This window comes from Oryza glaberrima, chromosome 8 (genome assembly GCF_000147395.1).
Source record: "Oryza glaberrima chromosome 8, OglaRS2, whole genome shotgun sequence".
Lineage (NCBI taxonomy): Eukaryota > Viridiplantae > Streptophyta > Magnoliopsida > Poales > Poaceae > Oryza > Oryza glaberrima.
In genome coordinates, this window is record NC_068333.1 from 354,389 (window position 1) to 493,312 (window position 138,924).

At 40.4% G+C, this 138,924-nt stretch overlaps 17 protein-coding genes, 1 long non-coding RNA gene and 2 pseudogenes across 29 annotated transcripts in view; 11 read left to right on the forward strand and 9 right to left on the reverse strand.

Moving 5' to 3' along the window:
* Positions 1-2,103: 2,103 nt before the first annotated feature.
* LOC127782207 (probable polygalacturonase) lies at positions 2,104-5,831 on the forward strand. The gene is made up of 5 exons (XM_052309292.1): positions 2,104-2,572; positions 3,993-4,113; positions 4,336-4,510; positions 4,617-4,687; positions 4,967-5,831. Exons 1-5 carry the CDS (start codon positions 2,126-2,128, stop codon positions 5,599-5,601), a joined length of 1,449 nt encoding a protein of 482 aa, XP_052165252.1. The 5' UTR covers positions 2,104-2,125; the 3' UTR covers positions 5,602-5,831.
* Positions 5,832-6,195: 364 nt separating this feature from the next.
* Positions 6,196-11,672, reverse strand: LOC127782208 (GDP-mannose transporter GONST1). Of its 3 annotated transcripts, XR_008019144.1 has the most exons (11): positions 11,572-11,672; positions 9,857-10,021; positions 9,264-9,489; positions 9,006-9,145; positions 8,289-8,418; positions 7,999-8,097; positions 7,677-7,831; positions 7,135-7,251; positions 6,943-7,018; positions 6,597-6,856; positions 6,196-6,508 (listed from the first exon to the last, which is right to left on the reverse strand). XR_008019144.1 is itself a non-coding variant. In XM_052309293.1 (10 exons), exons 1-10 carry the CDS (start codon positions 11,583-11,585, stop codon positions 6,689-6,691), a joined length of 1,290 nt encoding a protein of 429 aa, XP_052165253.1. In that variant the 5' UTR covers positions 11,586-11,672; the 3' UTR covers positions 6,196-6,688. The 3 variants fall into 3 exon arrangements, 2 of the variants coding, with proteins under 2 accessions (XP_052165253.1, XP_052165255.1); XM_052309293.1 differs by having other exon boundaries at positions 6,196-6,856; XM_052309295.1 differs by having other exon boundaries at positions 6,196-6,856; positions 6,943-7,040.
* A 1,448-nt stretch (positions 11,673-13,120) lies between these two features.
* Positions 13,121-16,169, forward strand: LOC127781097 (uncharacterized). Its single transcript, XM_052308003.1, has 4 exons — positions 13,121-13,672; positions 14,781-14,948; positions 15,447-15,888; positions 15,986-16,169. Exons 1-3 carry the CDS (start codon positions 13,208-13,210, stop codon positions 15,885-15,887), a joined length of 1,074 nt encoding a protein of 357 aa, XP_052163963.1. The 5' UTR covers positions 13,121-13,207; the 3' UTR covers position 15,888; positions 15,986-16,169.
* A 147-nt stretch (positions 16,170-16,316) lies between these two features.
* On the forward strand, positions 16,317-19,236 carry LOC127781096 (uncharacterized). Its single transcript, XM_052308002.1, has 3 exons — positions 16,317-17,108; positions 17,183-17,461; positions 17,565-19,236. The coding sequence occupies exons 1-3, from the start codon at positions 16,920-16,922 to the stop codon at positions 19,086-19,088; spliced, it is 1,992 nt and encodes a 663-aa protein (XP_052163962.1). The 5' UTR covers positions 16,317-16,919; the 3' UTR covers positions 19,089-19,236.
* On the reverse strand, positions 19,029-22,117 carry LOC127781094 (protein Rf1, mitochondrial-like; annotated as a pseudogene).
* Positions 22,118-26,386: 4,269 nt separating this feature from the next.
* On the forward strand, positions 26,387-28,334 carry LOC127781098 (uncharacterized). 2 transcript variants are annotated; one of them, XR_008018912.1, is made up of 3 exons: positions 26,387-26,822; positions 27,026-27,448; positions 27,712-28,334. It is a non-coding gene; the product is annotated as an uncharacterized LOC127781098 (long non-coding RNA). The 2 variants fall into 2 exon arrangements; XR_008018911.1 differs by lacking the exon at positions 26,387-26,822 and having other exon boundaries at positions 26,829-27,448.
* A 249-nt stretch (positions 28,335-28,583) lies between these two features.
* Positions 28,584-33,064, reverse strand: LOC127781095 (protein Rf1, mitochondrial-like; annotated as a pseudogene).
* A 101-nt stretch (positions 33,065-33,165) lies between these two features.
* Positions 33,166-36,239, forward strand: LOC127781113 (protein mago nashi homolog 1). Its single transcript, XM_052308019.1, has 3 exons — positions 33,166-33,466; positions 33,546-33,722; positions 35,960-36,239. The coding sequence occupies exons 1-3, from the start codon at positions 33,239-33,241 to the stop codon at positions 36,023-36,025; spliced, it is 471 nt and encodes a 156-aa protein (XP_052163979.1). The 5' UTR covers positions 33,166-33,238; the 3' UTR covers positions 36,026-36,239.
* Positions 36,240-37,717: 1,478 nt separating this feature from the next.
* On the reverse strand, positions 37,718-38,911 carry LOC127782484 (pectinesterase inhibitor 28). Its single transcript, XM_052309686.1, has one exon. The coding sequence runs from the start codon at positions 38,629-38,631 to the stop codon at positions 37,945-37,947; it is 687 nt and encodes a 228-aa protein (XP_052165646.1). The 5' UTR covers positions 38,632-38,911; the 3' UTR covers positions 37,718-37,944.
* Positions 38,912-43,224: 4,313 nt separating this feature from the next.
* LOC127782482 (chromatin assembly factor 1 subunit FAS2 homolog) lies at positions 43,225-48,087 on the forward strand. Its single transcript, XM_052309683.1, has 13 exons — positions 43,225-43,436; positions 43,581-43,692; positions 43,812-43,838; positions 44,142-44,214; positions 44,313-44,416; positions 44,499-44,713; positions 44,784-44,883; positions 45,094-45,160; positions 45,983-46,071; positions 46,165-46,303; positions 46,412-46,512; positions 47,276-47,443; positions 47,657-48,087. Exons 1-13 carry the CDS (start codon positions 43,323-43,325, stop codon positions 47,863-47,865), a joined length of 1,518 nt encoding a protein of 505 aa, XP_052165643.1. The 5' UTR covers positions 43,225-43,322; the 3' UTR covers positions 47,866-48,087.
* Positions 48,088-48,104: 17 nt separating this feature from the next.
* On the reverse strand, positions 48,105-49,415 carry LOC127782483 (protein TRACHEARY ELEMENT DIFFERENTIATION-RELATED 7A-like). The gene has a single exon (XM_052309685.1). It carries the CDS (start codon positions 49,405-49,407, stop codon positions 48,358-48,360), a length of 1,050 nt encoding a protein of 349 aa, XP_052165645.1. The 5' UTR covers positions 49,408-49,415; the 3' UTR covers positions 48,105-48,357.
* Positions 49,416-68,083: 18,668 nt separating this feature from the next.
* Positions 68,084-69,381, reverse strand: LOC127782942 (transcription factor HEC2-like). Its single transcript, XM_052310222.1, has one exon. The coding sequence runs from the start codon at positions 69,174-69,176 to the stop codon at positions 68,256-68,258; it is 921 nt and encodes a 306-aa protein (XP_052166182.1). The 5' UTR covers positions 69,177-69,381; the 3' UTR covers positions 68,084-68,255.
* A 14,286-nt stretch (positions 69,382-83,667) lies between these two features.
* On the reverse strand, positions 83,668-85,992 carry LOC127782793 (glycolipid transfer protein 2-like). The gene is made up of 6 exons (XM_052310064.1): positions 85,640-85,992; positions 85,011-85,066; positions 84,739-84,869; positions 84,503-84,641; positions 84,147-84,290; positions 83,668-84,046 (listed from the first exon to the last, which is right to left on the reverse strand). The coding sequence occupies exons 1-6, from the start codon at positions 85,812-85,814 to the stop codon at positions 84,011-84,013; spliced, it is 681 nt and encodes a 226-aa protein (XP_052166024.1). The 5' UTR covers positions 85,815-85,992; the 3' UTR covers positions 83,668-84,010.
* Positions 85,993-91,928: 5,936 nt separating this feature from the next.
* LOC127782713 (TOM1-like protein 5) lies at positions 91,929-96,290 on the forward strand. Its single transcript, XM_052309981.1, has 10 exons — positions 91,929-92,102; positions 92,306-92,474; positions 92,803-92,881; positions 93,322-93,420; positions 93,503-93,616; positions 93,954-94,117; positions 94,973-95,048; positions 95,238-95,323; positions 95,442-95,597; positions 95,670-96,290. Exons 2-10 carry the CDS (start codon positions 92,374-92,376, stop codon positions 95,998-96,000), a joined length of 1,206 nt encoding a protein of 401 aa, XP_052165941.1. The 5' UTR covers positions 91,929-92,102; positions 92,306-92,373; the 3' UTR covers positions 96,001-96,290.
* A 1,254-nt stretch (positions 96,291-97,544) lies between these two features.
* LOC127783381 (phosphatidylinositol-3-phosphatase SAC1) lies at positions 97,545-104,709 on the forward strand. Of its 2 annotated transcripts, none has more exons than XM_052310647.1 (16): positions 97,545-97,703; positions 97,817-98,021; positions 98,480-98,645; positions 98,773-98,995; positions 99,726-99,802; positions 100,114-100,301; positions 100,589-100,686; positions 100,946-101,079; positions 101,165-101,299; positions 102,011-102,380; positions 102,645-102,766; positions 102,903-103,022; positions 103,144-103,374; positions 103,454-103,642; positions 103,726-103,837; positions 103,941-104,709. In XM_052310647.1, the coding sequence occupies exons 1-16, from the start codon at positions 97,632-97,634 to the stop codon at positions 104,184-104,186; spliced, it is 2,688 nt and encodes an 895-aa protein (XP_052166607.1). In that variant the 5' UTR covers positions 97,545-97,631; the 3' UTR covers positions 104,187-104,709. The 2 variants fall into 2 exon arrangements, with proteins under 2 accessions (XP_052166607.1, XP_052166608.1); XM_052310648.1 differs by having other exon boundaries at positions 103,162-103,374.
* Positions 104,710-104,996: 287 nt separating this feature from the next.
* On the forward strand, positions 104,997-107,748 carry LOC127783382 (uncharacterized). Of its 2 annotated transcripts, none has more exons than XM_052310650.1 (8): positions 104,997-105,384; positions 105,488-105,623; positions 105,804-105,873; positions 105,992-106,085; positions 106,181-106,394; positions 106,511-106,652; positions 106,831-107,001; positions 107,331-107,748. In XM_052310650.1, exons 1-8 carry the CDS (start codon positions 105,138-105,140, stop codon positions 107,427-107,429), a joined length of 1,173 nt encoding a protein of 390 aa, XP_052166610.1. In that variant the 5' UTR covers positions 104,997-105,137; the 3' UTR covers positions 107,430-107,748. The 2 variants fall into 2 exon arrangements, with proteins under 2 accessions (XP_052166610.1, XP_052166609.1); XM_052310649.1 differs by having other exon boundaries at positions 105,000-105,384; positions 107,341-107,748.
* Positions 107,749-107,981: 233 nt separating this feature from the next.
* Positions 107,982-111,304, reverse strand: LOC127783383 (probable adenylate kinase 2, chloroplastic). The gene is made up of 7 exons (XM_052310652.1): positions 111,002-111,304; positions 110,510-110,605; positions 110,171-110,299; positions 109,949-110,083; positions 109,321-109,467; positions 108,692-108,766; positions 107,982-108,477 (listed from the first exon to the last, which is right to left on the reverse strand). Exons 1-7 carry the CDS (start codon positions 111,191-111,193, stop codon positions 108,379-108,381), a joined length of 873 nt encoding a protein of 290 aa, XP_052166612.1. The 5' UTR covers positions 111,194-111,304; the 3' UTR covers positions 107,982-108,378.
* A 3,269-nt stretch (positions 111,305-114,573) lies between these two features.
* Positions 114,574-119,986, forward strand: LOC127783295 (auxin-responsive protein IAA25). Of its 6 annotated transcripts, XM_052310540.1 has the most exons (10): positions 114,574-115,039; positions 115,143-115,351; positions 116,343-116,453; positions 116,563-116,654; positions 116,930-117,244; positions 117,713-117,978; positions 118,716-119,017; positions 119,100-119,220; positions 119,342-119,419; positions 119,537-119,986. In XM_052310540.1, exons 6-9 carry the CDS (start codon positions 117,731-117,733, stop codon positions 119,409-119,411), a joined length of 741 nt encoding a protein of 246 aa, XP_052166500.1. In that variant the 5' UTR covers positions 114,574-115,039; positions 115,143-115,351; positions 116,343-116,453; positions 116,563-116,654; positions 116,930-117,244; positions 117,713-117,730; the 3' UTR covers positions 119,412-119,419; positions 119,537-119,986. The 6 variants fall into 6 exon arrangements, with proteins under 6 accessions (XP_052166500.1, XP_052166497.1, XP_052166498.1 ...); XM_052310537.1 differs by having other exon boundaries at positions 115,143-116,654; positions 116,930-116,971; positions 117,135-117,244; XM_052310538.1 differs by having other exon boundaries at positions 115,143-116,453; positions 117,135-117,244.
* Positions 119,987-121,893: 1,907 nt separating this feature from the next.
* On the forward strand, positions 121,894-129,550 carry LOC127782336 (bromodomain-containing factor 2). The gene is made up of 9 exons (XM_052309497.1): positions 121,894-122,111; positions 122,629-122,687; positions 124,492-125,277; positions 125,395-125,472; positions 126,084-126,321; positions 126,944-127,019; positions 127,634-127,775; positions 128,246-128,539; positions 128,957-129,550. The coding sequence occupies exons 3-9, from the start codon at positions 124,546-124,548 to the stop codon at positions 129,167-129,169; spliced, it is 1,773 nt and encodes a 590-aa protein (XP_052165457.1). The 5' UTR covers positions 121,894-122,111; positions 122,629-122,687; positions 124,492-124,545; the 3' UTR covers positions 129,170-129,550.
* A 6,754-nt stretch (positions 129,551-136,304) lies between these two features.
* The window catches only part of LOC127782919 (probable nucleolar protein 5-2), a 2,703-nt gene continuing 83 nt past the window's right edge, over positions 136,305-138,924 (reverse strand). Inside the window, exons 1-6 of one of the 2 annotated variants that reach the window (XM_052310199.1) lie at positions 138,829-138,924; positions 138,529-138,638; positions 137,690-137,860; positions 137,423-137,602; positions 136,988-137,200; positions 136,305-136,872 (exon numbers count right to left, since the gene is read on the reverse strand). The exon at positions 138,829-138,924 is cut by the window's right edge and continues 83 nt beyond it. In XM_052310199.1, the coding sequence (XP_052166159.1) occupies positions 136,657-136,872; positions 136,988-137,200; positions 137,423-137,602; positions 137,690-137,860; positions 138,529-138,638; positions 138,829-138,924 (986 nt within the window). In that variant the 3' untranslated portion in view covers positions 136,305-136,656. Of the gene's footprint in view, positions 136,873-136,987; positions 137,201-137,422; positions 137,603-137,689; positions 137,861-138,359; positions 138,402-138,528; positions 138,639-138,828 lie in introns of those variants that run through there. The other variant, XM_052310200.1, reaches the window with a different exon arrangement.

The following is a 138,924-nucleotide window of genomic DNA, read 5'->3' on the forward strand; positions in this document are numbered from 1 at the left end:
GGGAGAGGATGACATGTGGAACCCACATGTCAGTGGGACCCGCAATTTTTTGTGTGTGAATGACAAACGGGTCCCACATATATGTTTTTAATTGAAATGTCACCTAAGCGCCACGTCAGCACACAGACTAGGTCAACACCACCGCGTCAGCGCCATGTTAGAGAAGCCGCTCTCCAAAACCACCAAGGGAGTTAAATTGCATCGGTTTCAATAGTTTGGGGGTTCAGATATCCGGTCTTGCAGTTTAGGGTCATGGATTAGATTCGGGTCACTTTAGGGAGTCAAAGTGAACTTATTCCGAACAGAAACACACAGAAAAGGATCCCACAGAAAAACAAGAGACGCCGGCCCAACATGTACATAACTACCAATATACTGGATGGGCCAGATAGGGGAGGCCCAACTTTCTCCCGAAGCAGGCCGTCCAGCCCAATTAATTGTTAGGTGCTCGGGCTGGTTGGGCCTTTTCTCCTGGCCTTTCACGGCCCATTTCTACAACTGACTTGCTTTCCCTTCTTCTTCCTCCGTCGGTCCATCCGTACAAGGAAAGCGAATTTCCTTCCCTCACTTCAATTCTCTCGCTTTACAAGCTGGTTGCTGCTAATTACCTACACAACACATATATAATTTTCAATATTCAATGACCGATCGGTGCATACGAAAATCAATCATTTGTTTTTTTTTTCTAACCAAGATGCGATGACATAATTGATCTTTTGTTTATAAATATATGAATTGAGAGCTTGTAATCTTACAACTACTATTTGAGATAAACTAGCCATCCGCCGACACACCCGTGTCCAACTAAAAATGAGATGCGCGGCAAAGTGGCCACTATCGAGTAGCATCCATTCTCATTGCAACCATTCCTTTTTTGTACCCACATTTCTTTAAAATCTAGTAGTAACATGTTTCTTCTTATCTTAGATATTAACTCTGTTCCACAAGGCATACATCGAAGAAGCAACAAATCATATATTATGAGTCTGTTCTTGAAATCTTTAAAAGACACAATAATTATAATATGGCTCTAATGGTTAAATATAACCAACATTGCAAATTTTTTAATGAATATAATGTCTATTTTAGTAAAATCTAAAATCAAAATCAAGTCTAGATCAGGCAAAACCGTGCAAGCAGTGTTTAATGATATCGAATGACACCATGTCTAGATAAATCTTAGCGATGGTAAAATTTATAAATAACTAATATGTTGTTTGGATTCTCTACATGAAAATAATAATCCATCTGTTCAAGTAAGGTATCTAAGGAAAGCCAATATTTTTTTAAAAAAATTGAGTGTTACTAATGTGGATCGTTATCCGCATCTCTCCTCCACGATGCATGTGGAAGAATTAGGGAGGATGGAGGCACCCTGAACCCTCACTATAGTTTCCATGCTTTCTTCATGGTTTGTTTTTAGTAGCTATGGAACCACGGGTACAATGTGGTCTTAAGAAACGAATTCACATCGATACAAGATATTATGCTCTCATATCTGTGTTGAGGATAACGAATTCACATCGATACAAGGTATTATGCTCTACATATCTGTGTTGAGGATGCATCCTTGACTTCTCGTGCGCTAAACAAATGCAACTAACGAACACCATGTGTTGTGTCGTGCTAGTAATAACAATTCTCTCTCTTGCTCACATTTCCCTTATCAAATGAGACAATTCGTATGGTGAATCTCTTCCACATTGACCTTTCTAAAGAATAAGCAATATTATATATGTTTTTGTTAATAACATTTTGTAGAACACACTGATGGAGGGATATAATACTTTAAGAGAGACATAAACACAAATAAAAATTTACTCATATACTATAGGTCGGAGGTTCTGCTATATTAATACTGGGTCGGACCATTCTAATCATACAAATTTCATCTAGGAAACTATCCCATATAGAACTAATTCAAATCCCAAGAAATTCTCATAAGATTTAAAATGTTTATGATCCACATTTTGTTGATATACTACTATAGTCTAAATTTTTGCACTAGAGTCGTTTGAAAAAAAAAAAAAAGCTTTTGTGTCCTCTTCCCCTAGCTTAGCTTTGTCTTTCGTGTTGGCCTCGGCGCGCCCGCCACATGCGCGCGCGGCGCCATTGATGCGACGCGATGCTTCCTCACGCCACCGCCCATCAGCCCACGCCCAGCCCGCGCCCGCGCCTCCTTCCCGTCGCCGCCGCCGCCCTCCTCCTCGCCTCCTCCTACCTCGCCCTCACCCGCCTCCCCGCCGCCGCGCCGCTCGCCGCCCTCGTCGCCCCTGCTACTGCACGCGTCGACGGGGACAGGGACAGGGACAGCTGCGCGGGGTTCTACCGCGGGGGTTCGTCGGGGCGGCGCGCGGCGTCGGCGTCGGTGGAGGAGTTCGGGGCCGTGGGGGACGGGGTCACGTCCAACACGGCGGCGTTCCGGCGCGCGGTGGCGGCGCTGGAGGCGAGGGCGGGAGGCGGCGGCACGAGGCTGGAGGTGCCGCCGGGGAGGTGGGTCACGGGGAGCTTTAACCTCACCAGCCGCTTCACGCTCTTCCTGCACCACGGTGCAATCATCCTCGGCTCCCAGGTGATCCATCAATTCATCTTCCCTTTTTCTTTTTCTTTTTCCCTTCGATTTCTTTTTTTTTTCTTTATTAGTTTATGATCCATGGCTTCTAGCAGTTGCAACAAGAGTTCGTTGACTTAAGCATATATGGAAATCAAATCCTGATTCTGTTCATCCGATTGTGGATAATCATGTTGATATGCGAAGTGAAATTAATATTTGCACTGGAAAAAAAATCTCTAAGTACAGCATTAGAATATCAGTTACTACTACTGATGGTTCCTGTTCTTGCTGGATTGTATCATCTGTACTTTGCATTGTGAAACTTGCTTCAGTTCAGCGGTTGTGTGTTGTCACATCCCTCATCTCACATGCCAATGGTTCATTGAAACATGAGAGAGAGAGAGAGAGAGAGAGAAGGGAAGAGAGGACATGGGTGGGTTGGAATCACATGCTTGGACGGTCTGGTTTCTTGTGGCTTCTGCTACCACTACCAGGCAGCCTACCAAAATGTTATTCTACTCTCATGTGCCTTTGCTTTGTCCTTACTGCTGCTTGGACTGACCAGACCCTGATTCTGCTATTGTACTTTGCTTCTTCTGCCGTCTCATCTGCTTATGCTAAAAGATTTTGTAGACAATTCTGCATTGCTTGTTTGGAGCTTCCTACAGGAACTAAATATTCCACATTTTTGGTGCCTATAAATTAATTGTAGAGTGGTGTTCATGCAATTGGTTGCTACTACTTCTACCTTGTAGTAGTAGGGAGTAGAATTTGCTCCGTGGATTCCCTCGTATGGCGTATGGGGGTACGGAGTGCTGCATTCATGTTTGAGGCAGAAAGTTGTTGGGATAGAGGCCATAAATTAGTAACAGTAATTAAGGGCTTTAATTAGATGCTATGCCTTTGACATGATGCCACTTGCACTCACAGCAGAATCACCTTAATATTCTAATACAATCATGGCCAGGTGTCCAATTAGTCTTTTTGGCAAAAAAAAAAAACACCATTCAAATGCTTGTTGTAGAACCAAGAACAACTTACTGTGAAAAGTGAAAACTGGTCAGTTGGAGTGAGTGAACCAACTGAAAATTGCAGCCTAGCATTTTACTTCAGTCTAATGCCAGTTCCCGAACCATCGCGCCATATAGTTTCTTATGGGAATTGGGTGGAACCAAAGGCAAACGAACGATCATCAATCGCACAGAAGACAGATGCATGAATAAAAAAGTAGTGTAGATCGTTCTACTCATAATGATACCAACATGAAAGCAGAAAGAACAATCAATCTTGACGGGGTAGGGGGACCATACCCTAGATTCTTGATTAAATTATTTGTATTGGTATTTAAGAAGAACAGTCTCCAGCAATTTCATAGTGTTGCATATGTTGAATGGAAATCTGCATAGCATTGACTGGTGCTTTGGACTGTAATGTACAGGATCCGGAAGAATGGCCTCTCATAGCCCCATTGCCATCGTATGGGCGTGGGCGGGAAAGATTAGGACCACGCCACATCAGCCTCATCCATGGAGAGGGCCTGGATGATGTTGTTATTACTGGTACAGAAGTTGTTTTATTAGCTATGTCTATTTCAGTTCTGATCAATTAGCAAAGTTGTATGTGCTGAATTAAGTCATTATAATGACAACATAAACATAATTACATAAAACATTATTATGTTTAGAGGTATAGCATATCATACATGTGAAGAACTAGCGTTGACTTGTAACTTGCAAGTGCCCCCCTTTACATGTTAATCAGTTTTCGAAAACACATGTTAGGTAACAATGGGACCATAGATGGCCAAGGCAGGATTTGGTGGGACCTATGGTGGAATCGAACGTTGAACCACACAAGAGGCCATCTTATTGAGCTAGTGGACTCAACCAACATCATGATCTCCAATATCACTCTACGCAACTCCCCGTTTTGGACAGTGCATCCCGTCTACTGCAGGTCAGTTTGTTATGTTTGTACAGCGAATAAACAATTGCACTTGCCCTCTTGATATTCATTATATTGGAATCATATAAAGTGAACATGTTGTTTTTTTTTCTTTCAGAAACGTGGTGATAAGGAACTTAACTGTACTAGCTCCCTTGAATGCTCCAAACACTGATGGCATTGATCCAGGTACATGCTCCTAGAGGGTGTTCCTCTTTTACGCAATGTTAATTCCAACTCTGGACCATCATTGATTGCTGTACTTCATATGATAAAAGAAGTGGTCCTATCTGTTTGCTCTTTAGAAGCTGACGTAGTTAGATACTGCTTTATCGCCATTTTTAGCACTACAAATTTGAATTAGAACATACTTATGCTTCAAACTGGTGATAACTTCATTATAAAACCTCAAACTGCGAAGAGCATGCATGGCTATCCATGACATTTTCCATTGATGTATAATGGCAGATTCGAGTTCAGAAGTTTGTATTGAAGACTGTTACATTGAGAGTGGAGATGATCTGGTTGCTGTCAAGAGTGGCTGGGATCAGTACGGCATCTCGGTAGGGAAACCAAGCTCAAACATCATCATCCAGAGGGTTTCAGGCACAACTCCAACATGCTCAGGTGTGGGATTTGGGAGCGAGATGTCCGGTGGAATATCAAATGTCATCATTCGCGACCTGCACGTATGGAATTCCGCGCAAGCGGTGAGGATAAAAACCGATGTAGGACGAGGTGGCTACATAACCAACATCACCATAGAGAATGTCAGGATGGAGAAGGTCAAGGTGCCTATAAGATTCAGCCGAGGTGCGGATGATCATTCAGATGACAAGTATGACCGAAGTGCGCTGCCAAAGATCAGTGATGTGCGCATCAGAGACGTTGTCGGTGTGGATTTACAGCGCGCACCGATGCTGGAGGCAGTGCACGGTGCGGTGTATGAAGGGATTTGCTTCAGAAACGTTAGCTTGACAGTGATAAAGCGTCAGGATAGATGGCATTGCGAGTCTGTGTATGGAGAGGCACATGATGTTCTTCCAGCGCCATGTGAAGAGTTTAGGAGAAATGGCTCGTCATCTTGGTGTGGCCATTCTTGAGTCTAAGTGTACAGAAGCCGGAATTTTTTTGTGACAGACACTGGAATTCTTGCAATGAGGTGTCTACTTTTGCCATTATAGGATGATAATACAGAGGATTTCAGGATCATACAGTCAGATTTTACAACTTAGCTGTATTCTTTAGTTTATCAGGAAGTTCAGGTTTTATCAATTGTAAAAGGGAGAATATATTCATGAAGAAATGAGCTTACAGAATCATTTTCACTGCATGCAAATTATGTGTTGTCTATACGTGCTACGGTGAATCTGTTTAACATGAATCTTTAGCTGCTCTAAATCGTGAGTGGGGCCATGCTGGCATTGGGAGGGTGTCAGACCGAAGATCTGATCATCTGAAGCTCACCGCTTTGGCCTTGTTGGCCGTGCTAGGCTGGGAGGTTCAAATGTTTTTTTCACCCCTTTTTTTGGGGGGCTTAATTCATGTTTCAGTCCAGTGTCTGAGACTATATGTAGGAGCAGTTTGCAAGGCAGAAATTTGGCTGAGATTCTCAAATGTAAGAGGCAGTTTGCAGAGTAGAACTTCCAGAACAACCAGGATAATAAAGTGAATCAGAAGAAATTTGGGACAAGTCAGGTCAGTTCAAATTCTGCACTAGTATCACTGTATCCCATGAGTTTGAGTTCTGCACATGAGGAGCTTGGGCATTTTCCTTCTAACAGGACCCAAAAACTGATATACCCTCAGCCCTACACGGTGTAGAAGAACATATAGGGAAGGGCAACACAAAATTAAACTGCACAAGTATATACAGTATACTCAACACAGCAGCAGGCCAAGCAGCCGTGCAACGCACAAAAACACCAATCCCATTTCGATCCAACCGCTGCAATTTCACAACATTACAAATGCGGCGACCCGTCAATTGTTTTTTTTCCCCCAAACTGCCTGCATTTGAGTATTATCGGCCTTTCGATCGTAAGTGAAAGTGAGGACGTATACCACAACCACGAGAGCGACAACAGGGGGTCCATACCGATTTCGAGGAAAAAGAACTGAAGCAGCCCCATGGCCCCATAGTAACAAATGTGTTGCCAATCTCTCTTCTTGTTAGCTGGAGAAGGATCTTTACATCTGCACAAATTTCCCAGGAACATAATCCGAGCGAGCATCCTGTTCTGAATCTGACTGACTAGAATAATTCTGCCTTGTATAACCTATAAAGCTTGGCCTACGACTAGGACTGAGAGTTATTAAGCAATTTGGCTCTGGCGAAGAATACTCCTGCCAATAAACCTGCACGATAATGGGTATGAATCTTATTAGTGAATGTGATATCTATAACATAGTACCTTTTCCCTTGTTATTAAAAAAAAGCCTACCAAACAAAATGCTGAAAGAATTCTCCATGCTCGTCCGCACTTTGAAGAGAAGGATTCCAGCAATAGAGAGAGGGATCTTATTAAGGGAGCCCACAAGACTATATCAGGAGCAATATTGACATTAGAAATTCATGAAGACAGAGCACATGAAGATAAACATTTTTTAAAAAGCCACTACAATTCATTCAGTACCTATATGTTGTTGCACTTGTCTGGTGAAGAAACCACATAGAAGTAAAGCTGATAGCAAGCCCCAAAACTCCACTAGCAGTAATGACTATCCAAAACATGGGCATCCTTAAGAGAGGCCTGAAAATTCATTCACATTGTAAATACATTATGCCACCAGATTAAGTAAATACTGGTTTTGTCAGGAGATGTGGCTGCAACAAGAAGATAGGTTTGCATGTAATTCAGAAGGATCCTAAGTACCGATGCATTACTAGTTGACAACCTATTTAATCCTATACATCACCTTTTTGTTTCTAGTGTCCAGACATGCCTTATTGACATGTGTGGAGGTCATTACCATTACCGATTCTGTTAGACACCATTAACTTGCCATTGACATGCCTAAGGAAGCATAGAAAGAAAACTTTCATGAAAGAGGTTTTTTTGTGAAATAAATGGAGATTCCACAGCTCCCATGTAGTCTACTAGGTTCACGTTATGAACCTCAGAACAAACCAAGTCTATTAGGTTCACATCAGAACAAACGAGTGAAGTTTGCTTACGTTTCAAAAAGGTACTCCACTTCATTGAAACCAAGCACGAGGATAATCCCAAGTGGTACTGAAAGAATATTATTCAGTAAAACCATTGATAACTCATTCAAATTCCCAGATTTGGTGGCTTGCTTGGCACTGTCCATTACATGCCGTAATGTAAGCTGAGAAAAACAGTTCATTAGTTAAAATAATTGTGGAGCACTTTAGAAATGAATATACTGAAAACTGGCTACATCATGGTTTAGGAATTTGAAACAACTGGGAATAACAGTTCAAGAATAGGCTGCATATGTAATCAGGTTTTTGTTAAAATGAACAAAAACAATACCGAATATGATGCCGTTAGAAAGCAGTTCAAGATCTGCCAAGTATAACCAATTGCATTAAAAGACAAATCTGTTATTCCTCCTGCAATTGCTGAAATTATCTACAAAAAGGGATATGTGAGTCAGCCCGTGAAAGGTAATACACTGTTGTTTCTAAACAGTGTTTCATGAACATCTATACTTTAATATTCAGAAACAAATCAACTAGATGCTATTGGCAGCAAAGAAGTAAATATTCCCAGCAAGTATTTAAGTCCAGTTCAAACATCACTGAATTCTAGAGGTGACATACCATCAACGTGAGAGAAATCCAAACTTGTCTGTCATGCTGCTTTTTAAAGAAGTATGTCTCCCCAGAAGCAGTCAATACATTGGCAACATTCTTCAATATAGTCAGCATTGCAACATTGATGTACTTCAAACTGCAAGGTACAAAATGCATTAAAAATGAGGGAAGTAATTTTTGTCTGAGACTGCCAGTTGCGCAATTTCAACCCAGACCATCCTTATTACAAGCTGAGCCATGATAGATTCTTATATGAAAAGTTTCAGTTCCAAATGTTCAGAAATCTTAGATAGTAATTAATCGTCCACTCTCCAAACCAACTAATGGACCAATAGCAGCACGAAAGAAGACGTAAGGCAAGCCACAACAGATATTCATAATGAATATTAACGCCCGCAAAATGTCAGGACAAACAAATAGTTTCCCTGCATTAACTTTTTAAACTGCCAAAAGTTTATTAAATATCACTACTTATTCTCACAATAAGCACATTAACAAGTTCATCAGGTAAGTCCTCTTTCTTTGTGCATAGTTCCTAGAGTGGAAAGCTAGCAATATAGCACAGTGTTCATATTGTACCCTATGAATACATAGATAAATATAAAAACATTTTTAAATCACATACGTTCCATGCTCTAAAACCAAAACAAAGAATCTACAGAACAATGTAAATTGCACCCAAAAAGCGTTCAGATCAAAACAATCTGAATGTCTGGTGCATACCTAAACATGCTTGTAATTAGCATTCCGACAAATATGATATTCACAGGCAACCAAACTTTGATTAGCTTCCAAGTTAGTGGTTCAGTTGGGATAACACCAGAGAGCGATAGAGTGGACACTATAGTCACAGATACAATGTTCTGCAGCAAAAGACCATCAAGAGATTATCAATGGGTACAACAACCAGCAGAAGCATGACACAGAAATAAATGTAATATATTGTTTGAGAGGTAAACAATCAGAAAAAAAGTAACATACCTGATAAAGCATCAGAAATATTCCAGCACTGAAACCATAGCCAGATAAGATATACTTATTAACTAAAATCATGCTGCAGGATGATATGCAATAGGCAAGACCAGATAGAAGAGCCTGATTCTGTATCTTTGGGAGACCGAGGAAATGTGAAGGCCTATCTCTGTCTTTTTCAGCCTTACCATCTTCCAAGTCAGTGTCGTCAATACAGAAGGATCTTGTTATAGATCTGGAGAAAATATGATCCAGAAAACACAACATAATGTGTTAGATTCCACGATACTTTATAGATCTGGAGAAAATATGATCCAGAAAACACAACATAATGTGTTAGATTCCACGATACTTCCAAAACATTTTCATTCAAATAGACAAGAATAATGTTTTCACATGGTATTTTCAGTTTTTTTTTCCATTGCTGAATCGTCACACCACATGATTATGTTGAACCGAACAAGAATATTTTTATATGTAAACGAAAACATTATATGTAAGTTGGGATGGAGGGCATGTAATTGATGGAAAATCCACTTTATACTTTGAATACAATGGCAACAAGTGGATAAAAGAACATTGGTCAAGGGAAGCTTACATGCCTGTTCCCAACTTCTCTCCTCAAAGGACTCCCAAGTGCACTGTATCCTCTAACCTGATCCCGGAAAATACTCTTTTCACCATTCACAAGAGGACTTGTTACAGTCTCTGGCGTATTTTTCCTAGGAGAGGCATCTGAATCCACAGGAATGGCTATAGAAGGAGTTCTACAAGATAAAAAGGATGCCATTAGCAATAATTCAATTATGTAAGATATATGTAGGACTCTTCCTTATATACAGCATGCCATGTTCTATTGGGTTTCATCTCATCAAATATCTCAAAGTGAACTCAAACCTCATGATCCAGCAAGCAAATGAAATATATGGTACTTAAGAATGCTTTGTCCAGAAGGATAAATTGCAAGCATATGCATTTCCCAAAAGAGTCAAAATTCTGTTCTAGAAATAACATGAAAAAGGTCTTGTGCTGTTAATTCACACAATCAAATTATCATCGCTGCATAACACATTTTTTTTCAAAGCAATTGTTGAAACCCAACCCCCACAGAGGCACAGGCATCAACCAGCTTGATTTTGAAACATCAGTAGCGCATTCGATGGCTGTCATATGAAATAACTATTTGCTTGTAAAGGATGTCTCATGGTTTTGAGACATGGAAATTCTCTATCAGATTGAAGTGCTGTGATCTAGGAAGCAACTCCAAGGTTATCCCGATTGAGCAAACTGACCAAATAAAGTGCAGCTATCACATTCATCCGCCAGCCTCATACACACGCTACAGCTATTTTGCTGAACATCTAATATGCTCAACTCTGCAAAAGTGCATTATCAGAGTAATGGTATGGTGAACCGAAGTATGAATTACTAAATTTAATCAATCATGTGGGGTACACGGGTAAATTGGTGAAAACAAGCAAGTTGAGGCACGCATACTACTGTTTCACTTCCCAAACATTTAGTTTCATTCTATTTTGGGAAATATTGAACCTACCCTCTAAACAATGAATGAGCTCTTGGCAAGATAGTGGAAACCAAATCAATAGCTATGGTCAACAGAAGAGTGAGAATCTACTACTACCAATAAAGGAAACAAGTTCGTTACATCAGCCATTAGGTAGTAATTAACCACACGCCCATTTACTAACAAAACAAAGTTGTTAAACATGGGCCATTCACTCGTTTATACTCTCATCAGCCAAATGACTAATACTGTGCGATCAAACCATGAGACAAGTGTAGCCGCAACCCTGTCAAATCTCAATACATTTCTCATATGCAAGCCATTCCCGCTTGTTTGTTAGTTTGAGACTTGGGAGGAGTTAAAAAAAAAACAAAAAAAGAGGAGAAACAAACTAGCTGAGGTTCCATATCCATCCATCCCTACACGCTTCCAAATTACAGAAAATATGAAACCCGGAGAGAGAGAGAGAGAAAGCTATTGCACCGAGACATTCCTGATGAAATCCGTAGCTCCCCACACCGAAATGGATCAGCAACCAAAAAAAAAAAAACACTTCCCCGAAACGAAACAAACTCTAGAGCAATCGAACCACCTCCCGTACTAAAAAGTTCCCTAATCCAAACCCAGCTAGTTATAAACCGCATTAGTCAACCTCCTCGTCTTCGAAGGGAGCGGCGGCGGCGGCGGAGGTGAGAGCCGCCACCACCGGGGCTGGAAGCCTGGAGCAGGAGCCGCAAAAGTTGTTGCCGTACAGGGGAAGAGGAGAGAGAGAGAGGTCGATCGGAGGCTGACCTGGTGGAGCCCATGGCGCCGCCGGAGCCGGGCGGCGGCGGCGAAGAATGGCGCGGCGGAGGAGAGGAGAGGAGGCGTCGGAAATTTTGCGAGGCGGCGACGACTCGGGAGTAACGGAGGAGGGGGGGATTCGCTTTAAAATATCCGGCGGCCTATCCCTGACGGGTGGGCCCCACCTGTCGGGTCTCGGGCGCAGCTGCTTCGCTGTGGCTTCCTCGACACCCCGAGCCGCCTGGTACTTCGTGCCGCTGACCTGCGGGACCCACGTGGTACCGGGCCCACGTGGCGGTGGCGGGGGATAAGTCTGGGCGTTGCCCTGGTCGCGTCGACTCCGCGTGGCGTTTGGAGTTGGGCGTGCCGTGCGAATGTCGTGGCATTGACTGGAGGAAGCCGAGCGGGAGCAGTAGCAGTAGCAGGCTTTGCGTGACCTTTGACCTCATTTTGTTTGCTTCAGATTCAGATTTGTTTCACACATCTCTTTCATCTACTACTATCTTGCGTCTCATTATGAATTACTACTACTGTTTAGTGTAGGTTAGGACATCAGGGGGAAGCAAATTACTTTGAAATATAAACAAGTAGTACTACGATTAGTACTAATCCAAGGCTGTGTTCGCATGTTCAGGTTGGCAACATAGTGCCTCCGCACGAAAAACAGAACGGTCTATTAACGCGTCATTAATTAAGTATTAGCTATTTTTTTAAAAAAAATAGATTAATTTGATTTTTAAAGCAACTTTCGTATATAAACTTTTTGTAAAAACCGCGCCGTTTAGCTATTTAAAAAACGTGAACACGGGAAATGAGGGAGAAGGGTTTGGAAGAGGGGCATCCGAACACAGCCCAACTATAGAATGGAGTGGCAGGAATCTGTGGAGGTTGACTTAACAACATTGGTTTAGTATTTTCTTTCCAATACAAGGACGTTATGAGCTACCACAGATGCCTTATATTCCATTGATTATACTGTCCTAACATTAGATAAACACAACGTCAATCATATGCATTATCCAAATCTCACTTTTGCTTTGCTTGTGCTAACTATCTTCTGTTGAGGATGGATACATACAAGAGATGTTGTTTGGTTAAGCTGCAGTATTAATTAGGTCACTTAATTGATTATTAGTTGTACAAGAAATGTAATACTGCTATATACATTATATTGTTTAATTCAATGGGGGTGCAGATTGAGTTTGGTTTTGAGGGTGAAATTAATTAATCCTTACAATTCATCAACGATGCATGTAATAGCAAGCACTAAAGTTCTATAAAATTCCATCGCATACATAACCGGTGAATCAGTAAAAGTAGAAAAAAAAACAATTGAACTGTGCTACACGTATCATTCACTGTTTTATCAGCAGGGGAAAAGAAAAGGAAAAAGGAAAAGAGAAAGAAAAGCTTTCCTGGAGGATCTCGTCCCCGCGAGAAGCAGATGTCGGCAGCCCATTTCGCATGGGCCTCTCATCCGGCCCACGAACCAGACCAATTAGGAGGCAGGCCCGACACGGTACAACTTCTTCTCTCTCTAGAGAGTAGTCTCGTGTCGTGTCGTCTTCTCCAACCCAATCCAAGGAAGCGGAGCCGCGGCGGCGCGAGGAGAGCTAGGGTTTGGGGCGGCGGAGGGGAGGGGGAGATGTCGCGGACGCTGGTGCAGCCGGTGGGGCAGAAGCGGCTGACGAACGTGGCGGTGGTGCGGCTCCGGAAGCACGGGCAGCGGTTCGAGATCGCGTGCTTCCCGAACAAGGTGTTGTCATGGCGGACGCGGGTGGAGAAGGACATCGACGAGGTGCTCCAATCCCACACCGTCTACTCCAACGTCTCCAAGGGCGTCCTCGCCAAGTCCAAGGACCTCCTCAAGGCCTTCTCCACCGACGACCACACCGCCATCTGCCTCGAGATCCTCGACAAGGGCGAGCTCCAGGTCTCCGGCAAGGAGCGCGAGGCCCAGCTCTCCTCCCAGTTCCACGAGATCGCCACCATCGTCATGGACAAGACCATCAACCCGGAGACACGCCGCCCCTACACCATCACCATGATCGAGCGCCTCATGCACGACGTCCACTTCGCCGTCGACCCCAACCTCACTTCCAAGGAGCAGGTCTGCTATTCGAATTTTTTTTATTCCAATAGAGGAATACTAATAGGACTTGCTATTCGATTTGTTAACTACTACCATCTGCTGCTGCCTGCTTTTAACTTTTATATTGGACAAAATAGAAACCAGCATCGTTAATAAACATGTTATCGCACCATTGGGCTTCAGATACAACTGATATAGTTAGTGATATTGACATTGTGTTAAATCAATTGAGTTACTTGGTTTCCTGTTTCTCTTTACAATTTAATATATGGAGATCATGGTTTAATTGTTTAAGCACAAATTTCCATGTCCTTATTTGCATTCTAGCGTAATAACTTTGTGTGTGTGGTTTGGTACCCGCGGTCGCATTTATTTAACTTGGATCTTCAATTCTTCTTCAATCACGGTAAGAAATGTGCACACCCAGTTTAGGATTTTCTGGGCCAACCAATTGTATTTTAACATCTAGTTTCTGCAGACACAGAACCAATGATAGTGTAAATAACAGAATATGCACAAAAAGAATGTGTGAATGTAGGTGCACATACCTGCTTGCTTGCATATACAAATTAGACACTCCATAAACCTCGTGTCTTGTGGACTAGTGCTTATTGGCTTAGCGAAGGACACTAATGTGATGAATCGTTCCTGTAAGCTCCCAGTGGACTATTCCTCTGCATTTGCTCCAATTGGTAGGAAATAGTCTGTTAGGCATTTAGCCCCAGAGGCCCAGACTTGATGACATGGCTGAGTCAAACCAAACATCATGGCTGAATAGGAAACTTAGATCACTAGAAATATCTGTCTCTCATCATCTGTAGAACTGGTAGCATGACTAAAAAAGGTAATGGTACCTCTAAATGTTTCTTAGTTGTGTATCGCTTGCAACAATTCTGTTCTACCTTCTTTCTACAGTTGATCAACCTTGCAGTGACAGTGAGTCAATTTCTTATAATAACATCTGATACTTTTTGTGAATAAATCAGTAGGAAACAGGCATGACAATACCGACAACATAATATGTTCATATTTGTTTTGATTACCTATGGTTTCTTCATTGCACAGGCACTGAGAGTTATTAAGAACCTAATTTATTATGATAACCTATGATTTCTTCATTGTGCAGGCACTGAAAGTTATTAAGAAGCTAACAGAGCATTTCCCCATAAAGCGTGCACCATTGAGGGTGCGCTTCACTGCACCAAAGTCGAAATTTGCAAGCCTTACAGAGAAGCTTGAAGAGTGGAATGCTAATGTTATTTCAAAGGACGAGTCTGGTAGCCAGCCCTCTGTTGTAAGTGCTTTCTTCCAGCTATTACTATTTCACTGATTATGATTTGCTTGTCATCAGTGTTCCCTGCATGACTAGAGTCTAGAGGCATTTCGCAAATCATATTGGAGCTCATGTTTTCATCCACAATGTTATGAAGCTGTTAAAAGATTTTTTTTTTTTTTGCTGTCTTTTGGAAGTTGTTACATTCAGATTTATGCTGCTTTATGCCACTTAATATTTTTAGGCCGCAATAAATTTATGCTGCTTTATGCCACTTAAATATTTGTAGAATTTAGTGGAATCCTTCAGAAGCTTGTCCTAGGATAGTAGGCTTTTTTTCATTGATAAATGGATTGTCATATACTGCTATGACTTGGTTGTTAGCCGTGCTAGTCAGAAGCTTGATCCCTATTGTATTGTTCATTCTTCTGTGAAATTATTTCCTATAGGAGCACTACCATCCTGTCATGCTTAACTTTATAACCATTATGTTTGTCCCATGTGTACGATGTTTTTCAGGTGTGTGAGATTGAGCCATCTATTCTACGGTCATGTGAGGAGAGATTGAAGGATGTGCAGGGGAGGGTGGAAGTACTCTCAGTGTCAGCGCACGCAGAAGGTGGCTCTTCTGTGGATCAATATGAAAACACTGAAGAATCTCAATCAGTGCCTGCAGTGGAGATTGATCCTGTTGCTCGGATAGGTGAGGCCATGCAGAAACAGTCCATCTCAAGTGAGCCAGAAAATCCTGGGCAGGGACAAGGCAAGCAGCAGAGAAGATGCAAAGAATGTGACGTGCTTGTGGAGGACAAGTTGTATAGGGAGCATTGCAAATCTGGGTGGCACAAGCACAACTACACACGCCACAAGAACGGCCTTCCTCCACTCAGCCAGGAGGAGTGCTTGGTGGAAATGGAATTAGCCGACTCCAAGAGGGACCTAAAAGACTATGATTTCTGAGGTGAATTCCCTGTAGTTCCACAATGATATTGTGTCTGTATTCTAATAACTTTGTCTGACTTCTGGCTAACATTTTGGTTCAACATGTTATCTTCTAGGCTGATATGGTAAACATTCCGTGTGGTACATGGAGATGCAGTGTTTTTGTCTGAGGAGAAAGGTTGTCTGTTTGATGCTGTATAGGGAAGCAGGGAAGGGAATATTTGTGTAACCGCAATGTACGCTACTTGCAATCTACTGAAATGGAGTGGTCTATCACATTGTCTAACCGCCAAAGAGTAGCAGAAACCTGGTTGTTGCTGTATAGCTGGGCCAGTAAATCTGGTGGCAGTTTTGAATGTTGCTTATTCTGTAATGGGATGCTATGCTATGCTATGTGAGACTACATGTTAGTATATCATGTTTCTTGCTCTCATTCCTGTGGACAGAAGTGAATGAAAATTTGGAGATCGATTTTGCAATCTACAATGTGCCGATTTTGCTAGCGATTGTTTCTGGGATTTGTGGAGTCGATTGCTGTAGGATTGATCTCGTTTGATTCGATCTTGGAATAGTCGGCACGAAACAAATGAAACAGGCATACATGTTGGTTGCGTTGAACTGGTTTTTAACTCAATGTTGTGTGTCATACTCTTCTCGCTGAAACGCCCAAGGTCTTTAGAAAATAGTGCAGTAACTGAAACAACAGAACTTAAACAAAACAACAATGCATCCAGACTATCACACAAACAGCAATGCATAAACAGAACATCATCATGCCAAAAAAAAAAAAGAGGAAAAACTTTGAGCCAACTAGGCAAGACGAGGAGATACAATAAGTACATTAGGAGTATGATGACTAAATTCTTGAGCAAATTAAGCGGCGGTAAATAATCGCGCGAAAAATTGAAATGAAAAACTCCCGCCTCTCTGCCTCCAAAACAAAACCAAATCCAAATCTTCTTCTCCACAGTCGTCGCCGCCACCGCGGCCGCCGCCCGTCGCCGCGGTTGCGCTGTGGGCTGCGGTTGACGAGGAGGGAGGGAGGTCGCGATGCCGATCGAGCTACCGCGGGGGCTGCCCTTCGCCGTGGACACGTGGACGGCCGCCTCCGCCGTCAAGCGCCACCGCTTCCTGACCCACGCCCACCGCGACCACATCGCCGGCATCACCGCCACCAACGTCGCCGCCGTCTACGCCTCCCGCCTCACCATCCTCATCGCCCGCCACATCTTCCCCCAGGTAACCTTCATTCACAAATGGATAATTATCTCAAATCACCAACAAAATCAAATTATTACCACTCCAATTCAAAGCTCGATCGCGCCGACGCCTTCGTGGAGGTGGAGCTGGGCGCGCCGGTGCTCGTCCCGGACCCCGACGGCGACTTCACCGTCACCGCCTTCGACGCCAACCACTGCCCCGGCGCCGTCATGTTCCTCTTCGAGGGCGCCTCCTTCGGCCGCGTCCTTCACACCGGCGACTGCCGCCTCACCCCCGACTTCCGCTTCCTCGCCGCCGACTACGTCTTCCTCGACTGCACCTTCGCCGCCTGCTCTCTCCACTTCCCCTCCAAGGACGACTCCATCCGCCAGGTGAGGTCAACATTGCTGCTGCTGCTGCTGCTGCTGCTGCTGAATCACTGACAACTCTTCTCCTCAACTGTAACTCTACATTTTTGCTCTCTCATGATTTAAGGTCATCAATTGCATCTGGAAGCACCCCAATGCACCGGTGGTTTATCTCGTGTCCGACATGCTTGGCCAAGAGGAGATACTCATGGAGGTGTCAAAGGTGTTTGGATCCAAGATTTATGTAGACAGGGACAAGAATTCAGAGTGTTATCACACCCTCTCCCTCGTCGCGCCGGAGATCCTCACCGACGACTCGTCGTCTCGCTTCCAGGTGATTGGTTTCCCCAGGTTGTCGGAGCGAGCAACGAAGATGCTCGCGTTGGCACGGGCGAAGCACCAGCCTGAGCCACTCATCATCAGGGCTTCTTCGCAATGGTACGCGTACTATGAGCCACCAGAGGGATCGACCAAGAGGAAACCGGCACTGATAGAGCCAATGCGCGATGAATTCGGGGTGTGGCACGTCTGCTTCTCGATGCATTCGTCCCACGAAGAGCTGGAGCAGGCGTTGCGGTTCATCCAGCCCAAATGGGTCATCTCCACAACCCCTCCATGTATGGCGATCGAGCTGTCCTATGTCAAGAAGCACTGCTTCGCGTCCCGGTTACGCAATGATGATCCCCTCTGGAAGCTGCTCAGGTTGTCTGATGGAAATTCTGCAGTTTCAGGATCACCACTGGCTGTACCAACTGTAGAGATGATCAAGAAATGTGAGGAGGAAGAGGTCACTTGTTCTGTCAAGGACTCTTTCAGTTCTGATGGTATCAGGATGCGGGATCAAGAACCAACTCTGGAAGACTTTGAAATCAACGTGGAGCCACCTGTGACACTGTTCGGGATAGCGAGGTTTGGATTGACTGAGGAACCTGAATTGTGGAAGGATGAGCATGAGAGTGTCGAAATCGACGAGCTTAAAGTGCAGGTGGAGAATTCAGCTACAGAATGTGAGCAGTGGAAGGATGGCATATCTGTCTTAGGCTCTGAAGTAATTGATTCAGTTGAAATTGTGCCCAAAGAGCAGGACTCAGCAATAGAATCTGAACAGTTGAAAGATTGCGAACCTAAAGATGGAACCAAAGCAATTGATGTAACTGAAGTTGAAGTGAATGAGCACACATCATGTACAGAATCTGTACTTTGGAAAATGGACAGAAGTGATGAGTGTGTGACAACTAAGAGAGGTGAATTTGAAGCTGAAGAACAGAAATTCACTGGCAGATACCAGTTTTGGAAAATATGCAAGCCCAAGGAGATGGAGGGTGCTAAATTGACTGTACAAGGTAAAAACACTGTTGAAGCACTTGATCAGGTTTTGGCCATCGATCGTCTAGCCTACTTGCATGACAACAACCAAGAGGTAACAAAAGAGGGTATTGCTCCATCAGAAACTGATCAGGAGAACTCTAAAGTTCCTGACAAGGGAAGCAGTGACTCCTCGAATGCTATTGGATCATCAAAAGGTCTGAATGCCAACCTGAGAAAGCTGTACAGGTCGATGAACGTGCCGGTTCCTCGTCCCCTGCCCTCATTAGTTGAGCTCATGGCAGCCTCAAAGCGACCAAGGGTTTCTCCTGCTGTGCAGCTGTAGGCCCATCATAGATTCATCTGTTGTTTCCGGCCTCTACTTTCAGTCATTATTTGGGTTAGACCTGTCATTCAATAATACTTCCATTGTAACAGCGATGCTATAGCATAATAATATACTATAATTGTTCTTAATAGCTAACTAATTTGAATGAAAATACCATGCTTACAAAGTTGCAAGCTTGCAACCTTCAGGAACTTTGGGCAGTAAGGATTGTTGCCTCCTGCCTTGTTTGGGAATATATAATGATTTCATAATTCAACAGCATCACGAACGATTTTCTTGATACAGAACTTCACATCCAAGATTACAAACAATATTCAACAGGGAAAAGAGCTTTTGGTCTGTGAGAAACTCATCCAGTGAAAGATATACATAAATTTAAGGAGCATGGTGAATTTTTGAGGCAGCTACAGGCTGTGTCAAACAGCCCTGGTTTTCACAACAGGACGATACTTTTCAGGGATAGCATTTATATGTTGATCGTATTTGCCACTTGAAACCAGCAAAACCAGCGACTCAGCCGTGGAAGCTTCAAGGGAGAAGTTATTTTCATCAATTTTGGAGAGATAAACCCCAGCCTTGCGTACCTCCCCTTTCTGTAGTAACTTTCCAACTAACGCATTTAGCAAGTGGGAGTTAGCTGTACAACCATTCTTCTCCAAAGAAAGAAATAAATCATCCAACTCTTCTAGCAACCCTTGTTCAATCAAACTTTTCATCATCAACAGGTAGGTCACAACATTCGGCACTAAACCTCTAGCCAAGAGAGAAGCAAACAGATCCTTAGCTTCATCATGCCTGCCACCTTTAAGTAACGCATCAATCATAATGTTAAAAGTCCTATTCTCTAGGTGGAAATCAATCAAATATAGGTTCTGAAAAATTCGGAGAGCATCATCAGTGCAATTGTTTTGGCAAAGTCCTAGAAGTATTATGTTGTATGTGCCGATATCAAACTTTATCCCACTTTTAATCATCCAAAGATAGAGTTCTTTTGCGGCTGCAGTTCTTCTAGCCTGAAACAACCTGTGGAGGATTGTGCTATAGGTAACAATGCCAGGATTAACACCCTTGCTTGCCATCTGTCTGAAAAGAGAAAATGCATCCTCTATCCTACCGTTCTTACAGTAACCATTAATCATGGTAATAGGTAACTTCGTTAGGTTTCACCCCATCTAACACCATACCTTCAAGTAACTTTGCTGCTTCATCCACCTTACCATGTAAGCAATATCCATCTATGAGTGTGTTGTATGTAATGACATCACGCTGCACATCTACACGTACCATCAAGTCAAATATGTTTTTGGCTCTTGCAACCATTCCTTCTTTGCATAGGTGGTTCAACAATGTGTTGAAGAAAATGTTGTTGGGACAGATGCCTCGACCGATCATTTCAACAGCTAACTCCTCAGCCTTGTCCCATTTATCACGGGCACAAAGGCCATGAATTAAGGTTCTAAAAACAACAGCATCAGGAGTTAGTCCTTCAGAGATGAGCCTGCCAAATTGGGCCATAGCATCATCCACTTTACCTACCATGCAGAGCGCGTCCATTACTATTCTGTAGGTGACATCAGGATTCAATCCTTGCCTCCTCATTTTGCTAAATAAAAGCATGGCATCATCTACTTTTCCATGTTTAGTGTATGTGCCTATTAATATGTTAAAGATGTAGTGATCAGGTTGAATACCGTTTCGTACCATCATATCCAATAGATGATGCATCTCAACAAGAGATCCTTCAGTAGCATACCCATGAAGCAGAGTACCGTAGGTAGCACTGTTAGGCTTGTGGCCCCTCTTGACCATAGAGTCAAAGATCTTTCTAGCTTCCATGGATCTTCCATTCTTGCAGAGATAGCCCATCAACGTGTTATAAGTGAATACATCTGGTTCAACACCATCCCTGCACATCCTTTTGAAAACCCCAATAGCGTCATTGGGCTTTCCTGATGAGCAATATCCATGCAAAAGACTATTGTGCGTGATGCGATTAGGCATAGCACCATTCTTAACCATCCTAGCAAGGACCACAGCGGCCTTGTCCATTGCTCGAGCCTTGGAAAGGGCAGAGATAATCGAGTTGTAAGTCACAACATCAGGCGACAACCCCTGATCCAGCATTTGATCAAATAGGTGATAAGCTGTGTCCAGCTGACGACCCTCTCTAAGCAAGCCGTTGATGACTGTGTTGTATGAAACCACGTCGGGTGGGTATCCTCCTCTGGTATCATCAGCCACCATCATGGTGTGGAGCAGGTGGAGAGCTTGTTGACTCCGGTTTTCATCACAGAGGCCCTTGAGAAGGATGGTGTAGGAGAAGACATTGGGTGTGCAACCCAGCACAGGCATTCGTCGCAGCGCAATGTCCATTGCTTCGCTGGTCCTCTTTTTGTCGCAGAGAGCCTTGAGCAGAGGAAGGTGATTGCTTCCGCCGTCCATCCGGACCTAATGACACGGCCGAGGGCGGCGAAAGCGAGGTCCAAGTGGCCGACGCGGCTGCAGCAGTCAATGACGACGCTGTAGGTGATTAAGTTAGGAGGCACCTTGGGTCGGGCCACCATCACCATGCGGCGGAAGAGGGAGATGGCGACGGCTGGGCTGTGACGCGCGGCGTCGGAGAGGGCGCGGTTCAGGTCGACGATGCTGCTGGTGGTGGGTCGGTGAAGCAATTCATCGAACGCGTGGTGGGCGTGGTGGCTCTCAGTGCCAGCAGCAGCCGCTTCTTGTCGACCTTGCAGCTTCATGAGGTTGAAGCGGGAGACCTTGGCGCCGTCCGGGGCGCTGAGGACGCGGCGGGACATGGCCGCCGCCGCCGGGCCGAGCTAGTTGAAGGAGGAGAGATGGCGGAAATTGGGGAGGAAAGATGCCGGTTGCTCAGCTGCTGCTGCTGCTGCTGGGAGAGAGAGAGAGAGAGATAGAGCGGCATGTGGTGCGGGAATGGCGGAGGAAACAATCGGCGACGGCCGGCGAGGAGGTGGCCGCCGACTCGCCGAGGCCGGCCGGAGTTCCGCCACAAAGTTGGCTTTTTTTTTTTCAGAGGGTGACATGATTTATATCAGTAACACGTGATTTGTTATCAATAATATTGTTTCTCAATAACTTAACCGTGCTCCCCTCATTTCAAAAAACTCCATAAACTTGGACTTAAATCTTTATATAATTTAAGCACTTATAGGACATTGATGGTAATACACGATATTTCTGTAAAGGACACGAATTAAGATTTACCTGAAAACTTACTCTATCACTACACAAAAGTCTTATTTGAATTACGCGCAAAATTATCCTGAGGCTGATTTAACCATCGTTATATCTGCGGTCTTACCGGGACTAGCAACCGGTCTAACCGCCGGTTCACCTGTGGTCTAACCGCCACCCGGTCTGACCGACTAGTCAATGTCGGTCTGACCTCACTACTCGAACCAAAATCCGATTTTAGCCGCCGTCGTTTCGCAAAAGCAATTTCCCTTTCCTTTTTCTGTTTACGGGTAAATCTAAAACAAAAACCAACCAAATGTCATCTTTTCGAAAAAAAAGAGCAAGAATAAATCTCACAAGTTTATGAAAATAGATGGTTTTACAACCAAAGACTGTTTCTTGAACCATTGAAGAAACAGAAAGCAAAATCCCAGCAGTTTTAAAAATCGTTTTCTTTGGTTCAGGTTTTGTCAAAGTTTTACCCTTTTTTTTAGTTATTTTCAAAACAGGAAGTTGGTGATCTGTAAAACAGGCAGTAGTATCAAAACTTACACCCTGATTGTAAGTGCTCATTTTTTATTAATCCAAAATCGCGTTAAGTTTCTTTTTACCATAAAAAAAATCTTTCCAAAGAACTTTTCAGATAAGAAACTTTTTTTCTCAAATTTGTAAAATTTTCGCAATCAACTAAAACACCTTTGTTCTTGTGACACCTAGAACAAGAAAGCACATCATCAGATTTCACAATATTCTCCATATGCTTAATACGATCTAAAGCATCTTTCAATTCATCTCATTCAAAAAAACACTTTCAGTAATTTTGAGAAACCAAAACATCCTTGTGTTGTTTAACCCTTTTTGCACTCAAAACATTGAACAAAGATCTTGCAAAAAAACAACTTTGTATTTTTTTTCCCAAACGTTCTTCATCAAAATCAACTCATCAACAACACGAATATGCAAAGCAAATCCAAGAGCAAAAGAAAACTCAAGTTTTTTAAATTTTTCAATCTCATATTCCAATTTTAAGCAATTAACGGAATTAACATCTCGTAAAGCATTAGTTTTAGAAAACAAAACTTCACGAGATTTGCAATCATCATTAGGAATCGAAGATTTTAATCTATCAATTTTAGCTTCTAGAATCTCAATAGTATGATCACTCTCATCAAGCATATTAGAACATGTTTTAAGTTCCTCAGCAAACTTGAAAGGAGCATGTTCTAATTGATCAGAATTAAGCTTTTCTTCACTATCACTATCAGATTCATCCACTTCAGAATTTGCATGCGAGCAACAAAAGCTAAATCAACAACATGCTTACTTTGCCATTGCTCTATTTTTCTTACTCTAATTAATTGTAATCTCAAGCTTCTATGAGTTCTCGAGTTAGCCTCTGCATGCAACTCTTTTTCTTCTCCTTCTTGTTGTTCTTCTTATCCACTTCCTCCTTTATTGCCTTCTTGCGGTTAGGACAATTGAACTTGATGTGCTTCAACTCTCCACACCCAAAAGCATTGAACGGGTCCACCTCACTTCCTGCTTTTTACTTTTTCAAAAGCCCGAGAAATTATATTAGCAACAAAAACTAAGTCCTCCTCACCAAGTTCCTCCCGTTGATCATCAGACAAAGCATTAAAAGCAAAAAGAGCCGACATAGGAGAAGTATCCAAAGAAAATCCAGATGAAGACACCAAGGCAACAAATTTAGAATTATTCCTTTTCGAAAGAATATTCATCTCATAAGTTTTCAATTTTTGTATAAAGAATATCCAAAGTTAAAGCGTTCATGTCAACCGACTCTGGATAGATGTAAATTTTAACATTGCAAATCTTCATACCAAGATCATTCATAAAGTTGATGTGGTTTGGGATCTTAGAATATTTGCATGATGACTCTGGGCTAACTTAAATAAATACGAGCTTTTCTCATGGTTTTCGAAATTTTCTTTGTGACATCTTATATTAGTTTTGGAGAGGAAACTAAATGAAGCTATGCAGAAGGTGAAAACTTAGAGGGACAAATAGAATATAAGAACTGGGAGGCCCCAATCCAAAAGAATGAAGAATAACGACTTTAAAGATTTTCGCAAAAATTTTACCCTGAAAATCTAGTAAGTTACCGTATATAATGTATATATATACATATAAACTTTGTGTATATACGTATACAAAGCTTATACATATAGATATAAAGTATGTATACACACACGTATATAAACTTATATATATATATATATATATATATATATATATATATATATATATATATATATATATATATATATACACACACACACACACACACAGTTTTAATGTATAAAAAATCTCTACTACTTAAAAAATTGAAAACGTTTCAGTTGTCCGTCTTAAAATAATAAAAAAAGAGCAAACAAAATCTTCGCACGGTCCGATTCCGCCACCACAGGAAACACGATTTGGATTCAAAATCGGAAGAAATTAACCCCATAAATACAAAGGATTCCACAGGACAATCCAATCGGACAATCCAGTGATTGAGAAAAAGAACGGGAAGAAAAATAGAAACATCACCGTGAAGCTGCAAACGCCGTCGTCGCCACCAGATTCGCCGCAAGAAGCCGCCGGCACCGGATCCGCCTGTGAGAAGCCATCGTCGCCGCCGTTTGGGAGGGCGCCGCTAGATCTTGATGGTGGATAGGACGCTGTCGCCGACAGAAACAAAGAAGCTGAGAGGGTGGTACGGTTGTCGAGGCTGACGGGGAGGGAGAGGGGGAGAGGGAGTGGCACCGCCGAAGGGGCGCCAAAGGGAGAGGGAAGGAGAAGGCGTCGCCGGAGGGGTGAGGGGAGGGGAGGGGTTGGGGGAGGTTGCGGTCGGTGGTGAGGGGGGGGGGGGGGGGAAGGCGGCCAGCGGTGGGAGGGGGAGGGGTGAGAATGAATCTATGGTTAGGGTTGCACTGGAGTTTTGATTGATTTGGAACCGATCTGAGCCGTCCATCGAAACGAACGACTCACATCGATCGAGCGTCGGGCTGGCCTCCATCACCGAACTGCGACACTTGGGCCGCACGGCGCACGCGGGCCAACGGACCAACACAATAGTGGAAGTGAGAGGAGTATGGGGATGTTAGTTGGACTTTAGTCGCTTGCGGCCTAAGAATAGTGGACCGGCTCGGTTGCAGGATGAAGAAGAAAATGAGCTGAAAATGGCCCATAGAGAAAAAAGGATTTTTATTTAAATGAGGGAGTACCTATGCATATTTCAAAAGATTTTTATGATCATATCACACAGATTTCTAATCTTTGGATTAAAATCTAATAGATACAGTAAAAGGCAAAAAAGCAACTAAGAAACACCACGATGGACACTAAATAACCATATCTTCAAGAAAAAGACCAAATCCAATATAAATTTCAAAACTTACATGCGAAGATTTAAAAATTACACTGTAATAAGTTTTGTAAATTATACTGTAACTTACAAGAAAATACACTGTAAATTTGAGTGAGAAAATCGAGTGAGACATAAGAAAAAAATCTTTCAAGTGAGATATAGCAAAATCGTTTAAATAAATACTAAGTGATGTTTGTATTATCAAAATTAGCAATTAAGCTCCATAAATTCCAAGAAAATTTCAAAGATTGTAATTAATATGGAGAATTTAATACAAATTAAATCCAACCATATCACTTTATTTCTCACACCTACTTTATTACTTATAAATTAATTTAATTATATACCTACCTACTTAAAAAATGCTCAAATATTCTAAAAAAATTATTTCAATTAATTAGAATTTAATATGTTTTAATTCAGTTTTCTCGTTTTTTTTCTTCCCGTTGCAACGCACGGGAACTTTTTCTAGTATATATTCATGTACTCCCTCAATCCCAAAATGTTTGACGCCGTTGATTTTTTTAAAAATATTTGACCGTTCGTCTTATTCAAAAAATTTAAGTAATTATTAATTCTTTTCCTATCATTTGATTTATTGTTAAATATATACTTTTATGTATACATATAGTTTTACACATTTCACAAATTTTTTTTGAATAAGACGAATAGTCGAACATGTTTAAAAAAGTCAACGGTGTCAAAAATTTAGGGAAGGAGGGAGTATATAAAGTTTGTATACATAAACTTTGTATAACTGAAAAAAAAATTACGTATACAAACTTTTTATGTAGTGTGCGTATACAAATTAACTTTCCTCCTGCCCAGATCGATATCCATCCATCCATCCATCGATCTCAACTTTGGCCTCCTGCCCAGATCGCCGTGGTTGATGGCGTCCATGATGCTCCTGAGGGCCTTCCGTCATGTGGCTAGCTCCCGCTCTCGCTGTGCGACGGCGGCGGCCGCCTCAATTTCAGGCGGTGCAAACCGGCTCCTGGACGGTTGGGTGGCTAACGCAGCCGCATCTCGCTGTGCGGTGGCAGCGGCGGCGGCGGCCTCAGCTTCAGGCGGTGCAGATCGGCTCCTGGGCACAAGGCCCTCCTCGCCCGAATCCCCATGGTAAGGGTTGGGGAGGAGGTCCCTATCCCACGGAGGTAACCTCTCATCCTACCTTAATTTACTCCATCCATCGATTATTGTATTCAAACACAACCGTTGGTCTTATAGGATGATTATATATATTGGATTAATCGATCAATATACATGCACTTGCGATTTATTCTATTTAATTTAATTTAATTAATTAGCCTTTGGAGACTACTCTATATTATGATTCTCTTATTAGAGTAAATTGCAGTTTGGGGGCTAGGTCTTTCACTTTGGAGTACCCCAATCCAAATTTTTCACATAAGGCTAGTTATGTTTACATCTTTCGCACTATGGACCACCCTTTTTTCATCTCTCTCTTCTCCACCTCCACCTCCGGTTGTCATCTAAATATGATGGATTGCCCCCTGCTTCATTCTGATCCAACGGTGAAGCTCGTTGCCTCTTGCTACCCCTGCTTCATTCTAATCCAATGGCATCTGTACCTGAGGCACTGGGGGCACGAATAAAAACGGGACTGAGGAGGAGCTCACTGGTGTGGGAGAAGAGGAGCTTGCCAAGTCGCCGGTGCCTTGTCAATCAAGCTCCAGGTGGTGGCAAAAATGGTGGTGGTGGGGGAGCCGGAGGTGGAGAAGAAAGAGATGGAGAGGATATGGTCCAAACTGCAAAAGAGGTAAACATACCTAGCTTTATGTGACAACTTTGGGTTAGGGGTAGTCCAAAGTGAAACTTTGGCAAAAAAAATACTAGCCCAAACTGCAATTTACTCTTATTATTATTGTGGAATTCTTTTTACTGCTTGTACGTAGTACTGCATGTTTGTTTGTGAATATAGCTAGTAGGGCCTAATTTCAATTCGACATCATCTTATCGTTATTATTACTCCTCTATATATATACTCCCATCATAATCATGCTCAAATATATATCCGCACAGCTACTATGGGCAAAAAGGTGAAGTTTGTGGTAGAGGACGAGGACATTGCCTCCAAAGAAGCCTTGTGGTCCTTGTATGAGCGTTGGTGCAAGGCTTTCGGTGAGGAGCGTGACCATGATGAGATGCTTCGCCGCTTTGACCACTTCAGAAACTTTGTGCTTGATGTGCACTCTGCCAACAAAAAATCTATCAGAGAAGGTTGGAGCGGCAGATACGAGGTTAACATCTTCGCCGATGGCAAGATCCGAGAGCTACTAGGTTACTGTACTGCTGATGACCTTTATGAATTGCCTTACGCCAAGGGTGCAGTGGTTTATGGGAGAGCCCGTCCATTCCTGCTCGCTCAACGTGAAGAAACTGATGATGATAAATTTAAAGAAAGAAACTAATAGTTGAATGGAAACATTTGCCCTATATTCCCAAATAGCTAGCCAACCCCACAAGGCCTGTTGTGGTTATTTTGTTTAAGGTTTGTGCCCAAGTTATGCTCATGCATGTGTATTAGCAAGCTATATATATACTTTGCAGATCATGCATAAACTTATGTTTTAAGCTATGCTTGTGTAAGGTACTCCCAACTTTTATTATTATATATATGTTTGAAGGGCTGGACATGTGCTTTAGTTCCGTTTGTGTAAGGTAGAAGTAAATGTTTTCCAGGTATCTTTTATGCATGATTCTCTTTTTTGATTCAAGAGATTTTTTTTTCTTTTTGTAATTTTTCATGGTTTATCCACCGCTCGCTCAACTGCTCAAGTGTGTTCACGCATTAGGTGACCCTTTGCTTGCTTACTAACATCATAAGCATCTTGTGAAGTGATTCACTTCTACTAATACTATACTTATATATTATATGGAGTATATGGGCAGAGTAGGCCGGCAATCCCGAGCCCCATCACACACGTACTGGATACTTGATTATAACTCGGTAATTCCAAAACAATTTACAGCAGACAAGGAATTTCTGCACTGTACAAGACAAATGACTTATGTTGGCTAGCAAATCTTGATATCCACATTTCTACAATAAAAAGGCCCAAAACAGAATTTCTGAAACTGTTGTAACTACAAGCTGGTATAATTACCACCATTTCAACTGTCTGAATCAATACTTGTTGGAAGTAGTTTGCCAAATATATTGTCACAATTGGGATAAACTTCGTAACAGATCATTCACCTCCCTCATTCTGCTGTCCTGGTGGTGAGACATCACACGATGTCCTGGCCTGCATTGCTGCAATGATTAAGCACAACCAGCATCAATTAATATGGAGGCGTAGACAAAAGGATTAAAGGGGTATTAGGCGTTACAATACCTCGATTGAGCAACTCCATAAGAGGAAAAAGAGAAACTCTAAATAATTGGTAACCGTTCCAAAAAAAAAAGAGAGACCAGAAGATGGTCCATATATGTAGTACGTTCTTGCCAACACTAATATGGAGCAATTGATGCATTGTAAGTCTATAAGTAGAGCTGTAGAGTAGAAGATATATGCCAATAAGGTGCAGCAAAAAATTCTTCATTGGATAGAATATACTATGTCCAGACAAAAGGCAGAATATTTCAGCGTGTGTGTATATCAATCAGTTCAACTTATCTCCCCAAAATCAGCCTAATCCAGAAGGGAACAGGGGGAAGGTAAATAGTTTCTTTATTAACAGAGTAATGCTCTGAAAAAATAGTCTGCACTATGCAGCATTCCTTAACAGGGAGACGCTCTGGAATTAGAGCCAGCAGCAATAATGACCACTGACAACAAAGGAAATGATCTCATATTCATTTTCTCGTGATAATGCAGCATGTAGCATTCATATGTGAAGTTCATATTCATAAGCTCATAACAGTCAGACACTTGGTTTCCAGTTGACTCTATTTCAAGCTCCAGTAGGCACACAACACAAGATAACATAGAAAATGAAATGCATGTAAAGAAAACTTTCTACAGAGACAGTCAATACTTTGAGAAACTAGTAACACATAGAAATATAACTGAAACTATTATAAATTATGAGAGTTATTCAGTACCTGTGTTGGGGGTTGCTGTGGGTTCAATTTGGCCATAAAATTAATCCAACCAAAAGCATTTCCATCTCAATATGTTTATGTTTTTTTGCTTGTAAAACCACAATCAGGATACATGTATCTAGTTAAGAGAAGTTGAATCATATTCAGTTTCCAAACGGAAACTATACGGAGAAAGAAACTGCAGAACAAAGACAGACGTCCATGTTACCCTCAGATCGCCCTAAACAAAACCTGTCCGCAGTTCCAGGCGGCCAAATCACATGAGAGTGAAAACCAAGGAGGGGAAGAGGAACAATGAAGAACTTTGAACCGCAGATGCAGTGCATGGCATGGCAGTCAAACTGCAGAATCACAAAAGGCACAGACCAGAAAAGGATCTGGGGAGTTGGTGGCAGGTGATGGGGAAGGGATATAAGTTCTACAGGATCTGAGCAATAGAAGGATGGAAAAATCTGAACCGTTGAAAGATTGTAAACCTGACTTGAAGTGAAAGAGCGCACTACAAGTATAAATATTCAGCAGGGAAAATTCTTCTTGTATGCAAGAAACTTGGCCAAAGAAAAATACACGTAACTCCAAATACATGAAGCTAGCAACTGGGAAAAAACAAAGGGATATGCTACATGTCCACATAGGAACTGATTTGTAAATGTTTCAAATCCAGATGAATATAGGATAGTGATAAATGTTTTTGTTTGGATCATAGTTTAAGGATAAGAGAGCAGTACTAACATTTCATAGAAAGCTAACAAAGGAAACAAAATTAGAGAACTATAATAGGAATTGGGTTATTTTTACTTCTCTGGAGTTCATATACAGTGTAACAAGAGTGCTCTTCATACCTACAATCCCCACATAAGAAACAAAAAACGATCCCCACAGCAGGCAGCCAGGCAGTATCAAAGAGCCTGGGATTTCACACAGGACGATATTTTTCAGGATAAACTTTATATGTTGAACGTGTCTCCCACATGAAACCAGCACAATCAGCAGCTCAGCCTACGACTCTTCAGGGGGAAGTTCTCTTGATTAATTTTAGAGAATGGAGAGGTAATCCCCAGCCTTGCATACCTGCTCTTTGTGAAGTAACTTAGTACAGCCACTCTTCTCCATATGAAGAAATAAATCATCCAATTCTTCTAGCAACCCTTGTTTTACAACATTTTCTATCATTAACCAGTAGGTCACAACATTGTCACTAAACCATTGGTCGAGAGAGCAGCAAACAAATCCTCAGCGTCATCATTTCTATTCTCAATCTGTAAATCCATCAAACACGGTTCTGAACCATTGGAGGGAATCTGAGGTGCAACTATTTTGGCAAAGTACCAGACTGATTATGTTGCAAGTGCTAAATTCAAACCGTATCCCACTTAATCATCCTGAGATAGAGTTCTTTTGCAGCTACAGTTCTTCCAGCCTGGAATAACCCTTGCAGCAGCATCTCATATGTAACAATGCCAGGATTCACACCCTTGCCATCCATCTCTCTCAAAAGAGTTAGTCCATCCTCTATCCTACCATTTTGAGAGTAACCATTAATAATGGTATTATAGGTAACGTCACTAGGTTTTACCCCATTGAACACCATAACTCCAAGTAGTTTCATTGCTTCATCCATCTTACCATCTAAGCAATATCCATCAATGAGTGTATTGTATGTATTAGTATTAGGTTCAATACCTATGCGCACCATCAAGTCAAACAAGTTTTTGGCTTCTATAACCCTTCCTTTTTTGCATAGGTTGCCCATTATTGCATTGAAGAAAATTGTGTCAAGACAGATGCCGCAATCGATCATTTCGAAAGCTAGCTCCTCAACCTTGTCCCATTTGTCACAGGTACACAGGCCATGAATTAGGGTGGTAAAAACAACAATGTTAGGAGCAAGTCCTTCAGATTTGAGGCTGTTGAATTGAGACAAAGCATCATCCACTCTGCCTGCTGTACAAAGTATGTCTAATACTGTTCCATAGTTGACTATATCAGGGTTCAATCCTTGCTGCCTCATATTGCTAAATACAAGCAAGGCCTCATCTACCTTGTTATGTTTAGCATATGCGCCCATTATCATGTTAAAGATATAATGACCAAGTTGCATACCTTTCTTCATCATCAAATCCAAAAGATCATGCATCTCAACAAGAGCTCCTTCAGTAGCATAGCCATGAAGCAGAGTACCATAGGTAGTGCTATCAGGCTTGTGTCCCCTCTTGACCAAAGAATCAAAAATCTTTCTAGCTTCTGTGCTTTTCCCATTCTTGCATAGATAGTCCATCAGCGCAGTATAAGTAACGACATCGGGTTCAACACCATGTCTGCACATCTTTTTGAAAATCCCAATGGCCTCTTTGGGCTTTCCTGAAGAGCAATATCCATGCACAAGACTAGTATACATGATGCAATCAGGCATAACACCATTCTTAACCATCCTAGTAAAGACTTGTGTGGCCTTGTCCATTGCTTGAGTCTTGGATAGGGCACTGATAATCGAGCTGTAAGTCACAACATCTGGTGATGGCCCTCGATCCAGCATTGCATCAAACAGGGAATAAGCTTTGTCCAGCTGACCCTCCCTAAGCAAGCCATTGATGACAGTGGTATACGCCACCACATCGAGTGGGCAGCGCCCTTTATGATCAGCCATGATATGGAGCAAGTCGAGAGCTTGTTGACTTGTCTTGTCATCACAGAGACCCTTGAGAAGAATGGTGTAGGAGAAGAGATCTGGCTTGCAACCTAGCTCGGGCATTCGTCGAAGCACAATGTCCATCGCATCGCTCGTCCTCCTGCGGTCACAGAGGCCCTTGAGAAGAGGACTGAAGAGGATTGGGCTCATCCTCAACCCCGTCGTGATGACACGGCCGACGGTGGCGAAAGCGAGGTCCAAGCGGCCGAGGCGGCGGCAGCAGCCAATGACGATGCCGTAGGTGGCGATATTGGGAGCCGCACTGGTGGCGCCGGCTCTGGGCATGCGGTTGAAGAGGGAGATGGCGACGGCGGGGCTGGCACGCGCGACGTCGGAGAGGGCGCGGTTGAGGTCGAAGATGGAGGCACGGTCGCCTCGCTTGAGCAATCTGTCGAACACCTGGTGTGCGTCCCCGGGCTCGGTCGCTCTCTGCCTCCCTCCTTGCTTCGTGCGCTTGGCCCCACCCCGTCCTCCTTGCTTCGTGCGCTTGGAGCTGGAGGTCCCAGCCCGTCCCAGCGCGCTTCCACCGCCGCGGACTCCCATGGCCAGCCTCTCCAACTCCGGCGACGCCGCTCGGCCGCCGCCGCCGCGTCGTCCAGAGAGAGGAGAGTTCTGAGCTGGTGGGTTGAGAAACTGGAATGTGGGGCCCGCACGTCAGTTCCCGAGGAGATGACCCAAATATGGGCCTAGTGTTGGGCCGCACAGATCACCATTTCCGGCCCAATTAAAGGCGGCCCAAGTAAGGGGAGACACATCTCAGCACAAGCAAGAGGGAGGCTGCGGCGGCGGCGGAGGCGGAGGTGAGCATTGCAATGGCGACGGTGGCCGGCGACGATGGCGGCGGCGAGTTCTACCTGCGGTACTACGTGGGGCACAAGGGGAAGTTCGGGCACGAGTTCCTGGAGTTCGAGTTCCGGCCCGACGGGAAGCTCCGGTACGCCAACAACTCCAACTACAAGAAGGACACCATGATCCGCAAGGAGGTGTTCGTCTCCCCCTCCGTCCTCCGCGAGGCCACCAGGATCATCCACGAATCCGAGGTCCTATTATCTTCTCTTCTTCCCCCATCAATCAATCTCTATCTCTAGGGTTTAGATGGGGTTGGTGTACATACTACAGATTATGAAGGAGGATGACAGCAACTGGCCGGAGCCAGACCGCGTGGGAAGGCAGGAGCTGGAGATCGTGATGGGGAACGAGCACATCTCCTTCACCACCTCCAAGATCGGCTCCCTCGTCGACGTCCAGACCAGCAAGGACCCCGAGGGCCTCCGCATCTTCTACTACCTCGTCCAGGTCCCTCTACCCACCCTTTGCCTCTCACAAATCACTCAAGGATCCATTGCTAGACCTAGCTAGCTCTCCATGATTGGCGGCGCTTAGATAAAGCGCGTATGAGAGCTGAAATTGTTGTCATATGCCTCATCAATAGCACCTCTTCTTCATCCATCCATACCAGCAGTGTGTAAGATTGTGTGCTTAACTTATTCAGAATTGTTCACTTGTAGTTGTGGGAGGTTCTAATGGTTCCATGTTATAATAGTGCTCATAAGCATGAACTTTCTGTTACATCTCGATGCATAAATTAACTTAGCATTAGGTTCATGTCTTGGAACTACATATAGTAAACTATTTGCTTGGTTGATAGAAAAGCATATCCATATTTGATTATGTTCACCTATTACCTCATCTGAGTGACATTCTTTCAGTCTAGTTATGGTCTATAGAGGAGTATCAGTAGCAACTCTATCTGTGCTGGCGCTGAGCCGCGCTGCTGAAATCATTTGCGATGCAACAAATATCAACTCAATAATGAAATTCGGATGATTGATAATGTTTTGTTTGTTTGTATATCAAAGCAATCAATCTGAGCAAGGAAAATAAAGGCAGATCTTGCCTTGCCTTGCATTGCCTGGCATTATATCTTTTAAAAAGTTGAATAGTCTCTTAAGATCAATGATGCCAGAATTCTCTGGAGGTATTGGGACCATCCCTTCCCATTAACGAAAAGGATGACCAGGTTCTTACCAACCTCCTGACAACAGTCACTGAAGCTTAATTAACTCCACCATAAGAATAGGGGTCTTCAGGAATCAAATTAACGGGTACCAGATCATATCCACCTTTAGGGATTATCGTTTAAAGGCACCAAACAACACAGCCAGAAACTCAGATGTTGACAGATAACACATAATGGTAGCCTGATAATTATCATCATAAGTTTTGTTTGAGTCTATCGCTCCACTTTTGATTGCAAAGCAAGCAAAGTCTGCAGGGAAGGGCAGTACCCTGTAAGAACAAAATGATTTAGATGGAACAAGATAGTTTAAACAAGAGTGAACTATTCCCAAGTATCAGTTTGTTTCTCGGCAGCCATAGAATCCAGTTTTTCTTTCAGTAGCTTTAGGGTAGATTTTTCCTGTGGATGCAATATATATGTTAGTAGCCATTAATATCACTAAAATGCAGGTCTTGTGATTCAAATTATATCAACCCATCTTCCAGTTGTGCAAGCCATATTGTAGCAAATTGCTTCATTCTTTCTGTCCTTGTGGTGTTTAATTTTTATTAGAACATATTATACTTAATATCTCAGCAGTTTTCAAAAGCATACTGCTGGAACAATTTTCTAATAATTGCAAAATTATCTTAGTCACTGTTATTGAAAAATTGTGTTTTTTTAAGAAACCATTTATCTGTAATGTCCTGGCTTTCTTAGTAAATCAGCATAAACGTAGCTGGAGTCTTATTCTCAAAACATGAGATAGGGCAATTAGATGCTTGAAATGTAGGAAAAAGATGAGACCTTTCGTTCAGGTTAAGACTAACAACTCCCTTCTTCAATGGAACTAATGAATTGATATTGCTAACCTTACAGGCGACCCTAGATGCCAATGCCACATTGTTGCACTGCTGTCAATTAGTAGAATTTGTGGGTCCACTGAGGTTCCATAGAAATCTTGCAGGATGCTCTAGTGGTTACACCCTAGACAGACTCAATTGGCTTCACATATGTCCTTAGCATGTCCAGTCATTTTGTTAGGAAATAATCTGTGTTTTGTAAACATCTATTGAGGGAGTGGTTGCTTCATCTGAATTAGTAAGATGTGTAAAAAAATAATTTTGCCTGACTTGTGATAGCATTCATACTTTCTGCAACAATTACACACATTCATGATTTGATCCCCATAGCAAAATAGTGCCAAAATCACATGGGGACGACCTTAATCCTATGTCAGGTTTGCTAGGTATCATTCTATTGTCCATCCTTAATTTTCTGTTGATCAGTAGATAACTGTAAGACAATATTATGAACAGTACATCACAGTTAAGGAACTGCTAGCAGTGTGTAAATTCTAAATTTCTAGTTAAAGTGGTGGTGTGAAAGCATGTAATGAGTTGGATCTTCTAACGCTGTCCTGGTTTGGTTTAACTTCATACGAGGGAAACATTTTTTTTTTTTGGTTCCACACAGTATGGCAAATCCATAGACAAAAGCTATTCCTAACAACTTCTATTGTTTCTATGTGCAGGATCTGAAGTGCTTCGTGTTTTCACTCATCAATCTCCACTTCAAGATCAAGCCCATTCAATCTTGAGCTCCTTTCAGTTTCTTAATTGTATTATGGTCAGTGTTAGAGAGCTCTGTACAATGTACGATCTGATCCAGTGAGTTAACCCTGATGACTTTTGGGTGGTTTGTGGACATTGAGGGTGGAAATCTTCAGACTCTGTTGCCTGGGATTGTTGTTGGATTGTGCAAACTTTGGGTGCTCATTACTCAAGTAGTGATATTTATGCTTCTTTACATCCTTTTGGCAGCCTTCCTGTCAGTGTCTATCTGCAGTAGTTTTGATCCATTATCCATAAGATTGAATGGTGGTTGTGTTTTAATTTGGCCAAACTGCACTGCTGAGAATGGGAGGTCTTGTGGCCAGCCACAAAGTGGGCTCTTTCAAGATAGAAAGTGCAGTTTCATTTTACTATTTGTAATGTGCACTTGGGATAATATCTGATATCCCTGCACTTGATCCACTAGTAAAACTCATCTCTTCCTAAAGAAGAGGAGACCCTACAGTCTGAAGAACCTTTTTTTTATTTGTGGAAAGCAGAACAGTGTGATTAAAGGCTCAACCTGGGCCTATCAAGATTTAATCTTTAATCTGATACCCACTGTCTGCTTAATGGCATCTTAGCCTCTTGAGGAGTAATGTTGGGTAGGCAGCCTTATTTCTTCTCTCTTTTGGCTTTTGTAGATTCCTGTACCCTAGCTTACACAGGATGAGAGCTTTACTCCATGACAATTCTATAGGAACCTGGTGACTTTGATGCAAAGAGAAAAAGGTAAGGATCATCTGTAACTGTAAACGCATGAACATGATTATTCTTTCCTCCATCATTCTCTTATGGAGCATGCTACTGTTTGCTAGTATCCATTTGCTCTTGTAACAAACAGTAACCAAGCTGCAATAAATGGTCATAGAGACAACAGCAGCAGTTAAAAGTGAAAGGCAAAATCATAGGAACTTGAAAAAATAAAGATGAAGATGACACTGTATGACCAAAAGTCATCAGATTTATGGCCAAAACATTAAACATGCATGGAGGGACAAAGGCAAGAACAAAGATGATGAAATCTGGGACTCAGGTGCACCCAGGAAGATAATCAAGGGGAAACAAAGGTCAGGCAAACATGCAAGCATGCCTGCTTTTTTTTAGCTTAACCCCACATGAACTGGTCAGGAGGACATGGCCATGTTACCTGGGCTATTCATCACCTAAGCTTTTTGATCTTCTTTTTCTTCAATTACAATCTCACATAGGACAGATGGTCCAGCCATGGATTCATGCAGCAAAGCAAATGTGGATGAAAGAACACAAGATGCCAATTATCTCAAAAGGAAGCAAGATGCCGAGGTAGGGCTTTCTTTCATGTGCTATACATGCTGCATGATCTTTAGTACTAGCTTTGTAACAACCTTAACTAGTACTACTAGCATTTTGGACCACTAAATTTGTCCTCCAAACTTTCTCAAATGAAATTAAAAAGGAGAACAAACTAGTTATTCATGTGTGATTGCATTGTAGGAAGGTAATTATCTAAACAAGTAAAGTTGGGGCAAAAGCAGGGGAATATATCATGCCACCACTTGAGCACTTTTAACTTCATGGGAATTTTAAAATACATTTGTTATGGCCTTATGGGGGGTTTAACCGTTTGAATCCGACATAAACTACATGATCATATATCAAACACACACACAAAAAAAAGAGGGCACATACTCAGATCATTTTAATTCAACAAAAATGAATAGTGACTACTATACTGGACCCAAAGTGAAGTACAAGATGCAGCATGCTAAGCTTCAGCAGTGCAGTAATTAACTCATCTATACTTAACAATACAAGAACATATATATCCTCACTCAGCAGCACACAGGACAGGATTAACTAGTTACCAAATACATGTCATTACACGTATTTAGTAGTATTATACCGTATTTATACGTATCTAGCTCTAGCTGTTGTTGTTGTTGGATGGAGATGGAGAGGAGGTGAGGAGGGCGATGATGTCGAGCGCGACGGAGCAGAGCTTGTTGAGCGCCTCCTCCCTCGCCGCGAGCTCCGCCGGGTACGCCCCGGGCCTCTGCCGCCGGAACAGCGCCTTGCACACCTGCGGGTACTCCGCGCCGGCGCTCACGTGCACCGTCGCCAGGTCGTAGTCCTGCTGCCCCATCGACTCCTTCGCCGCCGCCAGCGCGTCGCGCGCGTCGCCGTACTTGCCGGCGCACGCGCGGAGCAGCGCCTGCACGGTGCCGTCGCCGGCGGCAGCGGCGGCGAGGGGCGCCGTGCCGTTGGCCAGCGCCGCCGCCGCCTGCGCCGCGCCGGACGCGTTCGCCGCGGCCACGGACACGGCGATGGCGGAGAGGCCGCGCACGTCGGCCGTGGTGCTCGACGGGTCGGCGGCGAGCGCCGACACGCAGACGTCGTAGTAGGCGGTGGAGTTGCAGGTGGCGCGCACCAGCGCCGCGGCCTGAGGCTCCACCGGCACCACGGGCGACGCCGGCGGCGGCGCGTGCTTGGCGTGGCCGCCGTGGCCGTGCTTGGACGACGGCGGCCCTGAGCGGGAGCACAGCGTGGCGGGCACGAGAAGCGCCAGGAGGAGGATCGCCATTGCTGCTGCAGGCGCCATTGATGATGCCATTGGTAGTACACAGTTCTTGACTTGACCACTTGTATAATCTAAGCTAATTAAGCTAAGATCTATGGAGGTGTAGTGATCAAGCTAAGCTAGCTAGCTGCTTGCTTGTGAGTGATGAGGCTGAGCTGGTTTGTTAGTGAGCTGTGTGATGGATGGATGAGAGAAGCTAGCCATGGGATGTATATATAGGCGAGGTGGCTGAGAAATTTGACTCTGAATTCTTTCTTAGTATGAGAAAGGAGGAGGAAGCTGATCGGTGAGCTGAGGTGGTCAAGTGGAGAGCTAACTAGCTAGTAGTATTACTTAGCTAGTCCACTAAGCATGCAATTTTCTTCTTTAATATTGTATGTAGTTAGTGCGTTGTTAGCAGCTAGTATAGTAGATGCAGCTTTAGTTTAGGCGAAATCAACTTAGTTGGATACTCCATTAATTTTGTTGCGTTTTCCTTCTTCTTTCCCGCCTACGTGTTCACAAGTATATACCGCGCGCGCGTGGTTTAATTTATCTGCTGCCTGCCGACTTAGTTTTGCTGGATTGTAATACAGCTAATTGATTATCAAAAGTAAATTAATAATTAATTAATGCACGTATGTTGTAACACTCAGATTTCTTACAAATATGCAAGCTGCATATTTGCAATGCAGTGAGAGCAAACTTTGGAATTCATTTTTGATTGTTTATGTACAGTAAGAAAATGCAAGTGCACGCACCTTTCTTAGCTAGCTTTTCTGCTCTTTTGTTAACATTCATAGATCACTCGTGTTTCTCATGTGGATATATATATGTCTCTCCTAGCAAGCTTGATATATACTACTCCAGCAAGTTAATTAGAAGGAGAGCGTATACTATAAATGTGTGCTTTTTTATATAAAAAGCTTTATTGATATTAATTAGATAATTACTACATATGATAAAATTTTATGTATCGTATGTGCGCTGTTGTTGTTTTAATCACGGAGCAAATTGTGTTCAGCAAAATATAATCTGCTGAACGACTGATGCCAAGTAATTATCACCTAATTAATTAATTAATTAATTAAGTGGTCCGCTAGCTTATTAGCTATATACATATACAGTACGTACGTTAGACGACTGACATTTTCAGTCAGCGTCTGCGACGAGCTGGGGAACTATATATGTACTATAATTAATCTTGCAGCAATTTGACAAGAACCAGTAGCTAGCTTTACAGCTCCAATTAAAGGAACTATCTGAACTGCAATAGTTTGATCTCCTTAATTAATTTAATCCGTTTCTCTTCTCCTCTCGATTGACCAGCGTGTTGACGCCTCCATGGCATGGCGAGACCGCGTCTATACGACGTGTGGAATGAACTAAGTATCATCTACTAGCTAGTACACTAATTAGCTAGAGCTGAATGGTAATTCAGAGCTAGCTAGGAAGCAATGCAATACGTATATGGGTTGTTTCCTACCTGCTTCACTGAATGGGCCACTACCACTAGCGATCGACCTATCTAAACAAGCCTTTGACTATTGCTTGCTTGCTTAATTGTTAATGCTTCTCTGTTGCAATTTGCTAGTGGTGTTGGTCTCTCTCTCTCTCTAGTGGCATCCGATCGGACAAAACGCGTCCTGTTGCTGCCTGCTGCTAACTCTGAATTTCTGATGGGAATTGGCTGCAGAGATATTAGTCTATGTTTGTCTGGCAGATTCCGGTACGTAGCACTCCTCCAACAACAAATTAATCAAACAACGACTTGTGAATTTCTGTCAACCAGCAGCTGAAAATATGCTGCAACATGGACCACCAAATTCTATGCGTGTTTCCATCTTGTGTGGCTACTCCTCCATCGCTCCATCGCCATCGTCGTCTCGTTCTGCCTCTGCAAACAGTAGCATCGTCATCATATTGTCCTAGAACGACTCTGACTTGTGGCTTTTTGCAGAAATAAAGAAAGAAAACCAAAGTCTTAAAGCTATATACGCATGATCACTTGTTGGGTATATCTCCTTGATCAAAACAAGACGGCCGCAAGAAAACGAAACTGAGTTGAATTGAATTGAATTGAATTCTCTAGAACTGACGCACGTAGCTAGGTACATTATATGACACGCTCATGCATATGCTAATAATTAAATTAAAGCTAATTGACTGATTAATTAGTCTGATGCTTAAACTATTGGGTTAGGCGCCCCCTTAACAACAACTTCTCGATCGATCATTACTACTCCTATACTAAACACGCGCAAGTACACACTTTTGACTCCATTTTGATCGATTAAATAGGTAGATGCATAGCTGTACCTGCACTCTAGTATCTTGCTTTCCACCTGCAGTCTGCAGATCGATCGAGTTGCATGCGTGGATATGTATGCTACCTTAATTAGATAGCTATCTGTTTTGCATTGCAGCCGTCGATTCGTCCAACTCCAACCAACGGCAGCAGAAAAGCAGTTCTTGCAACTGCTGCATGCAGCAGCTGGAATCGATCGATTGATGGCCTGATCAATGATCAATCGCACGTTCGATCATATACTAATTCTACCTGCCTAATTATTTTGTCTGAACCGATCGATTAATTAAACTCAAAGTAATTCAGCAATGATGGAGAAAGAATGTAACTGTAAGCTGCTTGTTTTCTCTGAATATATTGCCTCCAGGCTGCAGGTGATCAGTACGTATAGTTTCATTATTGATGAGGGGGCTGAATTATTAACATATCGATCAGTGTGAGTATTAATTTAATTACCACTCAATCCTGGTTCCTGGAATTAAAGTTTTAATTTGACAGTGTTCCATTCCCTCTAGCTATATGCCAGATGATTTGCACGTGTATTGATCGATGTTAATTAATTAGTGAGTGGATGTGTGGGTATGTACTGACGAATGCATCAATCTGTATTTGGCACTGAAGATTTTGCAAAATTTTTAACTCATTCTGTCTATTTTCCAGGTGGCCTATATTTGCAAATAATGTGAGATAGATGCTACTCCTAGTTATTAGTGGGTGCATTTTGGAAGTGTGTTACCCCTTATTGCTCCACTTAATTTCCCCTTTGTTTCACTTTCTGCCTATTTTATTACGCTTTTTCTTGATCCTACTGTTGTAGACCAAATATATACATTAGCAGATAGTCATCTTGTAGCTACCGTATGCAAAGATTTGGTGGTCTTAATGTATAATGCATGTTGGATTAGCTTGATATTACAGTGTTAGTGTGTTTACTAGTGCTACCGATCATCATCATGCATTCTGCTATTTCACTACACAGAATTAGACCAGTATATGAATAACATCACACCTTATCCAATAATCAGTCCACTTGCAGGCAGCACTATCCTCTAGTCGATCAGAAGCCACTATCCAATGCAAAACTCATCTACTCTACTAGTGCCTGCACATTTCATCCAATCTTCTCACAAAAAGTGTTTTTTAAAAACACAAAAATCTAACCTAGTCTAAATATCTGTCTCCCATTTTAAATTTTGGAGGAATGTCACTGCACATTTGATCTAATCCGCTCATAATATAGTGTTTTCTTAAAACACGAACACACAAAATTTCTAGAGGTAGTTCCCTGTGTATTCCCTTGGAATTCCAGCCAATTCTTATTATCCCCAAATTTCTATTCTATCCCATGTAACCTATTTCGTAGTTGACCGTTTAATACCTATCGAACGGTTCATTTTGCCTTCATGTAGGAGTATGAAAGAAGCACACTAAATTTGTGGAGTATATCGCTTAAAAAAAACCGTGGAGTATATTGTTCGAAGTGTAAAAAAGTTTATTGTTCAAAGCGGAGAAGTTTTTTTACGTGACTATTATATTTATATGTTTACTGTGTGAGGTATTATATATGTAAATCTTTTTTAGATCATGATTAAAAAAATGCAATTTAAATTTTAATTTATTATTATAAAAAATATTTTATGTAGCATATTTTATCTAAAGAAATGCTATGCAAGACTAAATATTATGTTTACCGTCTTAAAAAAATGCCACGAATACATTCTATGGATATGTAATCTTATTAAAATTTCTATGTAAAATGATTCCTCACGCAACAATCTCATGAATGAATAAATACTGTAGTTACACAACAAATTATTGTGTTTCCCACGATAGATTTCAAAAAATTATACACTCCTTTCATGATTACTAAGGGTAAAACTGATATATTACACCTATTGAACTTTCAACTGACGGTCAATTGCAATAAAGAGTATGAAAGGGATTAAAATCAAAATTCTTAATTAGGGAACAAAACTAAGACACATTGAAAGAATCATCTAAAATTTCGGGGGCATACACATAATTTTGTTAAAAAGGTAACCTAGGGTAAAAGTACTACTACCTTCGAACTACTTTTTAGCACATTTTTCTTTTTACAACTTGATACTATCTGTACCATATTTATTATGAGAGGAAATATATAACATTGTCAAAATACTCGCATATATAATATATCCCCAAGTAGAAGTAGGCTGGGCCGAGCCGAGAAGGCCCATGTAATATTGGCTAATGGTTATTGGGCCTCATTTGGGCCCACTAGAAAGCCCACATACAGAGACCCTCATCGTCGTCGATCGTCTAGTAGAGCGGGGAGAGCGGCGGAGGAGAGGCGCGCCAAATCCCCCTCCCATTTCCCGCCTTCCCCAATTTCTCCCAAACCCTAGCTAGCCTTTCCCCAACCTAGACTCCTTGACGCGGCGAGGAGGAGGAGGCGGCGATGCGGGGCGGCACGGTGCAGATCAACTGGCACGAGCAGCAGCCGGTCCTCACCCTCGACTTCCACCCCGTCTCCCGCCGCCTCGCCACCGGCGGCAGCGACCACGACATCAAGGTCTCTCTTCACCCACCTCCCTTGCTCCACCCCCCTGCCCGATTTGCTGCTCTCGATTTCTCGTTTTTTAGATCTCGATTTCTCGTTGCGGTTTGGATGGCTTTCTGCCCATTTCGTCATGGATTATAATATATTGGCTTGCAGATCTGGGTGATTGCGTCGGATGATTCCGACAAGAAGCTCCCCACTGCCACCTACCACAGCAGCCTCTCCTCCCACAGCTCCGCGGTGAACGTTCTCCGCTTCTCGCCTTCCGGTAAGCGCTGCTATGAATTGAGTTTAGCACTGGCAAATTTCTGAATGAAATGCTCTCTATATGTTGAGAAATTTCTACATACCTAACTAAGCAAACCTTTTCCGTCCGGTTGTTCGCAGGCGAAAATCTTGCGTCTGGTGCTGATGGTACGTTTACTTTAGTTTTTCCCCCTAACGGACGCAGGGGCTCTATCAATTCAATCAAGCAAGGAAAGGATTTACTAGTCCTGCTGGAGTGTTTGAATTCCACTAAACAAACTGATAAATAAAGGCTAATTATGTTAAACTGCCACATTATTTTTTGCCCCACCCGCGCGGAAGAATTCATGGCCATGAATTTATTACAATGGGAATAAACTGTTGTAATTAAAACCGTCTCCATTTTAGCTAGACAATCAAGTAGATTTGTTGTGTCCTTGCTATGCATTTAGGCTATTATGTAATTGACAGGTGGTGGTATTATCATCTGGAAGTTGCATTCCACTGATGACGGCGAGGCTTGGAAAGTACAAAAGACATTATTGTGAGAGCAAACCTCTGAAAAAAAATAGAGAATTATTTGAATTAGCCCATTTTATTGTTGACACTTGCTTAGCTGTATTCTCCTAACTTATCACATAGGTTCCATCACAAGGATGTTCTTGACCTGCAATGGTCCCAAGATGGCGCATTCCTTGTTTCTGCTTCAGTTGATAACAGTTGCATTGTATGGGATGCTATTAAAGGTAAACCCTAAAACAAGTGATCCTACGACTGTAGCACTATGTTTCCTCTGTTATACTGATTTGTATGCAATTTACTTCTCAGGTTCGGTGCAACAAAAGTTGGAGGGTCATTTGCATTATGTTCAAGGCGTGGCATGGGATCCTCTGGGTCAATACATTGCTTCACTGAGCTCTGACAGAACTTGTAGAATATATGCAAATAAGCCCCAAGGCAAGTCAAAGAACACAGATAGGATGAACTTTGTTTGCCAGCATACACTGGTGAAGGCCGAACATCAAAATCATGATGAGTCCAAGGTTTGTTTAATGTACTCTGTGGCATTCTTTGGTTATTCGTTGCTCTAAATTAGCTACCTTTATCTTGCAGCCACCAGTTAGAGCTCATTTGTTTCATGACGAAACGTTACCATCTTTCTTTCGGAGATTGGCATGGTCGCCTGATGGATCTTTTCTGGTACTGCCAGCAGGTATAGAAATTTCCTGTTAGTGCTAGACTTCTAGTCGGCAATACCTAGTTGCTCTGCTAATTTCTATAACACAAAACAGGTCATTCTAAAGTGCATTAGTTATACGGTCTTGCTGCATGTAATATAGTTCATCTGCAGTCAGTCCCTGTCATCATACCTTTTATCCCATCAACAAGTTCATTTCCCTAATTCACCTTTTATCTTGATCAGGTTTATGCAAATATTCATCTGAAGTGATCAATACAGCTTATGTAATGTCAAGGAGAGACTTGTCAAGGTAGAAGCACATTTAATGCTTGAAATAACGATGACCTTGCCTTATAACGTTTAATTTGCTCCTTTACATTTCAACCATCATTACTGGAAAAATATAAAGTTTTTCAGATGTTTCACAATTTAGAAACTCGTTTGTTCAGGTGTTCCCTGAATGGTTAAATCAGCTAACCTAAGCTCTAAGCTTGCACACACAAACATAGAATTCTTTATAGGTAGTTTTATTTTTACAACAGGATACAGTACCATGGTACTAAAAGCTGGAACTAGCAACCTAAGTGGTTCGATTTGCTCCGAGTACAAATCACAAAATTAGACCGTGGCAACTGGCTGAATCGGATGGTTTCCTTGTGAAACTGGTGAACCAGAACATCCTAAGTTGGGGGGTTCTTGCACAGGAACAAAAGACATGGGTCATTGAATTGAAGGCCCAATGGTTGACCTTGTATTTTAAGGCCCACTAACTTCAATTATACGTGAAGAAAGTGTGGGGTGGGGATCAATCCTTGGTTTTGGCGGGGGTGAATGAAACCTTCCTTTGCTGAACATAGATTGGTTATTCCACCAGAAGGTAAACCTGGAGATTGAGCATTCAATGGCCAGTCCAACATTCTTTTACTATGATAAGAACATGCTATTCCCTACAGATGTTCTTAGCTGATAAAATGGTTCCACAGGAACTTATGGTATTTCATTTGTCCCACTTAATTTTCAACGTTTCATTAATTATATGTCAGAAAAAACATATACTTTAGCATATAACCTGTATACCATATATTTAGTTCTGTATTTATTTTAGGATACCAACCTTGTTTTGGTGCTACAGGCCTGCGATACAACTCCCTGGCGCAAGTAAAGCAATAGTGGCAGTGCGCTTTTGCCCGGTTCTCTTCAAGCTGCGTGGTTCCCAATCAGGTAGCTCATTTTCTTTTCAGCTTTACCTTGCTTGAAGGTTCTAATTGTTTTACTGATCTCTTAAAATGACGCTGTACTATGGAACTGTTGCAGATTGTTTCTTCAAGCTTCCTTACAGAGTTATTTTTGCTGTTGCTACTTTGAACTCCCTGTATGTTTATGACACTGAAAGTGTTGCTCCTATTCTAATACATGCTGGTCTGCACTATGCTGCAATTACGGATATTGCATGGTGAGTTTTACAATAGTTTTACTCCTAGCCTTCAGTGAGCAGAGAAACTTGTCTTACTGGAACTAACAGTTCACGTTTTCTGTTTAAACCTTTTCGCTTTTTTGATAGGTCTTCTGATGCCAAGTACCTGGCAGTGTCATCACGAGATTGCTTCTGCACCATTATTGAGTTTGAGAATGAAGAGTTGGGGCTGCCCTATAATCTCTCTGGTATCTCTTTGTCTTCCCTTTTTTTATTTTGTTGGGTGTGTTTATTTAAACTTTGTTGAATGGAAAATTTATGTTAGTATCCAAAATTGGATCATAATATTACTTGGTTGAAGTTATTACCATGTATTATCAAGTAATATTGGTGCCTGCCTTTTCTAGAGCGAATGGGTGGATTATGTATATGTATCAATTTTCCAATTTGTTCTGCTTACCATCTTCTGTCAAGATGTGTTACGCCAGTCAGGATATAAATAGTTTTAATCATATATCTTAAATGGACTCACTTGTTAATAGAAAATGGATATTTGGTACTATGTTCACCTCTTGAAAGATTATTAATATTTGGTCCAGCCAGACTCATCAGAGCAGACTTCTTTAGGTGACTGATAACTATTTTACCCATTCTGCTGTTAACTTGTAGTGGCACTTTCATTTGCCTGTGATGCAACCTCATGGGGTTCCTTGTTTTCTGATGTAACTCAAAGCAAATAATGTGTTGCTAAGTAGGATGATCTCTTTGATTGCATCAGGATATGATTGTTTTGTGTTCCTAGTACTAATTCAAAGCTACCATTGAAGTATGCATAGCAAATCTTCAATCTGCTTGTTTTCGATGAATAGCATAAGGCCTGCTATGAATTTATTAATTGTAGTTCATTCTGAGCTAAAGTACAAGGATTGGATCTGTGAAGGCTTGGTTGTTTGCCACGATCATTGTTTCTAGTTTACTGTTTTATTACATGACAATTCTTCAAAATCCTAGGAACAAAGGAACTTGCTGAAGGGAATACCAACTGTGAGAACATGAAGCCATTAAAGGTGGACAGTATGGAAATTGATGCTGGTTCCAGCAAAGCTAAGATAAAAGCCAGTTCTGCAGCCGTTGAAGTGACACCATCACCACCAGTGCTGGCCCAGAACAATATATTGAGTAAGCTTAAGATTAGTTACTCCACTAGTTTCCTACCTCATGAATTTCGACATCTGCAGTGATCCGCAAATAGTGGAAAGTGCTTTTAGTTTACTCAGTAAATAAATTTAGTTTGTGGCTGTATCTGCTTCTTGGATGTGCTCGCTATCTTTGTTTACTTTTTTTTCCCTCAAGACACTTTCCTTACACGATTTATTAATTGGAAACTCACAGTGACAAAGGACGTTGCTGAAGGAAATGCGACAAGTGAAAATGACAGGCCTTCAGCGGTGGACAATATGGAAGTTGATGTTGGTGAAAACAAAGCTAAGATGGAAGTCACTCCTGTCGCTGTACAAGTGACAGCGCCGCCAGTGTCGACCAAGAACAGCGCATCAAGTAAGCCTACCAAGAAGCGAATTACTCCTATTGCAATCAACTAAGTAATGCAAAGTAATTAGGACCTAGGATTATGATATCTTCTGTAGTGATAGCAAGTACAAGAATTTACATTTAGGTCACCCTGTAAAGAAATTTATTTTGCAACGCGTGTTCAACTTGTGGCCTAACCCCAGAAACTCCGGTTCTGCTAATGGCACATAGTGGAAGCAGTTATATGGACACAGCTTGTGTCAGTGAGCACATTTGGTTATAAATCAACTTGCAGATACCAGATGTCTCTATTTATATTTGACAGCCTTTTTTTTTTACCAATTTCATTAAAGAATTTCATTCATTTACAAATGCTGATAGCAATAGTTACACTTTCCATTCAACCAAATGGGGTCTGAGACTCCCTTATTTCATTCACACCAAAGAACATACAATCTTATCAAAATAATCAAATCACACAAGTGTAGGGATAACTTTACCGTCTCAGCTGAAGTAGCTTTCTTTAGAGCTGTAGTAACACTTGGGCATGCAGACTCATCTTGTCAGGTCTTGGTGATGCGAGTCTTTGATCTTTCATCTCCCTTTTCCTTCCTGCCTGCCTCTTCAAACCTGATGTCCTCATCTTCTGAAAGGATCTCGATCTTTTGCCCCTGAGGCCCTGATACAATCTTCTCATCGACATGGATGTGCTCCGTGACATTGATGAGCTCTGCCTTGTTCTCTGCTTTGCCTTCCTGCTGCCTCCTGTGCCATGACCAAGGGGTATGATGGCTCCCTGCTCCGGCGGCGCTCGACGACTCGCCGGCGACCTCCTGGAATTTGAGGTCCTCGTCGATGGACAGCACGGTGGCCTTGGCGCCGCCGGGGCCTGACTCAGTCGCCTTGTGGACATGGACATGGCCACTCAGGTTGTGCACCTCCGCCTTCCTCTCCGTCTCCCTCCTCTTCTTCTTGTGCCAGCAGAAGAGGGCGGCGAGGCATGCTAGCAACAGGAGGCCGCCGAATGAGACGAAGACGACGATGATGACGATGTGGGGTGGTGGGCTAGGCGGAGGCGGCACGGGTGCTGGTGGGCTGATGTGGGGCGGGGGCGGTGCTAGTGGGTGAGATGGCGGTGGTGGTGCATGGGGGCGAGGAGTTGGTGGAGGTGGTGGTCGAATGGGCGGTGACGGTGGGGGTGGAGCACGGCGAGGTGGTGGTGGCGGGGGCATTGATGGTGGCGGTGGGGCACGTCGTGGGGGTGGCGGTGGCAGGGCGGGTGGAGGGGGAGCACGGCGTGGGGGCGGTGGGGCTTGAGAAGGCGGTGGCGGTGCACGATTGGGTGGTGGTGGAGCGCGGCCTGGAGGTGACGGGGGTCGGATGGGCGGGGCAGGTGGTGGCGGGAAACGCTGCGGGGGTGGCGGGGCTTGAGGGCGCGGTGGCATCACCGGTGGCTTTGGAGCATTGGGGTTTAGGGGAGCATAAGGGTTGGGATTGGGAGGGTAGAAGGGGAAGGGGAAGCCGAAGCCAGGAGAGCCAGGGTTGAAAGCCATTGCTATGGAAATGGAATGCTGGTTGCTGTAGAGAGGGGAGTGAGGTGTGGTGGTGAGCATGCAGCAGTGTGGTGTATATATATTGCATGGGAATGGGTTGTTGGTTGCGTTTGCAAGGGAAGCAAGTGATGGGATGGAGTTGGCTCATATGCTACGGTTTGAGCAGCTGGACTACGTTGCTTCAAATCAATGCCTTCCTTGGCATCAAAGCCCTAGCTAATTCCCATTTCTTTCTCACTACTGCTGCTTGGGAATTGGGATGGATGCATGCATGGCGTAGCACAATGGGCAGCTCTTCTTCTGTTGCAGATGGATGCCAATTGAACGACACATGTTGCAACAGGAGATTGCTAGCTAGTAGCTTGTAAGCGATCGATCGAGTGAGTTTTGAGTTGCATTCCACAATTGTTTTTTGAGTGTGTTGCAAGGCCATCTTAGTTAATTAGCTCGTGCCACTAATTTAGGTAAAAAGATCGATCGATCGATCGGATCTATAGAAAGATATACTTTTCGATCCTTGCTCAATCATCGTTGCACTAATCTGATGTTACACTAGACACATAAACAAGCAGATCAATTGATGGATCTCCAACGTAGCTCGTAAGATAAGCAAGTGCACACACGCTAACTAGCGAATACATAGACGCTGGACCTTTTTCTCTATGTACTCCCTCCATCCTAAAATGTTTGACGCCGTTGATTTTTTAAAAAATATTTGACCGTTCGTCTTATTTAAAAAATTTAAGTAATTATTAATTTTTTTCCTATTATTTGATTTATTGTTAAATATACTTTGATGTATACATATAATTTTACATATTTCACAAAAGTTTTTGAATAAGACGAACGGCTAAATATGTTTAAAAAAGTCAACCGCGTCAAATATTTATGAAAGGAGGGAGTATGTTTGCGTCTGTCATCTACTTTTTTTTTTACGGGGTGTCTGTCATCTACTACTCATGTACTACATGCTATTACGACGTGAACAGTGACAAAGCGATGGATCTTTCGATCTACAGAAAGAAAGATGCGGTTGCATACATGGCCCAATTAACAATTGTCCGGCCCGACCCAATTTGCGGTCAAGCAAGTAGGCAAACAAGCCCATAATGCAAAAGGCCGGCCCGGAAATGAGACAGATCCAGCCGCTAGCCTGCACACCTCATCTCTGAATATTTTGCTATTTGCCATGCCCGAATATTTTCGATACCATGCATCTTTCTGATTTTCAAGAGATCCCGTTCTCTAGCTACCATTAAGTTTCAAATCGAGTGGTCACCGCTACACAAATGAGAAATACTAATCATTATTTTTTTAGATAATGGAAATGGATTATAACAGAAAGAAAGTAATCATCATACTATAACCGAGTATTGAGTGACATCCTAGTATATTCCCCTTTAGTTAAAAATTTTAATTGTTATGAAAAAAAACCTCACTAGATAGAAAACATGCGGGCTAAATTAATGATTCTGTCATGTGTATACGTATGAGTGTATTCTTGTCACATTGGCAAGGTTTGAGCTTTATATATATGGCTAATAAGCAGTAGAAAAATGGATGATGCAAAAAAAGTATTATAGGTAAAAACCTTTTATATGTGTATTATTCATGGTTTAAAAGCTAATGCTGGAAAATAAATTATGATGAAAAACCAAAAATCAACTGTAGAATTAAATTTTAAAATTCAAATTTAACAATGATTAATAATAAGTCATAGCAAACGATGACAGCATACATTAACATCGATCAGCCAAATATGAAAAGGAAAGCCGAAAAGGTACGGTACCGCATAATTAACCAACAGGAACACAACAAGTTCATCAATGAGTGATATATATAGCAAGAAAAGAATATGTTGTACATGTATATTTCCAGTTTGTGTGGGTGCAGTACAGTGCTTCGAAAGGATAATTAATTGAATGGCATGCATGTGTACCATGGTACTACCTCCGTCCCATATTACTTGTCTTTTTGAGTTTTTGTTTATAATTTTTGATCATTCGTCTTATTCAAAAAATTTTGGAATTATTATTTATTTTGTTTGTCAATTGCTTTATTATCAAAAGTATTTTACATATGACTTATCTTTTTTTATATTTGCACTAATTTTTCAAATAAAACAAATGGTTAAACGTTGAAAGTACAAAGTCAAAAACGTCCACTATACTGGGACGGAGGGAACGGAGGGAGTATCTAAGTAAGTATATATAAAAAACAATTGGATCGATAGGTACAAATAAAGTGCAGCACATATATTCTTCTTCAGCTTCCTGCGGCAGCACTATAGTAGTACTTTCCAAGCTCACTATCTACAGTCGACTGATTGATATATCAACGGTATGTCGTACCTTCTTTTTATCAATGCAAAGCCAGGCATGCATTTTTGGACTCTCCCAAAGTTAAGGCCACAAAAAGTACATGTACTACACTTCTCTCTGAATTTGGAGTATGTATGAGCAGTAGCATGCATGGGCTGGTGCAGCAAATTATGCCGACCGTTTGGAGAGCTTTTGACAGCTGATTCTAGCTCTTGTAAACATTCTAGATTCTCAGATTTTGTAGCTATATAACCTAGAAAATTATTTTACTGTCTTAAAATATAAATCACCTACTGCTATGAATTTGAACAGATCCATGTCTAGATTTGATGATGTCCCATCTAATACTAGGTTACTATATATTGGGGCGGATAGAGTAACTAGTAACAAGAAGTAACCAGTGGTGGATCTACCATGGGGGCGGCGCCCCCACTACCAATTTTGTAACCATGGGAGTCTCCATTAAGCCTCTCCTGCTAATCCTTCCTAGATCCGCTTTTGGAAGTAAGGGAACCTAACTCTACTACGATCTGTTTGGCTTGAATTAAACTCCATCTCCACCTCTTCTGGAGCTAAAGGCTTGCCAAATGATCGATCATACAGTTTCAGGTCCACCTAAAAAGGGAGCGAAGCAAGCTAAAGTGATATGAAAAAATAAATTAGATATGAAAAAATAAATTAGAGGGGTGGAACATGTTCAAGTCGTTCCACAAATTATGTTATATTTATAAATTAGAGCCCTGTCAAACATGTCCTACTTCTCAAAATTATGTTCCATCTCCCCCAATCAGAGCCTAGTGAATGTAGCTAGCTAGGAGAGGTGTTGTGAGCACAATGAAATACATTGAAATGGAATGCTCGGCTGCTAGCGCTGCTGGCATGCAGTTGCAGGTGAGTGATGACTTCCGTTGAGACACAACATTTAGCTAATCCAGTTAGTCGTTTGCCGCCCTTTTTGCCCAAACCATGCATGCCACGCCAGCTAGCAACACCGGCCTTCTCTTTTGGGAGCACCCGGCCCTTTGCTTAATTTGCAGTTTGCACACCAGCAGCCAATGATCCTTTTTTCCTCCTAGCTATACTTAATATACTCTTCAAGTCTTCATTCTGATCGTTTGAGGACGATAAACCATGAAAAAGTGATAAAATAGTTTACAACTAAAACATACATATCTACTCCCTCCGTTTCACAATGTAAGTCATTCTAACATTTTCCATATTCATATTGATGTTAATGAATCTAGACATAAATATCTATATGAATTTATTAACACTAATATGAATATGGAAAATGCTAGAATGACTTATATTGTGAAACGAAGGAAGTATGTTATAATTACCGGTTTAAAAGCTTATACTGAAAAATAAGCGATGATGAAATAACTCTAAAATTAAATTCTAAGATTTAAATTTTAGCTATATAGCTGATAAGCTAGCTAGCTAGTAGCTTCTTGCAGGATTTTTTTTTTTCACTATGAATTTATACTTACAACAGCATTTAGATTATCATATATTTACCATATAGATCATGCAGAGACTGGATTAAATTCCATATTATCGATAATACTGAATAAGTGGCCAGTGCCAATGAATTAATATAACAACACGGTTTATGATCACCAATGCAAAGCTAGTGTACTTCAATTAATACTACTATTATATTACTACATATACTTTTTTAAAAAATATATATATTGATGAAAAAGTCAGAGCAGCATTTTGAGAATGTATGTATGTACATGAGTATATGCTTGGTGTGTAAACACACACTGCAGCCGAAAATGGAGGAGGCAGGCATGGCATGCCGAAATTTATGAGTTAGAGAGAGAGCTAGTAGCTAGAATCCAAGTGGTTGCTGAGACCTCCGGCAATCCATATGATCGATCAAGCTGAGCATGCAGCCGTATATATGTCTGCTTGATCGCCCCCATACATCTTACGTACATGACCGTTGCCGTATATATATATACATCGATAATATATATATTGTGTGGTACAATAATGCATGCATGCGTGACATGCCACCTCAACTCACTAACCGGGTAAAAACCTGGTAGCTCCACAAGGTGATGGACTAGAAGATATGGTTCGAAGCCTCACCCATTCTAATTATTTGATATTAGGTCTTTTCTAATATTTATAACTTTTTTTACTAACTGGATAAAAATCTGGTTCTCGACGTATCAGTGGAATTTTAGTCTTTTATACGAGATAGATCACTAGTAATGATTCAAGAATCGTACATTACGAGATGCACTTGATAGTACAGTGGTAAGGAGTATGTGCAGTGGTAAGAGGTATGCAATTTCTATCCTAAGGTCTCGTGTTTAATTCTTAACATGCTCGTACGTTATTATCTATATGGTTATCCAGTTTTTGCTCGTATGATATTACATATATACGGTTATCCAAACATCGTCATCGCTGCCACGCTCATCGCAGCATAAGCATCATACAAAATCACATAAACCCTTCCAGTCACATTTTTCTCTAAATATCTCTGGGTACCATCTTAAAACCCATCATAAATTAAATAATCTTGTAGAATAAAGGGTGTACATACGTACACGCACCACAGTGGAGAAAATACGTAGTATATGTACGTGGTATTATATATGTATACATACGCTGCGCGTGACCCAGAGAGAGACAGGACCACATAATAACTACTTACGTTACGTACAAACAATCAACACATGTGGACGGTCGACGCCCATGCGCGTAACATTCAAAGTGAATTAATTTCTTCCCTTTTTTTACAACAAGTGAATTAATTTCTTACTTACTTGTTACGAAGTTATAGTAAAGGAAAAAGTCCAAATACTCCCTTAAACTTTGGATGGAAATCTATTTAGTATCCTGAATTAACTTTAAAACCGGACATCTAATCCCCTAAATTTTGTAAAACCGTTTATATTACCCCCTAAAGTGGTTTTGAATGGTGGTTTTGCATATTTTGGAAGCTTAAACGAACAACTTTGAATAACTATTATAACATATTTGTGTATCATCAGTTCTAAGTCATCAATTTATACTTATACAGTAATAGCATACAATATTTGTTTGTAAGTGAGAGCTAACAAGTGATTAAAAAGAAAAAGATTTAAGTGGAGATTTTAATATATATATATATCTCCAATATGTATGTCACGTGATCAAACTCATTCAAGTTATATACAAATTAGATAAAAACCACCTTAGGGGTAATATGAACAGTTGCAAAGTTTAGGGGGTTTGATGTTCCGTTTTAAAGTTTAGGGTGCTAGACAGACTTTTGTCCAAAGTTTTTTTTTTGGGGGGGGTGGGGGTATTTGGACTTTTTCCTATCGTAAAGTACTCTATGATTTAAAATGTAAATGTTAATTACACCTTTTGTTATTAAAAAAGAGGTAGTAGTAACATTTATTTGATGGCACGAAATGGAAAGAAAATGCATGGAGTTCTGAAACAATTTACATTTATGAAAGACTTCGCCAAACTAAACAACTTCTACGCTTGCAAGGGATTCAAATTCTAGATTTGGTAATGGTAATTGCATTTACGACAAGTTTTCTTTAAGAGTAGGCGATATTTTATCGATATCGAATATATATATATATATATATATATATATATATATATATATATATATATATATAGGACACTCATATGGGGCACCATGGTGCCCGGTGCCCGGGCACCATGGTATCTAATGCACAAATCACTCAAATTTTTCAAAATTTTCAAATTGTGAGTATATACCTAGTTATAATAATTCGATTCATACCTATACCTATCAACAAAACAACTCAAATTTAACTTTATTTCACAATCCATGATTACATACCTAACTAATTATATGTATGGATGCTATATACCTAGAATCAAAATCTAACAAAAACAAGTTCAAATTCAGTACAAACATATATATATATATATATATATATATATATATATATATATATATATATATATATATATATATATATATATATGTATATATATATGTGTGTGTGTATGTATGTATGTATGTATGTATGTATGTATATGTGTGTGTGTGAGATGTCAATCTTAATATGTAGCGACCAATCTTAAAAAGTGTTTATATAGGTACGTGCGCATGTGTATGTTTGCAGAGGTGGGTGTGCACTCATATATATTACCATCTACTCCCCCCTCTAATAAAAAATAAACCTAGTACGATATATAACACATCCTAGTATACTACGAATCTGGATAGAATGAATGTTTAGATTATTTGTAGTATTAGGATCGATACGTCACATTTTGTGCTAGGTTTTTGTTTGTTATGTACGGATGTCCATAATGTGTTTAATTAAAAAAAACTTCAGTGTAGAATCGTGCAGAATATACCTAATACACTCAAGACTACAAGAGTGAGCTAGTTTAGTGTTTTTGTTGTTCGATTTTTCTTGTGTGATTTGCGCTGGGTTGTATACTTGTAATTGTATACACTGGTGGAGAAATCGTTTTTACTCCCGGTTTGTAATCCTCTGTAGTCCCAGTTTTTCAATCGGGACTACGAATCCGGGACTAAATAAGATCGCTATCTTTAGTCCCGGTTCAAATACCCGGGACTAAAAATTGATATAATACCAACCGGGACTAAAGAGGGCAGCGGCAGTCCCGGTTAGTTTCTTTTTTTTTCTTTCATTGTTTTTATTGCTACTTACTACTTAATTCCTAACTGATTTTCTCCCAAATCGAGTGGATGCATATCCCCAAATCAAACGCCAAATCAAAGTAACATCCCAAACACCACAAATCAAATACATCACAGATTATACATCTCAGATCCATGCAATGAATTACGGATTCTCAAAAAAAGAAATTATACATCACAATCCATACGATGAATCACAAATTCTTCAAAAAAAAAGGGACAAATATCCCCGCCGCCGCCCTCCCATCCGCCTGCCACCGCCATCCCATCTGCGCCGGCCGCCGCCGCACGGCCCTCCGCGCCGCCTCGCAGGCCGCTGCTCGGCCGCCCCACCCTCCTCATGCGCTCGCTCAGCCGTGAACTGTGAAGGAAGAAAGAGATAAGGCTGTGAACCGTGTGAAGGAAGGAAAGAGATAAGTTAGAGAGAAAATTAAGAGAGAGGAGTTTGTGTGGACGGGAGAAGAGGATAAGTACTAGAGATTATATAGTGTGTTTTGATCTTTAGTCCTGGTTAGTAACACCAACCGAGACTAAAGTTATAATACAAACTGGAACTAACGATCCGAACTTTAATCCCGGTTAGAGTTACCAATCGGGACTAAAGATCCCAGAGGGCCCTGACAGCATGTGAACCGGGACTAAAGATCACATAGTCCGTTCTGCTTATAAACCGGGACTAAAAATCATCTTTAGTCCCGGTTTTTATTGCAACCAGGAATTTTGTGGTTTTTGTCGACCGGACAAAGATGGTTTCTCCAGTATAGTGATATATATGGCTGGGTTGACACTCTCGGCTCGAAGTCGATCAATAATTTGTATATTCATGTATACATATACATATACATACGTACATACATATATATATATATATATATATATATATATATATATATATATATATATATATATATATATATATATATAAAGAGAGATCGAGACAGAGACATGTATATATGACAGCGAACATGTAGGCTCGACAATATTAACAATAAACGAGGATCATATCAGATCTGACTAGCTAAGGGAAAGATACAAACATCCTAGTTCCATAGGGCCCCACCGTGCCAATGTGGGCCCATCTTGATCACACTGTAACACATACTCCATATACTAGTTTATGGCACTTTTTGCCAGATGCTGGGCTAGCTCCATCGTCTCGATCGTCCATGTTTGCAACTCCATATACTAATTTATATATGCAGGCATGCAGCTAAGTTCACCCTACCTAAAAATACCTTTTTCTCTCTCTTTTTTTTTTGACAAATTAGCCTTTTTCAAAAACTTATTTTAAAACTAGACCGTGCAAAAAAAATTTCATCCAAAAATAAAATGAGCACAATACCATAGCAGTCTTCACGCTTAAACGGTTAGTGCTGACCCTGTCATCGTGGCGGCCGAGCCGATCCCCCACCGACGTTCGTGACAGGGGTCTCAGCACCATCTTGTTTGAACAAGCAGAAACACAGTACCGTTAGGCTTCTCTTGCATGCACGACACATGTAGCTTGTCTCGATACCTTATCGTGCCTTCTTTTCTTATCTACCTCGCCTAAAATATTCCTCTATACTAATAAAATTAACTAGATAATTGACGTGCATTTAGACTATTACATTAATTGACCAGATGTACAGGGGTAATTAACCACAAGTGATATATCATGATTAACTTTAAAGTATAGGTATATATGTTTCTAATTATTTTTTATTTAGTATATATAATACTTCGCAGAGACGATAAAACGGTGTACTTCATTCGTCTTAAAATAAGTTCAAACACATACTATAGGAGGTTAACTTATTTTGGAAAAGGGAGAGTATATATATGAATAATCCATGCGGATGCAATTGAGCAAGATCTGTACCGTCAATTCGTACTTATGAAAATAATCTTAATTTATATATTTCTCGATCTATCGTTCCGGCCTGTGCGTTGTGTACAGATGCAAATAAACATGTCCGGCATTGGCACTGATGGTGACTGCTCAACGGTGCACGGCACCGCTCGTATATACACAGCTCGCTCCGTAAAAAAAAAAAGACAATTTCTAAGGATTAATTAATCTGGATAAACATTCTCGTTCTTAGAAGATGGTTTCTTTTTTTTACCGAGGGTGTAGTTACTTGTGTGTATATGCATCACTACTGAAAAACCTTTATTGGTGTCGGTTAGGAACAGGCTATAGGTGTCGGTTTCCGAGCTGGAACTAATTTAGGAGTACCAATACCTAATAGGATAGGTACCGGTTTAATAAAATTATACCAGTACATATAAGCGTGCTCCATAGTGATTGGATGAACTATATATAGGTGTCAGTTTTTTTAATAACGGAGACCTAAAATATTGGTGCCGGTTTTATCTCGTAACCGGTACTTGTAACTAATAATAGGTGCCGGTTTAATCTGAACCGATATCCTTATGCCAGTATCTATTTAATTTGGTTTCTGTAGTGGAGTATGTATATTATATAAGTATATTACATGAAAAGCGACATGCTTCGTCAATAATGGAATTAATGATGTGGACTATACTTGCATTGCATTACTACTGCTTACTTGTATTCGGGGAACATATACATACAAAGCTTGGGCATTATTAGATAGCTATTGCATGCCGTACATTACACTGTTCTTAGATCGATCAATCGCCATCGGTATAGCTATTTGACAGTGCCGGATCAAACTCTAGCTAGCTGACAACGCCAATTAATTGACAGCTGATCACCAGCGTTAGCTTTAGAGATCCATGTTCCAAAACTATGAGTGAGGGTTAAATATAGGGGAATGGTAGTTGACCGAAAATCCAATCCCTAATTATATGAATTTTTAACTGGATCTTCTTTGAGATTCAGCGCCACCACTTAACCCTAACTCCTCGTCCTTCTTCCTTACTCCTACTCTCATGTGCCGCCACCTGTCAATTCAACACCGTCTCTGATCCACCGATTCCTCATACTCCTTTGCTGCCACCATCCCATCACCTTGCTTTTCGAAAGGGCTCAACGGCATCGGTAAGGCCCATCGTACCATCCCCCTGCCTCTCCCTCACCTCATCCTTAAGTCATTGGTAGCGAGGTGCCAACACCCCCACCGTCTTTCCCATCATTGGTGGCTCCCCATCGTTGGATCCGCCACCACCATCCATCGCCTCCTAACCACTCCCTCCGCTTTGCCCCTGCCGATAACATCGGCCCACCGCCCCACTGGCGACCCTGCGGCTTTGCAGTGTTGTGGTTGTCTCGCTAATCACCAATTCCACTGACCAATGCCAGGACGCCGCCTACCATAGCCATCCCTCTAAGGTCAGTGAACTCCTCCCTCCTCCCCGTTCCCCTCACCCTCCCTCACCCCATCCACCTGGCCACCTCCTACTCCTATCTCAACCTAGGACCCTAACTGGTTGGGTCGTCGCTATCTCACCAGAGTGGCCGCCATCTTGCTGGAGCTAAAGGATTGAAGCATGAATCGTCACACTGATCCAACAGTGGAGGATTCAACAGAAATATATAACAAACATCTGTCAAATGAAGGTTAGCAACATAATCTACAAATATATATGCATCGGCGAAGCCACATTCTACAATATACCATCGACAAAAAAAACATCTATTATATTATTAAAGGAATAGAAAAAGGAGTCTCCATGTTCGCTCTCATGGCCTAGAAATTCTCACATTAATCGGAGAAAAAGAAAAAGCAGAGTCCATATAGAAATACAATTTAGAAATAGCTGAAATTCGGAATTAAAAAATAAGGAATATTAGAAGAGGAGACTAGAGTCCATATAGAAATACAATTTAGAAATAGTTGAAACTCGAAATTAAAAAATAAGAAATATTAGAAGAGGAGACTAGAGTCCATATAGAAATACAATTTAGAAATAGTTGAAACTCGGAATTAAAAAATAAGGAATATTAGAAGAGGAGACTAGAGTCCATATAGAGATACAATTAGGGAATAACTGAAATTCGGAATTAAAAATAAGGAATATTAGAAGTAGAGTATAGAGTCTATATACAAATACAATCATGAAATAACTGAAATTCGGAATTAAAAATAAGAAATATTAGAAGTAGAGTATAGAGTCCATATAGAAGTACAATTAAGAAAAAAAATAGAAATTCGAAATTAAAAAATAAGGAATATTAGAAGTAGAGTATAGAGTCCATATAGGAATTTAAAACTAACTAAAATTCGGAATAAACATAATAAAATTAAAAGTAGAGTTTTGAGTTCGTATAAAAATACAATTTACAAATAACTAAAATTCGAAATTAAGAAAAACATGGGAAGAAGAGTTAAAGGTCAATGTAGGAATACAATTTAGAAGTAACTGTAATTCGAAATTAAAAATTAAAGAATATTGAGAGATGAGTTTAGAGTCCACATAGAAATACAATTAGAAATAATAAAAATTCAGAAATAAAAATAAATAATATTGGAAGAAGAGCCTAGATATATAGAAATACAATTTACAGAAAATTCGGAATTAAAAAAAGAAATATTAAAAGACGAGTCTAGAGTCCATATAGGAATATATATAATTTACAAATAACTAAAATTTGATATTAAAAATAATTAATAACTAACACGTATATAAAATACAATATGAGTATTACACATTTGTAGTTTCGTAAAGTTATTGCAAAATTTAAAATTATGATGTCATTTTAATATATTTGAATAGTATAATGAGAAAACATATCTTTACCTATTATAAAAGTTTAAGATGTTTTTGCCAATATTTTGGTACGTCATATGTATTTGAGTAGGTTTTAATATTTTTTTCAGTTTTAATCTCTACTACTGAAAAAGCTGAAAAAAAAACAGAAAAAGCCGACTGTACAAAAATATAAAAGTCGCCGATCGTAAAAAAAATAAAGAAAGCCACGCGAAAAAAGAAACTGTCGTCTAAAAAACGGTGTAGAAAAAAGACCGTAAAAATTACCAGAGAAAAAAACACATTATAAAACAGCAAAAAAAAAGTCCCTCTCTTTTATCCGCCTTTTTTTTCTTTTTTTTTCCGCTTTTTTTTCCCATCCGCTTTTTTTTGTCCTTATATTTTATTCGCAATTTTTGTCATGAGAAAGGGTCTGTGCACATTGTGAGGATTCTTTTTTTTATCTACCCGGTTTTTTCGTCGTCGGGCCGAACTCTAGCACCACCGCCACATCGATTGGCTTTCTCATGCTTTCCCTCCTCCAATTGATTGAAAAATCAGTTCTCCACTACTCCATCATCATTTTCCCCATAATTTTTTCTTTTAGTTCCGCTTTAATTTACCAGATTCAATCTCTATATTTAGAAGTCACCATTTATATCCTAGAGTTTTATGGATTCGTTGTGGTTTTGATAAAAACGGAAAGAAAAGATCGAGTGAATAAGAGCACTCAACCAATTTTAGGAGATTGAGAAAGATTGGATCGTATTTGATGGGGAGTATTGGTTCTGGCATCATACTACACGGTACTGTCTTCGAGGTTGAAGACGGCAGTCGACTATACGAGCTAGGCCTATAGCTCTACTTGTGGTCTAGGTTCAAAAGAAGTAAGCCAAGTAGAGAGAAGTAGCGGGTTGGGCCGAGACTGAATAGGAAGGAAGAAAGTAAGTTTTTATCCGAAACCAAAAGGTACAATGTATATCAATCCAAAAATGGTTTTACCCGTTGCAACGCACGGGCATTTTTTCTAGTATGCTATTATATGAAAGAAAATATAATGATGCTAGCCGCGCAATCTGTGCGGACCACCATGCTAGTTTCTATAATAATATGCCATTATGCACATATGCTTCAAGTTGATTAATGAAGATTACAAAAGGATTACACGTCAATATATTAGTGAAGATTATTAAATAACTTGCATAACTACATGGCCTGCAGATTGTAAGGTGCAGTGGCGAAGATATAGCGGCGTCGTTGAGCCCAGTTGACGAAGAGATTGATAAATTTTACATGTGTTACTGAGAACAAGATAGTGGAAATGTCGACGACGATAGAGCTCGAGTGGCCACCTGACTGTTAAAGTGCATTTAGTCTGTTCCAACCACACGCATAAGGCCATATATATATGTATTCTCCCAAAAATAGAATTAAAGACTTGTAAACCGGGAGTAAAAGATAGGTTTTCCAGCGGTGAGTATATTCTCGGTAGCAACTCCAGGGAGAAAGATGCAGGGATTGAAGTAGCATCATCGATGGATCGGATACGAAATGCAGTAGTGTCCAGCTGAAAGGCATGATTATAGGATGGTGCATGCATGCATTCGTGTCAGTGCCCCCCAGCCCGGCCACCGGCCGTAGAGATCCTATCGATCGAGCTCATCGAGATAACCTTTTCTATTCGGATTCAGCTGCCTACAATAGAGATGCCTTTCCTTCTACCAGAATCCGAAATTTCCATGATCGCCAATCAATTATTCCTCATTTCTCTTAATTAATTTAATTTCTTCTCTTCGAAAATCCATATGATATATATATATTAGCTAGCTAGCTTAATTTGCATATATATGCAGGTACAATGGATCATAGTACATCTTAATTAATTTACTTTACGGTGTGTACATATATGGCCATCGCACATACTCTCTCCGTCCCTAAAAAACCAATCTAGAAATAGATGTGACACATTCTAGTACTACGAATATAGACATACCTCTATTCAGATTTGTTCTACTAGCTAGAATACGTCACGTTCAGTTCTAGACTCGTTTTCTTGGGACGAAGGGAGTAGTTACATAGACTGGCCACCCTTTTCAAGTACCCAAAAATTAAAAGAGGCAAAAGCAAAAGCTAGATCGATCGATTTGCTCCTTTAATATCTCTCTCTCTCTCTCTCTCTCATTTGAACACATGCATGCATGTACGGTACACCTGCGCGCATGGATCCAATATATTCACATTTTTTTCTTGGTCATCTACTGTAGATGCACAGTCTTCTTCTACTAAATAATTAATCACAATGTACAAGCATATATAGTACATATATCGATCGATCATGACACTGTCCTGGTGGCTAGCTAGTTTTGCTCAACAAATTAAATTTTAATGATTGAGCATGTACAAATATAGGGCAGAGCCTTTTGCTTTTGGCGTGCATCTGCTGCTAACCTAACAAATCTAATAGACAAGGACCTATACAAATCTTGTCCTGATCGATCACATGATCATGTGCACACTTTGCATGTGCCCAATATAATCATGTTAGTTATATATTACCAAGGTTTCGAATTAAACACATGTGCAATTAATCAGACCAAATTAGCTAGCACATACATATTACCATTTCTTTATATTTAATAGCGATAATGGTTTACATCTCTTGCCTCTGTTGTGAGGCACACGACTAACCATGTATTTTACCACTTTGCTTTATGCAATTTTGCACCATAAAGTATCTAATATATGATCGATTAACTATTTTGCTGAAATCGCGCGCATATGCACATGTTTGGTTTATATGATTAAATGCTCTCTCTCTATATATACTTATGAAATGCATAAGTATATATGAAGTGAAATTATTGTTTGGATTCCTTTGGAAATACACTTATGAAATGCATGCGATAAGAAATTGAAGATCTGATGATATCGTCAAAGCATTAATTTTGTAGTATATATATTGCTTTGTGATGCGCACACATGTAACACAATATGCAGTACACACCTGCAGATCAATACGAAAACACATTATTCATATATTTTATTGTTGTGTGTATACTGCATGCAGTATGCATGCGTATATGTAGTATGTACATGATATGTGAGGAGACTGAAACACAGTGCGCGTAGTGCTCGAGGGATCAGAAAGAAAATTTCACCGAATCTTTGAGGATTATTGTATCAAAATGTCAGACGTGAGTTACTGTTCCTCACTCGATCGATTATATAGATGCATTTTGCGCTTTATGGCCAGCTGTTGTGCAACCAGGGGCACTGTACATGTACACAATGCAACATCATTTTTTTTCCTCTTGACTGCTGGAATGATACAATAATCCAAAGAAAAAGAACAATTCTAACTTCGAAAGAAAAATTAATAGGAAAGAGAAATTAAATAACATGAATTGCCGGCCTTAATATAAATGAAGGGTGATTTTAGGGGTAAGATAATAAGAAATTAATTCAAACTAGGGGTTGCAAGAAAAAGTTGTACTACTCTCTATATAATTATATTTTTCTAACAAAATTTAGATGCAAGTTTGCATTCTTTTTATGATGGAGAGAGTATATGACCAAAGTATTTACACATTTAATATTTTATCTCTCCGTCCTAAAAGGACTTCTAGTAATTTTAGAACAAATTAAATGAGTAGCAAGACAAAAGTTCACAATACTCATAATTAAATAGGTGACTAGTCCTGATTCATTAATTGCCGGTTGGTTTTGGTCTAATCCATATTCGGGTGGTGATGGGCGAGTGGCTTGGGAGAGTACACACTAGATAAGGTGAGATAAATTACTATTTTAGAAGTTCTTATATTTTGAGATAAATTTTAAAGTCACTTTAGGTGGGCGGAGTAGATATGTATGGTGACGGTGAAAATTGCCGTGATATATATGGAGTTTTGCTAGATCTGATATGCTAATGTGATAGACTGGGTTCCAAATTTGGGAATGGAAAACATCATTTATATTATAGATTAATTAATAGCCAGTGATCCAAAATATAGAACTTTAATTTTTAGGTGATGTGCTTGTGTATATATACATATTTAACAAACCAGTTTAATTTGCAGCATGCGCAATTCACTACTGTACAAGTGTACATATGCCCTTAATTTATATAGCAAAGTGTGCCCTTAATTTATATTAAATTCATGTGAGTTAATTTATCATCGTAAAGCACATAATATAATTGATCAAACCTCTCTAGCTACAAAGTTGGCATGCATGTATATACTTAATTTCTTCTGACGACAAATATAGTTCTAATTTCGCTTGGTAAAAAAAGATTTAAATGAAAAGAGAGAACTAAATGCTGCGCGCCCCGTTTGGAACATGGAAATGACATAATTTTTAAAACAATTTCTGAAAGAATTAACATGGGAAAAATTCCTGCACTACTCCAAATGGCGCGCCTTATCGAATTTATTTCTCCTTGTTAGTGTAGTATTTGATGATTTCCTGAAGTTCAATCTAATGAATGGAAGTAATCAAATTAAACAAATTAAGATTCATTGGTTATAGTACTGTAGAGATATCTTTAATTTGAATTGAACTTTTCATATATATGGACAAGGGAAAGGAATATGCATGCTCTAACATATACTACTAGTTGATCTATTCGATCTGCATATATTACTAAATTTCTTTTACTTGATGAGGGCAGATGTAGCACGCACAACGATTTTGATTAATTCTAAATCACGGGAGTTTTAGGGAGAAAAAAAATCTTTGGTAGAGATCGAGATTTTACATATATACTACCAATTTCGATCTCTAGCTAGTCGATTATCACTGCTGAGGATTGCCCATAACCTAGTGTGCTTTAAGGCATGACAAAGGACTGTATGGAATGAAAGCTGTTCATCACGAATGCAAAGGTACAGTAGATTAATGTAGCCAATTTCCACACATTCACGTATGTGTATGTTAACACTTCACAATGGTGGAATCAATATAATTAATCATCTCTGGAGTTCTAACAATCCTACAACGAACAGTAATGTTCTTTGAACCATATGTCTGCAACATTAAAAAATGACCATGCAAACATATAATATTGTAACATTTTTTTCTTCAATTCCGAAGATAAAGGAGCAAGCTTGCTCCTTTAGCCATGATTAATACTGATACGATGACATGCATGTTGCATTAATTAAGTTTGAAGATCAAATTTATTATGTGATGTACTTATTTTTGGTGACCTCTTAGCTATTTTCATTCATAAAAATGGGATTGGCATACAACTACGGCATAAGGCAGCATTTTTTTATCTAGATGATCTTAAGTTAAAATTCAAGTAACATTATATATATGGCCCAAGATTCACTCAAAATATAATGTCTATAGCCCCAAATTAAGGCAGGGTTGCACATCACTTGGGATTTCGTCCTTGCTTTGCCAAAAGGTTTAAGTTAAAAAAAACTAAACATTTTGAGTCAGCAAGGTTCAAATGCTACAATAAATCAATATAAATTAGCATACCTAAAAAGGCAAAATTGGCAGCCAACCATGCATTAATCTGAAACAAAGAATTACAAAATTCCCAAGCTAACTTATGAGCACTATAAAAAAAACCAAAGCTGAATTAGTTTGATTAAAATAATTTATTTACCAGCATGTTGAAGAAAACTAAAATGCTTCATTTATGCGTATACTTAAGCATTGGTTTAAACTATATAGCAGAAATTAATCAAAATTGGGGGAGAATATGGCAAGAATACTGAACTTCAGAATAGAGTAACAGCAACAAAAAGTGAACAAATCACTTACATTGCTTCTGTTTCGACAACAAAACATGCATCTAAATCTAATGAAAACTCTTTTAAAAAAGTACAAAGCAGTAATTCCATCAACAGTGATGCATCACCATTAATTTACATAAAATACCATTTGTTGCGGCTAATGGAATTTTTCGAGGAGGTCATGCACAACAAAAATTTAAGTTCTTAATTACCACCTCCAATTCATCCTAAAATATAAGAAATTGTAGCTATGTACTGGACAAATATTTTAGAACGGAGGTAGTATATCACATATGGCTTAATTAGCTTAGATAAACAAGAAATTTTGCCAGGAATGACAATTTGAGAAACCTCTGGCCCAATGTTCACAAAGAGGGAAACAAAACATAAGAAAATCCAGGAGCCGTACACCAGTGCTAAGCTAGAAATGCTACTACTAGCTAGGTAGAATACGTAAGCAATAGGTAAGGTAGAGAATACTACTACTCCTAGATCGATAGGAGTTGATGGTTACAGCTAAGCTTTTTCCAATGGTTGGGTTTGGCCGCATTGTCGTCCTCCCTGGGAACTCTCCAACTGAAATGAAATGAAATGAAATGAAAACCCTCACCTTTCTTAATTTACTGACGATGCATGGAATTCAGCACCTCACCACTCATCACTGATCATGGCACTGAATACCTTGCACCAATAATTCCCTCCTTTTCTAGCTACGTCTGCGCGCTGGAGTAGCTAGTATCTCATCAGGACAAAATTAAAGTGGTTTTTTTTTCTTTCTGATCCGATATGATCCCCTTTGGGGGTCCAAACAAACAAACAAAAAGAAAGAGTAAAATTAATTAAGCGGTTTGTTAAGTGATCAAAGGTAGATAGCAAGAGCTCTGATCTTGTGTGTGACAAGCTGCAAACAATAAATAAATAAATAAATGTATCCGGTCTGATCCTCTCTTGTGATCCCATGCTCTCAGCTCAACCAGTAGCTAGCCTAGCAGTCAACATATATGCATGCATGCTACGCTATGCTGCCACCACGACACAACACGCAACCTACCAGAACATCATTGACAATTATTCTATTGCATGCATCCAAGATTTAATTTGTTAAATTAAATTTCTACTACACTACATATGTGTTGTGTCCAGATTTTAATTTGTTGATTGATTTGGTCCCTTAATTGAAATTTCCCACAAAAGAAAATTCGACAAGAGAAAATTAACCAAACCCCTGAAGGGTAATTATCACATGCAGGGAAAAAAATTGGCAAATAGAATGCAAACCCTAGCTAATCTTATTAATTAATTGTACTTTGAGAAACATCAAGGCAGCAGCTTAGCTACTCAGTGGGGAGTAGAGAGAGTAGCTAGTAGCCTGAGCCAACAACAAGAGCAAATTAATTAATAAAAACCAAGACCAAAACCAAATTACCAAAATTACCTCTCTAGTCCACCAATCCATGCATCCCTAGCTTAGTTAATCTCCTCTCTCTCAGCTATATTGCTCCATCCCAATTTCATCATCCATCAGTGCATCCCATGGCTGCTCTGCCCGCCGCCGCCGCCGCCGAACCCGAAACCCAAGGCGCCGCCCATCGACGACGAGGACGACGACGAGGTCGGCCCATGGATGTCCACCGGCCTGGTCAGGCCGACCCAGTCGATCATGGGCCCTCCTCCACCCAGCGGCAAGAATGGCCGGCCCGGTGGGCCCACGGCCGAGGTGCTGGGCCCGGCGGCCGGTGCAGCTCCGGCGGGATACGGCGGCGGCGGCGGTCCCGGCTGGTGCTGGAGCTCCTGGACCTGGCGCTTGAGGAACTTGATGTAGCGGATGGCCTCGTCGAGCATGGAGGCGGTGTCCATCTTGGTCCCCCCCGGGACGAGGCGCTGCAGGATGCGGATGCGCTCGCTGATCCGCTCCCGGCGGTGGCGGGCGGCGACGCTCTGCGGGTCGTCGCTGATGCGGACGTTGCGGCGGCGGGGCTTCTTGATGGTCGCCGGGTCGATGTCCACCGGCTGCATCGCGGCGATCCGGTACATCATCTCCTTCATGGCGCCGAGCTCCTCGTCGGCGTCCTGATCCCCACCGCCGCCGCCGTCCTGGCCACCACCACCACCACCTGCCGCCGCCTCCTGCTGAAGCCGCAGCTCCTCGTCGCCCCCCTGGTCACCGCCGCCATAGTCATGGTGACCACGCCGCTGGTCCAGGTCGAGAGGATGATGGAGGTGATGGGCATGGTGGTGATGATGGGGAGGAGGAGGAAACAAAGAAGAAGAAGGAGAGGGATCTAGAGGGTGGTGGTGGAGGTGGAAGGGTAATGGCGGCGGCGGCGGCGGGGGCGGCGGCGGCGGCGGCTGGTCGAAGAGGAGGGGATGGTGGTGGCTGCCGAGGCTCATGTCCAAATCCCATGAGCTGCTGCTGCTGGAGTTGTGGGTCATGTTGTCCATGGATCGATGAGCTGCAGCTCTGCTAGCTAATTGCTGTAGTAGCAGCAGATGAGATCACCACTCACAAGTGCATGCAGTAAGTGATGGCAGCAACCTAGCTAGCATGCAGCTTAGCTTAGCTAGAATGGATCACAAGGCAAGGAGGTAGTACAGATTTGAGTACATATGCTTTAGCTCTGGTAGTATGTAGCTCAGTCACAGCAGGGAGATGGAGAGGAGGAAGGAGAGCCCATGAGTGGTCACATAAAAGATGGCTTTATAGGGGAATGGAGGGGGAGAAGAAGGGGGAGGATAGCTGCTTACCTTAGCTTGAGGTGTACTAATGTGTACTAGTGTGTGTCTAGATGCATTTTTATTCATTCATGTATTATGTTTGGTGTGTACAGTAAGTGTGAGGTAAGCAAATGGCTGGATGTCTTGCTTACTATGATTAAGCAAAAGGTTGTATGAGGAATCTGTTAACTACTCCATTTTTTATGAGAATTTTTATGGTCCTTAAGATACCGATAGAGGTACCAAATTTTATGCTTAAGCTATTATTTGTTATTCTTCTGTATAGGAGTTTTTGTTCCGTTTGTCACCCCTCACCTACCTCTCTTTTATCCGCCCCTCGTGCTCTCTGTTCCCTCGCAAACATGACATTTTTTTTCTTGGACATTGACATGCATGTTCCCCAAAATTCAACTTTCACCCTTAGTTTCTATAAAGCTATATATTGTGCAAAAGTGACATTGAGACGTTTTTTTTAGAGAAAAACTTGCACGCATGATCGATGTTTCATTGAATCTAATACAGCTATCCATATAGGAGAGATGTTAGAAGAATTTTTAAAATGTTGGACTTTCACAATCTTAAAACATCACATTTTTTTATGTAGCATAATAGTTTTATTTTTGAATTAATTAATGAAAAATTACTATCATGTGATATTGAAAGCTTTTATCCTTTGCTTAATTGTCTCTACTACTATAAAGGGAAGTCGTCTTTCTTCTCTTCTTCCACCATCATACACCCCATAAAAAGGAAAACCACCCTACCTAAAAAAAGACCTACTAAAAAAACTAGTGTTTTCATGATCCACTAGAAAAACCAGTCAAAGAAAATTGAACCTCATAAAACCATCCTTCTGTATTTCTTCATATCCCATTGTAACGCACAAGCATATATAGGACTAATTAATTACAAGGAAAATGCCAATTTTACTACTTAGGCTTTATCATAGTATCGATTAAGAATCGAATTATATACATATATTATATGTTTACATGATTGCATATTAAAAAGGCGAACTTAGATTGTAGTCAAATATCACTATTGCATATTTTTGAATTGACATTTTTTTTTCATGTCTCACCCATCATAAATGCATCTCTTGCTATATATAGATAGTGGTACTGTAACAACTTACTCCCTCCGTCCCATAATATAAGGTATTTTCATCTGTAAATTGTTCTGAAAAGGGATTTTAGGTTTCCAAGATAGTATTTTATTCTCCACCTACCAACTTTTATACTATTTTATTATTTCATCTACCACTACTTTCTTAATTTTTACAAAAAAAATGGCATAATCCCTCATATTATGGATGGAGGGAGTAATTCATAATGATTATAGTAAAACAATATACTCCCTCCGTTTCGAAATGTTTGACGCCGTTGACTTTTTAGCACATGTTTAACCGTTCATCTTATTCAAAAAATTTAAGTAATTATTAATTCTTTTCCTATCATTTGATTCATTGTTAAATATATTTTTATGTAGGCATATAATTTTACATATTTCACGAAAGTTTTTGAATAAGACGAACGGCCAAATATATGCTAAAAAGTCAACGGTATCAAACATTTTGAAACGGAGGGAGTATATATTAATCAATTGTGAAAAATATAATCCCATGTATATTCTTTATTGATGAAATGTACGATCACAAAAGAGTCTTTCTCACCCCAAAAGCTACACAAGGTCACTTGCCCTTTCATAACCGCAATGAGACTATTCAACCTAGCTGCTTGTTGTTGTCCTGGTACTCGATGTGTTGTTGGGAGAAGGAAGAGAGAGAGATGTGGTGGAATTTATTGCAGAATCGGTAGATGATGCATGGGATCAGGTGGCAATAGGGAGTAAGTTGTAACTAGGGTGAGGTTGTGGGGTCATCTCATGATGGTCACCGGGGTTACTAAATCTGGCAACGGTGATCGATGGATGAGAGCAGCAGCAGCATGATGATGATGATGATCGAGCCTGCTCGGCCGGTAGAGATCGAAGAAGAAGCTATAGGCATGCATATGCATATGATGCCTCTGATGCGTATGCAACAACAGATCAGAGGCCCCTCCATTGATGATCGATGTCCTATACTAGCTACTAGTGTATGTACATACTCTCTATCTCCTGCTTCTTCCTGCTCTGCTTCTCTCTGCTCTACTAGTGTCAAGGAGAAAGAAACGAGTAGAGAAGAGAGAAGTGAAGTAGTGAGAGAAGGAGATCTGCAGCTTGCTAGCTGTGCCACCCCTCGTGAAGGCCCTGCAGCCTTTAATTTCACACATCCCTAGGCTCAATCTATATATCCCTCTCACCTCTCTCTCATTCTCTCTTTCCTTTCATGCCCTTCTTTGTCATCTCTCTCATCCTTTGTCCTTTTCCGTGAGCATAGTTGCTCTTTCGCTAAATTAAATAACTAGCTTACGGGGCTTGTTGTTGGGTTTAATCCAGTATCGCTAAATGTTAGTGAAGTTATCACGCATTCACACAGTATCCACCATTAATATTCGATATGGGGTCGTTCTGAAATATAATAGTATTTTGTTTGCAAAGCTTTGATCATAACATTTTGGTTTGACTTCATAGATAATCCTAAGAAGTCTATAGATTCCTTATTCTTAGGCCTTGTTCGGTTTGAAGGGGATTGAAGAGGGTTGGAGGGAATTGAGGGGGAATAATTACACACCACAATAGGTGTGGAATAAATCCCCTCCAATCCCTCCATTATGGGGATTAACCGAATAAGACCTTAATGATTTTCCGTGGTGTCCTTAATCTGCGCGTTTATGATTTGTGACTTTTATTTATTGCTCTAGATCATTTTTCCCCTTATGCACACTCTATTCATTTAATTAGAAAGCGTGCAACCAACCCTCAAAATCTTCACTCTATTACATACAAAATATTTAGTATATTAAAAATTCGGTGCATAGTGTTGTTGATGCAAGAAGTAAAAAAGGAACTAAAGGAGTATATATACCATCACAAGTGTGCACTGAAACCTTAAATTTGTGTTCCAAATTCTTCCTTTTATTTCACCCCCTTCTTCTCACAAGTTGGACATGGCATGAATGCTAGCTATACATAGTGGCTGTTGGGCCATCTCCTATGGCTAAGGATACAAGTCGGCAATCCCGCTACCGGCATAAAAACATGCTTCATAATTTATTTCCTATTGGCTAGCTAGTACAAAATTTGGAAAAAGAGTTAACTAGAATTAGGGAGGGAAAGAATCATTGCCTGCCCCACTTGCATCGCTACCGATGGGCACTACTTGCTGGAAGCCAGTGATTGGGCGCGCACAGGAGCAAATTAAGAAGAAGAAAATCTTTGGGTATATAATAATTTTGGGGAGAACAAGGAAGGAGAATAAGCAAATAGGGGTAATATGGGACATATTAGCTCATGCTCCCTCCTCCATGACAACAAACACATGTTAACTTGATTAATTAATTACTAGTAGCTAATAATTATTACCAGCTAGTGAACTGCAGGTGCATATGCATCTACCTATTTTGACATGGAGACATGGAGTCCAACTTCTAGTACTATGTTAATTGCACTTGACTGATAACTATCTGCCACAATTAAATGGGAGTTCTTGTGCTCAAGCTCCCATGCATGTTTCTTCTAGACATGCTAGATGAAATTCTAGACATCCTACATGAAGGTGATGCACCTCCCTCTCTCTCTCTCTCTCTCTCTCTCTCTCTCTCTCTCTCTCTCTCTCTCTCTCTCTCTCTCTCTCTCTCTCTCTCTCTGTGTTGTGTGTACATGTAGCACATGTATGATGAGTGTGTGACGAATGCAAGCATTGATTTCCTAGGTTTCCTGCTGCAGCCAATGTGTACCTTCCCCCCCCCCCCCCCCTCCCCCGAGTGGACAAGGAGTTGTTGCCTATACATAGCCTACTTCCTGCTCCTCATGTCCATCGTCTCAACCATCGCATTATGGTACTCTATATATATGGTTGATGTATTTGACATCGATTAATTAACATGCAACATCGTTTCTTGTGTCCCTGCACATGATCAAGGGCAATTTGGGCCAATGATATTGCTTGCATGCATGCATGCACCACAATTACAGTTAGTTGAATAGTGCAATGAACAATGCATGTAAATGACCATTTAATACTGCACAGAAAAACAGAAAATCACATGTATGGAATACCAAATATGCCAATCATTTCTAAATAACATTGAAAAAATTATATGATGATCATTTGTGAATGGAGGGAGTATATAATTATTCATCAATGTCTTCTTGTATGCATTGTTAACTACTCCTAATTAATGGTACTAGTAGATAATTAATTTCATTTTGTAGCTTGTGTTGATAGATTCTGTCGTTCTATGGACACTGTCATGTGTGAGCAGAGATTCTTACCCATTCCCTGTATCATGCATGCTGCCTCTGCATCTCGATCCAACACTAGCAGCTGCATATTGTCCGACAAGAACCTATATATGTATCTCTTCCTTACTTTGCTTTCTACTACATGCATGTGTATATGCTGCTGTTTCCTCAGCTGAAAACAAGGATTAGATAAAAAAAATATATAACAAGCTGCTAGATATATAGATACTCAATTAAGCTAGGCTTTGTTAAGGTGAAAAGAAATGTGTAAAGATTGATATGCTTTTGATCAACTGTATAATATCAACCTGCTGGGCTAGCTATCTACTTGGCCTTTTGAACCAAAGTATTAATTAAATTAGTTAAGAATATTATCCTGCAGAGATGCAGGTAGTACCTACAAAAATGTAATTTCAAAGTGTGGAGCAATTTGGAATCAAGACAAACGTGGCCATCACACCTCAGTTCTCTAAGCTCAGACAATGCATGCATATACTAGTATTATCGATCTTGGCATGCATATGCATATGCACATAGAAAATTACTGCCTCTCTGCTGCATCGATCGGTTCATTAATTTAATCTTCTTGAAACCTGTATACACTGATCTGTACGAAGGTGTAGTCAAGTCAACAGGACAGCTTCACTTGGACATAATAACTGATGCGTATCATGTCCTTGAATTCACAGCTGATCTTAACGATCGAGTAGCTTCAGTTCAGGAGCTAGCATTAATACACAAGGCTATTTACTGTGTTCTAGTAATTAATTAGTGGCTCGATCGATCTTGTATTAGTTTTGGTTATATAAATTAAGTACTCCATCTGCACTGTACGCAGGAAAAAGATATTTTTAGCATTCAAAAATTAATTATCCCCCCAAATTTTATTTGGAACTTGTTTCCTTTTGGCTAATAATGCATGCACAATTGATGAGTACTATACCCAATCAGCATGCATGTCTGGCAATCACTATATAGTCCAGAATTTTCTTGGCGGCCAGCTGATTTCTTTGACAGTAAAAAATAGCTGCCAAGTTTACTCCTAGTCTTGGTGGTTGAAACTAGTCGTCAAGCATACATATATTTTGTTGGCGGCTATTTAGAAACGCGAAGGTTAGAAAGCTTTAGGGACCGAGCTATCGGAGGGTACTTAATCAAGCATGCATGCTTTCGCATCAAGAGGCTCTCTATATGCTTTACTTTGACACTGCAAATGATCGAGCTTTCTCTAAAAGAGGGGGTTCCTAAAATATTCATATATATTTGCCTCTTTTAAGGCGAATAGTTCTTTTGAGCAAATTAAAGTAGTTCGGCCAGTGTGGAACCCTAGCTGCATGCATATGCCCTAGCCAAGACTTCCTTTTCTTTCGCTCTTCTTTTTTACTTTCTCAGCTTCAGCTTGTAGAAAGCTGGATCTGAATAGGTCCATTTATGGTCACATACTGAACTTCTTCATTCAATTTTTGTCAATGCAGATCGATCATGAATGAATGGTACACATAGCAAAAATGTTGCTACATGTCCATACCTAGATGGACAGAATAAAATTTGTATCCACATTGTGATTGTACATGTTACACCCAAACCCAAATGTGTGGTATATTCCTTTTTTTCTATCTTTTTGTTGAGTAGTATGTATTGATTTTTTTTAAAAAAAAAAAGCGGCCGCGTTGCATTGCAAGTTGGAATCTAGGAAACAATTCCAATCAAGTTAAGGGGCATCACATGGCACCCAGCATGTAGTATTATATGTGTATGTCCAGCTAGCTATAAGCTGCTAGATTGTGCATGCAAGACTGTATATACATGTCTATACATGGGCAGCTAGCTCAGATTTGTGTGGATATCTCTGCACATGCATGCATAAAATATAGAGTGAGGAAGCAGAAAGACAGTATATTGTTTACTAGGACAGAAGAAGATATTATTGATATATATTATTTCAGCTGGGAGGCAAAGTTTTAATTAAGAGGACATCATCGAGTTGGCTGCCATGCACTAACATTTGAAGCAAGCTTGTCTTACCTCCTGACATGGATGCATCCTTGCCAACCAACTCACCCTACACATGCCACTTGCTATGCATTCCAGCTGATTCTTAATTAGTTTAGCAGATGCAGGGTAAAATAATTAAAAGAGCTAGCTTTACTGTAAGTACAATATTATTATTATACAGGCACTTTCCATAGGTCAAACATGCTGCTTGCAAAAGCTAATTAATTATGATATACAACTTAATTATTTAATCAATCCCAGAAAACTTTCTTATGAATCATTGCCTGAAGTGGAAGGTAGAATTAACCTATATAATAATACATAGAACGTCACACCAAAGCGTCACCTGATGATCATGAGTTATATATAAATTAGTACTCATAAACTTTTAAAATTCCAACCATCAATTTTATATTAATTTTTTTATAAAATCTAATAAGTTGACGATATTGTGATAGTATTTTTTAAGACAAGCCTACCTATATATATACCTTTTTTGCCCTAAGCATTTAAAGAATTATTGGTGGTTTTGAATTTAAAGTCTCAGTCAATCTTTTGTTCTAAATATCAAATATTTATTATGATCAGAGAGAGTAAAATATATATAGCTTTATAATATCTATGTGTAGGTTTTTGACGAATCCAACTTTAAATTTATAGTTTTACGATAAATTGGGTTTTATCTAAATTTGTAGTACTAATAAATTTACTCATATATATGTACTTCATCTGTCCAAAAAGAAAGACAATTTATACATGGATGGGACATAACCTAGGACAACGAATCTGTACATGCTGTCCAGATTCGTTGTCCTACATTATGTCCAATCAATGTCTAGCTTGGTATTTTTTGGGGACGGAGGGAGTATGTATGTGTAGATGTAGAAGTTGCACATCATGTATACACATATTTTTGTATCAGCATGCAGTAACAGACTAACAGCTAGCTAGACGATCGAGTACATGAATACAAGAGAATGTTAATAAAGCTGCCGCAACCTACAGGGAAACCTCCAAAGTTTCTCATCACAAAGCTAACTCCACCATGCGTATATATGTGCATGCATCGCCGGCCGGACTGACTGACAGTAGTAGCAGCTACTACTCCCTCCGTCCAAAAAAACAAACCCTGTTTTCCGTGTCCAACGTTTGACCGTCCGTCTTATTTGAAAAAATTATGAAAAAAATTAAAAAGATAAGTCACGCATAAAGTATTAATCATATTTTATCATCTAACAACAATAAAAATACTAATTAAAAAAAATTTCATATAAGACGAACAGTCAAACGTTGGCACGACAATTCACGGTTTGACTTTTTTTGGGACGGAGGGAGTCCCTTGCAATTAGGACGGACATATATATGAAACAACAAAGGATATATATATCGATAAAATTAAAATGCATGCCATGCATCTTTAATTCTTACTTCTGGCCTGTCAGCTTCTCTATCTCTTCCTCAGCTCCATGCATGCATGCAGATCCAAATTAATTAAGATACAACATTTTTATATACATATATATAGCAGCAATATATATATATATATAATGAAGATGCCGGGTAGAGAAGGCAAAGCCTGCAAGGATCAATATATGTGGACAAGTCACATTTATATATGTAGCAGCGATGAATTGATATGAAATAACTCGATCTATCGATCGGCATAAAGATGAGAAGATCAGATAAGGGGCGCCGGCCATCATGGACAGAGACTTGCCAAGAAAAATAGCATGTTCTCTCTAGCTACCCAAACACATACTACATATATATGGTCCATGCCTACCCTCCTCCCCTAGCTACCCGAAAGGCGCCTTTCGGCTTTTCAAATCATGTAAAAGGAGAAAAAGATGGTGTTAATTTCCCTGGTGTTTCAGTTAAAAAGGGAGTAAAAGTTGTTCTAATGTGATAAAACATAATGGGATTGCATTGTATATGTGTAAAGATGATTTGAATGTAATTTAGGGCTGCTAGGAAACTTTTGGAACATGAGCAAGCCACACAAATTATAGGAACAGTGAGGAGTCATGGCTTTTTCACCTTCAACAAAACCACCACTAATTATCCGTGACGGTTCATCATAAATTACCACTAATTATAATATCACTGGTGGCGAATTGCAACTGAGAGCAGGTACAATAGCAGGCTATAAGCCAACTGCAAACATATTTTAAAAAGATAAATAAGGAAAGAGAAGAGGAGCGAGTTACAGATTTGTAGTCACCTGTAGCACAGATCCAAGACGCAGTGTATGTATAACAGGTGGGACCAGGTATTAATAGTGTAGTATGTAACTATTGTATGAATGAGTTATTAGATTGGCTATAAATGAAATGGAGCTAGTAGTGGGCTATGCTATTAAACTTGCTATGATGGTGTCACAATAACGGATCAATTATTCCACGAATCATGGTACGCAATATCAGTGGCGGTTCCAATAACCAATCGCTAGGCCACTGATAGAGTTTTGAGGGTGTTTAAGTTATACCTACTAGCTAGACAAGTTTGCTGCTTTATTTAAATTTTTATTCTCCTCTTTTGAAAAATGTTCGTGACTCGGGATGAAAGCAAATAAGTTACACAATACTACCTTTGTCCCCAAAAGACTTCATTTTCAGCTATGAACCTAGACACAGATACTTGTCTAGGCACATATATATTACTAACAAATAAGGGAAAATTTGTGAAGGATGGGTACGCTACAGCCAAAATTGATTGGCAAAGAAAAGCCAGAACCATATTTGTATACCATTTTTTTATCAGAATATCGACGCCAACTTTTATCTATCAATCGCTTGGCCTAGAACTAGCTAGCTAGCTAGAGCTAGATATGCGAGTTTAATCAAGCTCAAGTTGTGCCCTATCTTGTTGGTAACGCCGTTCATCGAGTTAAATTGTCGATTTTCAGCATATATGAGCAAAAGGATCTATCATACCTGCATATTCATGTGTAGCAACTAGCTTAGCTATATATCATCCAAGCATGTCTGGACAAAATCTCTTATTAGGAGGTATAGGGGCTCCCATATATGTTTAAATATACCAATTTCAGGTGCATATGACGATATTCTAGTTAGCTAGTATATTTATAGCCTTTTCCTCTCCATATATGCATCTAAAACACCCAAAAATCACTAAAAGTTCAAAATGAAAAAAACAAAGGGAGATGTGACAAATTACAGTTTTTCTTTGATCGATCCATGCATGGCTGCTGCTAGGTTAAGAACAATCGATCGAGTTTATTATTTGTACATATCGTAATCTTTTAGCATTAATGAATTATATAGTTCATTTTTAGTTTAGGATCGACAGTATACACGCAACATGAAAAAGGAAGATATAACCATGAATTCATGCATATATAGTAACTTAAATATAAGAGGTTAATCAAATCCCGACCATTAATTTTATGCTAACATAAATTTATAAAATCTCTAACAAGTTTACGATATATGTTAATATTTTCTATGCAAACTATGTATACCATTTCTTTTGGTTTTAAATAAAGCATTCGAGTAATTATCGATGGTCGGGGCATCTGTGACTGAGAGGGAGTAAAATAGCTTAGATATTTTAGCGAGTGAATATATACTCCGTAAATTACCTCTGTCCCATAAAAAATAAATCTAATTAGTATGTGATGTGACACGTGTTATGAATCTATACAGACGAGAAGTATATACTGCTATATGTAGCTACTCCAGCTCCAAGTGGCCTGCCTGCAGAAGGCAGTGTACTTTGAGCAGGAGGAGGCTTTCCTGAATTTGTTCAGGGAAAGGAACAGGAGCAGCAGCGAGCCAAGCTAGTCCCAAGGCAATGTAGTACAGTACTATACTACTGCTTGTTGTGCAGTGCAGCAGAGAGATATATCGATCGATCGATCGATGACTCAGGCAACCAATTAACTCTCTCTCTCTCTCTCTCTCTCTCTCATGTATGAGTGAGAATTCAAAGCTGCATCTGCAATTCTGCATGGATGAGTGGAGAATGGGTAGCAGGAGTGGAAGAGAGAGAGAGCTGTAAACTGTAAAGATGAGCTTGCAGCAAGTGAAGAAACAGATACTACTAGTAGAGATTAATTGACTACTGGTACTGTCTGTAAAGAGAGAGTATAGTGTACTCGATCCTACTACTTAATTAGTATTACAGTACTCATACACACTCCTCTTGCAGTTGAGAAAGGAAAAGGCTGTGGCGTTTTCGAGCTGAGAAAGATCAATATATGGATCCAGGATTGCATCTGCATTCTGAAGCAGAGCAGGCAAAATAAGGTGAAGGAAGAGCTAGCAGTAGCAGCAGGGCACTGAATCGAATGCATCAGAATGCACAGCCTCCAAAGGAAACAACCAAAGGAAACAAAAGCGTGCGCTTTCTTTTCTTTCTTTCTTTCTTTGCATCTGCCCTGACCTGCACATCTCAGCATTTGCATGCATGCAATGCTATGCTAATCGATCCATCCATCGCTTTTCTTTTCTTTTTTTCTCATCAGCTGCATGCACAGAGAGGCGCAGGGATTCAGTTCAGTGACCACCATTCAATTCTCCCAGTACTCTTGCATTGCAGGTCATTAATTCTGTCAAGAAATTGGGTAGTACTAGAACAACACTTTACTCCAGTTTAGTCTAATTAGTAATTAGAGCATGTACGCAGGAGTAACAAAACTACTACTACATGCAACAACAGAAATATACGGCCTGTTCACTTTAATGCCAAAAAAAACCTTACCAAATTTTGGCATTACAAAATTTTGACATAGTTACCAAAATTTTGGCATGATTTCTTACATAGTTACCAAAATTTGGTAGCAAACTAAATGTAACCATTTTTTTAACAACTTTAATAAAATTTGATAAGGTTGAAAATGGCATCAAAATGAACAGGCCCGCAATGTCCAGGGCACATGCTTGTCAGGAGAGCATCACCATTCAGCATATGAAGCACAGTGAAACTGAAATGTCGAGCAGGACTAGGAAGTAGTAGCTAGGTAACCATGGCTAGGAGGTCAGAGAAAGAGAGAGGTTGAAGAAAGGTCGCAAACATTGCAGAGAAAACCAAAGGGGATATTGAGTTTCCCAAGGTTGAAGACCTAGTAGCTACAGTAGTGTGAGCGATGATGCAGTGAGATGGTGACGAGCCAGCCGGGGCCCTGAATCTCTCATCAAACTCAGACTCAGAGTGGACAAGTTGGTTAAGCAAGCAAATGCTTCTTCTTGTTGCTGCTGCTGCTGCTGCCTGGAGGCTGGAGCTGGACGACTGCCTAACAACGAACTGCTTTTTGGACCCAAGAATCTATACACACTTTGAAACTGCAGGCCTACCATCTATCTACTACTCTGAAAATCTATCCTATGCTGCCTAGCTAGAGGATAGTACCATATCATTATGGCTTCTTTCTGCAGTCTGTGTGGGGGCAGCCAGCTTATATAGGTTGTGTTTAGTTCACATAAAAAATAAAAGTTTGGTTGAAATTGAAACGATGTGATGAAAAAGTTGAAAGTTTATGTGTGTAGAAAAGTTTTGATGTGATGAAAAAATTGAAAGTTTGAAGAATTATTTTGGAACTAAACACGGCCCTAGAGTTCCTCCTCCTATCCTATTCATTCTCATGTCATTGACTGCTCAAGAGCTAATCTCATGAGAGTTCAGAGTCTTCAGTGACATCCCAATGTCCATAATTCCATAGAGTGCACTACTGAAGGCAGGGTTTCCTTACCGTCTGAGGTCTGGTTACTGCACCGGCGGTAAACACGATTACCATGGTTATCATGAGAAAATGTAAAAAAGCTGTCAAAAATTTAGATTTTTTAAAAAATATTGATGGGGTTATAATGGTTTTGTCATTACCATACCTCGGCAGTAAGCCTTCGTTATGCTGATTATAAGTTGTAATGACTTATTAGCAACTAAAAGATAATTTGCTGGTAAAACGTTTATATACGTTCTTCGCGATGTAAAAGCAAATGCTAAACTACGATGAAAAAAATCCTCAAATTAACTCCAAAATTAAGTTTCAGAATTAAAATTTTGGTTGCAGCTTATAATCTGAATGATAAACCTGGCTTCAATTATGCGCCGAGGATTGGACATGCTCGCTCTGTCCACAAATATAAACTACATCTCTAGCCTTTGATTTTTTTCTTCACAAAAATAAGTATTTTGAGAGTATTATGAGTACTTTAGAGCTGTGTGTGTGATCTTCTTTTCTCATGTCATGACTGCTAAGAGCTGATGGATGAAAACCTATCTCAACAACTCATCAGAGTTCAGACAACCCAATGTCCACAATTCCATAGTGTAAACTACCGAAGGACTGAAGGTACAACAACAGCAGAAACATGTCAATTATGCGCCGAGGATTGGACATATCAAGCTAGCTAGGTGTGTAGCTCCATCCTCCGTTCTTCAGACTTCACAACACTCTCTCTAGGTATTGAAGTACTCCTACTTTTTTTTGTGAAAATTTTGTAAATATTTAAAAAGATTTCGTATTACCGAAGTGTGTTGCATCCTAAACATAGTTTAGCCTTTTCAAGATTTTACTGGTTAAGAAAGCAGTGACAAGTAAATGTAAATGGAGGTAATAGTAAGAGTTTCTTTTACCGTCCAATGGTACCTCGCGGTACCAAATCCTGGCCGTTGGATCTGGCCTGATCCAACGGCTGGTAGAGTTTGGTACCGCAAGGTACCAATTCTGCCCCTGATGCGGTACATCTCGTGGAGAAATAGATGGGCGGATAGGGTTCCCACCAACGCTGCCACCGCCTGGAGTGCGTCAACCTCGTCCACACTGCGCCGTGAAGAACTCTTCCTCTTCCGCCCCTCACCGTCAGGAAGGACTCATCCTCCTCGGCCCCGGGAAAGAATCATCTTTCTCCGCCCGTCGGCGCCAGGAAGGACTCCTCCTCCTCGGCCCCTCGTCGCCGGGAAGGAATCGTCCTTCTCCGCCCGTCGGCGCTGGGAACGACGACTTCAACTCCGCTGTCCCTGCTCACACATCGTCGGTGCCAAGATTGAGCGCACCCCTGCTCATTTTCTCTCCCGATCCTACCCATCCTGGATGCAACGGTCGGATGAGTTTTCGTACCGACCGGTACCAGTACCGAGCAGTACAACTTGCTAGACGATAAACATGCTCTAATAGTAATATTGTTTTAACATGACAAATCTTAATATTTTTCTGTATATTAGCAGCAAAAACTGTAAAGGTTGGGCTGTACACATCAAAAAATGATGAATATAGACATTAGACTACTGCCTAACTGCTCAAGCAATTTAGCTGCTTGATGCCCAACAACCGGCCTGAAATTAACAACATCAGAAGAGAGGAGGATGCATGGGCCTTCACCAACAACCATCACAGCCCATTTCTCAAGCAGAACTATTTTATTTGGGCCTGAAAAGTTATTGGACCAACTAATTTCTTTGCTCTGATAGCTGATCTTATTTTTCTAGTATGATATTGTATATGGTCAGGTTTGTATCCTAGGAAAGTATACATGATATGAATCCCTTCTTCTTAAGCCTTCCTTCTCTTGCAAGTGCAAATAATTTACTCTTCTTTAATCAGTAGTAAACTGCAGCTTGTATTCCCTACTTTAATTTAAGAGTGACATGCCCTTTTGACTTTTATATACAGATGATGATGCTGGTTTTCGTCATCAAGGCAAACTGACAAAGATAGAGCAAACCAGGTTCAACCTCAACTTGTTATTTTGGTTTTTCCCCTTTTTTTTTAGTTGATCATCATCCATTCTGGTGGTTAGGAGCAGCATGAACTCATGCTTTCTTCAGTTTGTATCTATCTGTGTGACCAGAAATAGCAGGAGATAAGATACAATATGCAAGAAAGATTCTTCCATTGGTGCAGTGGTTGCAGGAGTTGCCAAGCTTAGCATGCATGCCACATTTCTATTTTATTCTCTGAGCAAATTATGGACAAGAAAAGGTTACACTCTTAATATACAATAACAAATTGGAGAAACAGAGGAAAGAACAGGAACAGTGATCAGATTGAGTAGATTCTTTCAGAACCAGCTTTCTCTGAAAAGTGAAAAAATATCCACTAAAGCTACCAGGGTGATCGAGCACGCACAACACTTTTGTTCTACATTACATTTGCCACTTCAATCTACAGATTATTTTGCAAAAAGGCAAGGCTAACTAATGTGGTTATATACACTAATCATGATCAAGTAATGGTAGGCTATGATCGTCCTTCTGTTCTATGTGGATTTCAGCTTGTCCAAATTATGCTTTACCTGCAAAACAATTTGACAGATATGAGCAAATTATACATGAACTAAATTTCCTTGAAACTCAAATATTTACTGAAAGGTGTGCTATCATAGGAGCTCTGACCAAAACTGCATTGGCCTCTTCTATGAGGGGCTGGACAATGGAGAGCAAGACCTTCACATCTTTTGCGAAAACCTCAAATTCCTGACAGTTCCCCATCAGCAATGCTATGAAGATCTCCTTTTCCGGAATGAGCTTCTGTGCCACCTGACATTAATGCTCAGGAAATTAATGGACAAGAACTAATTTGTAGTTTTTTTTACAAGAATAATGACTATTGATCAATAGTACTTTGGTGAACAGACAGACAATTGCAGAGAAAGAGCTCTGCAACTGTGATGACAAATGCTACTAGCCTACTACTGTACTTGGTGAGCAATCACTTTTCAGAAAAATTCTTCTTGTAAATTGTTCTATACCCTGTAAGCAGCTGATGAGATCCAACCATGCCATGGCTTCAATGTAGTAATATACGCCTTTTCAACGATCTCTCTGAGGCTCGACTGATCACAGGTGTTAAGCAACCCCTCCAGTAAATGTTTTGAGAAATTTATCGACCTAATTGGAAGAATCCGCAACACGGCACTATAAATATTTGCAACAGAATTGATGTTATAGACATGAATATGTGTCAGATGAGCAAAATTCAGTTCACCTAGCCAACCAAAGAATAGCTCTGGTGCAGCTATTGGCCTTCTTTGAGGTCCCTTCCTCCACTTCCTCTGTCACTATTGCTGTCAAGCTTGAATATTTGGAAGGGTCCCTTGCAAGCACATCCTGTAATCTCTGCAATTAGCTCACACAAATCCAGAAATTAGCATCGCTGATTAGTGAGATAACAAGCACAGGGCAGCATAGGAATTAGTCTGCAGTTTGCACACATGAAGTATACAGAGGGAATAGCAAAACGGCAACATGCAGACAAACCTGAACATTTTGCTGAATGTCTTGCCTCAGGACTAGTAAAGTCGGTCCAATCTCATCTTCATTCGCAACAAGGTATTGTGTCTCAATTCAGCATGATTTCTCACATGGGCAAGAAGGAAAATATAATATGTAGGATAGCAAATAAAATGGCATCAAGTTAATCATATTTCCTCTTTTTTTTCAGAGTATGAAAAATACATGAAAAGGCACTTCCATTTTTTTTCTCCTTTCCATTGATTGAGATGGCCACAAGACAGAGAAAGGATTAAGGCCTCTGGGCCACATGATGAGTTTATATGTCCACCCCCTCTAAGAAACAAACAAGGTATATGCATGCATGTTTTTTATTAACCAAATTCCCCAATCACATATGGCTACAGAACAAAGCCAATACTAGAATGACCCACTGCTAGTGCACATGCCATGCACAACATTGATACAGTAATTAAGAAAAAGAACTCTTCTCTTCCTATATATCCACAGGAGCATGAGCAATTGTTCTTCCCAATGACATGTATACAAAGAAAGCAAGTGCAAACAGCAGTACATCACAACACTAGAAACCTGCTAAATTTCCATCAGGGTATGATTTTCATATGAAAGAAAGAACATGATGAGCTATTACTAACCAAGGACATGGATGATGTGCTTGGAGACACAGAGAAGGTCCATGGTAGATGACCTTTTCTGCCTCTGCTGCTGCTCATCCTCATCATCTCCTGGACATGGCAAGGACAGCTCCTCCATGGCTATCCTCAGCTCAGACTTGCCCTTCTCCATCATCTCTTCCCTCCTCACCTCCATCTCTTAATTCTACTGCTAGCTTCTCCTGTCTACTACTAGCCCCCTACTTATACACATACACATTGCAAGAAAGCATCATTTCTTGGGACAAATGTTGAGGTCAACTTCATGCTGATGTTTTTAATACTAATTGATATCTCTTCTTGTTGTTCTTGATACAACTGTGTGAAGTCAGAAGAAACAAATGGCGAATTATTGGGAGTAAAATAAGATGAGTGGTTCTTGTCCTCGCCTTCTTTGGATGAATTTTCTTTTGTTGATGATGCAACTGTCCAGGAGTTGTTTAACAGGATTGAGGCATTGCCATGTACTTCCTGCAGTAGAAAATGGTTGGCATTGTGTATGACTGATCCGGTTTATGGAGCATTGCTGTTTCTTATTCCAAGAAAAATGTTGTAAACTAGTACTTCTGAATTTTCTAGACAGCAAGTTGAGAGCTACTAGTTCATTTTATCATTTGATTTTTCGGAGAGGATACAGAAGGAACAGAAATATTTTATACTTGGGAAAGCTAAGAACTTGTTCAATAGATTCAGCAACGATTTAGAAATGGAGGAGGCTTCTTGATTCTTATCCGATTCCCGGAGGAATAGGGCCAAAATTGGATGTCTAGAATTGTCACCAATCTTCCTCTAAAATAACTGTACAGGTCCAATGTGAACAAAATAAAATCTGAAATAAAAAAAAGTTCAGCTGTAACAATAGCATATGATTTTATCAAGAAGCTGCAACTTTGTATCTCTAAATACTCATGTCGTTACAAGCTTTTTAATAAAATTTCAGATTTTTGATAGAACTATTTGCTACTGTTGCGGTTATGTGAAATACATAGGTAAATCAGTAGCAAAGTGATAGTTTTGACCAAATAATTATGGTTTAAAAAGAAAAATGTTGTGATTGATCCAGTCCTTCTCGGATAACTCCTGCCATATTCTTGAGAAGCTGACTGCTGCAATCTGCTGATCCACGGACATCATCAAGACGTGACATTTATACATATACACAGCTAATTCTGATCAAATTAGCCATTCCAATCTGTGGGCAGCTGAAGGGTTCAGCTGGGAAATGACCTTGACTATTGTAGTGTGATAAGTAAGTCGCTGATGATTTACCTGAATACCTACTCATGGTTATCGCAGCAAATTCTTGGGCGGTGGAATCCGTCTGAATATCCATCGGTATCAAGAAAACCACTGTCCATTTGTCCTAATGACCTGATGAATTACTTATCTGAACAAGCAGAAGAACATGAGAGTGTGAAATCGTTGTCAAAGAGTGACATTACTCTGAAACTGATAGCACTGAAACCTTTTGAACCCACAGATTCAGTGCAAAAATTACAGTAGTCGATAAGATTTGTTAAGGAGTAAGGACATATACAAGGGCACAGTTTGATAAGCAGGAAGGCAGGCTTGATTGCTTGTTGGGACAACGGGTTTGACCTCAACATTTATTGATAAGTAATTGCGGGACCGATCGATTAGCAACATCTGCTACACTTCTATTGGTGGATGCATGCATCTATGAGGTCAAAATCCTAACTAAACAAGGTCGAAGCAATCTCTTCTCTCCTATATAGTTAGTACCCACTAAATCATAATTGCTATAAAGCTTGCACCACAGCTCGCCACATCATCGATGCATATTAATTGCCAGGTCTTGATTGGATGGCCTTCAAACATCGCATGTATCCAGTTTGTTGTTGGCAAAAAAAACCAACAGAAGAAAATTTTTTCGTTTTCTCTTAGCAGCCAACAGACGAAAGCGGCCCACTTGATAAACACGTACTCCACATTTTTTTGGTTGGAAAAAAACACGCAACCATTGAGTAAAAAAAGAAAACACGCGAAAATTGATCAACAATGTTTGTTAGTAAGAATTCTCAAATCCCGCTGTAATGCGCGGGGCATCCACTAGTTACCTAGAATAATCTGTCCAGATACCAAAGTGGGAAGCGATGACTGCATTTTTTTTATAGAGAAGAATCGAAGGGAGAAATCAACCTGTGGTAACATCTGAAATAATTCTGAATTTCTGATCACCTTCGTCGTCGTTGCCAACGCCGTCGATCCTGAGACCTCACAGAAGAACTTGTAACTGACGATTAATCGAAGGAAAGCATTCAGATTTCAGATTTCAGATTTGAGAAAACAAAACAACGAGATGGATCTGTTGATGGGCCTTTTGTTGGGCTTTTGGGCCTCTGTTTTACTAATGGGCCCATTATTACTACTCTTCTACCTGTTGGCCCACCAATTTGGGATTTCACGTTGTCACACACACATAGGAATGAGTTCACTTTTGGTCCCTTATCTTGACGTCGAGTTTAGATCATGTTTTTGAACCACAATACCAGATATAAAGTATCCCTCGACTTGCAAAATTGAATTTCCTAATATCCCATGCAATATTATGCTCAGTTTTAGTTGACATGGCGAGTTGACTGTAGTCAACCCGGTTGAGGCATCGTGGGACCCACATGGCCCCCACATGTCAGCGGCAAGTCTTTCTTCCTTCTCTCTTCCTCATATTCTCTAGGATAGCGGCCGATGAGGAGAAGAGCGAAGGCCAATGTGAGAGGAGTTGGCGACTTCCCCACGTTCGTCCCCATCTTCTCCAGGGCTCCCACAGCCTTCGCGTGTTCATTCATAACCTTGATTCCACCATCGTTGACCTGCTCGCCTTCTTCCACTCTGTCAAAAGGAGCACACACGGGCTGCCATGCTTCATGTTCAAGGAGTCCACGGGTGGGGCCATCTGCATCTTCATCCACCTCCACATGTCGTTAGAGGAGTAGACCAGTGTTGTCATGGTTGCGCCCCTATGTAAAAGATCTCTGATCGGGTGCCCGCCATGGCCACTATCACAGATCCACAACTTTGTCGCGCGGATGCTCCCCATCATGCCCACTATTGACCTCATTGAGAAGTCAATCAAGGCGCCGGCCAAGCACCTCATCGCCACGTGCAACCTCGTGCGCTACCATGGGCGGATCTAGCATCAAGCTAGAGGGGGTTCTTCTTCCTCCTCCTTCTACCCCTACTCTTCTTCCTCTCCCTCTTCTCCCACCTCTCATATCTCCTTTTCTTCATGGGATCCAACGGGGTAGGGGGACTCGAGATCCCACAGCACCCACATTGGATCTGTCCTTGTGCACTACAAGGGCTGGCCATGGATTGGGTCTCTGGTGTGCACCGCCAGTCGCCGTCATCGCCCGCGTCGCTCGAGAGAGAGGAGTCGAGGTAGTCGCTGCGTAACTCTTCTTCTGCCAGCCGGCCACCACCCTTCTCCTGCCGCATGTTGTCCTTCTCCTGCCGCCCTGGAGAAGAGGGGAGAGAGGGGGAGAGAGAGGACGATTTTGCTAAAGTAGACGATTTGAACCATTGTGTCTAGAAATAGAGGGCTTAGGTTATTTGGAGTTACTATTAGAGCAAGTTTAATAGTAGTGTAGCCTAACTATTAGCTCTACAAGTGAACACATCGTCTATAATATAATATACTCATACAATATTTATAAATAAATTATATGCTACATTGTTAATACATAGCTAACCTCTCATACGCACATATGTAAATATGTAGCTATAGCTTAATTTTCTTCAACAACCTGTCCTCTCTCCTTCACTTAAGAATAAATATGATGCGGTAATTTTTATAGACCGTTTTTCTTTCTCTGTTCACTTAACTATAAGTATGATGTAATAATTTTTAGATCTCGATTATTGTACTCGCTCTTACATGGCATTCACGGTCACGGTTGCATCTGCATGAGACCTCTCGAATTTCACCACGCCACTTTTGTTACCCTTTCACTTGATATTTTTTACCCAAATGATCTTATCATAATCCCATATCACTCTCCCAACAAGCAAGCAGGCAGGCAATCCAAGAGATTAATGCAAAAGCAATCACAAAAACAAGCTATACTCAACTCAGTTACTAGTATCGTACTCTCTCTATCTCAGAATATAGCAATCTAAGATGAGATGTGATATTTAAGACAATGTATCTGGACATTATCAACTGCATGACACACTGACATCCAGCAGGAGTGAGTAATTAAGCTGGCTGGCTGGCTGGCTGGCTGTCTTCCTACGGACCAACTATCTGAAAGCGAATCCACACTGTACACTGATGATCGATGGTTCTTCTTCATCTTTTCCATCTCTTGTCGTGTCAAAACGCCATTAGCCAATCTAAATATCTATAATCATCTACTCTTTCCTCTTTTTTTCTACAGTAGTTATAAACTACGCCACGTCACCACCTCTATCACCCCTCTAAAATCACAGTCGAGAAAGCACACGGACTGGTGAAACGGGCCCACCTGTCAGTGAGAGTGCACGCGAGCTGTATCCAGGGTAGCGCGGGGGGTGGGGCCCACGAGGCCATGTGCAGGGGTGGGCCCCACACCCCGGCGCCGGCCTGCAAGGACAGGGGTCCCACGTGTCGGGCTCCCGTGCGCTTCGGTTCGGCGCGTTGGACGGCGTGGGACCGACCTGCACCCCCCCTGCGCATGGGCCCCACATCCCCCGCCGCGCCACACGCCAACCTAAGCTGTCGGCCCCTCTCCCTGCCTTTCTTCTTTTGCGAACAGGCCCCTCAGCTTTTGATGAATTTCATTCAATTTACACTGAATCACTGCCTATACCCTGCCCCTCTCTCTCTCCAGATGGTCAAATTCTCTTCAAACTTTGGAACATGGGTGTTTAGTTTGTTTGTAATTTTTTTAAGTATACGGATACATATTTAAATTATTAAATATATATTAATAACAAAATAAATTACAGATTCCGTCTATAAACTGCGAGACGAATCTATTAAGCTTAATTAATCCGTCATTAGCAAATGTTTACTGTAGCACCATATTGTCAAATCATAGCATAATTAGGCTTAAAAGATTAGTCTCGCGATTTACATGTAAACTGTGTAATTGGTTTTTTTTTCCATATTTAATGCTCCATGCATGTGTCCAAACATTTAATGTGACGGAAAAATTAGAAGTTTAAAGAAAAAAGTTTGATTCTGAACTGGTATTCTCAAGTGAAAAAGTGTTACTACTCCACTATCATATATTTGACCGGTTCCTGGTGGGAAAACACCCTACTACATGGTCTTGTTTATTTAATTACTATACTACGTCGGAGGAAGAACAGATTAAAAATAAAATGAATTCTTAACTTTAAGATTCAAGGTAGGTGGATATGATTTTGTATGAACCAGTCAATCATAAGCACCCATTTACCATACAATTACATCATTCTAATTTATAGTTCTCTAGAAATAATAGATACTATAATAGCTATCTAGGATATGGAACGATGTATAATTGATTTATATTACTGAGCAACCAAATTGTGCACTGTAACCGGTTTTTAAGTAAGAAAAATGATTATGTCTCCCTTCTAACTATTTCAAATATTGTCTTCTCAACTTATTTTTCTCAAACGGTTTTAACAGTTATGTATATATTTCTTCTCTGTTTGTGCTTAACGAAGCAAATGCTATTCTTCTAAGGGTATGTTCGGAAATAAGGATGCCTTTGGTTAATACCTCGTTCACCGTGAACATATTTTCAAAACCGATTTTCTTAAAACAATAAGTAAATCTATTTTTAAGTTTATAATAGTCAATACTTAACTAATCATACGCTAATTGCTAGTTTCATTTTCCATGACATTGACGAGCTCAGCTCCAATTCCTCTACCGAACTCAGCCTTACAAACAAATTACTCATGTACTACCACAAAATGAAGTGCATAAAACTATTTCATTTTTTATGTACAAATCTAAAATAACATAAGTTTTAATTATAAAAATTAAAGATAGTCTCCAACTACTACTACCCAATAAAAAACAGGAGAAATGTATCAACAATAAACGAATGATCCAAAGAAGGTGTACGCCAATTAAATATGGAACCCATGGACCACTCATCAGAGGAGAAAACAAGTGTAAAAACAAGAAGAAAACATTGTGGAAGTTTCTAGCCAGGCAGGCACCCAGGGCAAAGCTGCAGCAGAGGGTCTTTGGTGGTGATAACTGAAAAACACAGGGTGTAATCTGTAAAAATGGAGTCTCCATTCTTTAATTTCTCGTTGAAAAAATTCCGTAATCTTAGCTTCTTCTTCCTGCTTCCTCTCTCTCTCTCTCTTCTCTCCTCCCACTGAGATCCCTCTCCCCTCCCCGCCATCGCCATGGCTCCCCCACCGCCGCCGCCGCCGCCGTCGGAGGAAGAGACGAGACACTAGAAAAGACGGTTCTTGACCGAGTTTGCGGCCGATCCGGGTCCGTATTTCCCTCTGCCCTCTTTTTCTTTCCATCGATGTGATCCTCTCATACTTGTGGTTGTAGATTACTGATTCCTCTTCGTTTGTCCGGAAGGAATGTTCTTTTCGTGCTTGCCGGCTGCGGCGCCATGAGAGAAAGAGGAATTATTTTTGTTGTTGTTGTTGTTTACTCATCTTCTTCTTTGTGTGTGTGGATTATAGGCTTGGATTTGCCGCGGGAAAGGAAGGAGTTTCGGGGGCTGATAGAGTGAAAGGCGACGAGGGAGAAGATGGCCTCGGAAATGGTTAAGGCGGCGACGAGTGAGAAGCTCAAGGAGATGGATTGGGCCAAGAACATCGAAATCTGCGAGCTCGTCGCTCAGGATCCTGGGTATTCTCGCGATTCCCCTCTTGCATAGTGCCTCTTGACTAGGTTTTCATCTCTAGATTTCTAGTTATCCCGTTTAGCATTGCAAGTTTGCTAGTTGAGGTTTTGGTTATCTAATCCCTAGTATGCAATAGTAGTTTTTTTTTTTCCTTTCCCATTGATATTTTAGTGTAAAGATGGATTTGTACTGAAGGAGCTATCAATCATTCATTGCCAGTTGGCCTCAATATTTCCTTTAGACAAGTTATGGCTCATGGTTTGCCATATGGAAAGGGTGCTTTTATGTCCTTGAATGGCCTATTTATGTTTATCAACCTGTTACTGTCACCAGGAAAGCGAAGGATGTGATCAAGCCGATAAAGAAGTATTTAGGTAGCAGGAGCAAGAACACTCAACTTTATGCTGTTATGGTAAGTTATATTTTGGGGAAGAAGCTTCCTTTATGCTCTGGCTCCCAGATTAGATTAGTTCACAGAGACATTCTCGTTAAAAACTTGTAAGAGATTAGATATGCCCCGTTTATGCACCAACCTACGCTTTCTGTTCCTAATATTCTGTTGCAAATCACCCTCCAATCCTTGCTTTTCTTTAGAAGGGATCATAGAAGTAGTTAAAGATGTTTGCTTGGCTATGGAGTTAATTCTGCGTTTTATGCATCACACCTACATTTTTGATCTCTTAGTCTTAGGTCATATTTGGTATGTTGGTACAAACTATTATCATCCTTGTATCACTACAATTAATAACCTGTCTTCCATAGGGAAGCTTATTGAAGTCGTAATTGTGTGGATATCTATATCTTTTTTGTTACCATACCTTTAATCTTGATTTATTGTGCTATTTGTTGTAGCTGTTAGAAATGCTCATGAATAACTGCGGAGAACCTATCCACAAGCAGGTCATTGATAACGGTCTTCTCCCGATACTTGTGAAGATTGTGAAGAAAAAGGTGATTTGTTCTCTTTTCTTTTTCCCTGGAAGTTGGAGGAAGGTTGTTGAGATGTTGACTTAACATACTATCTGTATTTCAGACAGAATTACCAGTTCGTGAAAAAATATTTCTTTTGCTGGATGCGACCCAAACATCCCTTGGTGGAGTTAAAGGGAAATTCCCTCAGTACTATGGGGCATATTATGAGTTGGTGGTATGTATCATATTTTAATATTTTATCTTCATTAAATGCTGTGTTGAAAATTTGGACAGCACAAAGTGAATCTGTATAGTCTATGGTTTTTCTTTAATATATTTTTTGTCACAAAAAATACCTCCATGTGCTCTTCTTAATCAATTGATCATTCCTGAGAATCGTGAGGTCTTGTGTACTGGTATTTATTGATCGCCGCATGATTTATGATTTGACCACCTCCACAACACTGATAGGTTTATCAATTCTTGACATATTGCTATAATGTTATCTTAAAACAGGAAATATCTATCTTTTTGTATACATCTGAAGTGATTTATTGTCTTCTCTTTCGTAGTCTGCTGGCGTTCAGTTTTCGAATCGCCCAAATGTTGTTGTTACACAAGCACAAGCTCCAGTCCCGGTCCCAGAACCAACAATCGAACCAAATAATAACAGTTTATCTAGGAGATTGGACGAAGGACAGAAGGAAGTGCATGCGCAGCCTGTTTCCGAGTCAAGGTATTTTCTGGTTTCTACTTTAATTATGATATCATGTTGTATGTATATGAAGCTTGCACTTTTGTTGTTCCAATCTCACAGTACTTACAATACTTGATCAAAATTTCCATGTTTTAGCAATTGAAATCGATTTTTCCTAGAGTAAGTTCTTTTCTACTGAATAGTGAAACTGATAGTTGCATTAAAATACTTTCATCAAATGTTCCATGGCCAGAGAAAATTGTTCCTAGAACATCCAGCATAATTATTCAACTCTTTACTCACAGCTGATGATGAACTGACAGCTGCGACCCATGACTTGTTCTAATCGTCTCGATGTCATTTGAGCAACAATGCCACAAGTTTACTGTGTACAAACATTGATGCTTTTGACATAACACTGTGGGTAATCAAATGGTATACTCTGGTTTTAATATGTAAGACTCACATGTTGGTTTCTAGAATTGATGCGGCATTTCAGATTGAAATGTGTGCGTTTATAGCACTTATTAATTGCTATTATTTTTTTCTGTGTGCATCTTTGGTTGCTATGAACTATCCTTGTTGATGTACCATGGTAGGAGCAAATAGCATGGTGCTGATAGAAGAAATCGATGGTTCTCAAATGGAATATCCAGGATCTAAACACTTCTTTCTGCATGATAGTATTCCACATTTAGTAAATTAGTAGCATGCCTTATCCATGGGGTGTTATGTCTAGCATATATGCATTTTCTGTTGTTTATTAACACTATTAGAGAATATAATAGTTTGATGGTGTCACGATTGTGATGATTATTACCTCTTTGTGTTAACCATTCAACTGCCTTTTGGCTTTTCAATCGTTTTTACAGTGTACTTTGGTTTATATTGCAGTATAATTCGGAAAGCTTCTAGTGTCATGGAAGTTCTAAAGGACGTGCTTGATTCGATGGATCCTAGACACCCTGAGGTATAGATATGGTGGATTGTATCCTCATTTGCGTGATCAATAGTTTCTTTTTCATTTCTTGATTGTTGTTTATAGATTTACCTTTTTGCTTTCGTATGCCTCCTCCGGGGAAAATAACTTCAGAGGCAATTTATTTTTCTCAAGCACTGTGAACTCTTACATGGTTATATCTGCAACTGTATTTTGTAGGGAGCAACTGATGAGTTTGTGTTGGATCTTGTGGAGCAATGCACATTTCAAAAACAGCGAATAATGCATCTAGTTATGACATCAAGGTAAGTGTCCACTGTTTGGTGCTCTTCAATATCTTTTGACATTGCTCCTTCAGTCCGTGATATGTTTATAAGCAGCTATTTTTACATTGACATATGAGTTGCTATCCTTTGTTGCTAGGGATGAAGTGGTGGTATCACAAGCAATTGAACTGAACGAAGAGCTTCACAAGGTCCTTGTACGGCATGATGCGTTGCTTTCAGTTCAGCCAACTACAACAGTAGCTTCTACTCTCAAGGAGGAAGAGGAAGAAGATGCCGAAAGCCTTTACCGGAGGTATGTGTATTCGTTCTTTATTTCTTCAGTGGTGGAAGGTGGCCGATTACTAAATTTTCCTCACCAACACAGGCTTCGAAAGGGTAAAGCATTATCGGAAGATTATACAGATGACTCCATACCATCATTTCGATCTATACCTGAAGACAAGATGCGCCGCCCACTCACCATTGAGCCATCCAACACTGATAAGAAACTGGGGGCACTGAATATTCGCTCGCCATATCCTGAAGCGAGGCCTGACGTGCTGATTCCACCACCGCCTGCCAAGCACGCCGAGAGGGAGAGGTTCTTCCGGGAGAAGAGCATGGATGCCAACTTGCTGGGCCATCTTAGGGGCTTATCATTGCACAGCCGGGACGGCAGTAGCTCGTGTAGCGGCAGCACAGATTATGGAGACTGAGGTGTAGGTATATGCGGTACATAAAGGATTATTTTTTGTTCTTCAGGATGATATTCTGCTTGCCCGGCAATTGATGTTGAGAGAGGCAGCCTCAGCCTCATCGTCATCATCTTCTCGCTGACCATTGTACACTTGGTTTTCTAATTCTTTTATAATTCTTCCCCCTTCCGCTTACCTGACATTATCGGAAAGTTGAACAATGCTGTGTTGTGAGCTTTCAGTTCTATAGAGATGCTTGTGTGGCAAGCTGTGTGAGTGACCATCTGCATTGGTTTTACTCTACTTTCATCTCCTTTTGGCTTTCTGATGTGTAGTAGTGGAGTAGTGCTGTGGGTTTTGCTTGTGTCAGAAGCGTGCCATTCAGCTTTTAGCCAGCAGATAATGGATCAGTTGAGCCCCATGATCATGGTGGTGTTGTGGGTCACTCTTCTCAACAGCATTGTAAAAGATTATGCCCATGACTATGAGACACCTTTCTGGCAAGACCAAAGATCCACTAGTATCCTGGAGTAAGTATCTTTGAGACAATCTTGAATGGTTAGGCTGGCTTGCCAAAGTATTTGACTCTACCTGCTAGTGGAGTAGAGATCTGGCAGATTACTGGTATTATTTTATGTTCAAGTGGGTATGCATTCTTTGGAAGGCATACATTTTTTTATTTTCTAGTTACATGGGGTAGCATATAGGAGCAAAGATTTGTGTTGAACTGTTTGTAGAATTTGTGTAGCAAGGGAAATGACCAATTGGACAATAGGAAAACGATCATCAATCATGACTATCACTGTTCATTACATCTAAAGCTATTCTTATCAAAGCGACAGGTTTTACATGATGTCAAGCATGTGAACGTTTGAATTGAGCAAATCCCTGTGTAATTTCCTTGTGAATTCTTGTGTAAAATTCTGATTCCTATCAAAACATAAACACATAGAAAAGCATGGCTCCGAATAATTTTATTTACATACACAGGAAACTAAAATTTTCCAGGTATTTATCTCTTGTTATACTACTCCCTCCGTCTCATTTTTAACTGCAACCATAAGTTTGTGTGCCCAACTTTGATCGTTCGTCTTATTTGAATTTTTTTTATAATTAGCATTTTTATTATTATGAGATAATAAAACATGAATAATACTTTATATGTAACTTATGTTTTTAATTTTTTTCAAAATTTTTTCAAATAAAATGAATCCTGAGATTGACGAAGTCACCACTTGCGTCGTCGACGGGCATGTCGCCTTCCACTGAGAAAAAAAAAAAGATGTTACTGATGCTATTGTAACCACTAGGCTAAATGCCCTTTCGCGGCATGTTATTACTGTATTAGTCAGTGAGACAAAAAAAAAAAAAGAGAGAGAGAGAGAAAAACCGAACGGCTTATATCATCCATCATATTCCAACAGGGCCTAATTGGAAGACGTAGTTTTGGGCCGTAAACTAAAATTATAGGCCCGTAATCTATTTCCATTATGGGCCAAGAGAGGCTACTTAGATGGCCCGAATATCGTAGAAAAACAAAGAAAGAGGCCCACGAACGCCGCTTCAGTGCAGCCTGCGCCATCGTCGTCGTCCTCCTCCTTTCCTCTCTTCTCGCAACCCTTCCTCCTCCTCTCGCTCGCTCGCCGGAGGCGATGACGGCGGAGGCGGACGACCCGACGGCGGCGGAGACGCTGGAGAAGTTCCGCCTCTACGAGACGCGCGCGGTAAGCCCCCTCACTCTCTCACTGCCTCTATATCTCTCTCTATCTAAGATGAGGATGAGGAGGAGGAGGAATCACTTGATCGATTGGGGTTGGGGGGAACCCTGGATTTGCAGAGGTTCTACCTGATCGGGACGTCGCGGGAGAAGCGGTGGTTCCAGGTGCTCAAGATCGACCGCTCCGAGCGCTCCGAGCTCAACATCAGCGAGGACCCCGTCTGGTACTCCCAGCAGGAGGTCAAGAACCTCCTCCAGCGCATCTCCGAGGGCAACCGCTCCACTGGCGGCCTCACCTTCGTCACCAAGGCCTATGGCATCGCTGGTACTTGGATTTTCCCTCTATTTTGTCGGAAATTAAAATTCAATTTGGTCCTCCCATGCGGCAGTACATCATTCTATTCATCGTTATTCACTTCATGAAATTCTGGATAGTTTTCTTCCAATTGGATTATCCTAGCTAGGAACATTGCCTACTTACTATGCCATAGTGATTATTTTCGCTCCCGAAGAAAGAGGCGGAAAATTGCAAATGCCCTTATTGTCTCCTGTGTCAGTAATGTAATGGGTTCTTACTGTAAATCTGCAATGACAGTAGCTACCTATTCACCCAACCAGATGTCGGAAGTGGTTCCGAACAGAAATGAATTGGATAAAATTTGATTTAAATGGGAGATAATTTAGTAACACTAGATTTCTTATTCATCTTGTCGAATTCACAAGACCTGGTTCCTCTTTCCATTGTTCCTCAAGCTATTTCTTTTTGTTTCTTCTGTTATGTAGGTTGCATCAAGTTCTTGGAGTCATATTATCTGATTTTGGTCACCAAGCGCCGCCAAATTGGTTGCATTTGTGGGCATCCTATTTACTGTATAGATGAGAGCCAGATGATAACCATTCCACACTCATCTGTGCAGACAGATGTTGCAACCTCTAAGAATGAGCTAAGGTGATTCTTCCTGTGCCTTCTCTAACGTTTCTTTTTTCATTCATTTCCTCATCTTTTCTATGCACCTTTACAGTTTCAACTTGTGGGTACTCGTATATATTTATTTAACTTAAGAAAATATTAACAGGTACAAGAAACTTTTGGCTAGTGTTGATCTCACCAAGGATTTCTTCTATAGCTACACATACCCCATTATGCAGAGCCTGCAGCAGAATGTTACTTCTGCAGGGATGAAGGAAATGCCTTATGAAAATTTATTTGTCTGGAATACTTTCCTGACACAGCCGATTCGGTCAAGGTGCCGCAATACTCTCTGGACAGTAGCGCTGGTCCATGGGCATTTCAAGCAGGTTATGTCTAACAAACAATCCACAATTTGGTTTTGCCACTATTCTTGTTTCTGGTGTATACTTCTGCAAAACAGATAACTCATTCTATTTAGAGCTTTACGTACTCCCTTGATCATTCCAAGAATGCGTTTGCTTCAAAATGCCTGGGAACTGGGAATTTATCTGTAGAGTCATTCTAGTTATAATGTGGATAACAGATACCGAATACCTACTTATTTACCAGAGTATATTGCATTCGAAATGAAGCGCTTGGAGCTTTATCCGCAAAGTCCTACTAACTTATATTCCTATTTCTCATTTGTTGGAGTAGAATGCTAGGTGAGTTGTGGTATAAGAAAAAAGGTACCACCACGATTTCAATTCCAAAGTTCATTTTCATCAGTATTTTTTTTAAAAAAAATCCAATCCATAATAAGAAAAAAGTGCAACTACTATGATGTTGTACCAAGTCTTTGTTGTCATCATCTGTCTGTTCCTTACTAACTGTAACTATTATTACTTGAAAACTAAAGGCTTTGGGAGTTGGAAATTGTTGCTTGGTTGATGACTGATGACTGATGAGTGTTGATACTGTAGAGTACTTATTTAGCTTATCTATATTTCTGTCAAAATTATATCTCCCAACTTTCATCTGACCTGTGCAAATATTCATAAATAAATATGCTACAACTATTTTTGAAATTATGCGTACTACATACTAGCATAATGTATTTTCCATTTGATTTTCCAGGTCAAGCTATCAATATTTGGCAGGGAGCTAAATGTTGTTCTCATTTCTAGAAGATCACGGCATTTTGCAGGGACACGGTAGGTTGTATGTGCTTTAAGATTTCTGGAAGCCCTTCTATTTGGCGTGTGCTCAGCTCAGTCCATTATGCATACTTGCATCCTCACCCATTGACCCTTTTTATTTGATTGCTGTTGACTAATGACAACTTGTGTAAGATTTTGTTTTCATGAATTCATGCTTTACTTTTAAATCAATGCTTGGTGCTCCTCTACTATTTGTTTCCTCTACTTTGTGACTGAAACCAAGAAAAATATTGTCTATGCTTTGTTAGTAGTATCTTAGTTTTATTCAATTTGAAATTTTACTACCTTTCTGATGATACCTGTAGGTATTTGAAAAGAGGCGTGAATGACCATGGAAAAGTTGCTAACGATGTTGAAACTGAGCAAATAGTCTTTGAGGAGGAAGCTGGTTCCTGGAAGGGAAGAATGAGTGCAGTAGTACAGATGCGGGGATCGATCCCTCTCTTTTGGTCGCAGGAGGCTGGCCGACTTAGTCCTAAGCCTGATATTATTGGTAAATAGAGTGTTTTTTTAAAAAGAAATATCTTATGACATCTAACATGAAGCCAACTTACATGGTTTGATTGGAGAATATTCATAAATCAATTCTGTCAAAAAAATATTCATATATGAAAACCAAATTTCCTATCTGACCATGCTTCTATTAGACCTGCATGTCCAGTAAACACTCTGAATTTTAACTATTAGATGCTTGTTCAATCTCCTCTCTGATATGCTTCTAAAATATGGGAATACATAAAATTTCTTGAGAAATCTTAAATTTAATGTATGTTTCTGCAGTGCAGAGATATGATCCTACATATGAAGCAACTAAGTTACATTTTGATGATGTCGCTCAGCGCTATGGGCATCCTATCATAATACTTAATTTAACAAAGGTATTTTCTTTCTTCTTGATTTTGGGATCTCAACGGGAGTATTCTGTTGTCCTTCCATCTTAAATATGAGACTGATGAACTGAACTGAATAGTTGATCATTGTACATCTTAATTGCTCCATTTTTCCTGAATAAGTCTCATTTGGTCATGATCAATTTGTCGAGGTACAGTGTTGTTTCATCAGTTGTTTCTATATCCAACCTCTTGATTTTATGTTTCAATATATTGCTCATCAAGTTTCTTTGTGCTATTTGTGTAGACTTTTGAGAAAAGGCCCCGAGAGATGATGCTCAGGCGTGAATATTTTAACGCAGTTGGATATCTTAATCAAAATGTCCCAGAGGAGAAGAAATTGAGATTCATCCACTGGGATTTCCATAAATTTGCAAAAAGGTTTACATTGGTTCTTCATAAATTCCAAATTTGCTTGAGTTAGCGTGTGTTTCATATGCTAATGGTTCTCCATCTCTTTTTTCAGTAAGTCTGCAAATGTTCTGGGTGTTTTAGGAGGTGTTGCTAGTGAAGCACTGGATCTCACTGGATTTTACTACAGTGGAAAGCCAAAAGTTCAAAAGAAAAGGTCAACTCAGCTTAGTAGAACTACCACCGCAAGGTACCAATATTTCATTAAGTTTACGAGTTCATGTAAAATAAATCTCTCTCTCTCTCTCTCTCTCTTTCTACCTGGGTGATTTCGATGGCCAAATATAACAAAATTTGTTTTCTACCAAATTCCGGTCGGTTAATGTCCGGTCGGTCTGTTCTTTTGCCAATTGATAAAAATTGCAGTAAATTCAAATTTGAAATTTTACAGATTGAGATCACCCCTCACTCTGCCAGTGTTTTGGTTGCTGCTTGGATTTTATTCTGGCATTCACACACTGGTGTCATAGTTGTGGTAGTAAAAAGGCCAACATCAGTAGCTCACAACCAGTAGTGTTAGCTATGCACAGTGCACCTTACAAGTGTTACGAATCCAGCAATTTGATGGTATTGTTGCATGGTCCAACTGTAGGTGCGTGGTAAGTTAGATTTTACATTGCTTGTGTAAAGTGAGTTGTGCAGTGGTGCTAATGTATAATTCTTATTGAGCCAAACATTCTTTTAACTAAAAGGAGAATCCAAAAAATAGTACCTCAATGTAATCCTTTTACACAGTGAGAACTGAAGTGTAAGCCTGCCACATGACCTTAGGGTGTCAGATAATGCCATACTTGCTGTGGCGTCCAACTGTCCAAATTATGTTCAAAATTAGAAGTGCACATTTTGTGTTCAAAATCAATATGTTATGAGCAGACGATATTTCCCATATTTCTTTTCACAGGGATGGTTCCATTGATATAAGAGCTAGTTCTGGAGACCTTTCAAGGCTTTCGAGTAATGCAGATTCACTTGGTCCCACTGCTTCTCAAGATATAAGAAAAGATGACAGCAAACAAGAACTTCTTGGTGATGGTCCTTGTTATCAAACTGGAGTTCTTCGTACAAATTGCATGGATTGCCTGGATCGTACAAACGTTGCTCAGTATGCTTACGGCCTTGCTGCTTTGGGAAGGCAGCTACATGCAATGGGAGCGACTAATGTTTCAAAAATCCACCCAGATAGCAGCATTGCTTCAGCTTTAATGGATTTGTACCAGAGCATGGGTGATGCACTTGCTCATCAATATGGAGGCTCAGCAGCACATAACACAGTAAATAATTTTTGCCTCTTGTTTTTCTCTTATTTTGTTAACATCAAGAGGATTTCTGAATCATTTATAATGGTCATAAGGCCCTTATAGGAAACTCCCCTTTGGTAGTCCTGAGCTGATATAGTTAGTAAACATGTACCCCTATTTGTAACTTTGGGATGAAGCATTGGCCAATCTCACTGACATTTTTTCTCTTCTGTTTGTGTCTACTAGTGCTCATGACCTTCCAATGAACTTAAGTTTAGTCTACTTGTTTCTTTTCAGGTTTTCCCTGAGAGGCAAGGGAAGTGGAAGGCTACCACTCAGTCTCGGGAGTTCCTCAAATCAATTAGACGGTATTACAGCAATGCCTATACTGATGGTGAGAAACAAGATGCCATAAATCTGTAAGTCTCTCATTTTTACCTACAATCATAAAGATCTTAAGCCAGCAGGATGGTGGATTAGCTGTCAGGATGATTTACTTCTGGTAGGTGAAATTTATGTAGCTCAACTACTGTTTCTTTTTGGTGTTATTACCAGATTTTTGGGTTATTTCCAACCTCAAGATGGAAAGCCTGCTCTCTGGGAATTAGACTCTGATTACTATCTTCATGTGACAACATATGGCGATGATCTTATATCTGATAGCTACCATATGACGTAAGTTGAAATTTGGTTCTATGCTTCAATTTACATAATTATTTTTCGGTTCCTTGTGTGACCAGATGTAGCACTTGTTTTATGCCGTAAATTGTTATGTTTATTCATGTTAAACTGACAGCTCCTCAACTGGAAATAGTGCACCTGGGGAATCTGGAGCTGCATTGAGCCCTGGAGCCACATTGAGCCCTGTTCCAGCATGTAAGGAGGACTTCTCAAGGATGAAACTTACTTCATTTGACAAACTTATTGAAAGGACTTGCAGTTCAATAAGGAACGTGCGGCTTCACTGTGATGCTGATCTGAAACAGAGCGGAACTGTTGGAACTTCTGGAATGGCCCCAGATGCAGTGTATGTCTTTTTCTCATTCATGCGCTCTTATGTGGAATTATCTTATCAATGTTGTCCTTACAGTTTGCCTATTATTCAGGGAGATACAGCTTAGAACCCCAAACTGGTTGTTTGGTCAAAGAAAACACGCAGAGACTGTCCCAACAGTAAAAGTTATTCCAGTGGAAAATGCAAATGAGGGTAACGGGGAGGACACGAATGTTTCTCTATGTGGGGAATTGAGTTGGCTTTCGTCAGCAGATACATGCGAGGAGGACAATTTCAGAAGGTTGTCCCAGTAGTAGTTCAAACAGGTCTCGTTTTAGTGTCCACCATGTCCAGCTATAGTTTAATTTCTGTTAATTCATGCAGGTATCTTGCATTCACAACAGCGGACGTAGAGAATGGCTGGTATGGTGGAACACTGATATATGATCAAGATGAAAACAGCGGGGCTTATAAACATTACTCTGAATTTTGCCAGGTAAGAGGCTTACATGGTTCACAGATCATTGTGAAAGACTAGAATCTCATCTCATGCTTCCAAACTCATAACCTCACCTGTTTATGGACATGACAAAATGTAGGGCTCAGTCATGGATCCCCTCGAGCACGATCCCGAGAAAGAAATGCATTATGCGGAGGCCCTCAGCGTGGATATTGACATCACTGATGATGCAACGGTAGAAGCAGAAATGCAAGCTGCCCTGGACGATTACCAGATAATAGGTTCAGACCTCAGCATTATTCCATCTTGTGGATCGCTCGCTGAAGATCCAAGCCAGCTGACGAGGTGGATCATTGGTGATGATAAACTGCAAGTCGCACAGTAGCCCTTTTCTTTTTTTTGCCAAAGGGCTGTACAGATTTCTACAGCAGCCTTGTCATTCATAAACCAGTTGCGTAGATACGAAGCTCTTACCTTACAAAAGAGCTACCCCAGCCGGTGTTTTTATCCATTTTGCTGGGAGCAACCATGCATGCAAATAAACATTGCTGGAGGCAAGGTTAGCTTTATTTGTACATATAGGATTGGAGAGCATAAACATGGAGGGATAGCACTACTTGGGAGTATTAAGTGTATGAAGCAGATCAAAGCTGTATTTTTTTTTTTGTTGAATAAACTGTATGTGTGTAGTCTTCATTTGTTAAGATTTCTGGCCTGTATTTTCTTGGGTTGGAAAAATGAAATGCATTCACAAGTGGAGTGGTTAGTTATAGTTAAGACTTAGTAAGAGCTTGTCTCCCTAAATGACGGGGGCATGAGTCGTTGTGCCATTGGTCGGAGCTTGTCCTTTATTTACCCTTAACCTTATCTTATCTTATTCAGCATGCACATGGTATTATTAATTTTTAGTACAATGTTCTGCCGGGGTTGTTGCTTACTGATGCAAAACTCTTTGCAAGAATAAACTATACCATCAGCCACCAATTAATCTCTGAGTCCTTATTAACGAATAACAGTAATAATACAATAAACAATGTATACGGCGGCTATGGCTATGATGTTATTCTATTGCAGGAGTTGTTGTGTCTGACGTAAGCACTGAAGTGGATATGATTTGGAGTACCATCCTTTACTGCCAAATTTCATCTGTTTTTTTTTTTTCAAGTTCTTTAAGAAGAAGTCCAAATCAAACTCTCCGAGTCACAAGTAGAAGTATGAATCTTAAGAAAAAAAGAGTTTTAAGCATACAAATATAAGCATCAATCTGATCTGCATTCGACACTTTGGTCACTAGTTGAGTTGAGTTGAGAGTTGCTGACAAAGCAAGCGGCTTTCCATGTCTATCACCTCCGCTTCCCGCCGCGCCGGCGCCGCCGCGTTCCCCATCCTCCGACGAATCGGCGGCGCGTTCCGCCGCCCCTTCTCGTCGGAGCCGGACTCGGCATCCTCCCCGGGGTACCACGTCGCCGGCGGGCCCAGCTTCATGCGCGGCGCGGTGTTCTGGGAGCCCGGCCGCCCTCTCACCCTCGAGGACTTCCGCATGCCGCGCCCCAAGGCCGGCGAGCTCCTCATCAAGACCAAAGGTCGCATCATTGCAGCCATCTATCGTCTGCTGCTCCTGCGTTTCTTTGTTTCTTTGTTTGTTTCCTCGAATTATTGAGGCTGACGCTGGCCCAATCTGTGCAGCTTGTGGAGTTTGCCACTCCGATCTCCATGTTCTCAAGGGTGAGCTCCCATTCTCCAGCCCCTGCGTTGTTGGGCATGAGATCACTGGGGAGGTTGTTGACCATGGTACTCACACCCCTGCTGAGATCATCAACAGGTTAAGTATATTATACTGATGTGACTGACCCAGCTGGTATTATCAAGAAACAACCTATGCTTGCTTGTTTGTTTAGGCTGGTGAATGTATAGGCATGCGTGTTACTGTAAACTTGAGGTTGTGGATTGTGGATTGTGGACTTGGAATTGATTGATTCTTTCTCCCAAAAACATATTTTAGGTTCCCAGTTGGCAGTCATGTTGTGGGTGCCTTCATAATGCCCTGTGGGAATTGCTTCTACTGTGTTAAGGTAAGTAAATAATAATAGTACCTTCTCCTTCATGCCATTCTTTCCAAGAGAAAAAAAGAAGAAGAAGAGAGGTTGCTTTGCTTTCTTGATTGCATACATGTACATCAACTTGATATAGGGCCAAGAAGATCTGTGTGAGTCTTTCTTTGCATACAACCGTGCTAAAGGAACGCTATACGATGGTCAAACCCGATTATTCCTTCGTAGCAATGGTAATCTTAAATATACAACTCCTCACATGATATGTGGGTAATGATACAGGTATAACTGTGCCTTTGCTTACAGCATTCTTTTTATGCATTTCCAGGAAAGCCAGTGTACATGTATAGTATGGGTGGGCTTGCAGAATATTGCGTTGTGCCAGCCAACGCACTAGCAGTTCTTCCCAACTCTTTGCCATACACAGAGTCGGCGATTCTAGGATGTGCCGTGTTCACTGCATACGGCGCCCTGAGGCATGCTGCTGAAATGCGTGCTGGGGATTCAGTAGCTGTGATTGGAGTCGGAGGGGTTGGTTCAAGGTTAGCTGATATGAGATGTCTTCATCCATGCCTCTCTTTTTTTTTTTTTGACCTTTTGAAATAAGCTGAGTGAAATTTTTTACTTTTCGTATGTCCTCATAATTGGAACATTGCAGCTGTTTACAGATAGCCAAAGCCTTTGGAGCTTCCGAAGTCATTGCAGTGGATGTTCTTGATGAGAAACTCCAGAATGCTAGAACACTTGGAGCAACCCATACTGTAAATGCTGCAAAAGAAGATGCAGTTGAAAAGATTAAGGTATTTGTTAACTGTCAAGTTTTCTTAGCTACTTAACCACCAGCAGTTCAAAAACAACTCGAATTCTGTTTTTAATTTCCCGTTGCTGATCTTAATATGCTATTTCCCGTCTTCTTCAAGTGTCCATCTTGAAAATTTCCCATTGAATGTGATTATTTGAATATCTTACTGGATGCAGGAAATTACTGATGGGAGGGGTGTGGATGTAGCTGTGGAAGCACTTGGTAAGGCATTGACATTTTCTCAGTGCGCCAAAAGTGTACGAGATGGAGGCAAAGCTGTTATGATTGGCCTTGCTGCCACAAATGTGATGGGGGAGGTGGATATAACCCGTCTTGTTCGCCGACAGGTACAGAAACTAGCTCCAATGAAGTACTATTGACTTGGTTTTCTAAGAAAGAGAAGAGAGATACTAATACCTTCTTGGTACAAACAGCAAAGCCATTTGAGCTACTCATTCAGTCTAGATGCAGATACTTTCTTCTTGTTCTGCTTGCAAAAGAGGACCATAACATCTTAAACATAGGAACTACTAAACTGCAACATTGTGATAACACATTGCATTTGTTGTTCTGTTGATTCACCATAAATTTGCAATAGCCCCACACAAAAAAACATGACATCAACTGAATTGCTTTCTTGAATTGTACTATTATGCTTGTTTATTTACATGTTCACATGGGACCAGGTGAAGATCATTGGGTCGTATGGTGCAAGGGCCAGGCAAGATCTTCCTCAGATAGTCAAGCTTGCAGAGAGTGGGGCCTTCAATCTTAAGAACACCATATCAAGGAAATGCAAGTTTGAAGAGGCGAACAGCGCCTACGAGGATCTTGACCGTGGCAAGATCGTTGGGCGAGCCGTAGTTGAGATCATGTCGTAGTGATGAGATAATTCTGTGGTTCATAGCCTGGGATCCCACTCTGGGTCAATGAAATAAGTAGGCTGTGACACTACATATTCCATGAACAACCTCACTCCCTGATTTGTGTTAAGATGTCTGAAATTGTTGATGTTGAACTGCAGGGAGATGATTAAATCAAGTGTGTGTTGAACTGCAGGGAGATGATTAAATCAAGTGTGATTTCAAGTGTCATCTCATTCTGGATTTGCCTTTGTTCCTCCTAACAGGAAGGGTGAAGGAGCTAAACAAGCTGACATGTTCTTCACCCTTTTAGTTTTAATGCTCATTTCAGACTTCTCACATGCTTCTGCACTCCTTGATATGAGCTCAATGCTTCATACAAGATCATACATATTGTAGTTGCTTGATATAAGCATTGCCTGTTGTGTTTTAGAGCCAGATATCTAGTTTATAGTAGCACAGAATCACCACATAACATGTTTTGACTTAGCATCAGAAACATCTATAGGGTAGATACATATACAGATACTCCCAGAAGCAGTAGAAAGTAGAAACAAACAGCTGCTAGGGCTCTGCAAATACAATCAAATGAAGTCAACCCTTTCATTAGGGTTGTAAATCAAATACATTCCTAACCATTTCTTCGGTAGAGGTGTTTACAGGACAGCAGCTATGCATGTACATTAAAGGTATGATAGAAAGATTTCTAACATTCATCCTGTCGATGCTTTGTCACTTCCATTTGTCTACAACAATAATGGGATTCTTCAAACCAAAATTCCCATACTTCCAATTTCCAACTACATGGAAAAGTATAAAATAAGTGAATCTGAGCATGTTCAATCGGCACAGATCTTTTGCTCATGCGCTAGCCACCATTTCTGTTTTCTTATCAAGGCTAGAAGTCAGCTGCTTGTCGATCTCAGCAAACACATCATCCACCAAAGCATCCCCTTTTACCTAAATTACAGGACATTGAAGGCAACATGTTGAATGTTAGTGCACTAAGATGCTAGTATTTTTAACTGCAGAAACATAGGTAAAATACGGCATGGTTATTTGATTGTATGATTTTAGCATCATTTAAGTATCAGAAAGGAATGCTGATGTTCAGGCTCTCAGCCTTGGTCCAAGTAATGAGAGTTTTCAATTCAACAGGAGATAACATGCCTACCTCAACTATCACATCTTCGTAAATTGATAGCAAGGATTCTACATTTTGATAATGAGTCTGTAACCTCAGCTTAACCTGCAAAGAAAAAAAAAACAGATGTGAATTGGATCCTGATGACATCAAGCTCTTTTATTTTCAAAATAAACATAAATAGAAAAGCATTAAAGCAGGTTATGAGAAATATTGGAAAGAAAAAAGACAACCATATGGACACTGCAAAGTTCTACCATTGCAATGTGAGATTCAAGAAATGGCATCCTAAACTAGATAAATTCACAATTATCCTCCACCACCACAAGAACCAGTGAACTCACACCATCAGCTCAAATTCAGCTGCTGATCATCAGTGCAAGACCTTGGACACAAGTACACCACAGATTCTACGACTTTACATCGTAAATATTGAATGTTCTGTGGACATGAATATACATACAAACAAAATTACATGATAAGAACAGTCCACGGGCATATGACAAAGTATTTCAAGCTAGTTTGAATAATAAGAGAGCAAATAATTGGAATGTTCAGCACATCAAATAGCAAATGGGTCCATCATGTCAATTATAGATGCACTACTATATTGGCCTTTTTTTTTGTGTCAATAACCTCTAGAAACATCAAACATGTACCTTTTCTTCTGTATCATCAAATCTCTGTGTAAGCCTTGAAGCAATTTCTTCATTCTCCGGTGGGGAATACTTTAGATGGTATATTTTCCCAGTTACAGGATCAAGCCGTCTCCCAACTACCCTTTCAACAAGAAGTTCATCTGGAACCTATATCAGCAAACGATGAACTAAATTACATGTCTGTTCTCCCTCTGTGAAATATAGTTACTAAATTCCACCCCATTTCACTGAGAAATAGATAAAGCCTGCCCGGCAAACATGTTGAGAGCATGATAAAGTTCATTGTCCTTGCAGTTAATAGAAATAATGCCTCAAAATGAAATCGTGGATCTCTTTTATTTTTTTTCTTAAACTAGATTAATCTGTCATTATTTTCAAAGAAAAATGATATATCAGTCACAACTGGCAGCTTTCTTCTGTTCAAGATATTCATTAGCCTAAGTGGCTAAGTGTATTGACCAACAGTGTTTCAAGGACTAGAAGGAGTTTGCAGAGAAACCTAATTGTTACTGCTAGTACTATAGGTTAATTAATGGTGAAAAAGAAATCCTTGTCTAAAAAGGTCAAATATGACAATTGTTTTGGATTATATGCCAGCAATTTGGTGATTCGGTCTTCTGGAACTTACATCCAAAAGAATGAAAATGTCAGGTCGGATATTAAGAGTTTCCAGCGCCATCGCTTGCGAATAGCTTCTTGGGTACCCATCCAACAACCAACCCTTTTCCTGAGCATCTGGTTGCAGAAGGCGTTCCTTCACCATCTGGCAGTAAACCAAAAATATTTCTTCAGCACCATTTATAACTTAACTTCTATGACATCAGCACAAATAACAAAAGTAGAAACCCACATTAACAACAATCTCATCAGGAACCAGCTGACCCTTCTCCATAAATTCCTTAGCTCGCTTCCCATTCTCACTGCCTGCAGCAATTTCTGCCCTTAGCAAATCTCCAGCAGAAATGTGCACCAGACCATACTGCAAATTACACCGCCCATTACTTAACACAATGAAGAAAACCAGTCTATGATTCTCAAAAGATGTTTACGGAACTATTAACAATTTAACTTCATTACCTCATTACATGATACATACATATGCCACATAGCACATGAGTATCATACATTTTTACCAAGCATTATGAAGAAAATAAAAACTGAGACATCATGCAATCCCCAACTCACTTACTTTGCTCTTGATGAGCTCACACTGCGTTCCCTTTCCAGATGCTGGAGCCCCTGCTATCATGACCTTCAAAGGATCAGCCTTCACAGCCACAACAACCTGAAATCAAGTTGGCATAGATGTGTAACTCCAAAGTGTTAATCCACAGGGCAGAGAAGGACAAGGGTTCTCACAGGATCAGGCTCAAATATCATCCTTACAATGCAATTTATAAATGTATAGACTACTAAACCTAAACTAATAAAAACTCCATCAAATATCTTCCATTTCAAGAACTAATAATCAGCACATCTAATCTATCATAGAAGGCAGCAAAAGCTTCAAAATCCCGTAGTTTCGTGGCTAAAATCACGAGCGCACAAAGTAGCCAGCAACCGTAAAAAATCCAAACTTCACGGAGCTTTCTTTTGATCTCCCCCTCTTATAAACTACTACAAGTAGCTAGCAATACTACATGAAGCAAAAATCCCCAAAAACAAAAATCGCAGGTAATACCTTGGCTGCTCGAGGCAAGGAGCGTGGCTTCCTCGTCGCCGGCGAGATGCCGCAGCGGCGGGCGGATTGGAGGCGGAGAGAGCGGGAGGTCGCCGGCGAAGGGGGCAAGAAGAGGCCGCCGCGGACAGTCGGCCTCTCGGCGGATAAAACCGGCGGCGAGAGGGTGGCGGTGGCGGCCATGGAAGAGGCCATGGGCGGCGGCGCCGGCGAAGAACAACACAAACGCACAACTCCTACTACTACTAGTCTACTACTACAAATAAATAAATGCTTCTCTTTCTTAAAAAAGAAGACATTTTTTCTGTTGACAATTCGTGGACGAAAAACATGAGGAGATATGTGTTTCTTTCCCTTTCGATTTGGGAAGTCATTTTCTTGGGTTATTATTATTATTATTTCTAGGTAGGTGTGTGTTGGTTTGAGTACTGCAGATTGATTTTTGAGGCCCAAGATCCCTCCTTTCCTATGGGCATCCTGTCCATGTTTTTTTCCCTTTTTTTTTTTTCTAATTTTCGTTTCTGTGATGAGAGATGACTGATGGCTTGTGGCTTTGTTTTTGTTTTATGTGTGGTGAGGTTGAGTGGTAGCAAAGGGTAGTTTTCCTAAAAAAAAAGAAGTTCCTTTTTTGCATAGAAAAGACATGATTTTGGATTAAACATGCTTGTAAGAAAAAGAATGATATTCATCGTTTATCAAGCTATTGAGTATCGATGCATTCCTTAGGGCATGTACAATAGTCTTTATTAGCGGTCTCTCTTTATTGTCATGCGAGCATATTTGGTGATGTAGAAGAGAGAGAAAGAAGGAAAGAGAAAGATGGTTGTTACGCATGACAACGGCATAGAGTCGACTCTTAGCATTTATTAGGAAATTTTTTTGTTGTATTGAGTCTAATAAAGGAAATATGACTAGTAAGAAAGTATTTTGGTGCATTAATGGTTAGAGACCATATTGTCTTAAGTATTGTAACGTGATAGTCTCTAGTTAACGTAGAGACCACACTGGTCTCTACCTTTGTACTTGCCCTTAATGCACATTAATCTCGATAAAGTTTCTTTTTGGGAATTTTTGGTGATCGAGAAATTTCGTTTCCACCCCTTTATTTAAGTAAAAATGAATTGTTTCATTCCCTAGTTTCTTTTCTCTATTAGTTGTAACCTCTTGAAAGTTGTTTCCAAAACTAAAATATCTCATCATCAGCTTGTTAGTTTAATAGTTTCACTAAAAACTTAAATTCCGAGGCTTACCTTTTATAGTTCAATTTGGGTTTATTTATCATAGTCTATTTTTCAACATAGTTTCAAACCGCTAATTACGGATATTATTCTTTTATTTCATTTATTTTTCACGGCTTTTCAGTTATAGATCCAGCAATCAGGCTAGTGCAATATGCTACCATGTCATATATTCAGCCATTGCATTGCCAAAGGGTTTAAATTCAAGATTTATTTATTTTGCAAGGATAATTGTTTTTCTTTAAATTTTGTTAAAAAACAAACATATACCAGTTTGGCTCCAAACATCTCGTTTGCTTGTCAGCTCGTCAAAAACTCGTGTTCAGCGTTTGCAATGGACCAAAAATTGCATGGGTACACAAAAGTCACCGGTCTTTGTGCGTGCCAATAGATTTTTTCAAACGATGTACTTGAACACCCAAACCCCTCCGGGTTGGTTAGCCCCCACAATTGCTTTGGGTAATTGGGTTTGGTCAAACATCACCTTTTTTAAAAAAAAAATTCAGCACATATTACTTGAAAAAAAAACTCAGTGATAAAAAAATATATATGGGCACATGTAATGTATGGGGAAACGGCCTTAAAGTATGGGTTAAGAACTAATTTATAGGGGGCAGCTTCCCATGTAGGGAACCGGTTTTCGTGATACTTATTGGCCCTATTTCTAGTGTTTCCTGTTAGTTTTTTTTTTTCTGTTTTAAGCAACTTCTTGTTAGTCATAATATTTTGAGGAGGTAATTCCCTTTGGAGCATTTTTTTAATTACACGGTAGACGCACATGCACACACACCACTACACACGTAACGCCACTCTCACACCCCCTTATGAATGTGTCCCCACACATGCTCTAAGAGACAGAGACCAGCGACATATATCTGATCTTAGTAAAGTTTTGTTGAAAGTCCGTCTGTATGTGTACGTAATATTCGTGGATACCAGAGTTTATACCCTGGTGGGTGGATCTGGGTTTGTTTTAAACGAATAATGATGCTACCCTTGCTCACCCAATAAAAATGCTGCATCAGTGTCGTCTGCAACTTCTCCAAATCTAACCAATTCATTATGCGTTTCAAGGTTGTTTGTAGAAACACGCACACAATTTCTCGAGTTGATTTTACCTCTCTGACTATCACCGAATGATCTGAATCTGAAAAACTCTCTGACAGAATGTGGTAGCAGCAGCCACAGCAGATTCTTTCATGCCAGAGTTAGTGCAAAACAGTGCAATTAATACTGTCTGATAATCCCAAGTACAATGCCTTTCAGTTCTTACAGGTGTTCATGTTTGTGCCCTCTCCTATACATATCTTCAGTGCCTAAGCAAGAAGCATCATGAAATCTGAAAGTCAACCCTTGCTGTACAATATATATATATATATATATATATATATATATATATATATATATATATGTATAATTTTTTTTTGTCCTTTTCATTTTTCCTGTCCCCTTCTTGAGGGATGCTGCTTGCAAGTATTGCATCTGGTGGTTACACATGCTGGATGCATTGCATTGGACATAAGCAGTTGACACTTGCAAAAATGCAAAGTCACTAGTGCCTTTAAGAAAAAAAAAGGAGAAGCTAGCTGAGAAAGTTGGAGATCTTGGTTAGATTGTCCATCCATTGGCACTATCTCTGGTTGGCAACCACGTAATTCCCTCCCTTTTCAGTTACTCATCAATTACCTTTTAGTTTTTGTCACTTCAACATTTTGTGGTTACATTACAAAGCAATGTTGCTGAAACAGTTGAGATAATATATAAAAAAACGAAGCATATTAGGGGTAATTAGTCATAAGAATCAGGTGTCCCTTCACCATTGATGCAAAGCAAGCCACAGAGTAAATAAGTTGTTCTTTTTTTTCTTTTAAAAAAAGAAAATGCTGGATTCATTGGATTTTATCTTTTCTTTGGTAATATCAGATATTTTTTAAAAAAATTAAGCAATGTGCAATTTTAGATGACAAAATAGTAAACTTCTTATGCGACCAAAATCTAGCGAATACGAAACAAAAATTCATTGGATTTTAGCTTCTTTAGCACTAGTAGTATCACATAAAAATCAAGTTTTTTCGCGGAGGCAAAAGCTTCGCAATGTACGATTTGAAGTACTAGAAAAAAAAATTCAATGCAACTGAAATCTAGCAAATACCAGATGGAAAAAAAAGAGAGAAGAGAATAGAATATGGTTGACATCTGAATTTGTGAAAGGGAGCATGTGTATCTACCACTCACAAACTGGCACTGCAAACCAAAGTGTTGCAGCACTAGCAAAAAAAAGAGCAAAGCCTGTCCTTTTCCAAGATTTTCATGCCCAAACTCAATCTGTTGATGAATGGATTGATTGATGGATGGATGGATGGTGGGTCTCTGGGTTCTCTGCTCCCTAACAGAAAAGAAAGAAAGAAAGAAGCTTTCACCACAAAAACCCAACCCACCGGTGGACAAGAGGAATTCGACTATTCCAGATAGGGCGACATGGACTGCGAGATGAGGCGACTCTAGTGCCAGTCACTCCATTGATCAAGCTCGGCCCGCGGTGGCCCATTGTTTCTTCCTTTTTCAGGGGAAAAAAAGGAAGGAATTTGGGTAGATCAATCAATGGAGCAGAGAAATTCGATGTTTGTTTGTTTGTTTGTTCAATAGAGGAGAGCAATTCTTGGTCATGTATGCATCTTGCCCACAGTGGAAGGAGTTAGTGTGATTTGGAAGACGCAGGTAGAGGGTGTGCCTTCCAGGTGTTCGATCATTTGCCTCAAAGAATCCATATCCTCTTTTGTGCTACTGTCCAGATGATGTTCAGGTGATGGTTTCGGATGCCAACATGACTTCCTTCTTGTGTATGTCGGAAGAGAAGTGAGGAACCTGAGTTCTTCTTACCACCTTTAATTGTTCGACTTGATCAGCATGCAGGAATAATAACAGAAAGAAAACTCCAAGAGTGCTGACAAGTGACAACCAGGAGATGCAGACATGCAGTTCCTCGATGAATGATTCCTGATGTCCTTGTACAGTTGTCCTCAGCCATTTGGAACAATGGGGATTCTTTGCCGGTATGCTCTATCATCAGGAAGGAACATTTCTGTGAGAAGAGCTGCTACAAGATATGTATGAGGTATGAGGTATCTATCTCCTGCCAATTACTCCAAGCTTTTCCATGTTCCAATAATTGCTTGTTTCTGCGTTCCTGCAGTTAGTTAAAAGAAAAAAAAAAGATACTAAAAACCAAAGCTACAGAAGAAGCAATTAGAGGGGCCTAACTCATCATTGTGAGCCTGAACATAATGCAGTGTTAAAGATAAGTCAACAAAGCTTCTTGTCTGAGTCCACTTATGTTCTGAAAATGGCATGGCATACAGATCAGACAGGACATATTGCTGCAGCACCTATTAATCTGCCTACTCCTTAAGCACTAAGAAAGAAATATATACTAAAGTGTTTATTCCAGTTATTTTTAGGTGGGACAAGATACTCCTGAGTAAACAACCCATCATTACTTTGTGATACAATTAGGCAGGCCAATCATGGAGCTAAATGGAATAGAACTTGCTTAGGGATAGCTTATAGGTTTTCTCTTTGCACCTTAATAGATCTTCACATCCTTGTTAAGAGACGTGCCTTTAAATGATTAAATTAAGGAAGTACATGCAAGTGGTAAAGCTTTTCGGGAATACGCAAGGAGCGCATTTTTTCCATTAAGAGAAATAAAAGTTATTTACATTTGAAAGAGAAAAACAGCACGGGACTGATACAAGACAATAACAGACAATCCTAGGTCTATCTCTCGCGCAAGTGGTAAAGCTGATAGGTGAAAAGATGAGTGTCTTTCTAATAAAGCTTCTCACCTTACATGTAAAGAACAGATACTAAATATTATGTTAACATGGAACGTAAGGAGCTGTCATTGTACAAAGAGGATCAACAGCAAAGTAATATTTCTTTTCTAGTATATAATAAAGTTTGTACAATCCAATAGATTCTTAGGAGCTATTTTTTCTTCAAGTGAGGATTTTGATGCATATATGTAGGCATCATGGAATCATATGCCTTGCTTCCACATTAACTTAAGAGCAGTCTGAATAAGCATAGGTCATCCAACTTGTCAGGTTTAATCGATTTTGGTTAGAAAAGCAAAGATTATCTGTACTAATGCAGAGGGACCAAATGGCCATCTTGAGTTACTTTACCAAGGTCTCATGTGGGCAGAAAAGGCAAAGGTACATTTGGTTTAGTGAAAAGCACTGACGTTGTGGACCTCAATAAAACTCTAATATTCTTTTACTAAGTTTATTTCTTCTTGTTTGAAACTTAACAATTTTTCCTCAGCTTATGGTAAAATGGGCAATGATGAGAAATGTGCTCTCCAGTGTGTCACCACAAGCACTAAGACACTATCTAATGGTTGGAAAACGTCACAGGTAAAATCTAACTCTTTCTTCTCTGAATCAGAACAATAACTTGCTTGACTAATACGCTGATAATAATTCAAAAATAGCTTGGTGAGTATGATATGTTAAGGACTAGTGCATGCTTCGTTTGCAGTCAGATAACCACTTAGTACATGGTAACATCAACGTCTATGTCAATACCTACCGTAACTCGGTAGCTGAAAGAATTACCATCTAATTTTAAGATTTTTTATTTCTGGTGGGAGTACATGCAGCACTATAAATCACTAAATTTTAATTGGCAGGAACCATAGAAGAAGATCCCAGGTTCATCATAATAGAAGCCGGTACATGTTTCATGGACCACATTTAAACTGGAAACACACAGCTCCTAAGTTTTTAGTCTCAGTATCTCCTTTTAAATTTTGCATGATGCAAGAGGGCATCTTGAGAAATATGTTCAAGTTCAGCATAACTGTTACCCAAAAGTGATCTGCCAATTTTCTGCAGAACAAAGAAAGCAGAGCAGGGGAGCATGCTTACTTTCAGGAAAAGACTGAAGTGGACTGAAGTTTCAACTGGAGCTCCAATAGACACCACATTCCCCACCAAGACACAAGGTCAGACAAAACCACACAGAAAATCTTGCAAACGACAAGACATTGCCATCCACATGTCCACTTGTATCTTGTTGATTTTGGTGCTCTTATACTCTTCAGAGTATAATTTTATCAAACTAGTAGACGCTGTAACACATTCATACTTCAAAACTTTTTACTGTTCCTCAACTTAATTCCACACATTTCAAATTTACATGGATTCAGTGTGATTCTGATTTTTTTTCACCAATATGTGTAGATCAAATTTTGCACTTTTACAGGCCTATCATTATTTCATACTTTTAGTTAGACCCCACTGGTGCACTTTAGTACTCACCAAAGGTCTCCCCACAAAGACACCTGCCTTTCTCATCATCTGCCTCCTCAGTTCCCTTTAATTATTCCCTTGCAACTACCTCAACACCATAAAGACCTACAAAGCCCTTCTCTCACACACTCTCACACAATTGCTACATACAAACACTACAGTTTGGGAGAAGAGAATCCATGAAGAGCTCTTCAGTTGCACCAAGGCTGAAACAGGAGAGACAAGATGACTGTAAGTTTCAGGAAGGTGATGTGAACAGCCTTGAGCTTCGGCTTGGCATATCTTCCGACAATGGCCAGATCAGTGGTGGTGGTGCTGCTAGTCCATGGCTTGGTGTGGGAGTGCACCCTTGGAGCCTGGCTGCAAGGCAAGGGAAGGCAGCCTTGGAGCAAGCTCACCAGAGGCCTAATGAATGTGCTGTCCAAAGGTTTGGTTACCACTTACAATCTAATAGCTTTTTCCTAGAAATTTCTGCCATGAAAACATTGTGTTGAATTAGGTTGAGATGAAATCTACTCATTGTTCTGAAAATACAACACAACCTTCATATCTCTTTTGAATGTAAGAGATTGCTCTGGTTCAGTCAGGGGTATATTTAAGTTGCTCCTTGTTTTGATGTGATCACAACTTGTTCTGGGAGATCATAAAAACGCATGACAGCAAACAAGAGAACAAAATACTGCCTGAATGTTCAAAGACAGAATTCGCGCGTAAAGGGAGGAGAAGGAGAAAAAAAGTTAAACAGAAAGATAAAAGGGAAGCAGAAAGATGATCTTTATTTTTAAAAAAAAGAAAATAAAAGGAAAAAGAAACAGAAAGGAAGCAGAAGGGGCCATTAGAGCCATCATCATGCAGAAGTAAGAACCTCCATAACTTTAAAGGTGGATGGAGAAAATGACCTTCCCATTAGTTTCAGCCTGCAGAGTTGCTGTCATGAAATTCTCATCCATTATCTAAAAAAATGAAATTCTCATCAGTATGGAATCTTTGCAGTTAGGGAGGAACAATAACAAATGGTTCATGGTAGCACCTATCATGTATCAAAGTTTATTTCTTGTTTGCTACCATGAACAATTTACTTAATTTATTTACTATCAATGTTTCCAAAAAGGTTTAGCCTCATCATCTCACCAAATTTACTTTATTTACTAACAAAATGTTCAGAGAAAACCGCGCGGCTTCATCAGCTCAGCTGGTGGGATGGCCACCGGTGCGCGCATTCCGCAAGAACCTGTCCACCCCAAAACCTGCAGATGCAGATGACCTGATGAACAAGGTGAAGCTCTGCTCTGATGAGGGCCATGGCTCCAGATGTGCAGCCCAAGAGAGGAGGTCATCATCAACCATGTTTGTGAAGGTGAACCTGGAGGGCTATGCTGTCGGAAGGAAGATCGACCTGAAGGCGCACCGCAGCTATGACTCTCTGTCCCAGGCTCTGCAGAGCATGTTCCATGGCTTCTTGTCAGGTCAAGACCTTTGAGTGCTGGATTGGGAGTGAGCTCCATAGTATTTCTTGCTCAGGTGACTGATCTTGATGTTTGGTTTCAGATGGCATTGCAACTAGAGACAATGAGCTGCAGCAGATGGAGGAGGGCAGCAAGAAGAGGTATGTTCTTGTGTATGAGGATAATGAGGGAGACCGCATGCTCGTCGGCGACGTCCCATGGGAGTACGTTTGTTTGCTTTGAGAAACCTCTCATTTCTGACATTTTTTTCCTTTTATCCAACGAAGAAGATGACATGAAGAGCTGAAAACTGATTGATCGATCTTGCAAATTTTATATATGCAGGCTGTTCATTGCTTCAGTGAAGAGGCTCTACATTGCTCAGGATCCTAGAGTTCATGCGAAGCTACGATAATAGCAATGGTGTGTACCCAGGAATGAGCCACACCTCCACTGCAAGAACATGCAGTTAAATAGTTAATATGTTTGGAGCAGAACATGTACTAATAGGACACAAAAATTAACTGCTTGATTTTGCAGTTGCAAGCTGATCCTGAAAGCCTGGACCGCAACCGAGGATGAGAAAGATCGATTGCTGCTTTTATCATGAGCAGATGCAAGGAAATATATATATGGCATAGGATGACAGGAGCATCATATTCAAAGAGAGGAAGCAGCAATATGTGCTAGTGTTTAGCTGACATGCTGTCCCTGTTCGCTTAATTAGTAGAATGATTAAATTTGCCTTGGTTTTGCTTGAGGGAGCTAGTGCTCATACTAGACTATACTAATTCCCTAAAAAAAAACAACAAAAAAATAGACTTCTAGTGCGGTTAATGTAGAAAGTTTTGGTTGTGTATATATTTTTTGACCTGTTGTACTATAATTGAACTGATGGTGCATTAGCTAGTGCTTGTTAATTAGCTTGAACTATGTGTGTGGGTGGATGTAAATGACACTGGGTGCAATAAACTAGTCTTGGGTTCACTACATCTGTGAATTTTCGTTTTGAACCTGACATTATTTGCAAATTCGTTTGATCCTTGGACAATGTTTTATGATATATCAGTAAGTCTCAACGTGAAATGGTGAGCTTGCTCACTTTGTTGCTAATTTCAATCTCCAAATTGCCAAATTTTAATAGCGTTGGATGTATTTAGTTTGATATCTTTCGAAAAATTTGGTAGTGTTTTTGTGAAGAAGTCCGTATTTCTACCGAAAAGTAGTTACGAAAGTAGTCTTGCATAAGTTGTTGACGTTGCTTCCAGAGAAGTAGTTAGTTTTCAGAACAGAGCGAGAAAGAGAGAAAGAGAGGTAGGCACCGTAAAAGAACCCCACATTCCCACTCTTCTTTCCCCCCATACCTACCAACTAGTGGGTTGAGGGCCTCAGTATCTCTATTTGAAAAGAGAGATATCTACACTAAGAAATATGTGATCGTTCGAAACTAGGATGTTTACCCACCGAAAATTGGTATATACTCCTTCCGCTTCAGCTTATAAGACGTTTTGACTTTGGTCAAAGTCAAACTACTTTAAATTTGACCAAGTCTATACCTACCTAATTAAAAAATAAGTAAGGCTTCCGAAAATTCTTTTTATCCGTCGTTTTTTTCTTCTGCAACGTGGTTTTTTGTCCGGTTTTTTTTTCCTTCCGATCGGTTTTTTCTCCGCATGCGGTTTCTCTTTGGCCCCGGTTTTTTTCGTCCGATTTTTCTCTTAGTGGGTCGCGATTTTTTTTGTTGCGGTATTTTTGTGGGCCCGGTTTTTTCCTACCGCGGTTTCCGATCATTTTTTCTTGGTACACAAGGAAGGATTGAATCCCAAATAGAGGTACCTAATTTTTATCTTTACCTTTTATTAAAATTAAAGATGATTCCGTATTCATCTTAATTTTCATCCGTCATCTGTGTTAGACACGTATAAAACCAAATTGGACCGGAAAAAACAATCAACTAGCAACATGACCAAAAAAACCAAATCGAACCAAAAAAACCGTCCACCAGCGACCCAGACAAAAACTACCAGATCGGACAGGAAAAAACTCAGCGACTTGGATCATAGCAGAAAAACCATATGTATTATTAAAAAAAATCAACCATGTGTATTATTAGAAGAAAATCCAGATCAGACGGAAAAAAATGAGCGACCCGGATCAGACAAAAAAAACCATGTGTATTATTAAAAAACCAGATCGGGCCAAAAAAGGGCAAAAACCATGTGTATTATTAGAAGAAAAACTAGATCGGACCGGAAAAAAAATGAGTGACCCAGATCAGACCCAGAGGTCGCTGTTGTCGTTTCTCTCTCTTACCATGTTGTCAGTCGCGTTTCTGCTTTTCTGGTTTTCTTCGATATCAATGTCCGCCATCAATTGGTGAGTCCAATTGTAGGACACATCCTACCACAATCCTCATCGCCGTTTGATCATCAGACCATCCACGCTCATCTTGAGTATTATGAGAACATGAGTACGTCAATATTCAATACTGGTTTTTATCCATCATAATTATCATTAAAATTTCTAATCAATACTTAGCCTAAGAAAAAAATTATCTGTAGCGAAGCACAGGTATTTTGCTAGTTTGTAGAAATAAGTAGTAATATTTTCAACCCAAGACAAAATTATTATGGAAATATATTCAATTATTGATTTGATGAAACTAATTTAGTATTATAAATATTACTATATTTATTTACCTATAAACATAGTCAAAATGTCTTATAACCTCCGTTGTTTCAGGTTATAAGACTTTCTAGCATTACCCATATTCATACAAAATGTTATTACTTCTTCGTCTTGATGGATCGGTCAGGATCGTCTCGCTTAGATCCAACGTCCCAGATTATCCCAACCTCCCTCCCACGGTCCCACCCAGATCCTCCACCTTCCCGCATCCATCTCCCTCATCACGCCGACGCCGCAGCTTCCCCTAACCCTAACCCTAATCTCCTCCCCCGCGGGAGGAAAAGGAGGAACGCCTTGCCGCAAGACCACCGACCGTCGATTCCACGCCGCTCTTCTCCGCTTTCTCCGCCACCCCCGCCAGGGAGAAGACTCCGCCCTCCGCCATCAGCAACAACGTCGTCTTGATCTTCATCCGATTGGATTGGAGGTCAGCTCTCACAGCAAGGCTCTCTATTGCTTTCCTTAGGCATCATGATATGTTGCTTGCTCTGTGCTGGTTATATACTAATTCATTGGATTCATAATTTTGATGAAGATTGGATTGAAGCCTTCAAAAGAACGGCAAATCCTGAAAAATATAATATAGGTTTGATGGCAGACTCTTAATTTAAAGTTTTAGGGTTGTTTTTCTTACCATACATTGTTGGATGGATGTAATGCTTTATGCTTATGGTACAGTACAGTATACTTTATGAAATTTAATATGGCAGTGAAGTTACACATACAGTACACCAAATCTACCATAAAAAAGCAGATTGTGAAATTTAATATGGCAGTCAAGTTACTGATGGAAACATCCAAACTGAATGTTTTTTTTTTTGCTATAAAGTTATTTTTGTTTTTTTTTGGCTACTCGGCATGTGTACGTAGCTAAATTTAGCATGCTGCATTTAGGAGGCAAGCAATTTTTTTAACTCTTCCTGATTTGGTTTCATTTCATTTAGGTGGGGCCTGCGTGGTCCTTCACCTCCCAGCGCGAGGGCACCAGGAGAGGAAGGAGAAGGTACCCTACTTTCAACCCTAGAAAATAATTTCGTTTTCGAAATCTCAGGAATTGGATCGATGAATAAATTTAGGAGCGGCGACCGGCGAGCGAGTGATGATGATTAGGGCTGGATATTGAGCCAGCTCGGCTCGCTCCAGCTTGTTAGGATAACGAGCTGGCTCGGCTCGGCTCGTTATCCTAACGAGCTAAAAGGCTAGCTTGGCTCGTTTGAAAGCTCGAGCTAGCTCGTTTAGCTCGCGAGCCAGAGCAATAGAACAAGGGATGAGCTTGAGCATAGAAAAAACATAGCAAATCTTGGCATCATCAGCATCACTTCACATAGCAAGCACAAAAGCATCAGCATCACTTCATCACATAGCAAGCACGCAAGCATCACCATCACTTCATCAAGCAAGAAGTCAAGAACATATAAAGTCAACTAGAAGCAAAAGGGGATGTTGCCGATGGAGTCGCGCAGCAGGGCCGACCGGTTTGCTTGACCCTGGCGAGGCTTGCTCGTCGTCGATGCCATCCATGCTAATTAACGCCCTCCTCCATCTGGTGACCTCTTGTTCGTTGCCTGCTGCGGCCCACCATCCTTCGGCGATGGTGGGTGACGGCGGCGGCACGCTGGGCTCTATGAGAAAGACGCCGGGCCGCTCTGAGACGTCGGCGATGGGAGCGGCTGCTGCAAGCATCTTGGGTGGTGCTGCTGCGAGAGTTTCCAGCGAGAGTGGTGGCTCATTTGGACTGAACCGAACCCAACGAATCAATCCCCTTCTACAACAAGATGACGACCTGGCGTGGAGAAAGGATAAGGTTGGGGGAAAGGATAAGGTCGTGGACGATGAGCGGCGCCGCGGACACACAGCGCTCGCTGCTGGCGGAGGTGGATTAGCGACTGGCAAGGGCGGGAAAGGATAAGGTCGTGGACGATGAGCGGCGCCGCGGACGCACAGCGCTCGCTGCTGGCGGAGGTGGATTAGCGACTGGCAAGGGGCGCACCGCGCGCGCGATGGTGGCGGTGGAGCGGTGGAGTGAAAAGGAGAGGTTGAGAGGCAGCAGACAGCTAGGGTTACTGTGTTAGCAGCATTTCTTTATGGGCCTATCCACCTATGGGCTTGGTGGCTTTGTGGGTTGGTCACGTGTGGTCTACTGCTGCTGGGTTATCAAAGCTCATTACTGCTCGCGAGCAGCTTGCGAGCCAGCTCGAGCTGGCTCGTTATCTCTAACGAGTTAAAAGGCTAGCTCGGCTTGTTAGGAAAATGAAACGAGCCAAGTCGAGCCGAGCTTGTCATGAGTCGAGCGAGCTAACGAGCCACGAGCTTTTCGTCCAATCCTAATGATGATGCTGTAGTCCAGTTCCAACCTCGAATTATCCTTTTTTTTTCTCCGTATTCTGTCCCAAAACACCAAAATCCATGGTTCGAATCACCTAACCAACCTTTGGTTTATCTGGTCGATCCCTCGAGGTTCCTCCTCCACTTGCTCCCCGCTATCAAGGTTTCTGGAAATCCATTCCGACTTTGATTTTTTTTCTCTGTCTGATGATGCTGTTGGTGATTCCTTGGATTGGTTGAGAGTTATTCTGTTCCGGTCTGAATCCTAATCTCCCAGCAATCCAATCCGTACAGTTCGCTGCGGGTTAGTCCAATTCCTGCGTTACAGAGCATTAATTGGAGTTAATTTCTAAGAAAAAATTTGGGGGAAGTTAGATCCACCCCCCATCCTCTCCCCTTCTTGGTTTGCTTATACTACTCACCTAAGGTTTACTTACTTAGTATTACTCATGGAATCCACTCTACTTGTTAAAAAATTGCAGTGTGTACTTCTCTGCTGGCCTGTGTGGTGAGGTGATAGCTAAACTAATAGGAAGATGAAGCGCAAGCGTGGGCGTAAGATGGGCAAGAAGAGCAAGTTGAAAGCTTCCATCACAGTGGATGCTTCTCCAATGTCCCCGTCCAGCCCGAGCACCGTGGATGCTTCCTCAAAGTCCCCCTCCAGCCCAAGCACAGAGGAGAACGGCACCAGCCCAGCGCATCATCAGGCAGATAATGCGCCTGTTATTGCTCCGCCACCAGTGCCTGAACCAGCACCTCCTGAGCCGGAGAAGCCAGCCGTGTCTACTGACGTACAGAATGCTAAGCCAAAAGTCTATAGCCGAGTCAGGTTGAAGTTCAAATCTGCCAAAGTGTTGGAGACGCACCAGGGTCCTTCAGAAGCAAAAGCACCTGTTGATGGTGGTGGTGGTAAACCTGCAAGTGCTGCTCCTGAAGCGAGCAAACAAGTTGCGGAGAAGGCTATTGTATCACCAGACGGACAGAAAGATGCGCAGGCAGCAGAATTGAGTGGTTCTGATAAGGATAAGATGGCAAGAAAAGTAGCAAGCATAAATATCAAGTCTGTAGGATTATCTTCGGTAGAAGATAAAAATCAGGACAGGAAAGCTGATTCAGTCAGTGAACCTCTTCCAAGCAAGCAGGAAACCGTATTGGAAAATGTAGAAAGCGAGACTGCATTGGAGCCGAGAAGCTCACAAGAGTTGGAGGTAAAGCAGGCTACGCCAGAACGTCAGCGAGATGACAGAGAGCTAACTGCTGCACTTGAAGTGAGTATAAATTTGGCACATCTTTATATTTGGTCTTTTTATTGTGCAAACATGACATGGTAAAGATCTACAAATACATGGAAGTTACACAGTTAATTTCCTTGATCTTGCTGCAAGGCTATTAAGAAAGTCATGAAGATGGATGCAGCTGAGCCGTTCAACACACCGGTGGACCCTGTTGCTCTAGGAATACCTGTGAGTATTTTTATTTGGTATTGCTAGGTGTAATGGTTTTCTTCCTTTGAAATGATAACCTTTTGGTATCTTTATAAATTTTGATCTTGAAAACTTGCTTCTCGTAAATTTTGGTGTAGTATTCATTGCTTCCAACGAACAGGTTCATATAGATATATGTTAATGTCCGCTAGATATGTAATCATTACTGTTCCGGGTAGGGAAAGAACCAATTCCATGGAGGGGGTAACTCTATAATCAGTGGCTTGCTTTCCTTATCTGATATCTCTAATTGTTATGTTTGAATAGTACATTCCATTTCTCCGTTCTGTAGCTAAATTTTACAACTCATAGGCTATACCTTGCCAGATGGGTCATCTTGCTTGCAAGATGAGTTCTGCACTCCAGTTCATTTTGTTGTTTCATGAACATAGTTGAGAGAGTAGGAAACAATCATCACAAATAAAATTTGTTTGCAAGTTCTGTAGATTTTTGTAATAGCATGTCTCATGTTTGTTCTATTACCGTAGTAAATTTATATGCTCTTAAATCTACTGGTACTGGATTTTTTTTCACTTTATTAGTGTTCCAACTTTTGTTTATTTGCCATTTACAGTTAGCAAAATTTGCAGGATTATTTTGATATTATTGATACTCCTATGGATTTTGGCACAATATGTCAAAATCTAGAACGTGGTGATAAGTATATGAACTCGGAGGATGTGTATAAGGACGTGCAATTTATATGGGATAATTGTACCAAGTACAACAGTAAAGGTGATTACATTATAGAGCTTATGAAACGGGTGAAGAAGGGCTTCATGAAAAACTGGCTGGCAGCAGGCTTGTATTCTGATGCGCAGGAGAATGGTAAGTATTGCTCAATTGGCCATAGTTCATTCTTTTGTTCAATATCGTTTTCTTCTTTTTTTCCTTGATGTCCTATAATCTCCGCTGTCAAAACTTCCTAGCTCTTGGGTTTAAACTGCCACCAGTTAGCTATTAGATCACCGAAGATTCCTTTATATAATTCTAATTTTATTTGGACGTATTATTGTGAAGCTATGAAAAGTAATGGTCAACCTCTTATGATGGAGACCATAGAATAAAAAAGAGAGAGGGAGTAACTTGAATATGAGCTCTTGTCACTAGTACCTGTTTTAATTAGTAAGTTCTGTATTCTGTAAAATATAAATGATTTAATACTGCAATATTTATTTTATCATTGATTTATTCAGTCTGTATGGAAGAAATACAAATCTGGTTTTCTGTTCTACCATGGACTCATTTACTACATAACACAGTCAAATAAGAATAATCTTAAGGTATAATAATGCCATTGTGCTGCCAACTTTTCACATTTCGTGGTGGTGGGTGTTAAACAGTTCTGTACACATAACAGGATGTCCATTTTGGGCAACTATATAGTTCACTACCTGTATGAATGCATGCGTTCATGTTTATGATGTGTTTTATCCAAACAAAAATATAGGTGGCAATGATAACACAGGCGATGAGGATGTCAAAGGTTCAAAAGGCAAGTCTAAGCAAAAACGGCGGCGCCTAGGGTATGCAATTGATCTTCTGACAGCTGCATGTGCAAGTTTCTTTTGATTGCTTTATTCAAGAAGCTAAACCATCACGTGCTTTCAAATTTGACGGGACATTCATTTCAGCAATCAAATCTATTAGTAGAAATTTAGAACATTGTGGAGTACTGTTTAGATTCGAAAGGGGTTAAATTCAACAAAACATGATAATGCGTTGGAACAAAAATGATAATACTAAGACATAGTTGTGTGCTATGCATACTAAGACTTAGTTAAGTGCTGATATTGACCTTTTGTTTGTTTTTAATTTATTCTTGTTATCGGAGTTGCATGTTTCGTTTTTTGGAAAGCGTAAATCTACCTAGCAGAACCATGCCTCTTCCATTGTAATCTTTTACAGCTCTTAAGGGGCTATTGATGGTATTTCATTTGCAACTCAGAGTAAAGTGATATCACTGTAACTCTAGGAGCACATGTTTTTTCACTTAAATATTCCAGTCAGATTAAGGTTATTATAGCAAGATTATTTTCCACTGACTTCTAGTGAATACAAAAGACAGTAGCCTAATCTGTTGAAAAATCTGTGGTTGTCCTTGTTTTCTTACATGATAATATGATATGTTTAAATACAGGAATGATCGACACAAAAATGACTGTGCATGTGCTGTTTGTCAAGTTACACGCCGCAAAAAGGAAAAGGATGAAATCTTGGCTGTCATTGAAAACGATACAGCTGCAGTGAATAGTAACATTTCTGACCAGCAAATCATGGAGGTTAGAATTGTCATCCAAATCTTTGTTCTACTGTGCATTTCGTTTATGCACCTTGTCTATTTGAAACATTTAGTGTACACAGATTTTTTTTCTCCATCTTGATGTTACCTTTCTATTGGAGTGATATCTTGTCTATTTGAAGTATTTAATGTACATTGGCTTTATTTCTCCATCTTGATGTTCAATACCATGAAAGTTTTATCTCATTTGTCTGCATGTACATATTGAAGTATTGCTCATTACATTCAGCAGATGCCTGCTACACACTACATTTGTTTTAAGTTCTCCAGGTGTTATTTTTAAATTGAATAATCATAGGTTTTTCTCACCATTCATTTAGTTATGGTAATGGTACTTGTATTTTGTAGTTTTTAGGTAGTTTGGACATTTTTCATGCTCAGATTGTAAAGTTGTTTTTCCAGCCATGCAGATCATCTTCACCTTGAACTAACTTATGCTTCACATAACAGGTAGACTCAGGCATTAATAACGCTGGTAGTCATGACACTACCTCTAGTCAGGAGCAACCACCACAAACTGATATGTACAGAAGAACAGTGGTAGCAGATGATTCAGGGACTCTGATAGAAAATCATGTGAAATTCTTCAACAACCAGCCACTGCCACATGATTATGAGGATGAAGGCTCCAGACCATACTTTGACGAAAAAGAAGAGGTAGACTATACGGATTTGATCAGTCAGGAGGAACATACATCCAGTCAGCCCAATGATGGCTCCGAAATTGCACAACACCAACATAAGGTAATTTTGGACAGAATATCAGTGCTGTTTCAATATTACCATGTATGGTATGACATTATTTGACAATTAGAATAGGATCAACAGTGGAAAAAAAAGGTTCCTAATAGCTCCTGTGATTCAGTGGCTGGTTTGTCCAGCATGCTCTTTAGGCTTTATATTTGTAATGAGTAATGTGTTGGAGTGTTGCACGGGTTGATGCATAATTTGAGTCCATTTCATTATCAAGCCATATTGATTGCTCTTCTGTTACCTGTGCACTCTGCTTTCAGTCACACTCACATGTGCTCCTGGTATGCCTGCACATCGTGTTCTTTTTGTTTGCTAATACCCATATATACCATCATAGTAGGCTGGAAAACCATGGTGCATAGCATACCTAGAAATTCTAAACATTGGTTTTATTTCATTTCGTCACAGGAGCCAACAGAAACAAGCCAGGAGATTGAAATGGAGGATTATCCCATACAGAAGGAGAACCAATCATTCTTGCAACTCTGCGCACGGCTTTTCCCCAGCAACCAGAGTTCTGTTTTCAGGGGACGCCATTCTCTGTTCCGACAGCAACAGCGGCAGGTTTCAATGAAGGGAAGCCCTCTGCATGCGGCCATAACAGCGATAATGAAAAGGTAGGAATTTTGTCCCTCCAATGGCTGCTTAGCAGCAGCCGTTTCGTGTAAAGGAAGCTCAAGGCAGCGTTGTGACTTTGGGAAAGAAAGCTGTACCCTGAAGTCACGGGAGCTGGTTGGAATAAAACAGGTTAGTTGAAACATATCTTTGAGCTCAGAGGCTATAGCTTGATTTAGGTACGAAATTAGTTGGGAGATACCTGTCTATTGTATGACAATTATCTATGTGTAAGGCTGTAAGCTTCATATTTGTATCAAGATAATTGTGATAGTCACATGTTGCCACATTGCTTACCGCGCTGGAGTAGGGTTGTACTTGAACCTTATAATTGTATTGTTGGTGTCAAAAGATTTAATTAGTATTTGGGCCGATTCTTCTTCTGTCCATCCAACCTGCCGCCTTACCTGAATTGACTGCTCAGACTCGAACAGAAATTCGATTGGGTTAGCATAATTGAGGATTGAATATTGTCAGTGAGTATCTGTACATTCTCCCAATCAGTTGGTCCTAAAACTGTCGCCTGCTCCCCTGGATTTTGGATGTCTTCCTCAACATGGAAATGCATAGGAATAATTTTCATGGATGGGTCTACACGAACTGCAACGTTTCTTATTTTCATAGGTCAATAGCATCCTTTGAAGGTGCCAGCAATTGTTTGCAGCTTCAGCTACCGTTTTCCCAGGCAAGCAAGCCGTTGGGTTCTTGCTCATTGCCTTGGGGCCTTGGCAAAGTGCTTGTTTGGATTGTTTTGGCAAGATTGGATAGGTTTTGCTAGCTTTTGGTTTGCCACCAAAGGGATGTGCTAAATTTTTGGCAAGGTTTTGTTTGATTCGCTACCCATGGAGTACGCCAAACCAAATAATTTGGCATTAGCCAAAATTTCAAACCAAAACGGATTGTCATTTTGTGGTGATGCCGATTGTTTGGCACGGTCAAGTAAAGATTCCCTACAATCGTGAAAGTAGCAGTGCGCAGATGATGGTTTCTCAGATTAGATTTAACTAGAAACATTGCCCGTGCGTTGCAACGGGAAGGAAAGACGAGAAAATTGAGGAAAAGTTGAGAAATACTTATATTATGTAATTAATTGAAATATCAATTTCCTGGAATATTTAGGTATTTTTTAAGTAGGTAGGTGTATAATTAAATTAATTTATAAGTAAAGTAACGCACGGGAAAAAAAGACGAGAAAATTGAGGAAAAGTTGAGAAATACTTATATTATGTAATTAATTGAAATATCAATTTCCTGGAATATTTAGGTATTTTTAAGTAGGTAGGTGTATAATTAAATTAATTTATAAGTAAAGTGAGTGCGAGAAATAAAATGATATGGTGAATTTAATTTTTATTAAATTAAGCATGATTATTAATACTCTTTGAAATTTTGTGGAATTTTAAGAGCTTAATTGCTAATTTTGATCATACAAACATCATTTCAGTATCTATTTAAATAAAAATCCTCATTTCTCTCTGGGCTATTTTCAGTCCATTTTCTTTCTCAGACCGCAACTTAAGTCTAGTTAGCCTCCCCCAACTCCTCCTTCACTACGTTGAGTTGGACCCGCCAGCCTACCAGCAGCCCATCAAGCGTGCGCGAGGCGGTCCGGCACGGACCGGTGGTGGCGAGGGTGGTGGAGGAGGGGAGAGGAAGGCGACGGCTCGGAGGTGGAGTGCGGCGGTGGCGCGCGAGGTCGCCGAGGGCACCACCTCGCCGAGGTCTAGGAGAGGAAAGAAGAGAGGGAGAGAGAAGAGAGGAGAGAAGATGAGGAAGAAGAGAGAGAAGAAGGGAGGTGAGACTGACATGTGGGGCCCATGTGGGCCCCGCTATTTTTAATTATTCTTTGTGTGTAGCTAACATGTGGGGCCACGGTTTTTTTTTGGATATGAATTGCCACGTAAGCGCCACGTGGGACGAAGAACAAGTCAAACCAGCCATGTTGGCGCTACATCAACCAAAACCGCCATTCAAACCGCCGAGGGACCTTGTTTGCACCGGTTTTGATAGTTTAGGGACCGGTTGTATCTAGTTTTAGTGTTTAAGGACGAAAATAGGATTCGGTGTAAAGTTAAGGGACCACCAGTGAACTTATTCTGTTTTTAGCCCAACACCGCCCGGCCCAAGTCTCCTCTCTTTCCCTTCTAAATCCAGGCGGCCTAATTCTTTCCAGGCCAGCTCGGCCTGCTATCCTTCTCCACTTTCGGCCCATCTGGTTCTCTCCTTCTCCCCTTGCTTTGGGGGCTGTTTAGATTGATGTCATTTTCAACCATACCATATTTTTTGGTAAAATTGTCAAAAAAAAATATCTACATTTAGTTTGTTGCTAAATTTGGTAAATACATAAGAAATCCTGCCAAAATTTTGGCAATATTGCCATCTTGCCAAGGTTTATTTTGGCTGCAATCTGAACAGGCCCTTGAACCAGCCAGGATGGCCCAACGTGCTTGGCCAGCTGATGCCTGCATGCCGCTATCGTTCAATCGGAGAAGCGTTTTGACCGAAATTTACGAATTTTTCGATTGGAAAAGCGTTTTGACGGACGACAAAATTTATGTGACATTGGAAAATTACAAATCGTTTAATTAGTTAAGATTTTACAACTGAAAGCAATTTTATGGGTCAAATTGTAAACGTACATGCCATTATTAATTATTAACTTAAGGTGCCTTAATACTTTGTTAGTAACTCGGCATATTCGGTTCTTTCCTGATTCTATGCCACCATTTGAACTTTATATTTCGTACGGTGCCTTCCCATTAGGGGTGAAAACGGGTCGATTGGGTTGGATCTCACCCTTCCCATATCCTAACCCACATTTTATAATCGGAATCGGGTCGAAAATAGATAGTGTCGAATACGGATACAAACTTGGATAATATTGGACAAAAATACAGAACGAATACGTACCAAAGCGGATACGTACACTATCGGTTACAAATATTTATTCTGATATCAAGTCAAAGCAACAATCACATATACCATATAGGCAATAACCATTCAATAATTTCATATATCTAATATGACTATTAGACCATTAGGACTGTAGGAAACAAATAGGTACAATACCTCACAATTGAAATCATTTCATATATGACGTACAACTGAGAATATTAGGTCATCAAGCTCAATATATCTCATAGTTGAGTCACAATATTAGTATATCACCCCCATACAAGTTATCAATAAGCATCATTCATAGGACCACATAGGCACATACTAATAGACATCATTTAATTATCACCAATTCATCGTAACAGTAGTACTTCGTATTAGTACTAATACATATTACCAAAAAGTGGCTCAAAAAATCATATTCAGGGTTACAATCAAGCCAAAAGATAAATTTATATGATGGTTTGTTGGGCCTGGTGGTGAATGGTTAGTGGACTGATGATGATTGGCCTTTTTGGCTAGGCTTGTAGCAAATAATACGGGTAATATCCATATATTTATCTGGGTAATACTCATATTTTTTACCGGATAATTCGTATCCGTCTGATACTATGTTCCTGAACCTGATCTCATATCCACCAAAAAAGACCCGTATTCGGACCTGATATCTGTGAAAAGTCATGGGTACCCCGAATTTGTTCCAAAATAATGTGGCCGGGCGAGCGGTCGGGAAATACCCACCCCGTTTTCGCCCCTACTTCCCATCCTCGCTGCACGCAGGGGTAATGCCTAGTTACTTATTTTTGTGCAGCTGGTTAATTAGATCAGGGAAAAATTGATTTACACAACTGAAAGAATTTTCTTCTGGTGGTGTTTTTTTGGTAAGCAGAGTAAAGAAAAAAAAAACATTGACAGAAGAGTGAGTACCCATTCAGCAATGCACAATTTAATCTTAATAGAAATTAAATCTCTCAATTTACAATATAGCATATCCAAACATATGCATAACATAGCCGCTATATGCTCAACCAGGGGCTGAAGTGTGCAATCGTGCAACCCAAACAATCGGCCAGTAAAGTTGAGAGAAGTTGAAAAAAAAATTGAGAGACCGGCCCTGAGCGCGTAGGTGCAGGGATGCACATTTGATACCATAAATGTTATCTTGTTTTTCTATCAATTTGATCAAACTTGGGTGTTAACAACCAAATTTGGTAAGTTAAGCGGATCTCTCAGGCCTCGTGTTTTCTGTCAACATTGGGATATTAATTTGACTTATGACAACATAATGCATATGTGTGATTGCCCTATATATATATCAACATAATCCATGGGCATATATACTGATTATAGCAACTTGAAACTAGCAACCAAAGTGGCCAAGAGTAAGAAAGTGTGAGGGTGGGATCGCGCTCCTCTGACGTAAAGTCAGAGGGATGTGGGTCACTGACGTGTAGGCCCAACCTTTGTGGGTCCCACATGTCAGTGACAAAGTCCCTCTGACTTTACGTCAGAGGAGACTCATCCGCGAGGGTGATATGATCAGCTTGCGCCATGCATGTTTCACGTTTCTGTTTTTGTCCTTCCTCAAACCATTCTAATTAATTAATTAAGAAAATTAAGTTTGGAAAACGCTTTATACCGAACGCCTCATTTACTCCACGAACAAACTCTGTGTCTAATTGTTTCTTTTCATTCTTTCCTCCTCTCTTTAAATAATTTTTTTCTTCTAAATTCCTTATCGGATCTACGAACCGATCACACTGTTGCATTCATTGCAATTAAATCTTTACAACAAGATGTCATATGATTATATTATGTCAAAAGAAAAACATATGTTTCAAACCGTTAAAACTAAATGTTTCATACGTGATAGTGATATGTTTCAATATGTGTCTTCAGCGTGCATCATAAAATTCCTGAAACTACATGCTACCACTCTCTCTCCACCTCATCCATGCACACATGCATGTATTTTAGCAAGCTTCAAAATAATTTTTCTCTTAAATTATTTATCCAATCTATGATCTGATCACACCATTGTATTCGTTTTAATTAAATCTTTACAACAAGATATCACATGATTATATTTTGTTAAAATAAAAACACATGTTTCAATCCGTTAATACTTGTTGTTTCATACGTGACAGCGACATTTTTCAACATGTATCTTCACCATGTTTCATAAAATATTTAAATGTTTCAGTTGCTTATTTTTCTGTTTCACCATATATAACTTAATGTTTCACTTGTTGGTCAACTGCAACATTTGAGTGTTCGTTTTTTTTTTTGGCATCGGACGTCCGATGGGTAGCTTCCTCCATTAAGTTTGATCAAGTTCATATATAGAAAAAAATATTTATATATGGGATCAAATGAGCCTCATTAGATTCATTTCCAGCACATGCATATATAGTGGCAACCTTTGGTAGCAGTAGCAACCTTTCCAGCCCGATTCTGACTGACATTTCGAATGGGTTTTTGAGAATTTAAATTTTGAAAAATCAAAATCTAACTGAATTTTGATTGAAATTTGTCGGAAAAAGGGTCACACTGTTAGGCATCCGGCACTCGATCAGAACATTTGCCGCATGCCTCCGGTTTCTGGTTTCTTCTCCAACATGCTGATTTTGATTGGAAGTTGGATTCCGAAAACGATATCGGAAATATCAGATTCGGTAAAGTTAGAAACAAAAACGAAATACGGAAACATTAAATTATAAAAACAGATACTCCCTCCATTTTATCTAGATTCATTAATATCAATATGAATGTGGGAAATGCTAGAATGACTTACATTGTGAAACTGAGGAAGTATTTAACTTTACATAAATATGTTATATGTATAAATAAATTCAAGATTATACTATATAAACTATAAATTAACTCATTTTAGCCATGCGCTCAAATTAGGAATTTGATTGAAGAGTCAATTAATGTCTAAACTGTGGGTCTAGTAGTGACATTCCTTATAAATATCGATATATTTAGAAATACGGTAATTACCATATTATAAGAAACAAAAATTTCCACAAAAATATGGTAAATACAGAAACGATCGGTATAACAACAAAACCATTTCCGTTTCCATTTCCATATTTTTACCATATCCATTTTTTTGTCGACTACTATTTCTATATGGCTCGGTCGGTCGGCCAGGAATTACCATTACCATTTTCACCCCTAGATGAAATGCTGGTTCGGGGAAACTCACCAGATGTTGGGACTTACAACTCGATTACCTCTGCCCTATCCAAGGCTCGAGCAATGGACAAGGCCGCTGAGATCCTTGCCAGCAGGGGCGTGCCTAGGTTATACTACCCGGTGTCACAGGACACCGGGTAGATTATTCAAATCCTATATAAATTACACTATATTAATTAATATATTAGTCAATAATTAGATAATTAGTATGTATTGGACCCCCGGTAACTTTTTTCTGGGTTCGCCACTGCTTGCCAGGATGCTTAAGAACGGTGTTACATATGCCTGATTGCATCACGTATACTAGTCTTGTGCATGGATATTGCTAGCTCTTCAGGAAAGCCCAAAGAGGCTATTGAGATTTTCAAAAAGATGTGCAGAGATGGTGTTGAACCAGATGTCGTTATTTAGAGCAAGTATAATAGTAGACTATTAGCCAGCTATAAATATATTTAAATGAGATAAAAGATGAGAGAGAAGAGTAGCGGGCTATATATCTGTAGCCAGCTGCAGTACAGACTCCAAAACGCAATGTGTGTATGATATGTGGGACCATATATTAATAGTATAGTAAGCAAGTATTATATGAATTGGCTATTAGATTGGCTATATATGAATTGGAGCTAGTAGTGGGCTATACTATTATGCTCTTATACCACGCTGATGGACTATTTATGCAACAAGTTAAAATACATTCCAAGACCTCTTTTCAAAAAAATGCATTCCAAGAAAACCGAGGCACATTAAGCTAGGGAGGCTTACTAGTGGCTCGACTCTAAAAACAGAGAATTTGTTGCATGATATTCCGTCTAATGTCTGAATATGTCATAGTGGCAAGGGAAAGAAACAACCCTACAGAGAAATTAATTCTGAATATGTTGAACCATGGAACATTTGAACTACGTACCTAATAATGCAGGACACTGAAAAGGGGCGAGGAGATCGATCAGTACTCTCCTACTTTGTAGGAATGGCAAAGTTCAGACAATTCAATTATGAAGACTGCAGTAGTAAATCACAAGGAGAGAGCCATGCATGCATGCTAGTCTCATTGATTCATCTCACTCTGAAATTGATCGATGCACTCATTAAGAGTACATATATACAGTGATGGAATCACTAGTAAGGTGCCATAGTAAAAATACCAACCAAACACTCTTGTCCAATGCATATATATAAAGGAAGAACAAGGTAAACCACAGGGACAGAGCCATGCACGATATATAGTCTGATGATTCATCTAGCTCAGTCTGAAATGCAGTCATTGAGAGTACACAAGAGTACTAGAGTGATCAAATCACTAGTAAGGTGACATACCAATTACCAAACACTCTTAATGTCTGCATCAAACACCAGGGCATGCAGGTGCAGCCGAGCATAGTAAGAACAGTGGAGTGTTACTCTTGTTTGATCACTCCTGGCTGCGCTTGTTGAGCCTCGTCGTAGATGCGTTCAGCTGCCGTGACTAAAGAGTCCAAACGACGAGCCGCCTTAGACCTAATTCTACGGGACCGCACCATTTCTGCATAAGCCCTCAAGCAAGACAACTTCCGGAATATACCTTTATATTTAGGCGCATCATCCACCAACTTTGAATAGTCATCTCCAAAAAGCTGATCCATGTGGCACATTAATTCAATTGAATGACAAATTAATTTCATACCCAGCAACAAGCAGCTGGCAAAATAAATATTTGCAAACTATAAATAAATATTATTATGATTTTACCTCGGGAAGGTTCCCAACCAACTTGTATTCACCATTAGGGTAACATAACATCATGATAGCAGTTGCAAGTTTTAGCAGGTCCCAATCCTCAGCGTTGATACCAGATATCTTCTTCAGGTGCTTACCAGCATAGCGCATGCTCTCACCATGTTTCCTCACATGATAGTCAGTCTCGTACAAGAGGCCTGTCGCCTCAATGATACTTCTAGTAACCTGGATTATCGATGCAAGGAACATCTCAATTATATTGCTACACACATATATCGATCATTAATTCAAAAAAGAGCAGATTAATCAACCGTAAAATTCTGTAAAAAGTGTCCAAAATAAGTAGTAAAAATTTAAGGGCTAGTTCCAAAGTGCAGGTAGTTATCAAGAAAGCAGAAAAGCATGTTATGTTGGGAAACAAGCTAGGTAATGAGCTCGCTCACTCACCATCTCTGGTTTGAGATCACCGAAGCCATACTTATTCAGGGTAAATTTCATCCCTTCACACATCGGGAGGCAATCCTCTTTACTCAGATCTGATTTTCCATCAGGTACTAAATGTTCCTTTAGATTATTCAGGCCCCACATCAACTCCATCACTTCAGCATTCCATAGGCACTTTATTCCCTGAAATAATCACAGGGGAAAAAAATCAGTTGTAAGAATTGTTCACATATGTAATTAAGCAGACAAGGAAACGCATGCAGCACTAACCAAGTTACTTTGAATGATAGTTACATATTCTTGCTTTCCAACTGCTAGTGTCTGCCCAGGACAGATAAACCTCCGGATCATGCCTGCAAGCTGTTCGCTAACACCAGTATCAAGGCTAAGGGCGCTGGCCTTGTCCTCGAAAGCTTGAAACTCTTTCAGCCAAACAGGATGCTACAAAAACGAACAGCAACAAGCATGTTAAGGGAAGAAGAAACGTACAGATCAATTATCATGCCATATGCCTCAATCTTGACTGCAAGGGGAGTAATTAAGTTGTAGCCTGTTCAAGTCGTCAATAATTGCAGTGCAGCTCAGTATAAGCTGATCGATGTGCTAAGCTAATGGGAAGTGGACTGTCCCTCGACTAAAAATTTTTTTGATCTTACAAATTCTTTGTATAAAAACTCTTGGGGAGGAAGAACAATCACTCTTTACTATTGTAATTAGTATCATGAGTTTTGTGCAAAAATATACTTGTATAAATATTTACTATAAACAACACACAGTAACATGTACATCGATCTAACATAGATGAAGGTTGAAATCGCGCAAATGCAAGACTTAAATAGGCTAGTATATAAAGAAATAACAATTAATCATCAGAAGATTCAAATCATAATAAGAAAGAGAGAAAGTAGCTAGCTAGGGGGAAGGAATTGATCGAACTAACGTATTCAAGCATAAATTCCATGACAAATTCTCCTCATACATCCTGCACAGCATATATAGATCGAGAATGTAGGAAAGTTAGGTCATACTCATATATATTCAAATTCAACACAAGTACCTAGCGAATTACTAACAAGAATTGAAGTAGGTGCGTGGGTAGCAATTAATACCATGAGGGCATGTGGGCGGAGGAGTTTGATTCCATCATAGCTGAAAAGTGCAAATCCAGTGGGCGTCTCAAACAGTACCAAGATCACTCCACCATTCCCCAGCTGGGCACCTAATTAATTAAATTAAATTCGATCGATCGATCCATCGATCAGGCAGCAAATTAAATTAAACAATAAAATTCAAATGTACAGTTGGTGGAACGTACGTACAGAAGCTAAAATACAAATAGGGCAAACTTAACCCTAATCGCAAATCTCATTCGCCGTCGCCGGGCGGGGTGAGGGATGGGGGGCGCTCACCTAGACCGACAAGCGAGACCGAATAAGAATAACCATCGTCGTCGTCTTGGTCCTCATCCTCCTCCTCCACGGCCACCTTCCCCTTTGGCTTCTCCT

Coding starts and splice junctions, on each gene's coding strand:
- LOC127782793 (XM_052310064.1), bottom strand. CDS start 85,814: ATGGAGGTGAGGAGGGAAGAGATGATGGAGAAGGGCAAGTCTGAGCTG. Junction 85,067..85,639: donor GCACATCATCCATGTCCTTG/GTTAGTAATAGC, acceptor TTGCGAATGAAG/ATGAGATTGGACCGACTTTA. Junction 84,870..85,010: donor ACATTCAGCAAAATGTTCAG/GTTTGTCTGCAT, acceptor AGCTAATTGCAG/AGATTACAGGATGTGCTTGC.
- LOC127782713 (XM_052309981.1), top strand. CDS start 92,374: ATGGCCTCGGAAATGGTTAAGGCGGCGACGAGTGAGAAGCTCAAGGAG. Junction 94,118..94,972: donor CAGCCTGTTTCCGAGTCAAG/GTATTTTCTGGT, acceptor TTTATATTGCAG/TATAATTCGGAAAGCTTCTA. Junction 95,598..95,669: donor GCCGAAAGCCTTTACCGGAG/GTATGTGTATTC, acceptor TCACCAACACAG/GCTTCGAAAGGGTAAAGCAT.
- LOC127783295 (XM_052310537.1), top strand. CDS start 117,731: ATGAAGAGCTCTTCAGTTGCACCAAGGCTGAAACAGGAGAGACAAGAT. Junction 119,018..119,099: donor GTTCCATGGCTTCTTGTCAG/GTCAAGACCTTT, acceptor GTTTGGTTTCAG/ATGGCATTGCAACTAGAGAC. Junction 119,221..119,341: donor GTCGGCGACGTCCCATGGGA/GTACGTTTGTTT, acceptor TTATATATGCAG/GCTGTTCATTGCTTCAGTGA.
- LOC127781097 (XM_052308003.1), top strand. CDS start 13,208: ATGTCGCGGACGCTGGTGCAGCCGGTGGGGCAGAAGCGGCTGACGAAC. Junction 13,673..14,780: donor ACCTCACTTCCAAGGAGCAG/GTCTGCTATTCG, acceptor TTCATTGTGCAG/GCACTGAAAGTTATTAAGAA. Junction 14,949..15,446: donor CTGGTAGCCAGCCCTCTGTT/GTAAGTGCTTTC, acceptor GATGTTTTTCAG/GTGTGTGAGATTGAGCCATC.
- LOC127782482 (XM_052309683.1), top strand. CDS start 43,323: ATGCGGGGCGGCACGGTGCAGATCAACTGGCACGAGCAGCAGCCGGTC. Junction 43,693..43,811: donor TCTCCGCTTCTCGCCTTCCG/GTAAGCGCTGCT, acceptor GGTTGTTCGCAG/GCGAAAATCTTGCGTCTGGT. Junction 45,161..45,982: donor TCAAGGAGAGACTTGTCAAG/GTAGAAGCACAT, acceptor TTGGTGCTACAG/GCCTGCGATACAACTCCCTG.
- LOC127782484 (XM_052309686.1), bottom strand. CDS start 38,631: ATGGCATCATCAATGGCGCCTGCAGCAGCAATGGCGATCCTCCTCCTG.
- LOC127782207 (XM_052309292.1), top strand. CDS start 2,126: ATGCTTCCTCACGCCACCGCCCATCAGCCCACGCCCAGCCCGCGCCCG. Junction 2,573..3,992: donor CAATCATCCTCGGCTCCCAG/GTGATCCATCAA, acceptor TGTAATGTACAG/GATCCGGAAGAATGGCCTCT. Junction 4,688..4,966: donor CACTGATGGCATTGATCCAG/GTACATGCTCCT, acceptor GTATAATGGCAG/ATTCGAGTTCAGAAGTTTGT.
- LOC127783382 (XM_052310649.1), top strand. CDS start 105,138: ATGTCTATCACCTCCGCTTCCCGCCGCGCCGGCGCCGCCGCGTTCCCC. Junction 105,624..105,803: donor CCTGCTGAGATCATCAACAG/GTTAAGTATATT, acceptor AACATATTTTAG/GTTCCCAGTTGGCAGTCATG. Junction 106,395..106,510: donor GTCGGAGGGGTTGGTTCAAG/GTTAGCTGATAT, acceptor GGAACATTGCAG/CTGTTTACAGATAGCCAAAG.
- LOC127782483 (XM_052309685.1), bottom strand. CDS start 49,407: ATGCTCACCACCACACCTCACTCCCCTCTCTACAGCAACCAGCATTCC.
- LOC127782942 (XM_052310222.1), bottom strand. CDS start 69,176: ATGGACAACATGACCCACAACTCCAGCAGCAGCAGCTCATGGGATTTG.
- LOC127781096 (XM_052308002.1), top strand. CDS start 16,920: ATGCCGATCGAGCTACCGCGGGGGCTGCCCTTCGCCGTGGACACGTGG. Junction 17,109..17,182: donor CCCGCCACATCTTCCCCCAG/GTAACCTTCATT, acceptor TCCAATTCAAAG/CTCGATCGCGCCGACGCCTT. Junction 17,462..17,564: donor AGGACGACTCCATCCGCCAG/GTGAGGTCAACA, acceptor TCATGATTTAAG/GTCATCAATTGCATCTGGAA.
- LOC127783383 (XM_052310652.1), bottom strand. CDS start 111,193: ATGGCCTCTTCCATGGCCGCCACCGCCACCCTCTCGCCGCCGGTTTTA. Junction 110,084..110,170: donor CTGATGAGATTGTTGTTAAT/GTGGGTTTCTAC, acceptor GTTTACTGCCAG/ATGGTGAAGGAACGCCTTCT. Junction 108,478..108,691: donor ACGAAGATGTGATAGTTGAG/GTAGGCATGTTA, acceptor CCTGTAATTTAG/GTAAAAGGGGATGCTTTGGT.
- LOC127783381 (XM_052310647.1), top strand. CDS start 97,632: ATGACGGCGGAGGCGGACGACCCGACGGCGGCGGAGACGCTGGAGAAG. Junction 101,080..101,164: donor TTCCATAAATTTGCAAAAAG/GTTTACATTGGT, acceptor CTCTTTTTTCAG/TAAGTCTGCAAATGTTCTGG. Junction 103,643..103,725: donor GAGGAGGACAATTTCAGAAG/GTTGTCCCAGTA, acceptor TAATTCATGCAG/GTATCTTGCATTCACAACAG.
- LOC127781113 (XM_052308019.1), top strand. CDS start 33,239: ATGGCGACGGTGGCCGGCGACGATGGCGGCGGCGAGTTCTACCTGCGG. Junction 33,467..33,545: donor GGATCATCCACGAATCCGAG/GTCCTATTATCT, acceptor TACATACTACAG/ATTATGAAGGAGGATGACAG. Junction 33,723..35,959: donor TCTTCTACTACCTCGTCCAG/GTCCCTCTACCC, acceptor TTCTATGTGCAG/GATCTGAAGTGCTTCGTGTT.
- LOC127782208 (XM_052309293.1), bottom strand. Junction 9,490..9,856: donor AGGAGAGAAGTTGGGAACAG/GCATGTAAGCTT, acceptor TATTTTCTCCAG/ATCTATAACAAGATCCTTCT. Junction 8,098..8,288: donor GGATTTCTCTCACGTTGATG/GTATGTCACCTC, acceptor CCCTTTTTGTAG/ATAATTTCAGCAATTGCAGG.
- LOC127782336 (XM_052309497.1), top strand. CDS start 124,546: ATGAAGCGCAAGCGTGGGCGTAAGATGGGCAAGAAGAGCAAGTTGAAA. Junction 127,776..128,245: donor CTGACCAGCAAATCATGGAG/GTTAGAATTGTC, acceptor TTCACATAACAG/GTAGACTCAGGCATTAATAA. Junction 128,540..128,956: donor TTGCACAACACCAACATAAG/GTAATTTTGGAC, acceptor ATTTCGTCACAG/GAGCCAACAGAAACAAGCCA.